This window comes from Perognathus longimembris, chromosome 1 (genome assembly GCF_023159225.1).
Source record: "Perognathus longimembris pacificus isolate PPM17 chromosome 1, ASM2315922v1, whole genome shotgun sequence".
NCBI lineage: Eukaryota > Metazoa > Chordata > Mammalia > Rodentia > Heteromyidae > Perognathus > Perognathus longimembris.
In genome coordinates this window covers 66,818,602-66,962,780 of record NC_063161.1, presented here as the reverse complement: position 1 = coordinate 66,962,780, position 144,179 = coordinate 66,818,602, and the positions used below count along the sequence as shown (strand labels likewise).

At 45.3% G+C, this 144,179-nt stretch overlaps 1 protein-coding gene across 1 annotated transcript; it reads left to right on the top strand.

Moving 5' to 3' along the window:
- Positions 1-101,268: 101,268 nt before the first annotated feature.
- On the top strand, positions 101,269-143,023 carry Amn1 (antagonist of mitotic exit network 1 homolog). Its single transcript, XM_048366974.1, has 7 exons — positions 101,269-101,443; positions 113,085-113,217; positions 114,931-115,075; positions 129,924-130,141; positions 130,664-130,720; positions 133,044-133,155; positions 142,516-143,023. The coding sequence occupies exons 1-7, from the start codon at positions 101,406-101,408 to the stop codon at positions 142,587-142,589; spliced, it is 777 nt and encodes a 258-aa protein (XP_048222931.1). The 5' UTR covers positions 101,269-101,405; the 3' UTR covers positions 142,590-143,023.
- Positions 143,024-144,179: the final 1,156 nt, after the last annotated feature.

Below are 144,179 nucleotides of genomic sequence, written 5' to 3'. Positions count from 1 at the left end.
AGACTGATAAAACCTGTTAACCTGCCCAGGGTCTCGGAAGAGTCCCCTGAGGATGACTCTTTTTCTTTTATAGATGCTGCTACTCCTTCTCCTGCTGATGCCCCCGACGATGGAAAATGCTGCGCCCTCCCGACACCAGCCCCTTAACCATACCTGGATGGTCATGACGGAAAGAGGTGAAGCGGCCTGGAGTACTTCTAAAGTCACCACCACGCCATGGTGGCCAGATCTCTATCCTGACCTCTGCAAGATGGTCCTTGGCACAACACCTTCATGGGGACTTGAAGCCTACCCCCCATCTTTAGGTGTTGCTCCAGAAAAAGACTTGCCCTCTTCCCATTTTGGGGGACAGGCAGGCGCCACCAACCTCCTAATTTCTGCTTCACGTTCCTCCACACCTGGCTGTATTAATTGTGTTAGAAGGTCCCTCCTTGCTCGACACTCCTTTTATACTTGCCCAGGTTTTCATCGCCCCCGCAAAACCACTTATAGCTGTGGTGGCCATGACAATCTCTATTGCAAGGCATGGGGATGTGAAACATCAGGCTCTGCATATTGGGAGCCCAGCTCCTCATGGGACTATATTGTTGTTAAAAGTAATTATACATATGGGGGTGATTGGCTTTCTACTACTGACAATTGCAAGGCCAGCTCCACCACAAAAGGGTGGTGCACCCCACTCAAAATTTCCTTTACTGAGGCGGGTAAAAAAAGGCCACTGGCTGGAGCGCCAGATACTCTTGGGGCCTGAGCCTGTATCAATCGGGCCATGATACCGGATTCCTTTTTTCCGTCAAATTCCAAAAGGAGCCTATTAACGCTCATGCCCCTGTGGCTGTTGGCCCCAATGTGCTTGTTCAAAAGCCCTTTCTTCCTGCCCTACCTGCCAACCCTCCCAACAATTCATCCATGACTCTTTTACCTCTACCTACGCTTCCCACTTTTCCCCCTCCACCCCTCTCCACCCGGGATACTATTACCAACCTCATTATTAAGACCCATGAGGTCCTCAACGCCACCCGATTAGATCTAGGACCCTGCTGGCTATGTTATCATTCCACCCCTCCCTTCTATGAAGGAGTGGTAGTCAATTTGCCCTACTCCCGGACCTCCAACCCTGCAGACTGCAGGTGGCAACAAGCACCTGAGTCCCGATTAACACTCTCCCAGGTTACGGGACAGGGTAGATGCCTGATCACTGCCGGAGCCAAAACCTCATCCTACCTGCAGCCTCTCTGTAACACCACTGACTTTCTCAACAGCACAGATACCTCCGGATACATCCTTCCCACCAACGACACCTGGTGGGCCTGCACCGATGGCCTGACTCCTTGCATTTCCTTAGACCTTAATGAGGCTGCTTCCCCACTGTTCTGTATTCTACTTCAGGTTATTCCTCACCTAACATATTACTCCCAGGAACAGTTTTCTGTATACTAACCCAAGAGATGTCCCTCCCTAGGCAAAAATGAGAGCCTATCTCAGCCATCACCTTAGCTGTTCTGTTAGGATTAGCAACCGCAGGGGCAGGGACAGGCATAGCGTCCATGGTTTTAACCAACAAACATTATTCTGAGCTTAGGGCCTCCATAGACGAGGATATAGAACAACTAGAGAAAGGCATTTCCGCCCTGGAAACATCTCTCACGTCCCTTTCTGAGGTTGTCCTACAAAATCGCCGAGGGTTGGACTTGCTGTTCCTCCAACAAGGAGGCCTGTGTGCGGGCCTCAAGGAAGAATATTGTTTTTATACTGATCACACCGGGGTCCCTAGAGATAGCATGGCCAAAGTAAGAGAAGGATTAGAGAAGCGTAAGCGAGAAAGAGAAAAGGAGCTTGGTTGGTTTCAAACATGGTTTTCCACCTCTCCATGGCTCACAACCTTGCTTCCCTCCCTCCTCGGACCACTGGTCGGCCTAATTATCATCTTAACCTTTGGACCATGGGCCTTCTCGCAACTAAAGCTGTTTGTTCAAACACAGCTCAGAGAAAACTTGGAGAAGCGCATTCAGGTCCATTATCACCGGCTAGACCTAGAGGACAGGGGCATCGCCCCCAGGCCCCCTGCACATTCCCCAAATCTCAGGCAGGGATGCCAATGTGCTTGGGACATGGGCTCAAGTGTTGAGGAAAAAAGAGGGCACAGCCAGGACTGTGCGAGGTAAGGACTCAGTGGAGTCCTCCAATAAGCCTAAGTACCCCGGCGGCATACTCCATTGCATGGCGGTTGCGCAGAAATATCTTTCCGCCCCCACTCAAAAACTGCGCCTTTCCAGTAAGCTCAGGGGCCACGTGGCCACACCCAAGAACGTTCGCCTAGGGCTTTAAATGTAATGTCGATATTAGACAATATGTCGACAGTAGTCTTATATGAACGTACATACATAGCTTTTGAGCTATTGTATGCCCCTGAGAGGTCAATTTTTGACCTTTATATGTTGAGTAATTGTTTGGTTTTAGTTACATACTGTTGGGTCACTGCCCCAATCCTGTGGGGAATACTATTTGACAAGCAGTTTTTGGTTACACAGACTGTCTCTCTGTCTCCCTTTGTTAACAGTCATATATCAGGGAGATCATGCCCCTTTGTTTTTGTGTTCTAGGCTTGTCTCACTCAACATTATTTGTTCAAGTTCTGACCATTTCCAAGCGAATAACAATATTTCACCATTCCTAATCGCTATGTAGTATTCCATTGTGTATAAGTACCATATATTTTGGAACCATTCGTCTGTGGAGGGGCATCTGGGTTGTTTCCATATTTTAGCTATTGTGAATTGTGCCGCGATAAACATGGAAGTACAAATGTCTTTTTGATATCTTGGGTTTTGCTGTTTATGATAGATGCCTAGGAGTGGTATGGCTGGGTCATAGGGTAGGTCTATATTGAGCTTTTTGAGAAACCTCCATACTGTTCTCCAAAGTGGTTGTACTAATTTGCACTCCCACCAACAATGGAGAAGGGTTCCTCTTTCCCCACAGCCCCTCCAGCATTTGTTGTTTCCTGAGTTCAGAGTATAGGCCATTCTAACTGGGGTGAGGTGGTATCTCAGGGTTGTTTTTATTTGCATTTCCTTTACTAGCAGGGATGTTGAGCATTTCCTCATGTGTTTCTTTGCCATTTTTATCTCTTCTCTTGTGAAGTCTCTCTTTAGCTCCTTTGCCCATTTCCTAATAGGTTTATTGGGCTTGGAGGGGCTTAGATTTTGAGTTCTCTGTAGATGACAGATATCAGGCCTTTGTCTGTTGCTGTGCTGGAAAATATCCTTTCCCATATCGTTGGCTGTCTTTCTATTTTGGTGGCTATGACCTTAGCTGTGCAGAAACTTTTTAATTTGTAGTAGTCCCATTTGTCAAGTCTTTCCCCTATTTGTTGTGCCCCTGGGACTCTATTCAGGAAGTTCCTTCCTGTGCCTATAAGTTCTAGTGTCTTTCCTACTCTGTCCTTGAATAGTTTCAAGGATTCAGGTCTGATGTTGAGGTCCTTGATCCATTTTGAGTTGATCTTGGTGCATGGTGATAGGCTTGGATCTACTTTGAGTTTTCTGCATATGGCTGCCCAGTTCTCCCAGCACCAGTAGTTGAAGAGGCTATGTTTATTCCATTGTATGTCTTTAGCTCCTTTGTCGAATATCAGTTGGCTGTAAGAGTGCGGTTTTATTTCTGGGTCTTCACTTCTAATCCATTGGTCTTCAGATCTGTTTTTATACCAATACCATGCTGTTTTTGTTATGATGGCCTTGTAGTAGAGCTTGAAGTCTGGTATTGTGATACCTCCTGCACTGCTTTTTTTGCCTAGAATTGCTTTGGCTATTCTAGGTTTTTTGCTGTTCCATATGAATTTATGGATTGGTTTCTCTATTTCAGTGAAGAATGTGGCTGGGATTTTGATAGGTATTGCATTGAATTTGTATAACAATTTGGGCAATATGGCCATTTTCACTATATTGATTCTGCCTACCCATGAACATGGGAGGTCTTTCCATCTCCTTGTGTCTTTTTTTATTTCCCTTATTAGATTTTTGTAGTTTTCATTGAATAGGTCCGTCACGTCCTTGGTTAAGTTGATCCCTAGGTACTTTATTCTTTTTTTGGCTACTGTAAATGGAATTGTTTCCATAATTTCCTTTTCTGTTTGTCTATTGCTGGTGTACAGAAAAGCTGCTGACTTTTGTGGATTGATTTTGTATCCTGCTACTTTGCAAAATTGGTTTATTAGGTGTAGGAGTTTGGGTACTGAGTTTTTTGGGTCCTTCAGATATAAGATCATGTTGTCTGCGAATAGGGATAACTTGATTTCTTCCTTGCCGATGTGGATCCCTTTGATGTCCTCCTCTTGCCTTATTGCTACGGCTAGGGATTCCAGCACTATGTTGAACAGAAGTGGGGAGAGTGGGCATCCTTGTCTTGTTCCTGAGTTTAGGGGGAATGATTTAAGTTTCTCTCCATTTAATATATTAGCAGTTGATCTGTTGTATATGGCTTTTATTGTTTTGAGGAATGTTCCATCTATTCCTGTTCTCTCCAAAGCTTTTAATAGGTATGGATGTTGTATTTTGTCAAAGGCTTTTTGGGCATTGACTGAGATAACAATGTAATTCTTAATTTTAGATCTGTTTATGTGGTGAATTATGTTGATTGATTTACGGATGTTGAACCATCCTTGTGACTGAGGGATGAAGCCTACTTGGTCATGATGTATGATTTTCTTGATCAGTTTCTGGATCCTGTTGGCTAATATTTTATTGAGGAGCTTTGCATCTGTGTTCATTAGTGATATTGGTCTGTAGTTCTCTTTTTTTGTTGGGTCTTTGCCTGGTTTGGGAATGAGTATGATATTAGCTTCGTAGAATGAGTTTGGGATTTCTCCCTCTGTTTCTATTTCACGGAAGAGTTTGAGGAGTATTTGTATTAGCTCCTCACTAAAGGTTTTGTAGAATTCGTTGGTGAATCCATCTGGACCTGGGCTTTTCTTAGTAGGGAGGTTCTTGATTACCTCCTGTATCTCACTGTAAGTTATTGGTTTATTTAGTTGATTTATTTCTTCTTGGTTCAGTTTGGGAAGTTTGTACTTCTCTAAGAATTGATCCATTTCTGTAAAATTATTGTTTTTTGCTGAGTAGAGGTTTTGGAAATAGCTCCTTATGATTGTTTGAATATCGTGTGTACTTGTTGTAATTTTTCCTGTGGAGTCCCTGATTTTACGTATATGAGTCTCTTCTCATCTTTTTTTTGTAAGTCTTGCAAGGGGTCTGTCAATTTTCTTTATTTTCTCAAAGAACAAGCTTTTAGTCTTATTTATTTGTTGAATGGTCTTTCTATTTTCAATCAGATTTATCTCTTCTTTAATCTTTTTTATCGCTCCCCTCCTAGTCGTTTTAGATTCTGTCATTTCTTGTTTCTCCAGTTGTTTTTGTTTCATCGTGAGGGTATTCACCTGCTCTGCTTCCATTCTGTTAATGTGGGTGCTGAGTGAAATGATCTTGCCCGTCAGTACTGCCATAGCTGTGTCCCATAGGTTTCTTTGTGATGTGATTTCTTTGTCATTGTGTCTTATGAATTCGTTGATTTCATCTTTAATTTGGTCTGTGGCCCAAGTGTTGGATAGCAGCGTGGGATTTAGCCTCCAAGTGTGTGAATAGCCTCTGTGGTATCCTTTGTTGTTGAGGGTTGCCTTTAATCCACTGTGATCAGATATAATACATGGAATGATGCCAATACTTTTGTATTTGCTGAGGTTCTTTGTGTGGGCTATGACGTGGTCTATTTTGGAATATGATCCATGGGCTGCTGAAAAGAAGGTGTATTGGGTCTCTGTAGGGTGAAAGGTTCTATATAGGTCTGTTAGATCCATTTGGGAAATGGTGTAATTTAGGTCCTCAGCTCCCTTATTAATCCTCTGAGTGTTGGATCTGTCTCTTGGAGAGAGAGGAGGAGTATTAAAGTCACCCACTATGATTGTGTTTGCGCCTATCTTGCTCTGTAATTCTGTGAGAATTTGCTTGACATATGTAGGGCCTCTTTTGTTCGGTGAGTATACATTTATCACCGTGATTTCTTGATTCTGGATTTTTCCATGTATTAATATGTAGTGTCCTTCTTTGTCTTTTTGAGTGGACTTTAATGAGAAGTCCAGCTTGTCTGAGATCAGAATGGCTACACCTGCCGTTTTGGTGGGTGCATTTGCTTGGTAGATCTTGCTCCATCCTTTCATTCGAAGCCTGTTTTTGTCCCTTGCTTGTAAGGTGGGTCTTTTGTAGACAGCAGATGTCAGCTTTTTGTTTGCAAATCCATTCTGCCAGTCTGCTCCTCTTTATAGGGGCGTTTCAACCATTTATATTTGAAGAGATCAAGGATAAGGGTGTTTTTTCTCCTTCCATTTTCTTGTTGGGCTGTTTTTTCCTCTTTTTTTTTTTTTCCTGTCTTTAGTGAGCTGGTGTTTCTGCTGGACTTTGGCTATTGAAGTTTCTTTCTGATTCTGTCTGTGTGTCTTTTACGATCTCTGTTGGGTGGGGTTCCCCTCTCAAAATTTGCTGTAGGGCTGGTTTTTTATTCACATACTCCTTTAGCTCCTCTTTGGTGTGGAAAGATCTGGTTTTCCCTTCGAATGTGAACTCCAATTTCGCTGGATATTTGATCCGAGGTTGTAAATTGTTATTCTGAATTACTTGGATGGTGTTCTTCCACTCACTTCAAGCTTGGTAAGTTTGTGTGGATAAGTCGGATGTTATTCAAATCCTCTTCCCATTGAAAAAAGTTTCCTTCTTCGCTTTGGCTGAATTCAGAATTTGCTCTTTAATCTTGAGGTCTGTAGTCTTGAATATTATGTGCCTTGGGGTGGCTTTCCTGGGGTCTGGCCTGCCAGGTGTCCTATAGGCTTCGGTTACCTGGATGGGGTCCCCTGTGAGATTGGGGAAGTTTTCTGCAATAACTTTATTGAGAACATGATTAAGCCCTCTGTTCTGGTATTCGGCTCCTTCTTCTATTCCAATTATGCGCAGATTATATCTCTTGTCTTTGTCCATTAGTTCCTGGATTAGTCTTCCCTGAAGCTTCACCTTTTCTTGGAGTGTGGTCATTTTCTGGTTGTTGTCAGCTGCTTCATCGTCCAGGCGAGAGATTCTGCATTCTATATGGTCCACTCTTTGTGTTATGGTTTCAATTGCGGAGTTTAAGGATGTCAGAGAGCTATTTATGGTTGTCATATCAGCTCTGATCGTGGAAATTTCTTCCTTTAAAGAGTTGTATTTTAAATCTATTTTTTCATGCATTTCAATTCTCAGGATGTGGAGATTTTCTTTAAAGGCGGCTTGCATTATATTCATTTTTGCTTCCATTTCTTTAAAGCAGGCTTGCATTGTATCCATTTTTGCTTCCATTTCTTTAAATGAGGCTTGCATTGTATCCATTTTTGCTTCCATTTCTTTCTTGGCTTCCTGGGTGTCCTTCCAGATTTCCGCTCTAAACTCCTGGAATTGTTTTCTGATTTCATTTCTGATGCTTTCGATCATTCCTGTTAACATGGCCTCATTTGCATTTTTAGTCTCCATCTCCTTTTCAGTCGTGCTGCTTTTTGAAGCTGGCAAGTTGGCTTGCCCTTTGATGAACTGAGTTATGTTTCTTTGTGATTTGTGCATCTGGAGATCTGTGTAGATCTTCCCTCCCTCCTGTGTAGGCTTGTCTACGGCAGCAGATGCTGTCGCTGTGGCCCTGCCCACCAGTGCAGGGTATGCCTACCAGAGCGGGCGCTGTCGCTGGGGGCCCCACCCTCCTGTGCGCTGTGCGTCCACTACAACAGGCACTTTAGTGGGATATGCCTCCCAGAGCGAGCCCCGGGTTGTTGGGTTGTGCTTGCGCCCTCCTGCGAGTCCGTTGGGTGGGGCAGTATGTGTGGGGTCCAGTGGGATCGACTTTCCGGGTGTGGCTTGGCACCCTCAGACCTCTCCTCCGCTGGGAGGGGGGGAAGTGATCAGGCTCAGGTGACCCTGCTGGCCTGGTATTGCCCACCAGCGCCTGTGATTTTAGTTGTAAGAGTCTGGGAGGTCCAGGCGCCTCGGGTGGGGCTTGCACTGCCCGCCCTGTTGCACTGCCCTGTTGGGAAGGGGGTGGGCCGGTTCTGCCAGTTCAGGAACCTGTGGGGCCTTGGGGCTGCTCCGCCCTTCCCCTGCTAAACTGACTTCCCAGCACCTGATGGGAGCTCCCCGCCTCATTTGGGGGTTCTTTGTTCCCTCGGGGGTGGGGAGGGGGAGGAAGGGAGATCTAGCTTCTTTGTAGGGCTTGGGTCTCTGATAGCTGATCTCCCGTTGGGTGAGGGGATAATGGGGGACTCACAGTTGCTGCTTTGTGTGTCCCGCGCAGCTGTTGGCCCTTCAGGGGTTGGCGAAGTGTCGTGGTGGCTTCCCTGGTTCCCTCTTTCTGCCGCGCTGGGTTCCCTTGTCCGAAGCCGGTGTGGACCTGAACTTCTCGTCGCTGCTGGTGTGTGTCTTGGTCCGCACCCTGCCTTGTGACCGTGGGGTATCCCGCTATATGAAATCGGCACTCCTGGCAGCCTGTCTGCTGATCGCTGGGTTCCCCTTTCCCAGCCTGGCCCTGTTTGGGCCAGGGTCGGCTGGTGGGGGGAGGGTGCCCCAGAGATTCTCCAGCTCCGTGTAGGTTTTCAGTTCTTCTCTTTTGCTCCTTTTTGTTTTCCTGAGTTTCTCCACTGCTTCTGGCTGCTGTTTTGCTGGGTTCTTGATGGGGTGTTGGGTGTTGGAGTTCCCAGCTCGCTATTCTGTTGGAGCGAGTCGGGGTGCCTCCCTATTCTGTCGGCACCATCTTTCTCTGGATGCAGCTATTGATTGCGAAGTTTTTGTTGTTGGTGTTGATTAGTTAGTTTTTTATTTTGGTGCTGGTTCTGGGGCTTGAACTCAGGGCCTGGGCACTATCCCTGTTCTTTTTGTTTTATTTTGTTTTGTCAGTCATGGATCTTGAATAACGGGCTTGAGCACTGTCCCTGAGCTCTTTTGCTCAAGGCTAGTACTCTAGCATTTTGCGCCACAACACCACTTCTGGTATTTTTGGTGGTTAATTGGAGATAAGAGTCTCACGGACTTTCCTGCCTGGACTGGTTTTGGTTTTTTGGTTTTTTGTGGGGTTTTTTTTTTTTTGCCAGTCCTGGGCCTTGGACTCAGGGCCTGAGCACCGTCCCTGGCTTCTTTTTGCTCAAGGCTAGCAATCTGCCACTTGAGTCACAGCACCACTTCTGGCCATTTTCTGTATATGTGGTACTGGGGAATCGAACCCAGGGCTTCATGTATATGAGGCAAGTGCTCTTGCCACTATGCCACATCCCTAGCCCCCTGGACTGGTTTTGAAGCACAATCCTCATATCTCAGGCTCCTGAGTAGCTAGGATTACAGGTGTGAACTACTGGGCCCTGGCTAGCATTTACAGTTTTTGAGGAAGTAAACGGTCAGTGGAAAGTCCCTGACCACAAAATAAGTAAACAATTTCAGGAAGCTGGCCACAAAATGATTTACCACAGGAGGGGAACATTTTGGTTTGACAAGTAAGACTGCTCCACGCTGCTAAGGTGCTTTCATAACACAAACTAAACTGCGTATTTGGAGTCCTCTCTCTCTGTCTCTTTGTCTGTCTCTCTCTGCTGTAGTAAGCAGCAGTAAGAGTTCCTTGGTAGTAAGCAGATGTATGTGTCTTTGGATGAAATCTGAAAGAAGTCCTATGAGGCAGAGGCTGAACAATAAAAAAAAAAAAAGAAAAGAAAAGAAAAGCATTAGAGGGCACACAAATGGCAGAAGGGCAGCTATCCTGTCAGGGTGGAACATTTTTAAATGGATGAGTTGCTTAGTTCCTGTCTCCTAAATTCCAGGTGGTCCTGGAGCTGGTGAATCATGTCCCTAGCTACTTCTAATTGATTCACATCTGGTGACTGGGTGGGGAAGAGCATTGTGGACTGGTTAAGAATAACCAGTCAGGCCGGGTACTGGTGGCTCATGCCTGTAATCCTAGTTACTCACGAGGCTGAGATATGAGGATCATGATTCAAAGCCAGCCCAGGCAGGAAAGTCCACGACACTCTTATCTCCAGTTAACCAACAGAAAACCAGAAGTAGTGCTATGGCTCAAATGGTAGCGCACTAGCCTTGAGCTGAAAAGCCCAGGGACAGTGCCCATGCCTAGAGTTCAAGCCTCAACCTCAAAAAAAAAAAATAGTGGGGCTGAGAATATGGTTTAGTGGTAGAGTGCTTGCCTCAAATACATGAAGCCCTAGGTTCAATTCCTCAGCACCACATATATTGAAAAAGCCAGAAGTGGTGCTGTAGCTGAAGAGGTAGAGTGCTAGCCTTGAGCAAAAAGGAGCCAGGGACAGTGCTCAGGCCCGGAGTCTAAGCCCTAGGACTGGAAAAAAAAAATCAGTCAGAAGTTAGAGCCAAGTGGTTAAGGTACCAGTGGGAGGCCTTGATCACTTTTTGGACTATGTATGTCTGAACTATAAAGTATGTAAGATCCAGGAAAGTGCCAAGGCAAACCGTCTTGAGACTAAGACTCACTTTAAGTCCCTGTCCATTTAGAAGAAAGATAGATAAGAACATTAGATAGGCATGCTTATTAACTATTTTCTTTTGATCTCCTTGCTCTGATTTGTTTTGAAAGGGCAAGTACAAAGTGATTCCATTGAGGATTTGACACCATCCCCTCCTATTCCTCTCCATGATCCCTTGTTGCCAGGACTAGTTTTGTCCTCAGGGGGGTTAGATGCTCCTTGATGGGATTTTTTGTCCCATTTGGCATTTTTGCTCATTGCTGGGTTGGCATGTCCTAGTTGGCATTTTTGCTAGTAGCTGGGATGGCATGTCTCAGTTGGCTGAAAGCATAGCCCACGTTGAATGGTGGGATGACAGATCAAGTGAGGGTGGTTTGTTTTTGTTTTTGTTTTTTTTGGTTTGTTTGTTTTTGCCTCAAGACCCTTTTTATTTTCAATTGAAGCAACAAGGAAATCAATAGAAATAATTTAAAGCAGGGCTTACCTGAAACTTATTAAGAATAGAAGTGAAGTTTGGCTTGCTGGAGTTATTTATCCCTCTATGGATCTGCTAAATGCTGCAGAGGATAAAATCTGTAATGATAAAACTCAATAGTAGACATGATGAGGGTTTTTTGTTGTTGTTGTTTTGTTTTGTTTTGTTTTTTTGCCAGTTCTGGGCCTTGGACTCAGGGCCTGAGCACTGTCCCTGGCTTCTTTTTGCTCAAGGCTAGCACTCTGCCACTTGAGCCACAGCGCCACTTCTGGCCGTTTTCTATATATGTGGTGCTGGGGAATCGAACCGAGGGCTTCATGTATACGAGGCAAGCACTCTTGCCACTAGGCCATATCCCCAGCCCCAATGATGATGAGGGTTTTGAAACAGCAACTGATTAACAATCTCGTTAATTTTTAATTGAATATAGCACTTTAGTATACTAATTAAGATTGAGACCATAGTCAGCTCTGTATCCAGGGTAGCTTATATCCTTGGGAAACAGACATTAGACACATTTGTTTGCACCCAAATCTGATGAGCTTCTTTGCGGGTTGAGTTTAAAACTGCCCTTTGTTTTTAACTTTGGCCTGAGGAGCCAGTTAGGTCTTAGTTACTTTAGAACTGCACACAATTTGAGTTCAAGGAGACAGGTTATACAGGGAGAGGGCAACAGGAGGATTGGCCACAGTGAATGCAGACATGACCTCAGAGCCTGGGTCCCTCTCACGGTCCAAAAGAAGAATGACCAGGGTGGATGAAGACATGACCTCAGAGGAAGAGGAAGTACCCTCAGAGCCTAGAGGACTACCACTGCCCCCAGGCACACCAGTTACCTGAGTGACAGATGCGGGGGTGGGGACTTCTAGGGAAGAGGGAAGGGGGCACTTGTGCTGGGGGAGAACAAAACCATTGCTCTGGGGCAGAACTAACATCTACCACTTGAGCCACAGCACCATGTCTGGGCCCAAATTCCAGGAAATGTGTCAATAACTCCCTTTGTAGTAACCTCCCCTAGCAACAGCTAATCAGCAGATGGCAGGAAATACCTAAAGTTCCTGATGTTCCTTCAAGTTAAAGATAACTCGCTCGACACCTTTGTGGCTTGAACCATCTGTTTTAGCCAGTCATTTTAGAAAGCACCAACCCCTTGAGTTAACCAATCACCTTCACCAGGTCTGTTCCTGCCACTGGTTACCCTAATCATTTTTTAGAATTGTTTTATGATTTTTCCCGCAGTGTGATATGATTTGCTGAGTGATGCTATGACACATAAGATGTCCCTGAAAACCCCATAAAAACCCTGTTAACTGAAGGTTCAGAGCTCTCAACCCAGACCTGCTGCATGTGTCAGTGACGGTTGTTAGCCCAGGCTCAAGCTTGCATCCGAATCCGCTCCTTGGTGGTCTTTCGGGGATCCACAGTCTGGGCACAACAAAACAACCATAGAGGGCCAAGGCTATCTCTGTGGATTCCTATGCCCTTTGTGTGTGTGTTGGCGGGGGGGGGGGGGGGGGGGGGGGGGGGGAATGTGGGTATGGGTGTGTGTGGGTGTTCTAGGGCTTGAACTCAGGTCCTGGGAGCTGGCCCAAACCTCAAGGTTGATACTCTATCATTTGAGCTACCTGTCTACTTCCTGCTTTTTGGTGGTTAAATGGAGATAAGACTCTCAGGTACTTTCCTGCCCAAGCTGACTTTTAACGAGGATCCTCAGATTCAGCTTCCTGAGTAGCTAGGATTACAAGTGTGAGCCACTTATATCTAGCTCCTCTTGCCTTTTTTCTTTTTGGTTCTGGGGCTTGAACTCAGGGCCAGGGCACTGTCCCTGAGCTTTTGTGCTTGAGGTAGTGCTCTACTACTGAGACACAACTCCACTTGCAACCTTTTTTTTTCCTTGTGGGTTAATTGGAGATAAGAATTGTCAGGGTCTCAGCCCCCAGCGCTCTCCCGACCTGCGGGAGAGGGGAAGCTCGCCCCGACCAGGGTGGGCCAAGAAAGAAGAAGGGTCGACGAACCGCCCGCACCCAGCCCCCCCCCTCACCGGAGGACAATCAGACAGAGTCCGGCAGAATGTCTGTGCACATCTCGCTTTATTGGAAGAGCTCCGTTCTTAAAATAGGTCAGAGAGCAGCAGGAAAGGGAGGGGTTATATGCACCTATCTAGGGGCGGTGAAGAGCAGCCTGAGCTGTCCATCAAGGTTAGAGGGCTGAGGGACCAATCATAAGAGGCGGCCTAATTCTATGTCACAGCCCACAGGACCGCCTCTGGGTTCATCACCAGGCGCTATCTTAGCCACACGTGGCCCTAGGGCTGGGAAAACAGACGGGGCCAACTAATTGCCTCTTAATAATGCAAGGCATCCGGGCAGGCATGCCCCACAAAGAATCACACAGACTTTCCTGCCCTGGCTGGTTTCGAACCTTATTCTCAGATCTTAGCCTGAGTAGCTAGGATTTCTGGCATACGCCACTGGTGGCAAGCTCTTCTTGCATTGTGAAGCATTTACTCCTGCTGATTATAGGGCTGGACCCTTCTGGAATGAGGATTTTATGATTTACTATTAGACAAAGTAAGGTAGGGAATTTCCCTTTTGGCCAAACAGTAAGACTGGGGAAGGTGTAACAAATATTTCTATTTGAGTAATTTTACTTTATGGCTTGCTTTGGGGAAGAAGGATCAGAAAGATGGGAAGAGGTCAGAGAAACCTTGACTCTGGATTTGTTTCTGAGTCCTTGCAACATCCTTTAGTTCAAAGCACTTTAGTTTGGAATATCATTTTCTGAGCTCCAACCATGTTCTGGTCAATGATATAAAATTTGGGCTACCTTACTTTGAGTCAGGATTGAATTCTGAGCTACATCAAAGAGATCAGAACATGCTAACAGCCCACTGATGTCACCTCCAGTCACAGTAGGCTGAGGAAGCCAGTTTTTGAACCATTATCCCTGTCATATCTGTGTGTGCATTTTGATACTGGAGCTTGAATTTAAGACTTGAATTTGTGACTTTGTTTGTCATTTTCCCTCAAGGCTGGCATTCTACCATCATACCTCCTAGTCCAGCTCTTTGCTTGCTAATTGGAAATAAAAGTCTCTGGTATTTCCCTGCTCAGGCTGGCTTCCAACCTCCATCCCCAACTCTCAAGACTCCTGAGTAGCTAGGATTTCAGGAGTGAATCACCAGCACACAGTCTCTCTGGAAACACTGGCAAGCCTTTCTTCTCTTATTGATTTATAAAAGCCTCTGGTGTGATTTGCTTTTACTGGTTAAGAGTTTTCACACATGGACTGGGAATGTGGCTTAGAGCTAGACTGCTTAGCATGCATGAAGCCCTGGGTTCGATTTCTCAGTACCACATAAACAGAAAAGGCTGGAAGTGGGGCTGTGGCTCATGTGGTAGAGTGCTAGCCTTAAACAAAAAAGAAGCTCAGGGGGTCTGAGAATGTGGCTTAGTGGTAGTGTTTGCCTTGCATAATGAAGCCCTGGGTTCAAGTTCTCAGTACCACATAAACAGAAAAGGCTGGAAGTGGCCCTGTGGCTCAAGTAGGAGAACGCTAGCCTTGAGCAAAAGGAAACCAGGGACAGTGTTCAGGCCCTGAGTCCAAGCTCCAGAACTGGCAAATATAAAATTAAAAAGAAGAAGCTCAGGAACAGCACCTAGGCCCTGAGTTCAAGCCTCTGGACCTACAACAACAAAAACACCCCCAAAGAGGCTGGGAACGAGGCTTAGCAGTAGAGTGTGTGCCTAGCATGCATGAAGCCCTAGGTTCCATTCCTCAGCACCATATAAACTGAAAAAGCCGGAAGTGGCACTGTGGCTCAAGTGGTAGAGAGCTAGTCTTGAGCAAAAGAAGCTTAGGGACAGTGTCTAGGCCCTGAGTTCAAGCCCCAGGACTGGCAAAAACAAACAAGCCAAAAAACCAACTAGAAATAGAGCTGTGACTCAAGTGGTAAAGCACTATCCTTGAGCACAAAATGTCAAGGACAGTGCCTAGATACTGAATTCAAGCCCCAAGATTGAAACAAAGAAACAAATAAATGAATACATAAAGTTTTTCCAAAGCCTCCAAATCTGTATTCTTTTTTTCTTGTGCTGGCACTGTCACTGGATGCAGGTATGAGGTTTCCCTCTAAAAGTAGGTACTCTTCACTTAGGGTCCTTGACTTTGATTGCAGAATAAGAATTTCTGGGAAGTGGAGCTGTTGCTCAAAGAGGTAGAACACTAACCTTTAGGGAAACAACAACAACAACAACAACAACAGTTCAGGGACAGTGCCCAGTCCCTGAGGTCAATCCCCAAGATGGATATAAACTACCAGTGTTATGGGCTGGGATGTAGCTCACTGGCAAAGCTTTTGTCTAGCAAGTGCAACATCCTAGGTTTGATTGCTAGTTCCAAAAAGAAAAAGAAAGAAAAGAAAAAAAATGCAGTTTGAAAAAAAGAATTTCTGAACAAATCATAATGGTAAGAAAAGTTGGCAGGGCTTGGTAGATAAACAGTGAGCAGACAAAAAGACAAACAGCAAAGAGTAAGGACATGTAATATGGAGGTCAGATCTAGCCAGCATCATCATTGGCCACATGGCAAGTTGTACAGAAAGGGAAGTCCCATCCCCAGGAAATGGGTGTTCCTGAATCCCAAGAGACAGGGGTGGGCACATGCCTAAAGGTTACTGAACCTGCAGTCAAGCGCTTGGGACTGGGAGTTTCCTGTGACCCAGCCCCCTGACCTGACCCTATTTAGGGGCAGGCCAGCTCAGGGGCCATTACACCATGCCACATGTCTCCATGTTCACGTCCTGTGTCCTGTCTCCTGGCTCGTCTCTGGTCACCATGGCTTCCCAGGTCAGCTCTCCATTGGAGCTGAATTGGTTTGTTGGTAATGTTTTTGTTCTTTCTTCCCTCTCTGGCCTGTTTCCTGATAGTGTTAAGGGTATGTGTGGGATGCAGGAGTTACTTAGAAATCTTCCAGAAGTAAGTCTCTGTCCTGTTTTGTGCTATATGTTTTTCTGAAATCTGGGATGGGTCCATCTGGAACTTCCCCCAAGAAATCCATCTTTTTACTTGAGACTGTCTCTGAGTGGTGGACTCTTGGAGGGACAGGGAATCCCCTCCCTTGAACCCCATAACAGGACACACTAATAGAGTGTGGGTGCTCTCGGGGGAAGAGAGATGCAAAGCTCTTTAGCATCAGGGGTATTTATTTTGTTGTGGTTTGTGTTAGCATTTCCCCCTCCTCAGATCCTCAGCTCCTCCTGTTAGCCCCCAGATCCATCCATACCTAAACTCCCTGACCTAGAGCTATAATGGGCCACTCCAACTCACCATTCGGACCTACCTACTTCCCCTCTAGCCCCAGAGCTATATAAGCAACCACCTGGATTAAGAAGCCAAACACCATGTTGCTCCCTCTCCTGTGGGAGATATGGCCCCACTAATAAACCTCATTATAAATCTTCTCCTGTCCGACTATGTCCGCATGGTCCCTTGGGATGGCTGGGACAGATCCTTTCAGTTTGTCCTTTGTGGAGCTTGAACTCAGGGCTTGGGCACTGTCCCTGAGCTTTTGCAATCAAGGGTAGTGTTCTACCAATTTGAGCCACAGAGCCACTTCTGGTTTTCTGTGGTTAATTCAAGATAAGAGTCTCATGGACTTTCCTGCTCAGGCTGGGTTTGAACCACAATCATCAGATCTCAGCCTCATGAGTAGCTAGGATTACAGGTGTGAGCCACAAGTGCTCTGTATTGCTCAATATGGTTCCTAGGGTTTGGCCCATTGACTATCCTCCAGTCCAGAATCTTAATGTAAATATGAAAAGCCAAGCCAAGCTGTTGGCTCAAAGTAGTGAAGAGGGGATGCAAATTTCATATTTCTAAGGCAGGATGGAGTAGCCTAGTGCCAGGCTGCTGTATGGGCCTTCAGATAACAGCCCCTCCAATTAGGGGAATAAGTTTCTGAGACATTCCATTCCCAGGCCTGCTCAATGGTAGAGGAAATGTTTTTGTGTCAGTTGGTCTCAATAAGAGTGGTGGTTGAGTTGACCTGGTGAATGTTATGCTACACCAGGCTGCGGACCCAGCAAATGTTGTGTAGTACCAGGTTGTACCTGCAACTGAAGGATAAGCCCTGTTTCATTAGTGTTATCTATACCCTACTTTGAAAATGTTATTTTTAAGTTGTGCCCACTTATCAATATCTTGCTTTGAAGATGTTATTCTTAAGTTTTTGTTATTATCCTACTCTGAAAATGTAACCCATTAACCCCATTAGCTGCCTAGATTCATCATCTTACCTTAATGGTGTTATTCTTTAACTGTCAAGATATAGATTTTTCCTATACTGTTATTGCATACCTTACTAAGCCAGCTGCAGCCACCTGTGTGTGGTTTTTGCCTATTTAAACCCCAGTTTGAGGACTGTTCAGGGTCATAGTGTCAGCTCCCGTGTCTGCACTGTGTCCCTGGCTAGTCAGCTTTATCTTTTGTGTTTGCAATAAAGCTTGAATTCTCCTGACTTTGTTCGTGTGCTGGACTTATTGTGCTCAAACCCCAATACATCTTAGGGTGGGGGCTAGTTCCCCTAAACCCTCCCCACTTCACTAGAAGAATGGAAGCCTTGAGCAAAAGAGCCCAGGGACAGCACCCAGTCCACAAATTCAAGTCCCACTACTGACAAAAAACAATGGAAGCCCATTCCCCCACTCTCTCAGGTAATAGGTGCCCAAGAGACTAGGCAGGAGACCCAAGAGCCAGACCTGCACCATAAACTCACCAAACTCTTTGAGCCTTCCACTCCCAGTCCCCATTAAGCCTCCTGTCTCATGACTCCTCTGGTTCACCATAGCGTCCACTTCAATTTTCCATTAAAGTTTATCTGGTCTGTTGAGGTTATTTTCTTTTTCTTTTTTTTTTTTTTTGGCCAGTCCTGGGCCTTGGACTCAGGGCCTGAGCACTGTCCCTGGCTTCTTCCCGCTCAAGGCTAGCACTCTACCACCTGAGCCACAGTGCCGCTTCTGGCCATTTCCCATATATGTGGTGCTGGGGAATCGAACCGAAAGCTTCATGTGTACGAGGCAAGCACTCTTGCCATTAGGCCATATTCCCAGCCCAGAGGTTATTTTCTTCTCTTTCTTTATTCTAATAACCTCATGACTCTGTTTCCTAACAGGTTTGGGGTCCAACTTCAAAATTATGCAAATATGGGTGTTTTATCTCTGCTCTAATCATTCCTAGTATCTTGGATGCTTTGGGCATGCCATAAAATAGATGCTTATTGAGGTAAGAAAGGCATCTTGTTGTCTCTTAGAAGCAAAGGTACTGCTTTGGTGTTTCTAAATACCTTGCTTCTAACTATCATGTTTCTGAGTTGCCTTCACCCGGCCTCATGTTCCCCTAAAATGATTTTGTTCTCTTAATCTTAAGTAGGTGGATGAATATCCCTGTATTTGCTTCAGCCTTAAGTTTGTGAATTTCTGACAGCTGTTTCCCATGCTTCATTTTCCCATCCTATGATTTGAATTAAGGAGGGCAGAGCTAAAATAATTATGGTATGGAGGACCTAGAGAAAATAATTTTGCCGGTATAGTAGTGACTCTCCCAAAATGGGGTTCTATGTAATATGTCCCCCACAAATGTCATAAAGAAGAAATTAATGAAAATAAATACGACAGACACTAAAATATAATACAGATACCTCTACCTGGGAAACTTCCACCAGTCATTTCACTGTAACAATCTCTTTTGGGAGCCTGAGATCTGAGGATTTTGCAGTTCAAAGCCACCCTGGGCAGGAAAGTCAATGAGATATTTGACTACAACTAAACACCAAAATGTCCAAAGAACAGGTGTTAAGGAACAGTGTTAAGAACAGTGTTAAGGAATCAGCCTTGAAAAATAAAGGTAAGGTATTGTTCCTAGGCCTCGAATTTAGACCTCAGTACTGACACAACTTGTTTGTTTTTTTTAGCTACCCAGGCAACTTTTACTAATGCAAATTCTTTCAACATAAGTGTTTAGTTGTACCAGTATTATTACTATTATTATTATTATTTGTTGTGGGACTTGTACTCAAGGCCTGGGCTCTGCCCCTGAACATTTTTGCTAAAGGCTAGCACACTACTACTTTGAGCCACAGTGCCATTTTTCTGTTAGCTAATTGGAGATAAGAATTTCATGGACTTTCCTGCCCAGGCTGGCTTCAAACCATGATCCTCATATCTCAGCCTCCTGAGTAGCTAGGATTACAGGCATGAGCCACCAACACCTGGTTTCAACACAAGATTTAAAGATTCCTTTTTTCTTTGCTCACATTTGAGTGTAGGAGTTACACATTGCTACATTGCAGCTAGCAATGGGTAAGATAACAATGTTTTCAAATGACCTTGAATAGCAAAAGTATCTTGCTACAAGAAAAAACAAAAAACAAAAACAAGCAGAAGAAAGGAAGAAAATATATTCAGAACCAAAAATCTTATGTGTTAACTCTTCAATTACAATCCAAGAATCAACCTAAAGATGCTAATATATTCACATGTATACATACACAAAATTGTGTTTCGTTAGGCAGACAAAGAATACCAACATAAGTGTGATCCAATAATAGAGCACAGTGAGCCAAATGTTTTCTGGACTTCAGGGACAGATTAACTGTTTCCCAATATTGTCTTCGTTCCTCTGGTTTGAGACTTGTCTAGGTGGCTGGGGCATGAGTCCCACCTGAGGAGTATTTGGGTCAATCTCCAATAGAACTCTGACTGCAGCCATCAGACCTACCATATTCCATCTAGTCAACCATCAGAGAAAAACCAATATACAAAGCAGTACTGTGCAGTACAGCAGTTACGCCTGTAATACTAGGTACTCATGAGGCAGGATAGACTAGGGAAAATGAGGCATGGTAACTGGCTGCCAGGAATTTTAAAAACTTAAGCATAAAGCAAATACAGGAGATATTCATTTTATTTATTTCCCTTAACACTAAGGAGCAAATTCATTATAGAGGAAAATGAGGCAGGATAAATTAGGGGAAATGAGGCCTGGTGAAGGCAACTAAGAAACAGTGTAGTCAAAGAGGCTCAAGTCTGAGGATCTCGGTTAGTGGGTCTCCATTTACAGGTTCCCACAGGCTAGCTTTCGGGGTAGAGAGTAGCAGCCTGCTCTCAGGCAGCTGGGTAGTTATATAGTATCAGGAGGCTGAAGGCAGGTGAAGCTGGGAGCACGAAATGTTTTGTAGTCACAGCTGGGCACGGGAGATATCAGACAGCTGGAGCGGGACATGCTGCAGCTGATTTGTAGCCAGGGAAAACATCCTATATCTGGCATGTAGCTGGGTCAATACCTCCTATAACTGGATACTAGAAATAGCCATAAGACCAGGATAGAGCATCCTGACTGTGCAGCAACATGTTGACGCCACTGGGGCTGGGGGTATGTGCAGTTCAGGTGGTAATGGGCAACTGTGGCCAGGCCTGGCTTGTGGGTGACCCAAGGTGAAGGCTGTCAATCTAAAATCCTACTAGTAAGTATCTGTTATATGGCAGGATGCATTGCTACCTGGAAGAAATGCCCCAAATGACCAGGAACTCAGAAAGTGTATCACTAAAAGTGATTACAGCAAAGATGTAACTCCTATCTTTGCATAACTTTCAAGTCAGAACCCTGCCGTTACCATGTAAACACCCTTGATTCTCAAGACTGTGTCTCCTCTAGAACACACACTCTCTTCAAGTGTGTCTCTGCTTTTCTGCTTTTTTTTTCTTTGCCAGTCCTGGGACTTGAACTCAGGGCGTGAGCACTGTCCCTGGGTTCTTTTTGCTCAAAGATAACACTCTACCACAGAAAGGATCTGTCCTGGCCATCCCAGGAAGCCATACAGAGATAATCACAGACAGGAGAAGGTTCATAAGGAGGTTTATTAGTGGGGCCATAGCTCCCATGGGAGAGGGAGCTACATGGCCTCTGCGCCTTATCCAGGTGACAGCGTCTCTCTGAGGGTAAAGGGGAAGTAGGTAGGTCTTAATAGTGAGTAGGAGTGGCTCATTAGGCATGGGTAGATCTGGGGGCTAATGGGAGGAGCTGAGGACCTGAGGCTGGGGAAATGCTAACAACCACTGGAGCCACTTCTGGCTTTTTCTATATATGTGGTGCTGAGGAATCAAACCCAGGGCTTCATGTATTCTACAACTAGGCCATATTCCCAACCCTTTTCTGCTTTTTGTCTGCTTACCTACTTGCTCAATAAAGCTCTACCAGGTTTTCTTACCATTATGACTTATCCAGAAATTCTTATTCTGCGATGGAAGTCAAGGACCCTAAATGAAGAGTCCCTACATTTAAAGAGAAGCTTCATGAACCTTATCTTGTTGGATGCCATTTACTACAAATATAACCACCGACTCAGATACATAGGGCAAGAAGTCTTTCTTAGTCGTGTGGCTACTTGTGGCTTTCCAGGTAGTACAGTGTAGCCCAGACTCTCAGCAGGGTTTTTAAAGGGAAAAAGACCACACACAGGTGGTGTTGGTACAAGGAAGCAGATTTACAGAAGCAGGAACTAGCGGTTAGTGACTAAGATAGCAATTACAATTCTAGTAAACAAAACAATAAGGAATAAGTCATCAAAGCAAAGTTCAGATTCCAGTAGAGTTCACATCTCAGACTCTCCCTTATCTAGTTCCCACAATGGGATTTGCTACTGTGGCCCAGACTACAACTCCCATCCTCCCTTATAGAGTCTATGTTTCACTACTGCCTGCCATAAACTGCTCTGACTCCATGATTTACTTTTGAAAGAATCTGTTCCAGCCATCCCAGGAGACCAGGAAAGGTGAGGGCTGCAGGCAGTTATGGTGACAGGAACCAGATAACTAGATGTCTTCATTCCTTCGGGAACTTAGCTTAGCAAACGCTGAATGTGGTTGGAGATTTATGATTGTTTATCTTAACTCTAAGGGGGTCATCTTCTCCGGATGGGCTGGGGCCATGTGTCATAATTCAAAATGGAGTCTGAGTCCCCAAGATGGCGCCTGTTCTGACCTACTTCAAGTGGTCTTCCTCTTTCCTTTCTTTAGCCAAGGTCAAGCAGCTCTAGATCTAGCTGTTCTGGCCTCCTGTTATTTGGCTTAGATTTGCCCTTCTCTAAGCCCACTACCTTGTCTAAGCCTGCTGTTTCTAGGGACTCAAAGAAGGGGGTTCCCCTACACCTTTCATTTGTTTTCTACAACTATACTAACTTTACACAAGTATTGCTAATATTGTTCTGTATTAATGTCATTGTTCAATGTGAAACTTTTCTGAAGCTGGCCCTTGCTGCGAAGTTATGTAGTTGCAATTGCCCACACCTGTAACCCTGCCCCCAACCCTCCAGAGAGCTATACCCTGTTTTGTCACCAGATGGACAGATGTTTTCCATTATGTGTAGTCTCACCAGCACTCAGTCAATCAGGCTAGGAGTCTTTATTTAGCTGTGTACAGCATCTGCTCTCCACTATCGGGATGGGAAAGAAAAGCAATGAGCCACTGCAGGGCTGGGTTTTTGAAGGTAGAAGCTGCATTCTACAGCAGGTGGTCATAGATGAAGGGGGTCAATGCAGGGGGTAGAGCAAGTCACAAACAAATGGGTTAAGCAAGCCGTTTACCGAAGTAGAATTTCCTGGTCAGGCTGACCTAATATCAACTTTATTTTAACAATTGTTACCATGTTTTCCTAATATCAACTAAGCAAGCATGAGTGGGCTAAAACAATCCAGTACTCAATCATAAGTGGACCAATCTGACAGTCACCATGGCATTTCTATAACTACTATGATTATTTCTATAATCTATTCCTATGATCATTTTCACAATCTGCTACTATGGTTGCTACCTAGGTACAGAGATGTACAAGGTCTACATATATTTTTAAATGTCAAACTATGAGAAACTAGTCTCACGGGTGGGAGTGCAACCCTCTAGCATGGAGCCACCAAAATGGAGTTATGAGAACTAAGAGTAAAGTCTACGACAGTGAAATTTTACAAGCCCTATTGTTTCTAGGAGCTCAGAGAGCTACACTTTCCCTTGGTTCTCACATTATGGTCAAGACACCCAGACCTGTTTGTAACCAGTGTCTGGACATTTCTTGAAAGTAATGAACTAGTTCCTGGACACATCTCAAAATTAATGACCCAATACAATTAGGCAAAAGGGAAAATTCCTGTGGTTTTTGGGTTTAAAAGCAGCCCAATAAGAAGCTCAGGGCTGGGCTGGGAATACGGCCTAGTGGCAAGAGTGCTTGCCTGGTATACATGAAGCCCTGGGTTTGATTCCTTAGCACCACGCCCAAGTGACAGAGTGCTAGCCTTCAGCAGAAAGAAGCCAGAACAGTGCTCAGGCCCTGAGTTCAAGCCCCAGGACTGGCAAAAAAAAAAAAAAAAGCTTGGGGCTGCCATCTAGATATCCCGACCTCGTGGGCAGTCAGCACATTGTTGCTCAATACCCGATTGTCATCTGAGTGGTCTCATTGATCATTGATTTCTGGACCACATAACAGTTACAAGGGCCTGCAGCCCACACATACCCTTAACACTATCAGAAAACAAGCCAGAGAGGGAAGAACAAAAACCATACCAACAAAGCAATTCAGCTCCAATGGAGAGCTGGCTTGGGATGCCATGGTGACTGGAGATGAGCCAGAAGACAGGACACAGGACATGAACATGGAGACATGTGGCTTGGCCTAATGGCGCTGGAGCTGGCCTGCCCCTAAATAGGGTCAGGTCAGGGGGCAGGGTCACAGGAAGCTCCCAGTCCCAGGCACTTGACTGCAGGTTCATTAACCTATAGGCCAAGTGCCCACTAAAAGCATATGTCCCAGCCATCCCAGGGGGCAATGCAGAGAGGAGAAGATTTATAAGGAGGTTTATAAATGGGGTCATGTCTCCCACGGAAGAGGGAGCAACAAGGCTCTGGCTCTGGTGTCTGCACCTTATCCAGGTGGTCGGTTTTATATCTCTAGGGCTAAAGGGGAAGTTGGTAAGTCTGAATGGTGAATGGGAGTGGATCTAGGGCAGGGAGTTTCAGTCAGGGTAGATCTGGGGGCTAATGGGAGATGCTGAGGACCTTAGGGAGGGATATGCTAACACTCACCCATGTCTCTTGGGATTCAGGAACACCCATCACCTGGGAGTGGGACTTCCCTTCCTCTAGGAATTCAGGCACACCCATCAAGACAAGTTGCCATATAGAACAACCTGGGCCATGTGGCCAAAGATGGCTTTGGCCAGATCTGACTTCCATACTACAGCCAAAGCTCTGAATTCAAGTCACAAGACTGGCATAAGTAAATATTAGTAAACAAACAAACAAGTAAAACATTGTTTATTTTGAGCCAAATACCAGTGACCAAAGCTCAACACAGATTCAAAAAAAAGAAATTGGTAAACCTTTCTAGGCCAAGAACAAAAGCAAATGCAATCAAAACATCCAGAAGATATATTGCTAAAGGCCCTGGGGGTTAAGATGGAACAGAGATTTTGGTGACTAGAAAGCAAATGGTATCTCCCCCAGGCCTTTATCTATTCATGGATGGTTAAGCAAGTATTCTGTTCACCCTGCAGAGTTTAGCTAAATTTTGAAGCTGTTAGGTCAGATAAGAAAGATCAGAAGTAATAGTTGGTTCTCTAAAGAATCCAAATAGCTCTGAGCAATCCACTTGCTTGGTCTCTATCTTATCTTCTTCCATCTTATCTCATTCTCTGAAAAAGTTAGCTGTCAGCTTCTGGCTTGGAGAGTATTGTTGTAATTTAGTTTCTTCCATCCTCCAGATTTCTGAATTTTCTCCCTCTGTTTATAAAACAACTTCTACTAACAATCACCTCAACTGTAGCTTCTCCCTCTTACAGAAATTTAAGACAGGATCACTCTGCTGAGATTTCTAATCTAAATAAAATCAATCTCATCCATTGGGGTGTGTGTGTGTGTGTGTGCTGGTTCTGGGGCTTGAACTCAGGGGTGTGGGTGGGGACTGTCCCTAAGCTTTTGTGCTCCCAAGTTTGTGCTGTGTCCCTGGCCAGTCAGTTCTCTTTATGCTTCCCCAATAAATCCATCTTTTTGCTTGAGACTGTCTCTGAGTGGTGGACAACCTCCAATCCTGCAGGAAGGTCTGTGCCCCTCACTGTTCCTCAATAAACAGTCCTTGCCTGTTGTGATCAAGTCTGGCCTATTCCTTTTCCATTCTCCTCCATTTTAATTAACAGTATTAATTACATACTCAAGAATCCATCCAGCAATTATGAAAATAAAGCAAAATTTCCACAATCATGAAAATAAAGCAAATCACCCCCACACACACTTTTTTTTTTTTCAGACACGGGGCTTCAACTTGCGGTAGGGCCAGAGCGCTGTCCCTGAGCTCTTTTACTCAAGGTTAGCATGTGACCACTTTGAGCCACAGTGCCACTTCTGGCTTCTGGCTGGTTAACTGGAGTCTCACAGACTTTCTTACCTCATTTGGCTTTCAACAAGGATCCTGAAATCTCAGCTTCCTTACTAACTAGTGATTGGAATCTGCCTTGCCCTCATAACCCACTTATGACCCACTGATGCCCCCCTCACCCCTCCTTCTGGGAAATCCTCACCCGCAGCCTATCTGAACGTGCACATTGCTCTGGTAGAAACTTCCCGTTGCAACTACCTGGTCCTACAAGCTAACACCACACTATTCAAGTGTACTTAAACCCAGACCCCACCTTTGTCACCCCTGCTATCTCCTACTCTGTTCCTGTTACCTGGGGCCCCTCCTCAGTGATGATTAAAGTCTAATCTGATTTATTGAATCCTCTGTCTCCTTTCTAGTCTTTCATCTTTTCCATGGTTCCTAACAACCAGGATTACAGGCATGAGCCACCAGCCTGTCCTGCCTACCCAGGAGTTCAACTGCCTGTCTGTGTCCCATCCCTAGTTGGCCGTGGAACTAACCAAATGACACACAATGCAAAAGAGAATTCAGTCATTAGCCTGACTCCATGTTCTCTCTTGCTGGCCTGCTCTTTTCTCACTTGTTCTTTTCTTCAGTTTTTCTTAAAAGCATAGGCCTGCTGGATAAACTTTCAAGCATGTCCCCCCACCCCCCCACCCCCCGTGAAGCACTCCTCTGCACACAGAGGAGACACTGTGCCACCTGGGGCAGAACTAGGACCTCACTTGGATCTGTAGCTATAAAAGTCCCTCAGCCCTGCCTTTGCTAGTCCTCCTGTATCATAACCACCAGGGAATGCCAATCCAGACAAAAAAAGGATTGACATTTGTGAAATACCTAGCTCCTCCCCCCCACCCTTAGCATTTCCCTAGCCTCAGGTCTTCAGTTCCTCCCACTAGCGCCCAGATCCACCCATACCTAATAAGCCACTCCTACTCACTACCTACCTACTTCCCCTTTACCCCCAAAGAGAGAAGCTGCCACCTGGATAAGGTGCAGATGCCATGTAGCTCCCTCTCCCATGGGAACTATGGCCCCACTAATAAACCTCCTTATGAACCTTCTTCTCCTGTCTGTGATTATCTCCGCATGGTCCTCTGGGATGGCCGGGAAATATCCTTTCACCTCCCAACCCAGTTCTACAGTAAATAAAAGAAAAAGAAAAATATACCCAGGGCCAAATTGTTAAACTGTGACGTCTTGCTTTACAACATACCTAGGTCATGAACCCCCTCACTATCACTTTTGTTTAAATTAAAGACTTATGAGGAGGCTGGGAATATGGCCTAGTGGTAAAGTGCTTATCTCACATACATGAAGCCCTGGGTTCAATTCCTCAGCACCATGTATATAGAAAAAGCCAGAAGGGGCACTGTGGCTCAAGTGGTAGGTGCTAGCCTTGAGCAAAAGGAAGCCAGGAACAGTGCTCAGGCCCTGAGTTCAAGCCCCAGGACTGGCAAATAAAAAAAGAGTTATGAGCTCATCTTCTTGTAGTCCAAGTTGTCTCCTTATCTGGTCAGTACTTAACCTCCCTGGTGCCAATTAAACTTATGTAAAGTTTGTGGCTTCAACTTTTAAACATCCCCCTCTCCCTTTAACTTCCCCTCTGGACCAAGAGATCTTTGAGGAGAGAGCCAGCTGTCAAGCACAGGCTTTAAGAAAGGACCTGCAAATATCTCCATGTGTGGCATTCCTGTTTCCACTCAAATGGGTATGTAAGCCTGATAGCCCCTTAGCTTTAGCATGCTCCCTGTAACCCCCCATCCCTGAAAGGATACATCCCAGCCATCCCAGGGGACCATGTGGAGATAGTCATTGACAGGAGAAGAAGGTTTATAAGGAGGTTTATTAGCGGGGCCATATCTCCCACAGGAGAGGGAGCAACGTGGCATCTGCACCTTATACAGGTGGCAGCTTCTCTCTGAGGCTAAGGGGGAAGTAGGTAGGTCTTAACAGTGAGTAGGAGTGGCTTATTAGGTATGGGTGGATCTGGGGGCTAATGGGAGGAGCTGAGGACCTGAGGCAGGGGAAATGCTAACAACCCCCACTTCCCAGAGACAACATTCCTGTAGTACATTCTATGACCATATAAAGGTAAGGAGATTACAAGTGACCCCCAGGGTCAAGGCAGCTCCAGGACCCTTTGGACAGCAGCCATCAATCATAGCCCAACATGGTGAAGCCCCTGGTCTGCACGTCCACACTGAAGGCCCCACCTCTAAGACATCCTAGGTTATATATGTCACCCCAGACAATAGACTGCACTTCTCACTCTTCCCCTTGCTGGCAATAAACTTTTCCTTTGTTCTTCTGTCCCTGAATGTCTGTGTGGTTTCTGGCAATGTCTAATATATTCTAAATGGGTACAACCCTGTGTCACAGCACAGCAACACTGGAATTAATGTCCAGTCCCTGTGAAATATTAATGATCACAATAATGTCTGTCAATTCGGTCTTCCTCATCACAAAAGAAGGATCCTGGGTCTAAACAACATGCCTTTTCCTTACAGCTATCCTGGCGCCTAACTGGGGGATGGGGGCTTTTCACTCTGCTCCAAAAGCTTAGAGGTGAGACTGTTATACTTGAGTTCAGGAAAGCTCTCATAGAAGACCACCAGAGACCACCAGCAATGCAAAAGCAAAGGAGTCTTTATTGTGAGCTTGAGCTTGGGTCTCCCACGTACCTGGCAACAGCAGCCGGTGACAATGAGAGGCCCTGAGCTCAGGGTTACAGCACTTTTTATACATTTCTTTGGGGGAGGCAGGGACTAAACATATATCATAATACCTTGCAACAAATCACCACACACTGCAGGAAAATCATAAGACAACTCTATAAAATAATTGGCATGCTACCAAGCAGTAAAGGGTCAGAAACAAATCATTGGTTAGGTCTGAGGGTTGATGTACTTTAAACTGGTTGGTTGACACTACTAGCGTGACTAAGGGTGACTCTGGAGAATACTTGCTAAACTTCAGGGTTTCTGGTCTAGATAATGATTACCAGACCCCAGGAGGGGCTATTCTGGCATTTTAGATAATTCAACATCTCGTGGTAAACAGGCATTACTTGTGATTCCCGGAGCAGTTTACATGAGTTTCCTGGTAGTGGGGCAGAAGTGGGTCAAAGGTCATAGCACAACATAGGGTCTTAGCAATATGGAGTTTCCTAGGTCCTTAGCAGCAAAGCGGTTTACAGAAGCAAAATTAGCAGTTAGTAACTACAAAATGGTGGTTACAATTTTTAGTTTCTCAAGACAATCCATTCTTTGAACTGCAGATGCTTAGCTGGGAGAGCTCTGCTTGGGAGAATAAGCAGGTGTCATGTGGTTTAGCCTAGTTTTTGTCTTAAAAACCTTTGGGCTGGGGGCTGGAAATGTGGCTTAATGGTAGAGTGCTTGCCTAGCATGCATGAAGACCTGGGTTCAATTCCTCAGTACCACATAAACAGAAAAAGGCAGAATTGGTGCTGTGGCCCAAGTGGTAGACTGCTACCCTTGAGCAAAAGAAGCTCAGGGATAGTGCTCAGGCCCTCAGTTCAAGCCCCAAGACTGGCAGGGGAAAAAAAGTTCAACATTTCATCCTGTCTACTTATAGAAAAACAAATGTAAAAGCTGCCAAATCCCAGGTTCCAGCTCAAACCAGCTGGAGAATTGTTTTCAATAGGTTATTTTAATCTTGTAGGAATTGCAGATTATCACCATCCCTTATCCCAATAGGTTTTCCTTAGGTGATCATAGGTAATTGCATTCACAGAGTGATTGTTTTTCTTACTTTTAATTAAATTTTTTAGTGTATATGTATGCTGGTCCTGGGACTTAACTCAGGGTTTGAGCACTGTCTCTGAGCTTTTATGCTCAAGATTAACACTTGAGTCACCACTTAAGCCACAATTACATTTCTGGCTTTTTTTTTTTTTTTTTTTTTTTTGTAGTTCATTGGAGATAAGAATTTCATGAATTTTCCTATCTGGGCTGGCTTTGAACCATGACCCTCACATCTCAGCCTCCTAAATAGTTAGGACTACAGGCATGAGCCACCAGGATCTAGTTTTTTTGTATTTTTTGTTATTATCTTCAAATAGTTGTACAAGAGAGTTTCTATTTACATGCCCATTCATATGTATAATGCATTTCTATGGATCACCTCTCCCATCATCCTCTGCAATCTCCCCTACTCCTACTTTGCTCAAGTTCCTTAGTTTTCTTTTCACTTAGGTACTCTGAGTATGATGATTGCATGTACCCATCATTTCACTTTCTGCTATTCTGCCTCCCTCCTTAGAGCCCCTATTCTCCCCTTGGTCAATGCATGGTTCATTTTCATTTTGCTAAGCTATTAGACCACTGAATCTCACTTCCACATATACTATATTTTAGTCATTTTGATCACATATGCATGCATATGACCCTATGTGTGTCTATATATTTGTTTCTGAAGAGCATAGAGAATAAAATTATGACAATTATGCCCCTAACAGCTATTTTGCTTCTGTACCTTTGCTTGCAAACCCATGGGGAAGTGGAAAAATACCAGCAGTCTTCCTATAGCTACTCTGTAAGCACACGCCCCCCACACCCTTCTGTAAACTCTGTACATACCCAAATCTGAGCAGTGGAGATAATGGCCATCTGGCCCGGGACGTGATTAATTGTCCACGCCCGGAGCCAACTCAAGGTTGGATATGACTAAGTGTCTGTTCTCAGACCCCTGCCCGGATCTGGGCACAAGAGACAAGAACCATCTGGCTCCAGGAATGTGGCTATGTGACCACTCCTGGAGGCCCACCCGGATCTGTACCCCAAGGTAAGGCCGTCTGGCACCATACGTTCGGCGGGAAAACCCAGGCCAATCCTGAGACGACCAGTAAACTAGGGCAAATGTCAACCAATCATGTACTTGTAACCAGGGGTCTTCTCCAACTTCCCTGTAATTGTCTATAAAAGCTGTGCTGGAATTGTGCTCAGGCCTCTTAGCGTCACTGGCAACAAGTGCGCGGAGGTCCAGTTTCGAACTCACAAAAAACGACCTTTGCAGTTTGGCTTTGACTCTGGACTCGGATGGTTGTCTTTGGGGGCCTTGAAATCTGGGCATTACATTTTCTATCTCAGGTCTAACATCCACCTATGACAGAAAACATATGCTTTGTCTCTCTACTATATGTTTTTTATTTCAGGACTATCCATTTCTCTGCAAATAACATGATTTCTTTCTTGCCAATGGATTAATACAATTCCATTGTGCATATATACCACATTTTCTCAATCCACTCATCCTTCGTATGGTATCTAGGCTGCTACCATATTTTGGATCTTGTGAAAGTGTGCCAATGCCTTTACTATATACTGACTTAACATTATTTTAGATAAGTGTCCAGTAGTAGTATTGCTGGATCGTAGAGTAGTTCTATTCTTAACTTTTAAAAAGGCTTTTACAAGCCAGAAGCCAGTGACTCATGCCTGTAATCCTAGCAACTGAGAAGGCTGAGATCTGAAGATCATGGTTCAAAGCCAGCCCAGGCAGGAAAATCTGTGAGACTCTTATTTCCAATTAACCACCAGAAAACTGGAAGTGGCAGTGTGTTTCAAAGTGGTAGAATGCTAGTATTGAGCAAAAAAGCCCAGGAACAGCACCAACACTATGAGTTCAAGCCCTATGACTGACAAAAAAAAAAAAGCTTCTACACAGCAAAATATGTATTTGCTACTCTGAAAAGACAGCCTACAGAACAGGAAAATATCTTTGCCAGCTATATGTTTGACAAGGAACTAACAACCACAACATACAGGGAGCTTTAAAAAAATTAATCCTCCTCAAGTATTAATAGCCCAATGAAAAAAAGTACAAATATCCAATAAATGCATGAAGAAAAATGCTCAACATCCCTGGCATAAAAGCCAAACAACATTTGAAAGGATATGTCCCAGCCATCCCAGAAGACCATGCAGAGATAATTACAGACAGGAGAAGAAGGTTCATAAGGAGGTTTATTGGTGGGGCCATAGTTCCCACGGGAGAGGGAGCTACATGGTATCTGCACCTTTTCCAGGTGGCAGCTTCTCTCTCTGGGGGTCAAGGGGAGGTAGGTAGGTAGTGAGTAGGAGTGGCTCATTAGGTGTGGGTGGATCTGGGGGCCAGTGGGAGGAGCTGAGGACCTGAGGCTAGGGAAATGCTAACATTCCCCCATTTGTTGTTTATTAATAACAGAGGAGGGGTACCAAGCCTGGAGTATGGGCAGAGGTTGTTTCTTCTGGAGCTACTTCCTGCTATAAAGGGGCAAAGTAGTCAGGGGTCCCTGATTCATCATTTGGCCTGGTACTGAAGAGCCAGACTTTGAAGTCAGGCCCACTTTACCACGCGAACCCCACTTTACCACATGAACCTGAGATAAGCAGGCCCTGTGAGCAAACCCAGGACAAGCTTATTAGGGCCCAGCCGGTGAAGAACTCTAACCGCTGGGAATGCTTAACTCTAACTGCCCCCAGAATGCCTCGAGCCCTGTACCACGAGCCCTGAGCCAATAAGATTTGTACCCATGTCCTAATCTTGCTTGCTTGAACACCTGATTGCTATAACTTTGTTTATTGTCTTGCTTGAACACTGGATGGCTGTAACTTTGTTTTTTTGTATTGCTTGAACACCTGATGGCTGTAACTTTGTTTTTTGCCTTTATAAGCCCTGTGTAATCGCAGCTCGGGGCTTCCTCCTAACCTCCACTGTGTTGGTGGGTAGAACAAGGCCCAAGTTACAGCTTGCCTGAATAAAGTCTTGCCTTGCTTTTGCATTTTGGAACGTCTGAGTCTCAGTGGCCTTCTTGGTGGTTGTTTCGTGACTTGGCATAACAGTACCATCCAAGAAGTATTTGTTTGACAGTTTGGTTGGTAAAAGTCCTCATCATTTCCATGAGAATGGTTATCAGGGCCAATGGGTGTCATGGTCTTCTCTGGCTACCTCCTGCAGCTTGGGCACATCAAGGAGTCACTGGGGCTGGGGTCTTCAAGGTCTAGGTCTGTGCTGGGCAGAGCAGTGTAGTAACATGAATGACATGGGAGAATACACCCTGGGCACAAGCCAGAAAAGTTCCATTTGGAACCCCAATTGTGGCCCATTACAAGGAAGGAGGAATAACTGGACTGGGGGCAGGAAGGAAGTGTTTAGGGATAGTGGACTGGTTGGGAGTAACCAGTCAGAGGCTAATATATACATATACATACATACATACACACACACACACACACACATATGTGTATATATATGTACAAATAGCAACTAACAAAGGCAAGAATGTAAGTTTCTGTCCAGATGGAAAATGGACAGGTATGAACATTAGGTGGGTAAACAACTATTCCTCTTGATCTCCTGGCTCTGATTAATTTTGAAAGGGCAAGTTTAATTTGACTCCATTTAAGATGAGACTTCATCTCCTCTTACTCCTCTCCATGGTTCCTTGTTGTCAGGACTGACCTCGTCCTGAAAGTCTAGGTGCTCATTGCTTGGATAGCTTGTCCCAGTTGGCAATCACGGTGTTTGAACTCAAGGCCTGAGCACTGTCCCTGAGCACTTCTGCTCGAGGCTAGTGCTCTACCACTTGAGCCACAGTGTCGCTTTCAGCATTTGGCTGGTTCTCTTGAGCCAAGCTTCCAGTCTGGCTCTTTGCTGGTTAGTTGGGAGATAGAATTTTAGAGATTTTTTTTTTCTGCCCGGGCTGGCTTCGAACTGCAATCCAAGGAGTCTTAGCCATAAAAGCGCTTTTTATTTCCAATTAAAACAGCAGGAGAACAATAGGAGTAGAGCTTACCTGTATCTTGTTGAGAATTGACCAACAAATACTTTCCAGAGTTCTGCTGTAACACTTAGAGAACAGCAGACTGAATGAGATCCATGTGCCATCAAATCAATTCATATCATTTAACCTTACCAGCAGGTGGAAGAGAACCCAAATGAATAGCAATCAAAATGGCAAAGGGTCAGGACAATGTAAAAGTCTCAGCTTCAGCAGATCCGAAATGGCTGTGTCTTCCATCAGCAGGCCTCGTTAGTCATGTGTGATGGAGGCAGGCAGGAGAGATGGGTTGGATCTGGGCAAGGCTGTAGTGGCATCTCTCAGAGTCCCCTGGATAGATTGTCATACCTCCTGCTGGGTTGCCTGCAAATTTCTACACAGACTGGTTAAAGACATTTGAAATCTCCCAGTATTCCCTGGTTGCTTACTCTGAGTACTCTGGCTTTTGTAGGTTTGTACCCTACTGGTTTAATCAGGGTGACAACTTTAAAAAGATTTTAGAAGGCTTGGGCCTTTAACCATCTTCCTAGTCACAAAATCCACACAGACCAAAGGCTAAGTCTGCTCTCTGCAGCAGCCACGACAGTTTCTGAGACATGGAGGGAGAAGACACCAATGCTACCCCAATGCAACCCTGTGGCCACTAAACACAACTCTAATGCTTTTAACCTTGGAGTAAGTCTCGGTTGCAACTCTGTCATGATAGGCCTGCTATGAGCCGAACTCTAATCTTGGGAGGTTGTGGGGGGGGGGGGGGGGCAGAGCCAGGGCAGGAGCACTCTGAGCCTGTCAAAATCTTCACAGGACTCCTAGATTTCCTGAGCAGTTTTCCATGCAAGAGAGAGAGAATAAGGAATCACTAGTAGTGAAAACAGGCAGTTTGGGAGCATACTGTGGAGGCAGCTTCCTGTAGCCATGGGCTACCACAGTCCATGCAGCTAGCACACATGTCAACCTGCATCCTATAAAGGAAAATATCAGTCCTGGGTCAGAAAAATCTAGGTTAGCAGCCACATTTGCACACTTGTTCCAAAATAACTCTGTTCCCTTGATCTTAAAGAGTTCATGAGAGCACAGGAGAGAAAAATGGAGAAGCAAAATCTTAGTCTATACCAAAGAATTGTCAGGATCAGATGTACACTTGACTTTTAGCATAGATGGACATAAAGAATAACACACTGGTTTTACATCATTGTACTTGTACCACATGCTGCATATTTGAACCTTTTGGAGTTTTTCTTAGACACATTTGCTTGCACCCAAACATGATCAGTTTGGGTTTCAAACCTGGATTTTTTTCTTTTGGCTTGGAGTCAGGTGATAAGAGTCAGTATTGCCTCCAGGCTGTTCACTGTGATTCCACCCACAGCCTGCAAAGATCAGTTTAACATGACTTAAAAGTAAGTTAAAATAATAGTCAAAAAAGCAAGTAATTTTGAAACCATGTTTTACCGACAGACAGACAGTGGTGCACAAGCTTTGGGGTGCGCTTAGAATTTTTTTTTTAGGGGCTGGGAATATGGCCTAGTGGCAAGAGTGCTTGCCTCCTACACATGAAGCTCTCGGTTCGATTCCCCAGCACCACATATATGGAAAATGGCCAGAAGGGGTGCTGTGGCTCAGATGGCAGAGTGCTAGCCTTGAGAGGGAAGAAGCCAGGGACAGTGCTCAGGCCCTGAGTCCAAGGCCCAGGACTGGCAAAAAAAAAAAAAAAAGAATTTATTTTTAATTGGCCATGTAAGTTTTCTGGAATTCCAGTGGCAAAATGATATTATTTTGCCCATGTTTTAGAACCATGTGGTCAGTTAGAAAACAAAAGCTTTTCCAGCAAACAAAATTTTTCACAGATTATCCGGCAAGGAAATGGAGAAGCCACATTTTGAGAAACCAGTTCAGCTCCAATGGGGAGCTGAAGTGGGATACTATCACCAGAGAAGGTCCAGGAGATGGGAGACAGGACACAAACAGAACACAGACATGAGCATGACGTAATGGCAGCGGAGCTGGTCAGAGCCTTAGCAGGCTCACAGCAAGACACTTTCACTTCTGAGCATTTGAATTGCAAGGTGGCAGTTACAGAGTTCAGGGTGGGGGGGCAGGGTTACCGGGAGCTTGAGTCTCCACATCCTGGCCCTGCCTTAAGGAATTCAGCATGCCCATTACCTGGGGGTGGGTGGGACTCCACCTCCAAGAGTTTTTGGAACCTTGATGGAACCAAGATGGCACTTGCTAAAACCAATTCTATTGTCCACCACATGGTTAATGCTAGAGAAAACGTAGGATTTAGCCAACAACAAGCAGAATTTAACAGAATCTCCAAGCTTAACAAACATCAATAACAAGAACAGAAAACCTTTCTTTGTGTCTTTCAAAGCAGATGTTAAACAAACTTTGGTATCTTTGGAAGCTAGTACCAGCCGATCCTATATCACAGGCAGGCAGGCAGAGTTTAGAGAGAGAGAGAGAGAGAGAGAGAGAGAGAGAGAGAGAACTCCATTTTCCCGAGCACTCATAGAAGTTATGTAAGTCCTATAAAATATTCCACATTTGTAAGATTGGGCTCAAACTCAAGCAGCTTTTAGATTGTGCTCCTCCCATGGTAAGTGATTCACAGAGCTGAGCTCGGTATTACTCTGGTCAGCTGAAATGTAGGAGACAATCAGCAATGAGGTCGTCACCCCATTTGCTGTGTCCCAGATCGAGCACGGAGTGTGGCCCTGAGGCCACCACCCTGTGGCCCTATGCTATAGTCACCTGGAAGTGGGGCTCAGAACGTGGCAGCAAGATTTTTCAGTTCTCTTTGTGTGGCTCTGAAGCCTTTCTAGTGTGGCCCTGAAGCCACGGCCCTGTGGCCCTACAGTAAATTGGAAAATCGGATCCAAGCCCCCAGTTAGATGATCACTTACCGTGGGTGTGAGGGCAAATTTGTAGATTGTCGTGGTGGATGGAAGTAGAGCACTCAGTCAGGAGAAGTTACCTCGGTGGTCCTCTGGGTAGGCTTAGGAGAGCAGAATAGGTCCTGGGAGCAGCTTGGACCCCCCAGAAATGGGGGAGCAAATGCACTGGGGAACCTATCCCAGGTTTCAGCACCAATGGAAGGATATTTCCTGGCCATCCCAGAGGACCATGCGGAGATAATCACAGATAGGAGAAGAAGGTTCATAAGGAGGTTTATTAGTGGGGCCGTAGTTCCCACGGGAGAGGGAGCTACATTGTGTCTGCACCTTATCCAGGTGGCAGCTTCTCTCTCTGTGGGTAAAGGGGAAGTAGGTAGGTAGTGAGTAGGAGTGGCTCATTAGTGATAGGTGGATCTGGGGGCTAGTGGAAGGAGCTGAGGACCCGAGGATAGGTAAATGCTAACAATATTGAAATCCATTCTCACTCTAATCAGAACGACCATCATCAAGAATATGAGTGGAGGAGAAAGATGGCGCCAACACAGTAGGGAGGCACCCCGACTCGCTCCAACTGAATAGTGAGCTGGGAACTCCAACACCCAAAACCCCATCAAGAACCCAGCAAAACCAGCAGCCAGAAGCAGTGGAGATACGCAGGAAAACACAATGGAGTAAAAAATAAGAGCCGAAAACCTACATGGAGCCGGAGAATCTCCAGGGGACCCTCCCCCCACCAGCCGACCCTGGCCCACACAGGGCCAGGCCGGGAAAGGGGAACGCGGCGATCGGCAGACAGGCTGCCGGGAGTGCAGAATTCAGACAGCGGGAGACCCCACGGTGACTAGGGAGGGTGCGGACCAGGACATATGATAACAGCGACGAGAAGTTCAGGTCCACACCAGGTTCGGACAGACGGCGGCTGGGGAACCCAGTGCGGCAGAAGGAGGGAACCGGGGACGCCACCATGACAATTCGCCACACTCTGAAGGACCAACGTCTGCGTGGGACACACACACAATCCAGGAAAAGTGAGTCCCCCATTATCCCCTCACCCAACGGGAGACCAGCTATCAGAGACCCAAGCCCTACAAAGAAGCTAGATCTCCCTCCCCCCCACCCCAAGGGAACAAAGAACCCCCAAATCAGGCGGGAAGCTCCCATCAGCCGCTGGGAAGTCAGGTTAGCAGGGGAAGGGCGGAGCAGCGCCAAGGCCACACAGGATCCAGACCTGGACAAATTGGCCCTGCCCCCTTCCCAACAGGGGCCGGGGGACGGCCGGCAATGCAAGCCCCACCCGACGCACCTGTGCCTCGCGGACTCTTACAACTAAAATCACAGGCGCTGGTGAGCAATACCAGCACAGCAGGGACACCTGGGCCTGATCACATCCCCCCCTCGCACCAGAGGCGAGGTCTGAGGGTGCTAACCCACGCCCGGACAGTCGATCCCACTGGGCCCCACACATACCGCCCCCACCAACGGACTCACGGGAGGGCACAAACACAACCCAACAACCCGGGGCTCGCTCTGGGACGCGTACCCCGCTAAAGTGGATGGGGCCACAGCGCCAGCGCCTGTGGTAGCGGGCGAATAGCGCACAGGTGGGTGGGGCTCCCAGCGACAGCACCCGCTTTGGTAGGTGTACCCCGCACAGGTGGGCGGGGCCACAGTGGCAGCACCTGCTCTGGTAGACACACCTACACAGGAGGGAGGGCAGAGCTACAAACCAAACCTGAGAAGCTATCCACAGATCTCCAGATGTGCAAATCACAAAGAAACATAACACAGTTCATCAAAGAGCAAGCCAACTCGCCAGCCACAAAAAGCAGCACGAATGAAGAGGAGATGGAGAATAAAAAAGCAAATGAGGCCATGTTAACAGGAATGATGGAAAGCGTCAGAAATGAAATCAGAAAACAATCCCAGGAGTTTAGAGCAGAAATCTTGAAGGACACCCAGGAAGCCAAAAAAGAAATGGAAGCAAAAATGGATACAAAGCAAGCCTCCATTAAAGAAAATCTTAACATCCGGAGAATTGAAATGCATGAAAAAATAGATTTAAAATACAACTCTTTAAAGGAAGAAATTTCCACGATCAGAGCTGATCTGGCAACCATAAATAGCTCTCTGACATCCTTAAACTCTGCACTTGAATCCGCAGCACAAAGAATTGACCATATTGAATCCAGAATCTCTCTCTTGGACGATGATGCAGCCGATAAGAACCAGAAAATGACCACACTCCAAGAAAAGGTGAAGCTTCAGGGAAGACTAATCCAGGAACTAATGGACAAAGACAAGAGATATAATCTGTGCATAATTGGAATAGAAGAAGGAGCCGAATGCCAGGACAAAGGGCTTAAACATGTTCTCAATAGCGTTTTGCAGAAAACTTCCCCAATCTCACAGGGGACCCTATCCAGGTAACCGAAGCCTATAGGACACCTGGCAGGCCAGACCCCAGGAAAGCCAAGCAAAGGCACATAATGTTCAAGTCTTCAGATCTCGAGATTAAAGAGCAAATTCTGAATTCAGCCAAAGCGAAGAAGGAAACTTTATTCAATGGGAAGAGGATTCGAATAACATCCGACTTATCCACACAAACTTACCAAGTTAGAAGTGAGTGGAAGAACACCATCCAAGTATTTCAGGCTAAAAATATGCCACCTCGGATCAAATATCCAGCGAAATTGGAGTTCACATTCGAAGGGAAAACCAGATCTTTCCACACCAAAGAGGAGCTAAAGGAGTATGTGAATAAAAAACCAGCCCTACAACGAATATTAAGAGGGGAGCCCCACCCAACAGAGATGGTACAAGACACACAGACAGAATAAGAAAGAAACTACAATAGCCAAAGTCCAGCAGAAAGAACAGCTCACTAAAGACAAGAAAAAAAAAAGAGGAAAAAACAGCCCAACAAGAAAATGGAAGGAGAAAAAACACTCTTATCCTTGATCCCTTTAAAGATAAATGGTTTAAACTCTCCGATAAAGAGGAGCAGACTGGCAGGATGGATCCGCAAACAAAAAGTTGACATCTGCTGCCTACAAGAGACCAACCTTACAGCAAGAGACAAAAACAGGCTTCCAATGAAAGGATGGAGCAAGATCTACCAAGCAAATGCACCTACCAAAACGGAAGGTGTAGCGATCCTGATCTCAGACAAGCTGGACTTTTCATTAAAATCAACTCAAAAAGACAAAGAAGGACACTACATATTAATACAAGGAAAAATCCAGAATCAAGACATCACAGTGATAAATGTATACTCACCGAGCAAAAGAGGCCCTACATACGTCAAGCAAATTCTCACAGAATTACAGAACAAGATAGATGCAAACACAATCATAGTGGGTGACCTTAATACCCCACTCTCTCCAAGAGACAGATCCAACACCCAGAGGATCAAAAAGGGAGATGAGGACTTAAGTAACACCATATCCCAAATGGATCTGACAGACCTATACAGAATCTTCCACCCTACAGAGACCCAATACACCTTCTTTTCAGCAGCCCATGGATCATATTCCAAAATAGACCACGTCATAGCCCACACAAAGAACCTCAGCAAATACAAAAGTATTGACGTCATCCCATGTATTATATCTGATCACAGTGGATTAAAGGTAACCCTCAACAACAAAGGATACCACAGAGCCTATACACACTCTTGGAGGCTAAACCCCACGCTGCTATCCAACACTTGGGCCACAGATCAAATTAAAGATGAAATCAACGAATTCATAAGCCACAATGACAAAGAAAACACATCACAAAGAAACCTATGGGACACAGCTAAGGCAGTACTGAGGGGCAAGATCATTGCACTCAGTACCCACATTAAAAGAATGGAAGCAGAGCAGGTGAATAACCTCACGACGAAACTAAAACAACTGGAGAAACAAGAAATGACAGAATCTAATATGACTAGGAGGGGAACGATCACAAAAATTAAAGAAGAGATAAATCTGATTGAAAATAGAAAGACCATTCAACAAATAAATAAGACTAAAAGCTGGTTCTTTGAGAAAATAAACAAAATTGACAGACCTCTCGCAAGACTTACAAAAAAAAAGAAGAGAAGAGACTCACATACGTAAAATCAAGGACTCCACCGGAAAATTACAACAAGTACACACGATATTCAAACAATCATAAGGAGCTATTTCCAAAACCTCTACTCAGCAAAAAAACAATAATTTTACAGAAATGGATCAATTCTTAGAGAAGTACAAACTGCCCAAACTGAACCAAGAAGAAATAAATCAACTAAATAAACCAATAACTTACAGTGAGATACAGGAGGTAATCAAGAACCTTCCAACAAAGAAAAGCCCAGGCCCAGATGGATTCACCAACGAATTCTACAGAACCTTTAGTGAGGAGCTAATACCAATACTCCTCAAACTCTTCTGCGAAATAGAAATAGAGGGAGAAATCCCAAACTCATTCTACGAAGCTAATATCATACTCATTCCCAAACCAGGCAAAGACCCAACAAAAAAAAGAGAACTACAGACCAATATCACTAATGAACACATACGCAAAGATCCTCAATAAAATATTAGCTAACAGGATCCAGAAACTGATCAAGAAAATCATACATCATGACCAAGTAGGCTTCATCCCTCAGTCACAAGGATGGTTCAACATCCGTAAATCAATCAACGTAATTCACCACATAAACAGATTTAAAATTAAGAATTACATTGTTATCTCAGTCGATGCCCAAAAAGCCTTTGACAAAATACAACATCCATACCTATTAAAAAGCTTTGGAGGGGTTGGGAATATGGCCTAGTGGCAAGAGTGCTTGCCTCGTATACATGATGCCCTGGGTTCGATTCCCCAGCACCACATATACAGAAAATGGCCAGAAGTGGCGCTGTGGCTCAAGTGGCAAAGTGCTAGCCTTGAGCAAGAAGAAGCCAGGGAGAGTGCTCAGGCCCTGAGTCCATGCCCCAGGACTGGCCAAAAAAAAAAAAAAAAAAAAAAAAAAAGCTTTGGAGAGAACAGGAATAGATGGAACATTCCTCAAAACAATAAAAGCCATATACAACAGACCAACTGCTAATATATTAAATGGAGAGAAACTTAAATCATTCCCCCTAAACTCAGGAACAAGACAAGGATGCCCACTCTCCCTACTTCTGTTCAACATAGTGCTGGAATCCCTTGCCATAGCAATAAGGCAAGAGGAGGACATCAGAGGGATCCACATCAGCAAGGAAGAAATCAAGTTATCCCTATTCGCAGACGGCATGATCTTATATATGAAGGACCCAAGAAACTCAGTACCCAAACTCCTACACCTAACAAACCAATTTGGCAAAGTAGCAGGATACAAAATCAATCCAGATAAGTCAGCAGCTTTTCTGTACACCAGCAATATACAAACAGAAAAGAAAATTATGGAAACAATGCCATTTACAGTAGCCAAAAAATGAATAAAGTACCTAGGGATCAACTTAACCAAAGATGTGATGGACCTATTTAATGAAAACTATAAAAAATCTAATAAGGGAAATCAAAGAAGACACAAGGAGATGGAAAGACCTCCCATGCTCATGGGTAGGCAGAATCAATATAGTGAAAATGGCCATATTGCCCAAATTGTTATACAAATCCAATGCAATACCTATCAAAATCCCAGCCACATTCTTCACTGAAATAGAGAAACAAATCCATAAATTCATATGGAACAACAAAAAACCTAGAATAGCCAAAGCAAATCTAGGCAAAAAAAAGCAGTGCAGGAGGTATCACAATACCAGACTTCAAGCTCTGCTACAAGGCCATCATAACAAAAACAGCATGGTATTGGTATAAAAACATATCTGAAGACCAATGGATTAGAATTCAAGACCCAGAAATAAAACCGCACTCTTACAGCCAACTGATATTCGACAAAGGAGCTAAAGACATACAATGGAATAAACATAGCCTCTTCAACTACTGGTGCTGGGAGAACTGGGCAGCCATATGCAGAAAACTCAAAGTAGACCCAAGCCTATCACCATGCACCAAGATCAACTCAAAACGGATCAAGGACCTCAATATCAGACCTGAATCCTTGAAACTACTGAAGGACAGAGTAGGAAAGACACTAGAACTTATAGGCACAGGAAGGAACTTCCTGAATAGAGTCCCAGGGGCACAACAAATAGGGGAAAGACTTGACAAATGGGACTACTACAAATTAAAAAAGTTTCTGCAGAGCTAAGTACATAGCCACCCAAATAGAAAGACAGCCAACCATATGGGAAAGGATATTTACCAGCATAGCAACAGACAAAGGCCTGATATCTGTCATCTACAGAGAACTCAAAAAACTAAGCCCCTCCAAGCCCAATAAACCTATTAGGAAATGGGCAAACGAGCTAAAGAGAGACTTCACAAGAGAAGAGATAAAAATGGCAAAGAAACACATGAGGAAATGCTCAACATCCCTGCTAGTAAAGGAAATGCAAATAAAAACAACCCTGAGATACCACCTCACTCCAGTTAGAATGGCCTATACTCTGAACTCAGGAAACAACAAATGCTGGAGGGGGTGGGGGGAAAGAGGAACCTTTCTCCATTGTTGGTGGGAGTGCAAATTAGTACAACCACTTTGGAGAACAGTATGGAGGTTTCTCAAAAAGCTCAATATAGACCTACCCTATGACCCAGCCATACCACTCCTAGGCATCTATCCTAAATAGCAAACCCCAAGATATCAAAAAGACATTTGTACTTCCATGTTTATCGCGGCACAATTCACAATAGCCAAAATATGGAAACAACACAGATGCCCCTCCACAGATGAATGGATCCAAAAAATGTACTTATACACAATGGAATACTACATAGCGATTAGGAATGGTGAACTATTGTTATTCGCAGGGAAATGGTCAGAACTCAAACAAATAATGTTGAGCGAGACAAGCCTAGAACACAGAAAACAAAGGGGCATGATCTTCCTGATATATGACTGTTAACAAAGGGAGATGGAGAGACAGTAGAGACCAAGTCTGTGAAACCAAAAACTGCTTGTCAAATAGTATTCCCCACAGGATTGGGGCAGCGACCCTACAGTATGGAACTAAAACCAAACAAGTACTCAACATATAAAGGTCAAAAGTTGACCTCTCAGGGGAATACAATAGCTCAAATGCTAGGTATGTACGTTCATATAAGACTACTTTCGACATATTGTCTAATATCGACATTACATTTAAAGCCCTAGGCGAACTTTCTTGGGCGTGGCCAAGTGGCTACTGTATATGTTCTTGATACATTTTATATTGTATATATGTCTACCTGACCTAGAGAAGAGATAGAAAAACAGGGTGTAAGATATCACAAGAAATGTACACACTGCCCTACTATGTAACTGTACCCTTTTTGCACAACACCTTGTCAAAAAAATTGTGTTCAATAAATAAATAAATAATATGAGCCACAACAAATGCTGGTAAGGATGTGGGAAACATGTAAACCAATGCAACCACTGTGGAATTCAGTACAGAGTTACACAGAGTGATTCCCCACACTTCTCACAACTTTCAAGTCAATCACTCCCAGTAGATTGGGCCTGGACAGGGACTAGAAGCTCCAAGCTGCTTACATTTCAATTAATACCTGTACTTGAACCAGGCACCAGTGGCTGGTGCCTGTTTAGCTACTCAAAAGGCTGAGATCTGAAGATCATGGTTTGAAGCTAGCCCAAGAGAAAAGTTTGTGAGACTGTTAAATGGATTAACCACCAAAAATCTGAAAGTGGAGGTGTGGCTCAAGTGGTGGAGTGCTAGGCTTGAGGGGGGCTGGAAACTCATGGATGGCACCCAGGCCCTGAGTTCAAGTCCCAGGACCTGAAGATCAGCTGGTCTCTTGAGAATTTTTTCCTCAAATTACTTTTCTAGAGATGAAAAAGAAAAAAAAGTTGGGGGATGGGGCTGGGAATATGGCCTAGTGTCAAGAGAGCTTGCCTCGTATACATGAAGCCCTGGGTTCAATTCCTCAGTACCACATATATAGAAAAAGCCAGAAGTGGCTAAAGTGGCAGAGTGCTAGCCTTGAGCAAAAAGATGCCAGAGACAATGCTCAGGCCCTGGGTTCAAGGCCCAGGACTGGCAAAAATAAATAAATAAATAAATAATAAAATAAAATAAATAAGTAAAGAAAAAAAGGAGCCAGAAGCTGGTGGCCCATGCCTGTAATCCTAGCTACTCAAGAGGCTGAGATCTGAGAATCAAAGTTTAAAGTCAGTACACCCAACTTGGTGGTGGGTTCAAGCCTAGCTTCACACTCTTGGAGAAGCGCGAGGGGAATGGTGCAGGCACATCCATTCTATGCCTTCCCACGGAGCCCTGCCCGGGCTGCTGTGTTTACAACATACTCCAAGTTCATCCTCTGCTCGCAGTGTGCCGCAGTGCCCTGCCTGGCACTTTGCAAAGTTCCTGGTGGGTCCTGATGGTGTACAGGTATGCCAGTGTGCCTGATGAGCGGGTGCCTGGTGTGCCCATGTACCCCTGTGCCCATGTGCCTGGTGTGTTGGTGTGCTAGTGTGCGGGTATGCCCTTGTGCCCCTATGCTCATATGCCCAGTGTGCCCAGGTGCCAGGGTACTGGTGTGTCCCCCTGCTCATGTGCCCAGTATGCCAGTGTGCCTGGTATGCAGGTGTGCCCGGTATACCCATGTGCCCAGTATGCCAGTGTGCCTGGTGTGTGGGTGTGTCTATCTGCCCAGTGTGCCCATGTACCAGTGTGCCTGTGTGCCCAGTGTGCCAATGTGACTGGGTACTGGGGTGCCTATGTGCTCATGTGCCCATTGTGCGGGTGTGCCCTTGTGCCCATGTGCCAGCTATGCCTGTGTGTCCATGTGCGGGTGTGCCCATGTGCCCAGTGTACCCATGTGTAGGTATGCCCATGTCCCTGTGCTTATGTGCCTTGTGTGCCCTTGTGTCCATGTGCTGGTGTGTGGGTGTGCCCATGTGCCCCTGTGCTCATGTGCCTGGTGTGCCCATGTGCTGATGTGCCCATTTACCCTTGTGCCAGTGTGCCCGTTTACCTGTGTGCCAGTGTGCCTGTGTTCCGGGATACCAGTGTGCCCCTGTGCCCCTGTGCTCATTTGCCTGGTGTGCCCGGTGTGCCGGTCTACCCATGTGCAGGTGCCCCAATGTGTCCACTGGTCATCATTTTCCGACCACCGACCTCAAGTGACAGGGAAGCTGGCTGGATGAGGGGCCGGGCCGGCCGAAGCACCACTGAGTCAGCGCTGGCCAGTCCAGGCTCTCGCTTTCATCCTGAAGGTGTGTCTTCCAGATTTCAGGGCAGGAAAACCTGATTTCCAGGAAAATCCCGAGATGACTGCTGGTCCTGTCCATCCCTCGGCCTCTCTGCCAACATCTGGCAGCTTTCCTTAGTAATAAAACACCCAACATCACACTCATGCACACACACACATGCACATGTGTGCACACATACACACATACAGACACACGCAGATACACACACACACACACACACACACACACACTGAGGAGTCTGTGAAACTCATCTCCACTTAACCAACACCAAGTTGAAAGTGGAACTCAACTGTGGCTTAAATAAAGTTCAGGGGGCTGGGAATATGGCCTAGTGGCAAGAGTGCTTGCCTCGAACACAAGAAGCTCTCGGTTCGATTCCCCAGCACCACATATATGGAAAACGGCCACAAGGGGCACTGTGGCTCAGGTGGCAGAGTGCTAGCCTTGAGAGGGAAGAAGCCAGGGACAGTGCTCAGGCCCTGAGTCCAAGGCCCAGGATTGGCCAAAAAAATAAAGTTCAGGGCAGCACCCAGGCTTTGAGTTCAGCCCCAAGACTGGCACAAAAAAAAAAAAAAAAAAAAAAAAGAATGATGGGAAATTCTAGTTGGCATCAACTGACACAAGTGGTGTCAGCAGATATATCTATGAAATATATGTAGCATGAAAACCTATTTCTCCACTTTGGAGGTGTTTATTTAGTGTTTGCTTTGTTTTGCCTTTTTCGACTGTGTTGGTTATAATTTATCAAAAACAATTATAAAGCTGGGCACTGGTGGCTCACTCCTGTAATCCTAGCCACCCAGCCAGGAAATTGAGATCTGAGAATCATGTTTCAAAGCCAGCCTGGACAGGAGACCCTAATCTCCAATTAACCACCAGAACAGTTGAACTGGTGCTGTGGCTCAAAGTAGTAGAGCACTAGCCTTAAGCAAAAGAAATTACAATTTATTTGGTTTGGTGTGGAGGTGGGTATACTGGTCCCAGAGGCTTGAGCTAGGCCTGGGCACTGTCCCTGAGCTTCTTTTGCTCAAGGCTAGCTAGTGCTCTACCACTTGAGCCACAGCGCCCCTTCCGGCTTTTTCTGAGTAAGTAATTGGATATAAGCATCTAACAGGCTTTCCTGCCTGGGCTGGCTTTGAACTACAATCTCAACCTCCTGTGTAGCTAGGATTTTGCCAGCACCCATCATATATTTTTTTATTGATTAATTTGTTTTCTTTTGAGACAAGGTATCACCAAAAGGCTGGCCTTGGAATTTTTTCCTGGTCCTGTAGCTTGAACCCTGGGCCTGGATGCTGTCCATGGGCTCCTTTTGCTCAAGGCTAGCACTCTACCATTTGAGCCACATTGGCATTTCCAGATTTTTCTGTGATTAATTGGAGATAAGAATCTCCTGCCCAGGCTGGCTTCTAACTGCAGTCCTCAAATCTCAGCCTCCTGAGTAGCTATGATTACAGTCGTAAGCCATCAGCACCTGGCTAAGTCTTGGATTTTTTGATACTCCAACTTCAGGCTCCTGATGCTGGGATTACAGGTGTGCACAACCATGTTCAGCTATAGAATGAGATTTTAAAATAGCATACTATAAATTCCACAGATTTTATATTGATCATACATGCAAAACTAAAAACACAGGCTTACTCAAAGACAGAGTTTTTCTGTTCTAGCTATAAATTGACCCAGTCAATAAATAGCTTTGGCGTTAAGAACCTTTGGTGTCAAATTTAAATTGTAACTGAGGAGTTTTATACACCTTAGGAAAACAAGTTATGCACGCTTACTTAGAGATGACTTGTCCATGGCCCAGGTCATTTTAGTGTTTATTTTAGTTCTAATGAATCAAGGATATTCTATAAGGGGAAGAGAGTTAGGAGAAAGGAGAAAGCAACTCTTGGGGGACCCATTTCCCTTTCCCTGCCTTTTGCCTATTCTGTCTACTAAGAATTTTCACTTCCTCATCTATATTAGGGCTCTTCTCTCAGATGTTTTCACTTCCCTTTCCTAGAAGATACAGTGTCAGTCTTCTTCCTCTTCTTCTTCTTTTTCTTCTCCTCCTCCTCCTCCCCCTCCCCCTCCCCCTCCCCCTCCCCTCCCCCTCCCCCTCCTCCTCCTCCTCCTCCTTCTTCTTCTTCTTCTTCTTGTCCAAGGGCTTGAACTCAGGGCTCTGACCTTTTTTGCTCAAGGATAATGCACAACCACTTCAGCCATAGCTCCATTTCCAGCTTTATGGTTAAGAAATAAGTATCTCATGCACTTCCTGGCTGGGCTGTCTTTGAACCATGATCCTCAGATCTCAGCCTCCTAAGTGGCTAGGATTAGAGGCATGAGTTAACACCAAGAATCTCTGCTTCCCTCTTTCTGATGTAGATTGTATACCCTATTAAGCTATCTGTCAGGTCATTCCCAGAAAAAGTCAAGCTTCCTAGCATTACATTTCTAAAAGATACAATGAGCTTGATAATTTCTCCCAATTTCACATTAACTTCTCCCAATTGTTAACACCTAAGTTCCTGCTTACCACTAAACAATTAGGTTAAAAATTGCAACATAGGGGGTAGGAATGTGGCTTAGTGGTAGAGTGCTTGCCTTGCATGCATGAAACCCTGCGTTCAATTCCTCAGCACCACATACACAGAAAAAGCCAGAAGCAGAGCTGTGGCTCAAGTTGTAAAGTGCTAGCCTTGAGCAAAAGGAAGCCAGGGACAGTGCTCCGGACCTGAGTCCAAGCCCCAGGACTGGCAAAAAAATAAAATAAAATAAATAAAAAATTAAAAAAAAATTGCCACATAACACTTTTGTGGTCTCTTTCATGATGATCACATTCAATTTCTCAAAATAATTTCTGTATTCTGAGCTTTTTTTCTACTACATTTTGTTTTGTTTTTGCCCTATAACCCCAGGAACAAGGGAGTTAAGAAGGAGAGTAGAGTGTTTGAGGTTTAGGTCAGCAGAAGGGCTACAGACAAGGTCATCTACATATTGAAGGAGGAGGCTGGTGGGAGATCTAATGAGGCTAAATCCTTTTGCAGGGCTTGGCCAAAATAATGGGGGCTATCATGAAACCTTTGGGGAAGCACGGTCCAGGTTAGCTGCTAGGCCTGGAGGGTGTCTGGGTCTTCCCAGGTAAAGGCAAAGAGGGGCCTAGAGGTGAGGTGTATGGGGATATGGGGGAATAGGGTGTAGGGATTGGACACAACAAAGCATGTTGAAACAATTGCCTGGTTGATTTTTCAGAGATCTTGAACTAAGCTTGGAGTTATTTGGCTTTTTTACTCCTATGATTAGGATGTTATGAGGAGAATGGAGTTAGGAGAGAGACTGAGAGAGGGTGGGAGAATAATAGGCTTTGGAGAATAATAGGCTTTAGCCCTGGGCAGGTAATGGTAGAAAGTGAATATTGGTTTGGGGTTACACAAATAGTGGCGTCTTTAAGAAAAATAAAGACTGGTTGGTGGTGGGAGGCATGCCAGGGGTGTGAAGTGTCCCAGATTAGGGGTTTTACTTTAGGGAGGAGGACAGGGGAAGGAAAGCAGAGGATTGGGTTTGGGGAGGGAACTCACCCAGGTCTGGTTTCATGTGGAGGAGGAAAATAGTGGTGGATTTTAGGGGAAGTATATGTACGGAGGTATATATAAGGAATATATAAGGAGGTATATATAAGAAATACATAAGGAGGAATATATTGAAGAACCTGAGCAGCCATTGCACCTCCATATTGTAACTAGGGCCTGACCGGGCCCCGAAGCTTCCTGGAATTGAAATGCCAGACTTTGAAGTCAGGCCCCACTTTACGATGCAAACCCCACTTTACCACTTGAACCTGAAACTAAGCAGGCCCTGTGAGCAAACCCAGGACAAGCTTATTAGGGCCCAGCCAGTGGAGAACTCTAATGACTGGGAATGCTTAACTCTAACCTCCCCTAGAATACCTCGAGCCCTGAGCCAATCAGATTTGTACCCGTAATCTTGCTTGCTTAAACACCTGATTGCTGTAACTTTGTCTTTTGCCTTTATAAGCTCTGTATAATCGCAGCTCAGGCTGCCTCCTAACCTCTGCTGTGTCGGTGGGTAGGACAAGGCCCGAGCCGCAGCCCTGCTTGAATTAAGTCTTGCCTTGCTATTGCGTTTCGGAATGTCTGAGTCTCTGTGGTCTTCTTGGTGGTGGTTTTGCAACTTGGCACAACAGTTGGGGGCTCGTCTAGGATGGCCCCAGAGACCCCCCGAGACCCCAGACTCCGAAGGTAAGAAAACAGAGCTGTTCATTCTGTGTGTCTGTGTCTGTGTGATTTGTAATTTTGTTTTCTGTTTTGGATGGCTGCCTGAATCTGAACCTGTAGGTAGTGAAGGACCAGCCGGAGTGGACGCGCTCATATGGGCAGTTCTAGAGGACTTGGGGGACACCTCAAGCCCTCCACAGGGGGCTCAGGCTTCCCACTACCACCCTGAACCTGAAGGACTGGACCGGGAGGCCCTTCTAATGGGTGGTTGTCCAGTCCACTCTATATTCAGGGTTGTCTGGTCTGCTCCTACACAGGAACGGGAGAGAGCCTCAAGACTGTGTGGTCTGTCCCCTCACAGGGGCAGGAGAGACACAGTGATACTGTGTGGTCTGCCCCCTCACAGGGGCAGGAGAGACACAGTGAGACTGTGTGGTCTGCCCCCTCACAGGGCAGGAGAGACACAGTCAAACCTGTAAGCCACGGCTCCCTAAGTCTGTCTGTAAGTGTTGTCTGGTCTTTATGCCTGTGATTATTTTTGTGGTTTCTTTCTTGCACTGTGCCTGACTGACAAACGGATGATGGGGAACGTTCCTTCTACTCCCCTGGATTTGACTTTAGCTCACCGGAAAGATGTACAGGTAACAGGTCACAATCAGAGTGTGAGTGTCCACAAGAAGAACTCTGGGGGACCCCCACCCAGCCTTCTTAAGCAGAAAATTATTTGGTGTGATAAAATGTTTACTAAGACTATCAAGCCCTGGAAAATTAGGCTGGAGAATGCTACAATCATTTGTTAAAGGTTTTTGTCTTAAAATGTACGGCTGATGCTTATTCTGCGCACTTTAATATCTTTTGAATATGTATGTGTGTGTGCATGTGTGAGTGTGAACATGTTCAAGACTGTTAGTATGATGTAAAATTGAGTGAGTTTAAGTTTAAATTCAAATGGTCATCAAGTTTGGGCATTACCAAATGCTTTAAAGGATTCTTGCATTGCATTAAAGAGGAACTATAGTTAAAAAAAAATCAGAGCTAAGTGTCAGAAATTTGGATTTAAAAGGATATATATATATTAAACTAATGGGGATAAAAGTAAACTCTCATTAACTCTATGTATGTAGGAAGAAATGGCAAAATGGGCCACTGTTTCTCACTAATATATTGGAAAGCTGAATGGATAAGTATTTCTAATTCTGTAATTGTAATTCTTACATTAAGAAAAAATTTAAAGGTCTTCATGCCATGCAGTAATTAGGACTGAAGAGAGAGGGGAAAAAAAAGAGGCTCTTTTGAAACAAGCAGCCTGTAGGCAAAGGGTGGCACCTGGTTTCAGAATGCCTGTTAGCTTCAGAGTTTTTCCAATGCAGATAAAAGCTAAAGTGTTGTGTTAGTGGGTTTTGTTTGTTTGTTTGTTTGTTTGTTGCCAGTCCTGGGCCTTGGACTCAGGGCCTGAGCACTGTCCCTGGCTTCTTCCGGCTCAAGGCTAGCACTCTGCCACTTGAGCCACAGCGCCACTTCCGGCCATTTTCTGTATATGTGGTGCTGGGGAATCGAACCCAGGGCCTCATGTATATGAGACAAGCACTATTGCCACTAGGCCATATGCCCAGCCCATGTGTTAGTGTTAAAAAGGCTTTGCAAATCAAGAATACATTTCTAGATAAGAAATTTGGGAGTAAAATTGTCCTAAATAATTATTTCAAAGTGAGAAAAGGAGAATTATGGCTACCAAAATGTTTAATTGCCATTCCAGCTTCTTTGTAGGTTTTTTGTAAAGTTTCCAGCAGGCCTACAGAGAAGCACAGGTAATTCCTACAAGTTTATCAAGATCTAATACTGGCCCTTAATAAGTTCCAGGTAAGAGAGTATGCTTAAAAACTACTTCTGTGTGGACCACCTTGTTGCTTTTAATTGGAGTAAAGGGCCTCTTATAAGACTCACTGATCTGAATCTGCGGTTCAAAGCCAGCTCGCGCAAAGAAAGGTCCCTGTGAGAGACTTGTCTCTAATCAGCCAGCAGAGTGCTGGGAACAGAGTTGTGTGGAGCTCAAAGTGGTAGGGTGCTAGTCTTGAGCTGGAGAACTGGGGGACAGCGCTTAGGCCCTGAGTCCAAGTCCAGTGGAAAGTCACTCCTCCTGGGACAAAAGTGATGGAGCATCCAGAGGCAGTAAGCCACTGCTTGGATGGCAGAGATGGTGTCAGATCCTAGAGTCATTCTCGTTTGGCCTTTCAAAAGTTAATCAAAGGGGCTGGGGATATAGCCTAGTGGCAAGAGTGCCTGCCTCGGATACACGAGGCCCTAGGTTCGATTCCCCAGCACCACATATACAGAAAACGGCCAGAAGCGGCGCTGTGGCTCAAGTGGCAGAGTGCTAGCCTTGAGCGGGAAGAAGCCAGGGACAGTGCTCAGGCCCTGAGTCCACGGCCCAGGATTGGCCAAAAAAAAAAAAAAGTTAATCAAAGCCGGGAAGTCCTAGAAGCATAGTTCGTAAGCATGCCTTTCTAATGCCCATGTCTGTCTACTGGGCAGGAACTTGCCAGTTATCTGTGATAGTGGGTAGTAAGGGTAAGTTTGTCAAACGAGAGGAGAGTTTAAAATCCCAACCCCCCGCATCTACTCAAAGCTCTGACTGGCAGTGAGAATTTTAAGCTGATACATCTGTTCAGGAAAGAAAGCTCGTAGACCTGAGATTGTGTCCTTATTGAGATCTGTTAAAGGCCTGCAAAGGTCATCAGATTTCAGTTCCCCAGCCAGTCAGGAAAAAGCTTTTACAAACTAGAATGTTAAAAGGCTACACTGAGGTAGCCCAAAAAGAAGTTTGTATAGTTGAAAGTTAAAATGTTGAATGTAATTTCCAGTTTGGAGTAAAGCTCCTAATGGACATCTAATCCTGCAGCCCCTTGGTAAATAGACTAAGATTATAGGTTCCTGGCTGGGTAAAGTCAACACCCCTGAGTCAGCCTGAAGAAGTTATAGAAGATGGATGATCTTCACCCATCAGCCTCCCCTTTTAGGACCAAGGGACCAGAGTTGTTTTGGGAAAGATGAGGCAGGATAAACTAGAGGCATGGAAAACAGAGGTAACAGTATACAGAGACTGCACTTGTGAGAAATGGTTACAGGCCAAGCCGCTTATGTTGGCTTTAAAGAAAAAAAAAATCCTAGCCTTATTGGAAATATCTGATTTAAACTTATTGCCCTGGCAAAATGACCCAAGGGCCATTGATTGCCTGAAGCTGTCTTGAATTTCAGTAATGTGCCAGCCTGCAAGAGCTAGTGTGCTTAAGAAGGAATCAGGAAAATACTAGGAAGTTTGACTAAAGTTAGGCTTTAGGTTAACTTAGGTTAAGCTTCTCTAACCAGTCTATGGAGAAAGTTGCAGGTAACCCAGAAGGTGTGACATTCTACTGGAACCACTGGGAGCCACTGCTGCCTCACACGATGGCCCCTGCCCATTGCATTTGAGTGAGGATAAAGGAGAGAGTCAACAGTCATCTGGAAGAATCTACATCTTCAGATGAGACTCTTATCACACGCAGCTGATTTCTGCTGGAAAGTGTTTTGGATCTGCTAAAACTTATTGTAAGAAATTTTCAAGCAGACTGGCCTGCTGCTAAATTCAAAGCATATTTGACAGGCTGGAGAGTCACTTCAAGGCAATGCCTGGGGTGGAGGTATGTCTAAGAGTATTAAAATGTGTCCAGATGGATTAGGGCGTGACCTCAGAGAAGAGAGGGAGGTAACTGCCATCAGGTGTGCCAGGTACCAAGGTAACTGGACAGAGATTTAAACTAGCTGGGGGCATCTTCATGGAGCCCTCCAGGGGGTGGATCTTGCAGATGCCATTGGCCAACCTTAGGCACTTGGAGGAACTGGAAACTGGAGAAATCTACTCTAGAATAGTTGGCTCATGATATAGAATATAAAATATAGATATAGAATATAAAATATAGATATAGAATATAAAATATAGATATAGAATATAAAATATAGATATAGAATATAAAATATAGATATAGAATAGTTGGCTTATGATAGTTGACTCTGGTCTGGCTTCTTAGGAGCAGCCTGTGCGTGGAGTCACAGTAAATTACCTTGATGTAGTTGAGATAAACCGGAAAATGTAGACAGTTTAAAACTCTAGCAGCAAAAAAGCCCCAGGAAATGTAAAGAGGAAGGTTAGTATAGAAAGCCTTGGAGAAAGGGATAGAGAAAGGGTTTCCACTGGATAAGAAAGTGATTTAAAAAGTAAATTGTCACAGAATGTTCCAGTAAGTCACTGGTGTGAGGAAGTAAAAGATGGTGTGAGTGGGGATATGTTAAATTTTATAAGACACAGATTATAAAACTATATAAGGAAAGACTTTAGAGAAAAACAAAAATGCTTCCTTTAGATTAAAAGGTTTTGGCATGCTAAAAGTGAGAAAGACAATCCCTAAAGTGAGTATGTAACAAATAGTAAAGTTGGTATGTAATCAAATTGGCTATAATATAAATAGGGTCAGAATTGGGGCTTCGGTGTAAAACTATGTTTATCTGTCGCATTTGTTACGAGTTTTTATGGTATTGCGGGCACAATACCAATCTATCCCTCCTGATTCTCAGTCAGAATCAGACTAAGCAAGGAGAACCACGATTGGTTCTCAAGTTACCTATCAGAAGGGGGGAAATGAAGTGCCAGACTTTGAAGTCAGGCCCCACTTTACCACGCGAACCCCACTTTACCATGTGAGCCTGAAAATAAGCAGGCCCTGTGAGCAAACCCAGGACAAGCTTATTAGGGCCCAGCCAGTGGAGAACTCTAATGACTGGGAATGCTTAACTCTAACCTCCCCTAGAATACCTCGAGCCCTGAGCCAATCAGATTTGTACCCGTAATCTTGCTTGCTTAAACACCTGATTGCTGTAACTTTGTCTTTTGCCTTTATAAACTCTGTATAATCGCAGCTCAGGCTGCCTCCTAACCTCTGCTGTGTCGGTGGGTAGGACAAGGCCCGGGCTGCGGCCCTGCTTGAATAAAGTCTTGCCTTGCTATTGCATTTCAGAATGTCTGAAATGTCTTCTTGGTGGTGGTCTTGCGACTTGGCACAACAGAATAACTGCAGAACATGTCAATGTGAAAATGTGGTCTAAAATAATGAAGGTAGCCAGAGAGACTTCATTTGACCAGAGGTCAGTTAAAGTTTGAATGCTTTAGCCATTGTGACACAAAGGAAATGTATTGAATTTGGCCAGTGTGTTTTGTGTTCCTGAAACATAGTTAATGTGTCCCCTCAAGCTAAGGATGATCGTGACCCAACCCAGATCATTTGTCTAAGCCAATCATTTTGAAGCCCATAAGCTAGCTAATCACCTTCACCAGGCCCGTTCCCACCATTGATTAAGCCAATCATTCTTTATGTTTGTTTGTTTGTTTTTGCCAGTCCTAGGGCTTGAACTCAGGGCCTGAGTACTTTCCCTGGCTTCTTTTGGCTCAAGGCTAGCACTCTGCCACTTGAGCCACAGCGCCCCTTCTGGCCATTTTGTATATATGTGGTGCTGGGGAATTGAACCTAGGGCTTTGTGCATACGAGGCAAGCACTCTTGACACTAGGCCATATCCCCAGCCCAAGCCAATCATTCTTAAGAATTATTTTATAACTTTCCCGTGATACAAAATGATTTGCTGCAAGTTGCTATGCTGTTTTATAATTTTTCCGCAGTGTGACATGATTTGCTGTGTGATGATGTGTTGCATGAAATGTTCCCCAAAACCCTATAAAAATCCTGTTGAATGGGAAGTCGGGCTCTTGATTCAGACAATCATGAGCCCAGGCTCCAGCTTGCAATCATGTGATTACATTGGCTTTAGGCTCCTTGGTGGTCTTTGGGGACCCAAAAATCTGGGCATAACAATATATAGTATATATAAAGAGGTATATATAAGATAGATATCTATGGTATATATAAGGAATGTAAGGAGGATAAGGTATGTATAAGAAGGTATATGAGGGAGGTATATGAGGTGCCAGACTTTGAAGTCAGGCCCCACCACATGAACCCCATTTTAGAATCGAACCCTGAGCCAATCAGATTTGTACCTGTGTTCTAATCTTGCTTGCACAGCTGATTGTTGTAACCTTGTTCTTTGCCTTTATAAGCCCTGTGTAATCACAGCTCAGGGCTTCCTCCTAACCTCCGCTGTGTCAGTGGGTAGGACGAGGCCCGAGTTGGCAGCTCGTTAAATAAAGCCTTGCCTTGCTTTTGCATTTCGAAGTGTCTGAATCTCGGTGGTCTTCTTGGGGGTGGTCTTGCGACTTGGCACAACATTTGGGGGCTCGTCCGGGATAGCCCCAGAGACCCCGAGATCCCAGACTCCGAAGGTAAGAAAACAGCGCTGTTCATTTGTCTTGTCTGTCTGTTTTGCTTTTGCTTATACTTGTAGGGCGCGAGTCAGTTTGGTTTTTGGCCGGACCTGACCAGGAGGGCCTCCTAAACGAGACTCAACCCGCCCACCTTGTACTTGGGTCTGCTCCTTCTGCTTATCTGGCAGGAGGTTGTGGGCCAACTCGGGTCCACTCCTTCTGCACCCTTGCAGGAGGTTGTGGGCCAACTCGGGTCCACTCCTTCTTGCAGGAGGTTGTGGGCCAACTCGGGTCCATTCCTTCTGCACCCTTGTAGGAGGTTGTGGGCCAGCTTGGGAGATCTCCAACTCGTAGCTTTTCTTAGGCCTGTGTGTTTTCCTCCTTTTGTATTAATTGTTTGTTTTCTGTAGCCTTTTGGACTGAACATCTGATCAGAGCTATGGATAACGTTCTATCTTGAGGACCTCCATCTAGCCCCCTAGACTTGATCCAAGCTCACTGGAGGGAGGTTAAGAAGGTAGCTCATTTTTGTGTGTTTCTTTCTTGCACTGTGCCTGACAAACGGATGATGGGGAACGTTCCTTCCCACTCCCCTGGACTTGACTTTAGCTCATTGCAAAGATGTACAGGCGATGGTTCACAGAGTGTGAGTGTCCACAAAAAGAACTCTGGGGGGACCCCCACCCAGCCTTCTTAAGCAGAAAATTGTTTGGTGCGCTAAAATATTTTACTAAGACTAAAAATGTTTTACTAAAACTATCAAGCCCTGGAAAATGAGGCTGGAGAATGCTAAAATCATTTGTTAAAGGTTTTTGTCTTAAAATGTACGGCCGATGCTTATTCAGCGCACTTTAAGATCTTTTGAAAATGTATGTGTGTGTGCATGTGTGAGTGTGAACATGTTCAAGACTGCAGTATGGTGCAAAACTAAGTTTAAATTCAAATGTCTTCATGCCATGCAGTAACTGGGACTGAAGAAAAAAAAAAAAGAGGCCAGCCCGGGCAAAGAAAGGTCCCTGTGAGAGGCTTGTCTCTAATCAGCCAGCAGAGTGCTGGGAATGGAGTAGTGTGGAGCTCAAAAGTGGTAGGGTGCTAGTCTTGAGCTGGAGAGCTGAGGGACAGCACTCAGGCCCTGAGTCCAAGTCGAAAGTCACTCCTCCTGGGACAAAAGTGATGGAGCATCCAGAGGCAGTAAGCCACTGCTTGGATGGCAGAGATGGTGTCAGATCCTAGAGTCACTACTGTTGGCCTTTCAAAAGTTAAAGCCGGGAAGTCCTAGAAGAATAGTTCATAAGCATGCCTTTCCAATGCCCATGTCTGTCTACTGGGCAGGAATTTGCCAGTCATCTGTGATAGTGGTTAGTAAGGGTAAGTTTGTCAAATGAGAGGATAGATTAAAATCTAACCCCCCGCATTTACTCAAAGCCCTGACTGGCAGTGAGAATTTTAAGCTCATACATCTGTTTAGTAAAGAAAGCTTGTAGACCTGAGATTATGTGTCCTTATTGAGATCTGTTAAAGGCCTGTCAGCTTGCCAATGCCCCCAATCAACAGATTACTAAAGGAGCTCGCCTCTGTGGGAATAGGCCAGGTGTGTATTGGGAAGTAGATTTCACAGAAATTACAAATACTTGCTAGTTTTTGTAGACACCTTTTCAGGATGGGTTGAAGTCTATCCAACAAAGCATGAGACTGCGAATGTAGTGGCTAAGAAGATCCTGAAAGAAATCCAGGAGACTGAACTCCTTAGAACCACGGTGGAAGGGACCCTGGACGGCATCGCCACTTGGGTTCATTGCTTCTATGCCAGGCCAGCTGACCCCTTTGCCCTGGATGACAACTACCGTGATGGAACATGGGAGGTCTCCAAGCACCCAACTCAGCCGCTTTGCCTTCACCTCAAGAAAAGAAAGTTAGACTGAGACTAAGGTTATAGGTTCCTGGCTAGGTAAGGTCTAGGCCCCTGAGTCAGCCTGAAGAAGTTACAGAAGATGGATGATCTTCACCCATCAGCCCCCCTTTAAAATCAAGGGACCAGAGTTGTTTTTGGGAAGATGAGGCAGGATAAACTAGAGACATGCAAAACAGAGGTACAGAGACTATTCTTGTAAGAAATGGTGACAGGCCCTTTGATTACTACATTGGGCCCTATTGGCCCATGCCTTACCTCTATATCATCCCCTAGACATGCAAGCCATTGAAATGGACAGAATGGAGCCATGATTAGCTCCCAAGGTACCAAAAAGAAAAAGGAGGAAATGAGGTGCCAGACTTTGAAGTCAGGCTCCACCACGTGAACCCCATTTTAGAATCGAACCCTGAGCCAATCAGATTTGTACCTGTGTTCTAATCTTGCTTGCACAGCTGATTGTTGTAACCTTGTTCTTTGCCTTTATAAGCCCTGTGTAATCACAGCTCGGGGCTTCCTCCTAACCTCCGCTGTGTCAGTGGGTAGGACGAGGCCCGAGTTGGCAGCTCGTTAAATAAAGCCTTGCCTTGCTTTTGCATTTCGAAGTGTCTGAATCTCGGTGGTCTTCTTGGGGGTGGTCTTGCGACTTGGCACAACAGTATATATAGGTCTAGAAAGCAAGTCTCTAAAGTCCCTAAAGGTAGGGGAAATTGAGGCATAATTAGAAAGGAATGGCTGGGAGTTTTTTGGTAATTTCAGTGACAAAATTATTATTTTGCCCAATATAATAGAACTACGTGGTCAGTTTTAGATAAACTGGCAATACTAAATGAAATACAAGACAAAATTAAGATTTAGCAAACAACAAACAGAATTTAACAAAATCTCCATTCTTTTTTTTTTTTTTTTTTTTTTTTGGCCAGTCCTGGGCCTTGGACTCAGGGCCTGAGCACTGTCCCTGGCTTCCTTTTGCTCAAGGCTAGCACTCTGCCACTTGAGCCACAGCGCCACTCCTGGCCGTTTTCTGTATATGTGGTGCTGGGGAATCAAACCCAGGGCCTCATGTATACAAGGCAAGCTCTCTTGCCACTAGGCCATATCCCCAGCCCACAAAATCTCCATTCTTAAACAAACACTGATAACAAGAACAAGGAAAACCTTTAAAACAACTTTGATACTGAGGTATGATAGCATATGAATTGGATATTTAAACACCTAGAGCAGAGAAGAGTAGGCTTGGTGGAAGAGTGGAGGATTGCAGAAAATCCCCATGTGGCCTTTGTCTCTCTCCCTATGTATCTATCAGTCTCCAAGGCCTGCAAAGAGAATTGAGGGAGGGAATGGCTGTACAGGTTTTTAAGGAGCGGAGTCAATTGAATAGAGCTGTGGGATAGTTGAAAAGTGAGAGGGAGAGATTTTACTCTGTAGCTTTCTAGGAGTTTGCTTTGAGGAAGAAATTAAGAATCCAGGTTTTCAAGTGAGTAGGCTCAGGAAAGAGAAAAAGAATGGTTTAGTGTCTGAGTTCCAAAGGCAAAAAGGATAATTTGTTTTGGGTATGCTATGGGATTTTTGAGGTGAAGGAAAAAGGAGAGAAGTAAGAGAGGGCAAAGGTCAACAGAAGAAGTTTGCTTGGAGCAGTTTTTATTGAGAGAATCCAGACCAGCTACAGAGAAGAAGAAGAATGTAGTTACAGGAGCCAGGAAGAAGACTTGGGCTATGGAACTGCTGATCCAGGATGGCTAGCCTTTAAGAGGGAACCTAGAAGGGGTCCCTGGGACCCTGCCTGCATCTCACTCTCAAGGGCACAAGGACTGTCAGTGGGAATGGAGGTGATGCAATGGTTAATGATCTCGGGTCTGGAGGTCATCAGAGAGAGACAGACAGAGTTGAGAAAGGAGGGAGCAGATGGAGATTGCTGCAAAGGCAAGGAAAGTTCCCTTTCTAGAGGAGAGAGCTGGAAGGCTTACAGTGGAGAAAGACTTGGTGAGCCAGGCAGGAGAGCAGAGGGGGATCTCTGGAGTGGAGGCAGAGGAGAGCTTGGGTTGAGTGGACCTCGGACCCCTCGCCGTTTCATTGGAGAAGTGTTTAAATCGCTAAGAGTAAAATCGAGGGTTTGGAATTTAGGCCAACGGTGGCCATGGTTTACTGAGGCCAGATTGTGGTAGGCAAACAGGTCAGTTTTCTTTGACTGTAAATCAGTCAGTGGAGAGTCTTAAGGTTAGACCTCAGGCATGACAATGGGGTGTCTCTGGGAGACAATTTGAAAACTTTGGTAGGACTATGGAGCCTGTCCTGCTGCTTCAGATATCCCCAAAGCTTTGAGAAGGCAAATGGAAGGATCCCAATAATTAGGAGAGGGCTTCCCCAAAGGTCCTAATTAAAGGGTGTCAGAGGGTCAGGAACGGATGAGACTCCTGGAGTCTCTGGGGACCTTACAGACAGGAAGGTGGGGGACTCCTGGGTTCCCAGGTCCGTGTTGAGGCGGAGATGATGTCCTGAAGGCTTTTAGGTGGTGGTGGGCAGAGATGGTCAAATGGCGAAGAGCCTCCTACCTGGGGATCAGAGTCCAGGGACAGGTGAAGGAGAGAAAGCAGGGGAGATGAGGCCTTTTCTGGGTTTACACCGGGGACCAATAATACCTCAAGCCCCGTGGGGTGGCGTCCAGGAGGCATGCACCGCTTATGGAGGCAAAGGCCACAGGTCAGTTCAGGTGGCTGAACATTAAGCTCAGCGGGCTCTGTGCTCCCAATGGAGAAAGGCCTCGGAAAGAGAAGGAAAAAGGTCCATGAGAGGCGGCCAGGAGGCAGGTCGAGGGATCCAATCACTCCTGGAGCTTTTTCTTCTCCCGGGTTTCGGCACCATATGTTGGGAAAATGGAGGAGAACAGAAAAGGAATCGGCCGGTCTCCATCATCAACAGTAAAGGACTGTTTATTGAGGGACAGCGAGGGGCACAGACCTTCCCACGGGATTGGAGGTTGTGTGAGGGGGTGAATTTGGGACCAGGCTTAGGGGTCTGAAGTAAAGTGGGGGTTCACTACAATGAAACGGGGTCCACCCCAAGGGAGGGGATTCCTGATTCCCCCAAGAGTCCACCACACAGTCTCCAGCTGCAAGATGACAAAAAGATGGATTTATTGGGGAAGTAAAGAGTGAACAAAAAGTGAACCAACTGGCCTTGGTCGCAGCCCAGACTTGGGAGCCGAAACTGCTGACCACGTGTGCAGGGTCACGGCCCAGACACGGGAGCCAGAACCGCCCACACATTGTGTGTGGCTCAGACTCGGGAGCTGGAACTGCATGCACTTGTGGCCTTCCAGCCTGGTTATAAGGCAAACATCACAGTCAAACTTGCCACACACAGGTGACCAATGCGGATACAGCACTTACAGAGCATGCTAGGCCGCATGCAGGTGGCCAATAGAGTTACAATCTGTCTCATAGTATCAGTTTGGACCAACCTATCATTCTAGTTAGAACTGGCACAGAGATTTGACATCAGGTGGATACACCCACTCTGGAGGGTACGCCTACCCATGGGATGGCACAGGTTCCCTTAGAAGCTCCCAGGCCCCAGGTGGTCAATTTACATAACTTATCATAATAAAGGGGAGCTTCCCTGGATAGGGTGGGGGAGAGCTTAGTGAAGATGGGGTTGGCTTCTGCTCTAATCTGAGCTGGAGTCAACCTGAAGTCCCTCCACAGTTAATGATGGCATTGGCCAGATCTGACCTCCCTATTACAGGGTCTGAGCAAGGAGGCAGGTTATTGAAAGAGCTCCTAAGTCTAGGAAGTTGGGGCCCACAAAGGGTGCTGGGCCTAGGTGAGATGTCCTGCCTGCATATCAAAGCAGGTTCCCATATTGAGGTTTTGCCTGGTGCCTGCATATCAAAGCAGGTTCCCTCATTGAGGTTCCTGCCTGCTGTCTGTATGGGCCTGAGGCAATAGGGTGGGGTCAATCCTTCAAGTACCACAACCTGAGAGGAATTGGAAGTCTTTATCACAAAGCTGGCTGCTGGGAGCAGAGTAGCAGCTCCACATACAGTTAGTGCAAAGCTTACAAAGGCAAAACCCACATGAGTGTTTTGAGAAGCTAACCCCAGCAAAAGTGCCTCTGCAAAGCAAAGCAAGCTAGTTAAATATTATGTGGGGGGAGTGATAGAGGGAGTCAAGGGCAAGACTTTCCTGGAGCTTAAAAACCCTTGAATGAGGGCTGGGGATATGGCCTAGTGGCAAGAGTGCCTGCCTCGGATACACGAGGCACTAGGTTCGATTCCCCAGCACCACATATACAGAAAACGGCCAGAAGCAGTGCTGTGGCTCAAGCGGCAGAGTGCTAGCCTTGAGTGGGAAGAAGCCAGGGACAGTGCTCAGGCCCTGAGTCCAAGGCCCAGGACTGGCAAAAAAAAAACAACAACAAAAAAAACCCTTGAATGACCTGCAGTTCTCAGGACTGAGTGAAAAGTCCCCACTGTCTGTTAAAACAGCAAGATAGAGGTGCGGACAAGATGCACTATTTAGACCAAGTATCATATTTAACAGGTGGCTCGTGCCTATAACCTGTCCACTCTTGTTGTACAGGAACTCAAGAAAACAGAGAAACCACATCATGAGAGGCTGAATTGGGAGAGCCCGTGGCTGTAGGTGGACTCATCTCAAAGACCAGCAGCCCAAGAAGCCAAGCTTTTCAAGACAAAAACCACGTTTGGGTGGTGCACCCAAGCCCAACAAAAGCAAACCATATAGGGAAGTAGTCAGGTACCAGCAGAACTTTCCATAGTGGGGGGTGGGGGTGGGGAGGCGGGAGACACACCTCCAAGCTCTAAGCCAAACAGCATGGCATCTGCATATTTGCTGAAGCAAAACTCTACTAGCTCTCTGGAGCTAAGCATCTGCAATTCAAGGAATGGCTTGTCTCACCTTTAGGCCTTTGAAGCTGAGTGAAAAGCCCCCATCACCCAGCTCTGGGATGGGTTAGGAGAACAAGGCAATGCTACTTAGACCCCATCTGCAGTATAGCAGCCGAATCCCCCCCTACCCCCAGGTGACCCCATAAAGGCTTTGTAATCCTGCTGCAGGGAGTTCAGATTCTGATGGGATTTCCTCTTGGCCCCCTGGCAAAATAAGCCCAAGCGACTCCCACTTCTCTCAGTGTCTCTCTTGGCTTCTCCACGATCTGTTCTTTTTTTTTTTTTTCCAGAAAAATACAAAATGGGGGCTGGGAATGTAGCCTAGTGGTAGAGTGCTTGCCTAACATGCATGAAGCCCTGGGTTCCATTCCTCCATACCACATACACAGAAAAGCCAGAAGTGGCACTGTGGCTCAAGTGGTAGAGTGCTAGCCTTGAGCAAAAGAAGCTCAGGGCCGGTGTCCAGTCCCTGGGTGCTACTACTGGCTCACCTCTGTAATCCTAGTAATTCAGGAAACACAGAAGTAGAGTTGTGGCTCTGATGGTAGAGCCTGTGAGAAAAGCACCTGTTCTATCAGACTGTGAACCTAAGTTCAGCCAGTGGAAACAGAGGGGCAGGGCCTGCTGGGTTAGGAATAAAAGGGGGCAGCCTGCCTGCTGAGTGCTTGCTTGCCAGATTGCTGGCAGGTGGTATGCCCTTCTGCAAAAGTAAACTTTGCCTTGCTGAGTTCCTTTTTAGTTGGTGTCCTTATTCCTATGTGATACCCCATCATCCTGAGCTATTTCTAACATGCCATAGCCTTGAGCACAGAAAAAAATAAAGCTCAGGGACAAGGCTTATGCCCTGAGTTCAAGACCCAGAACACACACACACACACACACACACACACACACACACACACACACACCACAGGAATTCAGCTGCTTAAGGGTCAAAGGAAAAAGGGGATGGGGTGAGACAGTGTCATTTCAAACAACTCCAAGCAGGTTTTGTGACTAATTGGGAACTTGCAAAAAAGGTTAAACAAATCACCTTGGTCAGTTTTATTCTGTTCTAAGTGTAATTTGAATCACTTTCATGAGCCTATTAGCAAATTTATAGACAGGCTAGACTAGGACTGTCAAAAGACAGACATTGTGAGTCACAAGAGAGGTTCCATATGGAAGTTTTAAATTTTTCTAACAACTTCAGTAAATAAATTAAAAACAGTCAAGCTGAATTCAGTATTTTATTTAACAAATATTTTATATATACCATTGAAATATGTTTCAATGAAAAGTTACTGATGTGATATTCTATAGATAGTTGATTCTATATTCTTATTTTGGGATTACATTTCCATATTCCATTTGGTGCATGCTTTCAATTGCAATTCATCTCAATTGTATCCTCAATTATAACACATCTACCAACACATTTTTCTTTTTCCCAAACATTCAGTACTAATGATGTTTTCTTGTTTTTCTAAGCTTTTGTTATTATCTCATTATTCTCCTTGTGGCATTTTCACATACAAACAAGAAAATTCCCTCTTACCAGTCCAGAATTCAATACAAATTTAAGATATATGACTGTACCAATATAAAACATAACATGAAGCATAGAGCATACAATATAGTAATATAAAAGTATTGTATAAAAATCAGGATAGTGTTATGAAATTACAGTATTGCTAAACCATACCATGAAATTAAGATAATACAGTATTGTTAAACTATGCCATGAAATATTGACTATAAAATAATATTATTAAATGATGGCATTGCTATGCACCTATTTTTGCTCAGACCTACAGTTACCCCTTTTCCCACCACCCCATTATAATTACATTCTCATGCCCCAAAGTATCTTTTGGAAGCTAGTAGTCTTTAGATAGCGATGATCTCAAATGCATCCTTTGCCTCAGTCTTGTAGAAGAAAGGGAGGCAGGGCTCCTGGCCCGAGCCTGCGGGCTCTTGGTGGGGTTGCATGGCAGGCAGCAGTCACACAGAAGGCTCTGCAGTGGGGTTCTCCAGGGGCCCAGGCATCTCAGCCTCTGCAGGGACAGGCCCCACGTTTTCTTTAAGATGCACGTCTTCGAACTGTTGCTGCTCCTGCACAACTTCCATCTTCAGGGGGCCCAAGAGGTGTGAGGGGACCTCAGCAGCAGGGGCCTGGGTGCTGCCAGCACCGCGTCCTGGCACTCCGTGCCCTACCCTGCAAGGTGCAGCAGCAGCTCCTTCAGCTCCTTCATCTTCCTCCTCTTCTCCTCCGACAGCTGGCTGACGCACTCGTCTTTCTCCTGACACAGCTTCTCCAGGACGTCCATCTGTTCTTTGTAGAACACAATGGTCTCGAGGAGAAAGATGGCGCCGAAAGAATAGGGAGGCATCCCAACTCGCACCAACTGAATAGCGAGCTGGGAACTCCAACACCCAACACTCCACCAAGATCCCAGCAAAACCAGCATCCAGAAGCAGTGGAGAAACGCAGGAAAACAAAAAGGAGCAAAAAAGAAGAACCGAAAACCTACACGGAGCCGGAGATTCATCGGGGCGCCCTCCCCCCACCAGCCGACCCTGGCCCAAACAGGGTCAGGCTGGGAAAGGGGAACCCGGCAATCGGCAGACAGGTTGCCAAGAGCGCAGAATCCATATAGCGGGAGACCCCACAGACACAAGGCAGGGTGCGGAGCAAGACACACACCGGCAGCGACGAGAAGTTCGGGTCCACACCGGATTCGGACAAGGGAACCCAGCGCGGCAGAAAGAGGGAACGGGGGAAGCCACCACAACACTTCGCCAACCCCTGAAGGGCCAACGGCTGCGCGGGACACACACACAAAGCAGCAAAAGTGAGTCCCCCATAATCCCTTCCCCCAACGGGAGACCCAAGCCCGACAAAGAAGCTAGATCTCCTTCCCTCCCCCTCCCCACTCCCGTGGGAACAAAGAACCCCTAAATCAGGCGGGAAGCTCCCATCAGGCGCTGGGAAGACAGTCTAGCAGGGGAAGGGCGGAACAGTCCCAAGCCCCCAAAGGTTCCTGAACTGGCAGAACCGGCCCCGTCCCCTTCCCAACAGGGGCCGGGAACGGCCGGCAGGGCAAGCCCCACCCGAGGCGCCTGGACCTCCCAGACTCTTACAACTAAAATCACAGGCGCTGGTGGGCAATACCAGCCCAGCAGGGTCACCTGAGCCTGATCTCGTTCCCCCTCCTCGCAGCGGAGGCGAGGTCTGAGGGTGCCAAGCCACACCCGGACAGTCGATCACACCGGGCCCCACACATACTGCCTCCCCCCCCAACGGACTCGCGGGAGGGCGCAAGCACAACCCAACAACCCAGGGCTCGCTCTGGGAGGCAGACCCCGCTAAAGTGCCTGTTGTAGGGGACTCACAGTGCGCAGGAGGGCGGGGCCCCAGCGAAAGCGCCTGCTCTGGTAGGCGTGCCCTGCACTGGTGGGCGGGGCCACAGCGACAGCACCTGCTGCCGTAGACACGCCTACACAGAAGGGAGGGAAGACCTACACAGAGCTCCAGATGCGCAAATCACAAATGAACATAACTCAGTTCATCAAAGGACAAGCCAACTCGCCAGCTCCAAAAAGCAGCACGACTGAAGAGGAGATGGAGAATAAAAAAGCAAATGAGGCCATGTTAACAGGAATGATCGAAAGCGTCAGAAATGAAATCAGAAAACAATTCCAGGAGTTTAGAGCGGAAATCTGGAAGGACACCCAGGAAGCCAAGAAAGAAATGGAAGCAAAACTGGATACAATGCAAGCCTGCTTTAAAGAAATGGAAGCAAAAATGGATACAATGCAAGCCGCCTTTAAAGAAAATCTCCACACCCTGAGAATTGAAATGCATGAAAAAATAGATTTAAAATACAACGCTTTAAAGGAAGAAATTTCCATGATCAGAGCTGATATGACAACCATGAATAGCTCTCTGACATCCATAAACTCCGCAATTGAAACCATAACACAAAGAGTTGACCATATGGAATCCAGAATCTCTCGCCTGGACGATGAAGCAGCTGACAACAACCAGAAAATGACCACACTCCAAGAAAAGGTGAAGCTTCAGGGAAGATTAATCCAGGAACTAATGGACAAAGACAAGAGATATAATCTGCGCATGATTGGAATAGAAGAAGGAGCCGAATATCAGAGCAGAGGGCTTAATCATGTTCTCAATAAAGTTATTGCAGAAAACTTCCCCAATCTCACAGGGGACCCCATCCAGGTAACCGAAGCCTATAGGACACCTGGCAGGCCAGACCCCAGGAAAACCACCCCAAGGCACATAATATTCAAGACTACAGACCTCAAGATTAAAGAGCAAATTCTGAATTCAGCCAAAGCGAAGAAGGAAACTTTTTTCAATGGGAAGAGGATTCGAATAACATCCGACTTATCCACACAAACTTACCAAGCTCGAAGTGGGTGGAAGAACACCATCCAAGTACTTCAGAATAACAATTTACAACCTCGGATCAAATATCCAGCGAAACTGGAGTTCACATTCGAAGGGAGAACCAGATCTTTCCACACCAAAGAGGAGCTAAAGGAGTATGTGAATAAAAAACCAGCCCTACAGCGAATATTAAGAGGGGAAGCCCACCCAACAGAGATCGTAAAAGACACACAGACAGAATCAGAAAGAAACTTCAACAGCCAAAGTCCAGCAGAAAGACCAGCTCACTAAAGACAAGAAGAAAAAAAAAAAAAAAAAAAAAAACAGGAAAAAACAGCCCAACAAGAAAATGGAAGGAGAAAAAACACCCTTATCCTTGATCTCTTTAAATATAAATGGCTTAAACTCCCCGATCAAGAGGAGCAGACTGGCAGAATGGATCCGCAAACAAAAAGTTGACATCTGCTGTCTACAAGAGACCCACCTTACAGCAAGGGACAAAAACAGGCTTCGAATGAAAGGATGGAGCAAGATCTACCAAGCAAATGCACCCACAAAAACGGCAGGTGTAGCCATTCTGATCTCAGACAAGCTGGACTTCTCTTAAAAGTCCACTCAAAAAGACAAAGAAGGACACTACATATTAATACAAGGAAAAATCCAGAACCAAGACATCACGGTGATAAATGTATACTCACCGAACAAAAGAGGCCCGACATATGTCAAGCAAATTCTCACAGAATTACAGAGCAAGATAGATGCAAACACAATCATAGTGGGTGACTTTAATACTCCTCTCTCTCCAAGAGACAGATCCAACACCCAGAGGATTAGTAAGGGAGCTGAGGACCTAAATAACACCATTTCCCAAATGGATCTAACAGACCTATATAGAACCTTCCACCCTACAGAGACCCAATACACCTTCTTTTCAGCAGCCCATGGATCATATTCCAAAATAGACCACGTCATAGCCCACACAAAGAACCTCAGCAAATACAAAAGTATTGACATCATCCCATGCATTATATCTGATCACAGTGGATTAAAGGTAACCCTCAACAACAAAGTATACCACAGAGCCTATACACACTCTTGGAGGCTAAACCCCACGCTGCTATCCAACACTTGGGCCACAGATCAAATTAAAGATGAAATCAACGAATTCATAAGCCACAATGACAAAGAAAACACATCACAAAGAAACCTATGGGACACAGCTAAGGCAGTACTGAGGGGCAAGATCATTGCACTCAGTACCCACATTAAAAGAATGGAAGCAGAGCAGGTAAATACCCTCACGATGAAACTAAAACAACTGGAGAAACAAGAAATGACAGAATCTAAAACGACTAGGAGGGGAGAGATTACAAAGATTAAAGAAGAGATAAATCTGATTGAAAATAGAAAGACCATTCAACAAATAAATAAGACTAAAAGCTGGTTCTTTGAGAAAATAAACAAAATTGACAGACCCCTTGCAAGACTCACAAAAAAAAGAAGAGAAGAGACTCATATTCGTAAAATCAGGGACTCCACAGGAAAAATTACAACAAGTACACACTATATTCAAACAATCATAAGGAGCTATTTCCAAAACCTCTACTCAGCAAAAAACAATAATTTTACAGAAATGGATCAATTCTTAGAGAAGTACAAACTGCCCAAACTGAACCAAGAAGAAATAAATCAACTAAATAAACCAATAACTTACGGTGAGATACAAGAGGTAATCAAGAACCTCCCTACTAAGAAAAGCCCAGGCCCAGATGGATTCACAAACGAATTCTACAAAACCTTTAGTGAGGAGCTAATTCCAATACTCCTCAAACTCTTCCGCGAAATAGAAACGGAGGGAGAAATCCCAAACTCATTCTACGAAGCTAATATCATACCCATCCCCAAACCAGGCAAAGATACAACAAAAAAAGAGAACTACAGACCAATATCACTAATGAACACAGATGCAAAGCTCCTCAATAAAATATTAGCTAACAGGATCCAGAAAGTGATCAAGAATATCATACATCATGACCAAGTAGGCTTCATCCCTCAGTCACAAGGATGGTTCAACATCCGTAAATCAATCAATGTACTTCACCACATAAACAGAACTAAAATCAAGAATAACATTGTTATCTCAGTCGATGCCCAAAAAGCCTTTGACAAAATACAACATCCATACCTATTAAAAGCTTTGGAGAGAACAGGAATAGATGGAACATTCCTCAAAACAATAAAAGCCATATACAACAGACCAACTGCTAATATCATATTAAATGGAGAGAAACTTAAATCATTCCCCCTAAACACAGGAACAAGACAAGGATGCCCACTCTCCCCACTTCTGTTCAACATAGTGCTGGAATCCCTAGCCATAGCAATAAGGCAAGAGGAGGACATCAAAGGGATCCACATCGGCAAGGAAGAAATCAAGTTATCCCTATTCACAGACGACATGATCTTATATCTCAAGGACCCAAAAAACTCAGTACCCAAACTCCTACATCTAATAAACCAATTTGGCAAAGTAGCAGGATACAAAATCAATCCACAAAAGTCAGCAGCTTTTCTGTACACCAGCAATAGACAAACAGAAAAGGAAATTATGGAAACAATTCCATTTACAGTAGCCAAAAAAAGAATAAAGTACCTAGGGATCAACTTAACCAAGGATGTGATGGACCTATTCAATGAAAACTACAAAAATCTAATAAGGGAAATCAAAGAAGACACAAGGAGATGGAAAGACCTCCCATGCTCATGGGTAGGCAGAATCAATATAGTGAAAATGCCCAATTTGTTATACAAATTGTTATACAATTGTTATACAAATTCAATGTAATACCTATCAAAATCCCAGCCACATTCTTCACTGAAATAGAGAAACCAATCCATAAATTCATATGGAACAGCAAAAAACGTAGAATAGCCAAAGCAATTCTAGGCAAAAAACATAGTGCAGGAGGTATCACCATACCAGACTTCAAGCTCTACTACAAGGCCATCATAACAAAAACAGCATGGTATTGGTATAAAAACAGATCGGAAGACCAGTGGATTAGAATTGAAGACCCAGAAATAAAACCGCACTCTTACAGCCAACTGATATTCGACAAAGGAGCTAAAGACATACAATGGAATAAACATAGCCTCTTCAACTACTGGTGCTGGGAGAACTGGGCAGCCATATGCAGAAAACTCAAAGTAGACCCAAGCCTATCACCATGCACCAAGATCAACTCAAAATGGATCAAGGACCTCAACATCAGACCTGAATCCTTGAAACTACTGAAGGACAGAGTAGGAAAGACACTAGAACTTATAGGCACAGGAAGGAACTTCCTGAATAGAGTCCCAGGGGCACAACAAATAGGGGAAAGACTCAACAAATGGGACTACTACAAATTAAAAAGTTTCTGCACAGCTAAGGTCATAGCCACCAAAATAGAAAGACAGCCAACGATATGGGAAAGGATATTTACCAGCACAGCAACAGAAAAAGGCCTGATATCTGTCATCTACAGAGAACTCAAAAAACTAAGCCCCTCCAAGCCCAATAAACCTATTAGGAAATGGGCAAAAGAGCTAAAGAGAGACTTCACAAGAGAAGAGATAAAAATGGCAAAGAAACACATGAGGAAATGCTCAACATCCCTGCTAGTAAAGGAAATGCAAATAAAAACAACCCTGAGATACCACCTCACCCCAGTTAGAATGGCCTATACTCTGAACTCAGGAAACAACAAATGCTGGAGGGGCTGTGGGGAAAGAGGAACCCTTCTCCATTGTTGGTGGGAGTGCAAATTAGTACAACCACTTTGGAGAACAGTATGGAGGTTTCTCAAAAAGCTCAATATAGACCTACCCTATGACCCAGCCATACCACTCCTAGGCATCTATCCTAAACAGCAAAACCCAAGATATCAAAAGGACATTTGTACTTCCATGTTTATCGCGGCACAATTCACAATAGCCAAAATTTGGAAACAACCCAGATGCCCCTCCACAGATGAATGGATCCAAAAAATATGGTACTTATACACAATGGAATACTACATAGCGATTAGGAATGGTGAAATATTGTTATTCGCAGGGAAATGGTCAGAACTCGAACAAATAATGTTGAGTGAGACAAGCCTAGAACACAGAAAACAAAGGGGCATGATCTCCCTGATATATGACTGTTAACAAAAGGAGATGGAGAGACAGTAGAGACCAAGTCTGTGAACACTGTATATGTGCTTGATACATTGTATATTGCATATGGGTCTACCTGACCTAGACAAGGGATGGAAAAACAGGTTGTAAGATATCACAAGAAATGTACACAATGCCCTACTATGTAACTGCACCCTCTTTGCACAGCACCTTGTAAAAAAAAAAATTTATGTTCAATTGATAATAAAAAAAAATAAATAAAATAAAATAAAATTAAAAAAAAAAAAAAAAAAAGATATCACAAGAAATGTACACACTGCCCTACTATGTAACTGCACCCTCTTTGCACAACACCTTGTAAAAAAAACTTTATGTTCAATTAATAATAAAAAAAATTTAAAAAAAAATAATAAAAATAAAAAAAAAAGAACACAATGGTCTCTTCGATTGCAGCCATGTGTTGGGACAGCTGGCTGCAGCGATGTTGCAGGTCATCCACTGGACTCTGGGCATCCACTTTGTCGGCCAGGTCTTCGGGGAAGCAGATGTGCAGGTTCTTCTTAGTCGCCTGTGTCTCCTGCTTCCTCCTGCCCAACAGGCCATGAAGCCAGCGCTTGGGGAAGGAGGTCTGGTGCTCCAGCTTTCTCTGGCACTGGGCTGCCAGCTGGCTCAGGCACCCACAGCGTGCCTGCTGCTCCTGCAGCTGCCAGCTGAGCCTCGCCTTCTTGCACTCTGCAATGGACAGTGCTTCTACGTAAAAGTCCCACATGCTTTGCGGGTTGTCCATGTCCTCTGGGACAGTCCCAGCAGGGGGAGTCGCCTCCTCACCCTTGTCTCCTTCTTGGCTTAGGCCTTCACCCTCCCTTGGGAAAGCCATGGCGCTCAGCTGGGCCCGCAGCTGAGCATTCTCACATCTTGTGGCTTCCAGACACTTCAGAGTGTTCTGGAACTTCACTCTTTCCATCTGGGCCAGCAACTCGTGCTGCACCTGCTCCTGCTTCAGCTACTCCAGCAGATTGCTCTGTCTCAGCAGATGCTGCTTCAGGGCCTCCTTCTCAGAGGTCAGCTGCTGGCAGGAGGCCCTGGGCTGTTCACAGGTGGCTATGACCTCCTGCACCTGGGCCAGGTACTTGTCACACAGATCCTGCAGGTCCTGAGCCACTTGGCTCTCCAGCTCAGCCATCTCTTTGCCTTCTGCCACCTCCTTCTCCTCCAGCTTCTCCTGCATGCTTGTCTTCTCTTGCTGCTCTGAGAGCAGGAGGCTGGCCAGCTCCTCCTTCTCAGCGCTCAGCCTCTGCACGGCATCCTGCAGCTGGGCCAGCTTGTCTTTCAGCTGTTGGTTGCACACCAGCGTGCGCCTCTTGGTCTCCTGTTCCTTCTCCAACATCTCGAGGATCTTCAGCCGAGCCTCTGCATGCTGGTCCCATTCCTTGGCCTTCTTCTCCATGATCCACAGCTGCTGCCGCTGCTCCAGGTTCTGGAGGCAGAGGCTCTGGTTCTCCTTCATCTGCATGTGCAGTTGCTCCTCCAGGCTCTTGAGCTCCTTCTGCAACTGCAGGGCCTGGGCCTGCAGCTGCTGCTCAGCCTCAGATGGCCCTGTGGGGGGCTGCGGGGGCTGCAACTCTGCCAGCTGCGCTCTCAGCTCCACCAGCTTGCTCTCTAGCTCCCACACCTTCCTCACCCCCTGCTCTTTCTCTTCTCTCAGCTGGATCACCTGCTCTGAGAGCTGCTGCACCTTCTCCTTCCCTGCAGAGCTCTCCACCCTCAGCTCCTCCGCAAAGGTATCTCTCTCTCTACCTTTAATGCTGTCACCAACTCTTTCATGTGGTTTAGTTGTCTTTCCAACTCCTCTTGCTCCCCTAGTGCCTCTTGGCACTCGTGGATTTGGATCTTCAGGTCAGCTTTCTGTGTCAGGAGCACTTCCAGCCTCTCTTGCAGCTTGGTGTTCTCATCCTCCAGGTCTTCATAGCTTCTGGACTTTTCCTGGAGCTGCAGCTGCACGTGGTTCAGGACTTTCATGAGCTCTATGTTGTTGTTCTTGGTCTCCTTCTGCCTGATGGACACCGCAGACAACTGGAGCTCGAGCTCTGTCAGTGGCTGCTGTGCGGCCTGCAGGCGGCTGGTGAGAGCCTCCTGCTCCAGGGCGCTTTCATTGGCCACCTGATGCCAGCGCAGACTGTAAATCTGATTTTTCTGATGCCAACATCTGTATTGAAAGCCTGTGCTGCTCCAGCTCTGCTTTCAGTGCTTCATGCAGGCAGGCAATCTTCTCATTCTCTTTCCCCTGTTGATCTTGCAGGTCTTTCCTTTCCTGCTTCAGTTTTTGGATCTCACTGCAAAGCTGCTGGCTTTGTGTTCTGCTGGAGTCCAGGGCGAGCCACCAGGTCTTGGTAGCGCCTTTCCATGTCCTCGGTGTTATTGGGACCTGTGACACTCTGTACCCTGGCAGCTCTGACATTGCCCATGGGAGAGGGAGGCTCAGGGTCTGCGTGGTTCTTGGTTGCACCCTTGAGTAAAGTACAGTACCCAGCGGTGTTTGTCTTGGGGTTACCTCCCTCTTTAATTTTTTTCTTGTTCTTGGATTCTGCAGGTCCACTACCACAATTCCTCTGCTGGTATTCTTGAAGTAGTTTCCTTCCTACAGCTAGTTTTCTTCGTCTTGTTTGTTCAGATATCCCAGCACTGAGACGGCGAAGGTGTGGGGGGGGGCCACATTCCCAGGCTCTCTATAATCAACTCTGTTCTCACAATCACTAATAACTCAGTTTACCTCCAAGTATATTTCCAAAATCACCTCAATTTGCTCACTCACCACTCACCACCTCTATCTCCCTCAACTGCTGTAGTGGTGTGAGCCCACAGAGGGGATTCTAGGGTTACTAGGCAGCATGGAATGTGGATGTGGCCTTAATGCTGATATCCCATTGGTCAGAGAAACATGGAATAAAAGGGGGTGTGGCCAGATCCTTCAGATTCAGGCAGAATGAGCAGAGCCATGAGACCTACTCCTACCATCCCTGCCCCATCCACTCGTCTCAGACCCCAGAATTCAGATGATCAGTGAGTGACTGCCAGCAGGGACAGTGCATCATTTCACAGCCCATTTCCTCATTTCACAATGTGCCTCCGGATTTCCATGTGTCAGAATTTGCTTCCAATGTATTCACCATCTAGTCCTGTGATCTGCCCTAGTTTTGCAACTCCCCCACTCCTTAGTGGAAAGTTTCTAATCCTGGCAGTGTATCTGTCCTCTACTCATCCAGACCCAGGACTGGATCCACTTCCTAGCCTCTGTGCCTCTCTCACCTCTAGTGTGCTCTGTTCCCACAGGGAAGGCACAGGATCCAATCTGACTGCGTTGGGATTCCACTCCAGAACCAAAGCAGAACTGAAAACTAACCAGGGGCCTTGTAGCGCCCAGTTAGGATGTGTGTGCTCCTCTCTCCCATCCTATCCCAACTGCACCCCACCCTCTCAGCTCTCTTCAAGGACTTCCCAGCACACTTGTGTACTAAGTACTCTACTCCCATAAACAGGGCAAAGAGTCTTTATTAAGCTGCAGTGTCTGCACTCTATTCACATAGGAGAGGGCAGCCTGGAGCCTTTGTTCAGCAGGATTTTTAAAGGAACAGCCATATTCAGAGCAGATGGGGATATCCTTAGTTAGTGATTACAAATAGCAGTCCTCAAGGCTACAAAATAATGATGTCAAAACTAATTACTATAAGGCAATAAACAATAAGTCCTCAAGGTTACATCTAAAGCTACATCAAGACTAATGGCTACAAAGTAACATTCCAGCAAGTTTACCTTTTGGGCTCTCCCATACCTTATCAGGCTTTTGTATTCCAGATTTATGCCTGTTGACCAAATGGGATTTACTGCTGTTGACTAAACCACATCTCAGATCCTCTCCCATCAGTGCCTGCCATAAATCTGCTTGTTTTGAGGACTTACTTCTAAAGGCCTATCTATGTTCAAAATTTTCTTGTAATGGCTGGTCTGGAGTTTTTCTTACTTGAGGGGTTCTGCCTTTGATATTTTGCTCTATTTTTTATATTAAATACTTTTGTCCTACCTCTGATTTTACACTGACCACACAATAAGTGGTAAATAAATGCATATTAAACAGGCCCAGACATTTCATTCATTTTCCTAATGATGATTAAACACAAGTAGCTGACACAGAAGTATATGTTTTCAGTGCAGCTTGATCCAAACTAGAAAATATAATAAACAATCTGCAAGTACTTTGCATACAATAATATCTCATTTAATCATAATCTTTCTGTATTTATGAGCATTTGGCTGACAGGAATAGAAGTTTTGTCAAATGAGTTTGCAAATAGGAGAACATTTGTAATCTGCTTTTACCTCTTGTAGTCTTTTTGGTCAACCAAAGTATGTCCACCTTGTAACCAATCACAATTTTGTGCTGATATTTCCTAGGATTATTTCCTTTTGGCTTCAAACTATGGCTGTTAGTGGTGTGTCAAGGATATGAGTCTTAATCTATTGCTTCAAAGAACAACCCTCCTGAATGGGAGATGTTTCACTGACACCAGTTTTTTGGTGGTGGTGGTCAGTAGTAGTGGGGCTTGAACTCTGGGCATGGGCGCTGTCCCTGAGCTCTTCAGCTCAAGGCTAGTGCTCTACCACTTGAGCCACTTTCGGTTTGTTCTGGTGGTTAATTGGAGATAAGAGTCTCATAGACTTTCCTGCCCAGTCTGACTTTGAACTGCGATGCTCAGATCTCAGCCTCCTGAGTAGCATTACTCAGTAGGATTACTGTAATAGGGAGGCCAGATCTGCCCAGTGCCCTCATTAACTGTGGAGGGACTTCAGGTTGACTCCAGCTCAGATAAGAGCAGAAGCCAACTCCATCTCCACTAAGCCCTCCCCCACCCTATTCAGGGAAGCTCCCCTTTACTATGTTAAATTATGTAGATTGACCACGGGAGCTTCAAGGGAACCAGCTATGAGTAGGCTTATCCGCCTGCATCATGTGAACCCCGCCAAATCCATGTGTCAATTCTGTTTGTTTTGTTTTGTTTTGTTTTTTTGGCCAGTCCTGGGTTTGGACTCCGGGCCTGAGCACTGTCCCTGGCTTCTTTTTGCTCAAGGCTAGCACTCTGCCACTTGAGCCACAGCGCCACTTCTGGCCATTTTCTGTATATGTGGTGCTGGAATTGAACCTAGGACCTCCTGTATACGAGGCGAGCACTCTTGCCACTAGGCCATATCCCCAGCCCCATGCATCAATTCTAACTAGAATGATAGGTTAGTTCAAATAAATATTATGAGACAGACTGTAACTCTATTGGCCACCTGCGTGCGACCTAGCATGCTCTGTAAGTGTTGTATCTTCATTGGTCACCTGCGTGTGACAAGTTTGTCTGTGATGTTTGCCTTATAACCAGGCTGGAAGGCCACACGGACGCGCAGTCCCAGCTCCCGAGTCTGGGCTGCACTGGTACACGCCGCCCCAGCTCCCGAGTCTGGGCTGCACTGGTACACGCCGCCCCAGCTCCCGAGTCTGGGCTGCACAGGTGTGCGCAGTCCCAGCTCCAGAGTCTGGGCTGCACATGTGCGGGCGGTTCCCAGCTCCAGAGTCTGGGCCCAGATCCTGCACTCGTGGTCGGCAGTTTCGGCTCCTGAGTCTGGGCTGCGACCAAGGCCGGTCGATTCACTTTTTGTTCACTTTTTACTTCCCCAATAAAACTGTCTTTTTGTCACCTTGTAGCTGGAGACTGTGTGGTGGACTCTTGGGGGAACCAGGAATCCCCTCCCTTGGGGGGCACTCCGTTTCATTGTAGCGAACCCCCACTCTACTTCATTACAGGAGTGAGCCACCAGCACCCATACTGACAACACTTTCTAGCTTCCTAAAAATCACCCTCCTGATAGCCAATCACAGCATGATTGGAGATTTTGTCAGCATTGGTGAAAAAACTCAGTCAGGCACTGATGACTTACACCTGTAATACTAGCTACTAAGGAGACTGATATCTGAGGATCCAGATTGGAAGTTAGCCCAGGCAGGAAAGTCCTTGTGACTCTTATCTCCAAATAATCACCAAAAAAGCTGGAAGTGGAGCCATGGCCCCAGTGGTAGAGCACTAGCCTTGAGCACAAAAGCACAGAGATAGCACCTAGGACTGGAGTTCAAGCCCAGGACTAGCATGCATGTGCCCACGTGCACACACAAATAGAAACAAGAAATGGTTACGTAGAGGGATCCCTCACCTATGGAGGGAGTTAAATTCCAGAAACTCTTGAGACAGGTGAAAATGCATGAAGTAGCAGAGTGTTATATGTTTTTAATTTTTATTTATTTTTTTGCCAGTCCTGGGCCTTGGACTCAGGGCCTGAGCACTGTCCCTGGCTTCTTTTTGCTCAAAGCCAGTACTGTAAGCACTTGAGACAGCGCCACTTCTGGCTCTTTTCTATGTGGTACTGGGGAATCAAACCCAGGGCTTCATGTATATCAGGCAAGCACTCTTGCCACTAGGCCATATTCCTAGCCCTAATTAATTAATTTTTTTTTGCCAGCCCTAGGGCTTAAACTCAGAGCCTGGTCATTGTCCTTGAGCTCCATTTTGTTCAGGGCTAGCATTATACTACTTGAGCCACAGTGCCACTTCTGGCTTTTTATATTTATTTGGTACTCTACCACTAAGCCATATTCCCAGCCCATAATATATATGCTTTATAAACCTTTCCCACTCTCTTATTAACCTTTCCCACATGCTACAGTTGCTGCAGTTGCTGCTGACCAGCAGCTTGGGGGGCAAGTGGAAACAGAGTCACAGAAGACAAGGGGGCCCAGGGAGACAGACTCCGGAGACCAGACTAGAGGTACAGATCTAGTTTATTGCAGTTTCAAAGCCTATATAGGCGAATCACCCAGTATATGATGTAATCAACAGCCAATAGATAACAAACACCTGTACTTAGGGATTCTTTTGAATAGGGACTTTCCAGAAGGTGCAGGCTTGGGGCAGAGCCAACTCATGCCTTAATACCCATTGGGTTTGACCAAGAGCATGTAGTGACTCTGCTGTTTGCAGCAGAGTTCCGGGTATATGTGGCTCTACACCAATAGCCGCTAGCTCCCCTGGAGCATTCCCCACACCCACACTCTTATAAACACATCATATGCTCTTAAACACTTTCTATACTCTTAAACCTAAGTAATTTTAACAACATATAAAATTGAATATGGGTACTCACTAGTGAAGTATACTGTGGCTTCCTATCCCAGCTTAGGGGGCTGATGAAAAAAAGTACTAACTTCTGTAGAAAACTCCAAGACCTGAGAATCAGGCAGGGGTTGGAGATGTAAGGTGAAAATTCTGTGAAAAACCAGACAATATTACCCTTGTGGTTTTCCCCCTAAATATTTCCCCTGTGGTTTTTTGTTTGTTTGTTTGTTTTTGAGATTTTTTGCAGACCTAGCTTATTAAAACTAGAACCAACATCCTGAAAGGCTAACTGCAAATATTCAGCCTCTGTAATGACTTGCTCGCTTAAGGCTAAAGCTATGATATGAAAAGCACCTGCATGTGGTTTTTGCCTTTAAATACCCAGCCTCCCCTGAGCTCGGGACTGCACTCTGCTTCCTGAATAGTGGAATGTAGTCACTGCAGTGGTTAATAAAATGTTCCTATCCCAATTAACTGAGTGTCTTGAAGTCTCAATTGGATTCGGGATAAGACAATACTACAGCTTGAATGAAGACAGTCATGAGTTATGTGGCTGTATAATGCTGATGGTGATGAAGATGGTGACAACAATGATGAATGTACTGCACAGCCAAGCAGAGCATTACAGTGCGTCTGAAGGCACCGCTTCAGCAGGGGCTGCAGTATCCTCACCCTGGACTGTAACTTCTTTCTCCACTGACTGCATAGGCATAACTGATCTCTTTCTCCTAGTGATGGAGAGTTGCTGATGCTGCTTTTTCTTCTGAGTGAGAAGGTTTTTATAAACTACTCCTGCATCTGCGGGGGAGAGGGGTCCCATTCTTCAGCCATTTGCTGAAGTTCTTTGGCCATTCTGACCATAGTTACAGGTTGTTGAGGAGTTCAGCCAACCTCCTCCTCTTCTCCAGCCCATACTTTGTCTTACTCTTCATCCTCTTCTTCACTTGCTGACTTGTCTCATCCATGTTAAAAAGCAATGATGGATTTTAACATGTCTTCCACAGACTCCTCAGCTCCAGCTTTATCTACAGAGGCGGCTTCTCTATGCAGAGAAGTGTCTTTGAAATGTGTCAAGCCAGCCCTTGCTGGCACTGAATGGGGTTGGTCAGGTGGGAGAAGCACTTGATGGTCCTGCTTCTGTGCCCTCGTCCTCTTCATCTTCGTCACCTTCATGAACGTCCCATGCTTTCCACAGAACTATCCTAAGTTTCTTGGCCTTCATCCAGATGGTATTGGTATCCAGAGAGATAATCTTCTCCCCACAGTCATTTATCCACAGGGCCAGGGCAGACTCCATTCTCACAATGGCCTCATTGTGGGAGGTGACCACCCTCTTTGCAGTCTTGTTAAAAGTCATTGTTGCTATATACCTAATATTCTTCTCATCTTTCTTTATGTAGCAAACAGTAGATTCGTTGATCCTGTAATGGTAGCCTACATGTAGCCACTTAGCTTTTGCCTTCCTTTAACATGTGGAGAAGTTCTGCCTTTTCATTGATGGTAAGCACTTCCTCTGGCATGTGGGTCACTGCTAGAAACCTTAAAATGTACAAAACATTTGGGTGGCACAACATGGCTTGAAGTAAATTCAAACTTTTATGAAAATTACACAAAAGCAGAACACTACAGAGCAACGCTAAGTGCAGCACTCAGACATCAATGTGACATGGACAAGGAGGGATAGTGAACATACGGGCACAGTGTGAGAGAACAAACAGGCCAATCCTACTACTGTCACTCAGCCAGTCTATTATGGGGTCCGAGAATCAGCGGACAATGAGACCACTCAAAACATGATCAGGTATGTACAAGACTTTATTGAGTGAGAAAGTACTGATGCTCCAGGACTGCACCTAAGGTCGGGATCTCAGCTACAGCCCTGAGCTGCTTTAGCAGCCTGCTTTTAAACCCTAAAACCACAAGAATTCTCCCTTCTGCCTAATTATAGTGATTCATTAATTTTTTGGGAATGGTACAATTTCTGAGAAAGATGCAAAAAACAGGTCAAGACATTTTGGTCATAACAGAAACTGAAACCATTTGGTGACAAAAACAGGTTGTGGCTGGGGGGTAAGGGGGATGGCTACAGGTGTGGGCAGTGCTAGGCAAACAAGTCCGGTGAGTACAGCTCAGGCCATGTTATACCAAACAATACCAATCATAGTTGTTGAGAGCTAGTTTCAATAGAAGATTAATTATTTACATTATTGTATTCTTCCACCATTTCAAATTGGTGCCCAGGATACAGAACACAGTGCTGTGGTTGGTTGCCTTCCATTCCACCAGCCAATAGTGTGCTGTGTACAATTTCACATTGCATAAGTCGTAGTAGCATACGGCATTTCCATTGTGTACAGTATGGTATTCATCCACTGATGAAACACACACTGTATTTTATTTTGATTTAATATTCCTTTACTACATTTGAATTAACATTTTTATATTCTTATATTGTTTTAAAATTTTAGGCAAAACAATTAAAATTATAAACATTATATAAATACCTATATACTGCAAAATCCCAAGATGCAGCAAAAACTCCATGATACGGAATACGATATTTTTTGTAACCACCTCCCCTCCCCCCCAGTCCTGGGGATTGAACTGAGCATTGTCCCTGGCTTCTTTTTGCTCAAGGCTAGCACTCTACCACTTGAGCCACAGTGCCACTTGCGGCTTTTTCTATATATGTGGTGCTGAGGAATCGAACCCAGGGCTTCATGTATACAAGGCAAGCACTTTATCATTAGGCCATATTCCCAGCCCCCTACCACAATAAGAGAACCACCATACAGTGAGGGACAACTGTACTACTGTTTCATCTGGATTTGAGGGCCAATCTTAAAAGCAACTGTCTTGGCCTGGAATGTAGCATAGGGGTAGACTGCTTGCCTAGCATGCATGAAGCCCTGCGTTTGATTCCTCAGCACCACATAAACAGAAAAAGCCAGACGTGGTACTGTGGCTCAAGTGAGAGAGTACTAACCTTGAGCAAAAGAAGCTCAGGGACAGTGCTCAGGCCTTGAGTTCAAGCCCTAGGACTGGCACGTGCATGCATATACACGTGCATGCATGTGCACGCAGCACGCGTACACACACACACACACACACACAGTTGTCTTTTGGAGAAAATTTGGACTGGAATTGCCAATTATTAACCAAGAGTGTAAATGATAAAAGGCCGGTCCATCCAGAGAAAATAAGCTATATTCTCTGTAGGATTCCTGCCTTCCTGTCCCTCCTACATGCCCACACTGGTGCTGATGACCCAGACTTCAGTCTGCCACTCTCTTAGGTTCTATCCTCTGGAGGGTTCCCCTCCACTGACTTCTGCACTTATCTCTGGTTAGAACTGGCAGGGTGCCTTGGAAAGGGTGGGGCCTGCCTGCCCAGCTGCTCAGACACCAGACATTCCAGGGCTGGGGGTGAGCTCCCGACCCCAGGAGTCCCAAGCAGCATTCTATACCCTCCCCTGAGATGTGAATAGGAGCCTCTGCTGTCATGGAGGGACTGATGTAATGGGCTGGCTGCACCTCTCTTTCTAAAAAGAGAGGCTCCTGCACCCCCACCCCAAGGGCATCAAAGGGGCATCAATCTGGGGGTGAAGACAGCTGGTATCTAGGGTGATACGCTGGTCCCCAGGGCACTGATTTTTAGGGCCAAGCTTTGTGAGAGCCCCCAAAAGCCAAGCTGCGAGACCCGAAAGGACTGGGAAGATGGTAGCCTTCTTCCAGAACTCACAGAATGCTGAGAGTTTCCACAAAGGGCCAATCAGTCCTAGCTTGAAGAGGATTCAGATTTCTATCCTGGGTCTAGGCTGATTCCACACCAAACTTTTTGAGAACTTGGGGATAGACTAAAATCTATGCGAACCAAACGTCATTTACTGTTTATACCTTCTTCTGCTGCTGCTGCTTCTTCTTCTTTTCCTCCTCCTCCTCCTCCTCCTCCTCCTCCTCCTCCTCCTCCTCCTCCTCCTCCTCCTCCTCCTCCTCCTCCTCCTCCTCCTCCTCCTCCTCCTCCAACTCCTCCTTCCTCTTCTTCGCCAGTGCTGGGGATTGGACTCAGGGCCTGAGTACTGTCCCTGGCTTCTTTTTGCTCAAGGCTAGCACTCTACCCCTTGAGACACAGCGCCACTTCTGGGTTTTTCTGTTTATGTGGTGTTGAGGAGTCAAACCCAGGGCTCCACGCATGCTAGGCAAGCACTCTACCACTAAGCCACATTCCCAGCCCCTTATACCTGCTTCTTAAGATAAAGAAGTTATTTATCACGAGTAAGATTATACCACATGACTAGTGTTTGTGACTTCAAGGAAATTATGACTTAACTTTCTGCATGTACACCCCTGTACCCTATTCAATAAATACCTTGTAAAGTGGACTCCTGAAGCTGGTGGGAAGCATCAGGCCCCTAGTGCCTCAAACCTCAATTACACTGTGTGGTACCCATTACTGTCTTGTCCCCAGTCACTGTGGGTTCTGACAAACATAGAAAACAGGAAAACAAAGTGTTCTTACCTGCAGGTACAGCCTGCTCCTGGCTGGCTTGCCTGCCTTCTTTCTTTCTTTCTTTCCTTCCTTCCTTCCTTCCACCATTCCTGGGGCTTGAACCCAGGCCTAAAACTATCCTTTAGCTTTTTTGCTCAAGGTTAGTGTTCAACCACTGGAGACAATGCTCCACTTCTAGTTTTTTGTTGGTTAGTTGGAGATAAAGTGTCTCATAGACTTTCCTGCCTGGACTGGCTGGTCAAGCTGAAATCCTCAGTTGTTTTTTGTTTGTTTGTTTTGCCAATCCTGGGGCTTTAACTCAGGGCCCAGGCGCTGTCCCTGTGCTTCTTTTGCTCAAAGTTAGTGCTTTTAACACTTGAGCCACATCTCTACTTCTAGCTTATTTGATGTTTAATTGGAAATAACAGTCTCATAGACTATTGACTTTTCTGTAGGAACTCTGGAGCCAAGCTGTGAGAACCTGGAAAGGGTTAATAGCACTCAGAAGGCTGAGAGTTGTGCCCTTGAAAGATCAAACAGTCTAGGCAAGACAGAGGTAAAAGTTACAGGCCTAAGTGTGTTGAAGTTAGAGTTGTTTGGACACTAAACGCTTAAGACCTTGGAGTTAAGATGATACCTATGTTAAGGTTTGAATGTTTCTTGCTCGTCTCTGCTTCCTAATGATTAAGGAGTTAATCATCACTATGTATACAAACTATACCTCATGTTAATGGTTGAAACTATAAGATAGATTGACACCCTAGTTTGTGCACATACCTGTAGCCAGCCCCCACCCCCACCCCCACCCCTTATTAAACTGAATAAAAAGCTCGTTAGGCAGGATCTGGGGACTCAGAAACCAGTGACAAGCTTTTGAGTCCCCACTTTACTATCTCTCTCTCTCTCTCTCTCTCTCTCTCTCTCTCTCTCTCTCTCTCTCTCTCTCTCTCTCTCTTTCTCTCTCTCTCTCTCTCTCTCTCTCTCTCTCTCTCTCTCTCTCTCTCTCTCTCTCTCTCTCTCTCTCAGTTCTCAGTTCTTCCACCCAGTATACTGTTGTGCTGTTCCACGGTCCAGTTAGCAACACTTTCCTGTTAGGCAGTCTTCAGATCTCAGCCTCCTGAGTAACTCAGAGTACAGGCGTGTGCCACCAACTCTGGGCGCAAGGGTATATCTTAAAGATGCCTATCCTGCAAAAACAAACACTTGGCAAAATGACTCCTTTTGTCAAAAGGGTATTTAGAAGTTTTACTTGTCTCAAGGATTGATATCTGTGCTAAAGGGAGCATATGACAAAATCTGTAATGCCCAGATTTCAAGGCCCCCAAAGACAACCATCAGAGTCCAGAGTCAAAGCCAAGCCACAAGGCTCCTTTATTACCGAACCCGGACCCCCCCCCCACCCCCCAGCACTCGTTGCCAGTGACGCTGAGAGGCCTCGAGCACAATTCCAGCACAGCTTTTATAGACAAGTACAGGGAAGTTGGGGAAGACCCCTGGTTACAAGTACATGATTGGTTGACATTTGCCCTAGTTTACTGGTCGCCTCAGGACTGGCCTGGGTTTTCCCGCCGAATGTATGGCGCCAGACGGCCTTAACCTTGGGGTACAGATTCAGGTGGGCCTCCAGGAGTGGTCACGTAGCCACATTCGTGGAGCCAGATGGTTCTTGTCTCTTGTGCCCAGATCCGAGCCGGGGTCTGAGACCGGGCACTTAGTCATGTCCAACCTTGAGTGGGCCAGATGGCCGTTATCTCCAGTGCTCAGATTAGGGTATGTACAGAGTTCACAGAGGGGTGGGGGGTGGGTGGCATGTGGTTACAGAGTAGCTATAGGAAGACTGCTGGTATTTTTCCACTTCCCCATGGGTTAGCAAGAAAAGGTACAGAAGCAAAATAGCTGTTAGGGCATAATGTTCATAATTTTATTCTCTATGCTCTTCAAATCCGTCCTGTTTTTGAAGAGATACCCAGACATTAATGACCAAAGTTTTTTCTGTTGTGTTTTGTTTTCTTTTTTGTACCATACCTTGGGTTTGAACTCAGGGCCGGGGCACCATCCCTGAGCTTTATCTGCTCAAGGCTGCTCTACCACTTAAGCCACAGTTCCAGTTCTGGCTTTTTGCTGATTAATTGGAGATAAGAATCTCACCAAAAAAAAAAAAAAAAAAGAATCTCACAGACTTTCCTGCCTGAACTGCTTTGAACTGCAATCTTCAGATCTCAGCCTTCTAAGTAGCTATGATTAATGTCGTGAGCCACTGGTATCTAGTTTATTTTCCTGGCTTTAATAATCTGTTAGAATATATTAGGCATTGCCAGAAACCACACAGACATCCAGGTACAGAAGAACAAAGGAAAAGTTTATTGCCAGCAAAGGGGACTGGAAAGACCCCTTCTTACCAGGAGAAATGAGAAAAGGTGCAGTCTATTGTCTGGGATAACATTTATAACCTAGGAGGCCTTAGAGGCGGGGACCTCGGTGTGGACTGCAGACCAGGGGCTTCACCATGTCAGGCTATGATTGATGGCTGCTGTCAAATGGTAGATAAGGGCTGGAGGGAGGGGGGTCCTGCAACTGCCCAGGCCTAGAGGTCATTCTAAAGGGATCTTGTTACCTTATACAGTCATAATTGGCCTAAAGGAATGCCATCTCAAGGAAGAGGGGGTAGAGGCTAGTTATTTACTGCCCTTACTAGATGGGCCTAGTGTTGCCTAGGAAGGGAGCATGCTAAGCTATGGGAGAGGGGGCTATTAGGCTTACATAATCTTTAGGTTTTCTTGTCACCCCCTGGGTCAATTTCTCCCATCTTCACCCTGAGTCTTTCTCTTAAAAGAGGTTCCCCTTTGGGAAGGCAGAATTTCATTTAATGCCCCTCTTACTGAAGCTGAGATCAGAAACCTAAAAAACAAAGTACAACCTTTGTTGGAAGACCCCTTTGAAGTCTCTGCACAAGTCAATCAGTTTCTTGGGTTGTCTTTTTCTTTGCTCTCTCTCTTAGGAAAAGGGGTCTATTGGTATAAGCCCTCCACTTGACTTTCTTGTTTACCCTCATCAACCTGGTAATTATGTGATTATCAAAACCTGGAAAATGCCAGACATGCTAGTGGCTTACATCTGTAATTCTAGCTCCTCAGGAGGCTGAGATTTGAGGATCACTGTTCAAGGCCAGCCCAGGCAGGAAAGTCCATGAGACTCCAATTAACCACCAGAAAACTAAAGTGGTAGAGTGCTAGCTTTGAAAAAGAACTCAGGGTCAGTGTCCAGGCCCCAAGTTCAAGCCCCATGATTCATTCTCTCTCTCTCTCTCTCCTCTCTCTCTCTCTCTCTCTCTCTCTCTCTCTCTCTCTCTCTCTCTCTCTCTCTGTCTCTCTCTCTCTCTCTCTCTCTCTCACACACACACACACACACACACACACACACACACACACACACACCTGGAAAAAACCTAAGCTCAAGCCAGCCTGAGAGGGAACTTTCCTGGTCCTCTTCACCATAAAAATTGCTGTTCAGACTGCTAAGGAGGGTTGGGCCTAGCACACTTGAGTAAAAGAAACTCCAAAGCTGGACACTGGTGGCTCAGGCCTATAATCCCAGCTACTCAGGAGACTAAGTTCTGAGGATCGTAGTTTGAAGCCAGCGCAGGTGGGAAAGCCCTTGTGGACACTTTTCTCTCCAATTAACCACTCAAAACAAAACAAAACAGAAATGGAGTTGTGGCTCAAAGTCATAGAGCAGGAGCCTTAAGCAGGAGGAACAATGGGCTGTCATCTCACACCCAAGATGCATAAGATTAACTATAAAGAACTGTTATTGGGGCTGGGCACCAGTGGCTCACAACTGTAATCCTAGCTACTCAGGAAGCTGAGTTTTAGGATCATGTTTCAAAGTCAACCTGGGCAGGAAAGTCCATGAGACACATTTCCAATAAGCTACTCAAAAAGCTGGAACTTGATGCTCAAATGCCCAAATGAGAAGAAAACACACACACACACACAGAAAATAATAAGGTTATTATTTCTTTAGTACCAAAACAAGCCAGGAACATTCAGCCCCAGGACAATGCTGCTCCTGAAGCATACGAGCACCATAGTAAGGAGATAAGCTTCATGGTGTGAACTGGAAGGCCGACCTCGTCAAACTACAAGGAATTTCAGGAGCAAAGCAGATTACAGTGCTTTCTATTCACTGTTATGCCATGTGTGGGAGTTGGCTAGGAGGCCTCTCACCAATGCCATCCTATACTCTATTAAAGTTAATTCTTAGAAGCTTGTTGGGAGCCAAAGGAGCAGCTAATCTCATTCTGACCTTTGGCTGTGTTGTTATCACTAGGATATGCTAAGTGCAAGGACATTTGTTTACTAGCATCTCAGGCACTACCCAGAATTGCTTTGCTATGTCCACTTTGCTATGTCCGCTGGAGTACATTCCTATGTTAATCAACCTCATCCTGTCTTTACTGCCATCAAATGTTGCCAACTTCAAAGCCTCTTTGTGTTCTTGAATTTTAGCAACCCTATGCTATTCCCTAGTTCCTAAACTGCATATAAACTGGAAGTTAAGAATAAACATGGCTGCAGTCTTGAGTTACAATCTTAAGCTGCAGACCTCCCGAACCCCATCTTTTGTCTCTTGTCTTCTTTTTTCTCTTGTTTATCTTTCTTTTTCTTTAATCCTCGACCCCTCAATCAGGATTCCCTCTTTGCTGCCGGCTGGCTCTGGCAGAAGCTGAGTCTGAGATGCCAGAAGTTTGGTGTGCAAGGTCAATAAAGCCTGTCTTCAAAGGCGCATGGTCTCCATGATATGTGGTTGTTGGAGGGAGTGGTGGGGAGAACAGTAGAGATCATGTCTGTAAAATAACAAGCTTCTTTTCAAATGGTATTTCCACATGTCTTGTTCAGCAACTTTAAAGTATGTCTCTAGAGCCAAACAATTACTCAATAATCATAAAAAATCTGGGGTAGACTTATCAGAGGATCACAATAGCTCAACAGTTAGGGACATATGATTATATAAGATGAGGCTAAGCAAAATGAACTCCAAGAGATGGAAACAGGAGGATTTTATTGTTGTCATTATGTTTAATGTACTAGGTGAATTTCCTTTGGTGTACCACCTGTGGTTACTGTATATGATTTTGGTACACTGGATATTGTATACACGCTTACCTGAACTAGAGAAGGGAAAGAAAAATGAGGGAGGGTGTAACAGATAAGACAAGAAATGTACTCACTACCTTATTATGTAACTGTACCCCCTCTGTACATCACCTTGTCAATAAAATTTAATTAAAAAAAAAAAAAACACCTACTGAGGGGCTGGGAATGTGGCCTAGCAGTAGAGTGCTTGCCTCAAATACATGAAGTGTTGGCTTAGATTCCTTAGCATCAAATACACAGAAAAAGCCAGAAGTGGTGCTGTGGCTCAAGTGGCAGAGTGCTAGCCTTTAGCAAAAAGAAGCCAGGGACAGTGCTCAGGCCCTGAGTTCAAGCCCCAAGACTAGCAAAAACAAAACAAAACAAAACCCAAAAAACAAAACAAAACACCTACTGAATACCAGACTGTTGCTTGGTATAATAGGGCACATCTCATAGGTTTTCTAGTATGTTAGTTTGACAAGAAGAAGGGAAAAGGAAAAACCAAGACTAAGAAAGTTAGCACCAATTTACTCCCCCTACCATAAAAAAATAAATAAATCTCTGTCTCTGTTTCCTGAAGGTTCTGAGACCATTCAGGCTGTTTGAGAGCCTAGGAACAATTTAATTGATGCCAGGCACCTAGCTACTCGGGAGACTGAGATCAGAGGATCTCTGCTGGAAGCCAACCTGGGTAGGAAAATTGGTAAGACTCTTTTCTCCGCCGGGGGCTGGAGATATGGCCAAGTGGCAACAGTGCTTGCCTCATATACATGAAGCCCTGGGTTAGATTCCTCAGCACCACATATATAGAAAAGACCAGAAGTGGTGTTGTGGCCCAAGTGGCAGAGTGCTAGCCTTGAGCAAAATGAAGCCAGGAACAGCTCAGACCCTGAGTTCAAGCCCCAGAACTGGCAACAACAAAAAACATAAAACAAAAAACAACTAAAGGACAGCAGGCTGAGTTCAAGCCCTTGGATAGGCACAAAAAAATGATGTTCATGTCATGCTTTTTCTTCGTTTTCTTGAGCTTTTTCCTCAAAACTAGTACTCTACCATTTGAGCACTGGGCTGGAATTAACATTCTTAAATATTCCTTACAAAGGACTGGCTCCTCTTCCTCTGTCTCATATCTATTTCAAGACTAAAATAATTTAAGCCAGTGACAAAATTGGCCAATTTAGAACTTCACCTTAGTCTTCTCTAACAAGGCTCTGAACCTTATTTGAACCTTTGTTGTAGGTAAAACCAAACCTTGAGTATGACCATCTAAAGTCCAGAAAGCATACACTATCTGGAGTGTCTTGTTATTTGTTACCAGCCTGGCTCTTCCTGAGTTTGGACAGAGTTTGCAAAAACCGAGTTTTTGAAAACCAAGATTCTCCTGGTGGTTTTAGTCCCTCCCTTCCTCTTTCCGTAGACACCTACTTCCTGTGTCAGGTGTATATAAAAGATAGGCTTCCCCCTTCTTCCCTGAGACTTTTCCTGCCTACGTTCTGCATATCCCACTATTGAAATAACTTCCCTTCAAAAAAAAAACTTACAGTGTGCTAAGGTCTAAGCTTATGCTTTTGCTTTAACACTAGAAAAGTATAAAGGATGCTTTGATTCTCATGAGCTTATTTATTCATTTGCTGGTCTAGGACTTGAACTCAGGGCCTAAGTGCTGCCCCTGAACTTCCTTTTTTCTTTCAAGTCTAGCATTCCACCACCTGAGCCAAAGCCCCACTTTGGGCTTTTGTTGTTCTTGTTGTTAATTGGAGAAAAGAGTCTCATGGACTGTCTTGCTTGGGCTGGCTTCAAACTACCATCCTCAGATCTTAGCCTCCTGAGTAGTTAAAATTACATGTATGAGCCACTGGCACTTGGCCCAAATACTGAATTATAATGTTAAGGCTTGGAACTTTCACTGATTACTCAATACACACATATATGTATATATATGGAAGGGGTTAAGAGATTGGAATGCTGGTACTCAGAAGGCTGAGATGGACCTGGGAAAGGTCAAACAGACAAGGCAAGAGAAATGTTTAAATTACAATTAATTAATTAAGCTGGGCGCCGGTGCTACTCAGGAAGCTGAAATCTGACAATCACGGTTCAAAGTCAGCCTGCGCAGGAAAGTCTGTGAGACGCTTATCTACAATTAACCACCAGAAACTCAGAAGTGGCACTGTGACTCAAGTGGTAGAGTGCTAGCCTTGAGCTGAAGAGCTCAGGGACACTGCCCAGGCCCAGAGTTGAAACCCCAGGACTGACCAAAAAACAAAAAACAAAAAAAAACCCAATTAACTAGACCCTAAGACATTTAAGTTAGAGCTGTTTGGACTCTATAAAGCTTGAGACCTTGGGAAAAGGATGGATGTTTGTGTTACAATTAAATGTTTACCATTCCCCTCTGCTTCCTAACTGTTGCAGACCTTAAGGTGCCAAGAGCTGGCTAGGTGTGAGCAAAGGTTCCACCTTGATTCCAACCTTCATGGCTGCAAATACTTGCCCTTTTGTTTTGGGGAAGTGCTTCTTTCAGCTTCTGGGCCTGGGGGCTTATCTGGGAAAGCATGGTAGACAAGGATTGATTGAAATAGAATGAGGAAGGATGCCTGATGTCTGCATTCTGCCCCCCCCCCCCAAAAAAAAAACATTTTGCAAACTTGTGACAAATATAGAAGGTATATACAGCTAAGGCTTTTGCTGAAGTAAACCAAGTTGTGCCATCAGCCTTCTCCCTGGCTCCTTCATTATCAATCCCCTTGCCCCACGGAATCCTTGTTTGTGCTGTGGCTGGCCAGCGGCACCTAACAATTAGGGAGTCAGTTATCACTATGTATTCAAACTATACCTCATGTTAATGGTTGTAACCACAAGGTAGGTTGATACTCATTTCCTGCACATATCTGTAGTTACCTCCCCTACTGAACTAAATAAGCTTTTTAAAGGGAGCTTTGGGTTCAGAAGCTGGTAAGCACTGAACCTCCTAGTACCCTATTTTTCTATCCTCTGTATTTCTCTTTCTTCGGCTCTGGTTTCCTGTTGTGCTGTCCCTGGTTGTGGGTAGCAACATATACATACATACATCACACACACACACACACACACACACACACACACGTTCTAAATATAGGGTAGTGTAATGACCTGTGAATGAGAAAATCCATGGAGGCATGCTTAAAGGTGACAAATGAGTTTTAATAGTGCGTCTGCAACTGCCTTGTCCCAGGCTACCCCAGAACTAGGAGCAGCTGCAGCCTCCAAGGGAGTGAGGTTTTTCCTTTCTTCCTCTCCACAGGCTTCTCCTCTCCACAGGCCTCTTCTTTCCACAGGCCTCTTGTCTCTCTGCAGGCCGCTCAGCTCTGCTCTTAGAGTTCCCTCTCCACAGGCCTTGCAGCGCTGCACAGGCCTCTGTTCTCTGCAGGCCTCAGACTTAGGACTCTCTGATCTGCAGGCCCGGACTTGGGCCTCTATGCTCCAATACGACCAGGTTCGGGCCTCTCCAGTCCACAGGCCCAGGGCTCAGGCCTCTCCAGTCCTCAAGCCTGAGAGAGCCCAGGCACTGCCATGCTCGAGGAGGTGCCTCTTGCTGCCTTCCTTTCCATGTCTCCCTCCCTTCCAAACCTCCACCCTCTTATACGCTGTCACCTGACCCCCCCAGCAGGAGGCCATGGTGGTGACCTCAGCAGCCCTGACACCCTTTGATGCCTGCTCCCCTAGTGGGGAGCACGGCAGTGATGCCAGCGTGGGGTGGGACTCCCTGCATGGGACTTCTTGCCCCTCAGGTTCTCAAAGTAGGATGTGTAAAATCAGGTAAAGTCAGAGACAGGAAAAATTATTATTGGAAATAGGGCCAAATATTACCGGCAGATCACCTCTGTGAAGAAAATTTTAGTTGAAGGGCAGTCATTAGAAAGGGAATTCCAGGCTGGGAATGTGGCTTCATGGTAGAGTGTATAAAATCAGAGAAAAGACAGAAGTCTTAGATATTAAGAATAGGGCCAGGGCTGGGAATAATACGGCCTACTGGCAAGAGTGCTTGCCTCATATACATGAAGCCCTGGGTTCAATTCCCCAGCACCACATATATATATATATATATATATATATATATATATATATATATATATATATATGTGTGTGTGTGTGGAAAACAGCCAGAAGTGGCACTGTGGCTCAAGTGACAGAGTGTTAGCCTTGATCAAAAAGAAGCCAGGGACAGTGCTCAGGCCCTGAGTCCAAGCCCCAGGACTGGCAAAAAAAAAAGAGAAAAAAAGAATAGGGCCAAGTATTGAAGCAGAACTTCCTTGCAGGGAGAAATTGCAGGCCAAATATTAAAGGAAATTTCTGAGGAAGAGTCCAATTAGGGGCTAAACACCAGGTTATTGGAATTTGGTAAATAGCAGCGAAACTCGGAAAAGCTGGGAACCCAGAATAGGGACCAGTAAGCCCCGTAGGCCCAGAAACCTGGGATGTGGGGAAAAGGCTTGGAATGTGCTCTGGTCAGTGAAATATGGATACTGGATCTAAGTAATGCCATCTTGGCATCTTGACATAGATTAGTAGTTGGAGACTTTCTGGGAGCTCTAGAGGTTACAGAGGTCACTCTTTGGGTTGAAGGGCTCCAGGAAGCTCGTACTTCCCAGAGATCATTGGGATCCTGATCTTCCCTTATTGTTCGTCTAGATAGTCCACTTTGCTTATGTATAACTGTAGAGCCAGAATGACTCCATTTTGAGGCAGCCCCCATTTTTGCTGTTTGTTCAAACTATGAGTAACCCAGAGCCACCCCAATTCCAAGAACTCCTGACTTGTTTGTGCTGAAACTGCTAAACCATAAATCACTGGGACACAACAAAGCCATTTTGAAGTCAGGCCCCCACTTTGTACTATAGCTGACTTCAGACTCACATAAATTCCAGGAAATTACTATGCTACCTGAGATAAGCAGGCTCTGTGAGCAAACCCAGGCCACCAATTAGCCCGGCTAGCAGAACAAGCTTATTAGGGCCCAGCAGGTCAGGAAACTCCCTGCTCAACTCTAACTGCCTGGGAATGCTTAACTCTAACCGCCCCGGGAATGTCTCTAGCCATGAGCCAATCAGATTTGTACCTGTATCCTAATCTTGCTTGAACACCTGGTTGCTGTAACTTTGTGGTTTTTTTGCCTTTATAAGCCCTGTAAAATTTCAGCTTGGGGCCTTCCTCCTAACCTCCACTGCATCTGTGTGTAGGACGAAGCCCAAGCTGCAGCCCGCCTGAATAAAGCCTTGCTTTTGCATTTTAGAATGTCTGGCTCTCGGTGGTCTTCTCGTGACTTGGGCATAACATAACCACTTTTGATAGGAATAAGTATGTTCACTTTGTTTATTCATAACCACTTTTGTTAGGAATAAGTAGTTCACTTTGCATTTCTATAGCCATTTCATTAGGGTTAAGGATAACTATTCTCATTTAGCTTGTTTTATGTATGACACTTTTTTTTTTTTTTGGCCAGTCCTGGGACTTGGACTCAGGGCCTGAGCACTGTCCCTGGCTTCTTTTTGCTCAAGGCTAGCACTCTGCCACTTGAGCCACAGCGCCACTTCTGGCCATTTTCTATATATGTGGTGCTGGGGAATTGAACCCAGGGCCTCATGTATACAGGGCAAGCACTCTTGCCACTAGGCCATATCCCCAGCCCTGTATGACACTTTTGTTAAGACTGTTGAGGCTTAGAATGTGCCCTGATCAGTTTTAGAAATCAAACAAAGAGAAAATTTGGAATGTGAACTTTGCCTCAATGATTTATTGCTTTGTTTTCTGGAATCATAATTGCTTCCTGTTATTAGCTGCTAGCCCTGCTTCTATAAATCCGCTTGCTTCCATGTACACCACCTGTGAGTATTTTTTTCCATGTATAAAGTCTGCTGGAAGAAGGCTCGCCACTGTACTCTGCTACCCGACTAGTGGAGGGTGGTCCAGCGCAGTAATAAAAATTCCTTGCCTGGTTTATCTGAGTCGATGGTCATATTTACAGGAATTGGGGATACATCAGAGTGCTTGCCTAGCATTAATGAAGCCCCAGGTTCGATTCCTCAGTACCATATAAAATAGAAAAAGCTGGAACTGGAGCTGTGGCTCAAGTCCTAGCCTTGAGCACAAAGAAGCTCAGGGACAGAACCCAAGCCCTGAGTTCAAGCCCCAGGACTGGCAAAAAAAAAAAAAAAAAAAAAAAGGTGGGGGGGGGGAGGGAATCCCAAGAAGTAAAATGTAACTTCATTAAAAAAAAAAAAAAAAAAAGAAACTACACCCCCCCCCAACCATGGGAATGAGTCTCTAATGTTTTAGGATTTGAACATACTACCCTCCCCTACTCACAGCCTCTGCTCAAGGCTATATTTTGCTTTTAGGCTATGTTTCGGCTTTTATAAAGTAACTAGCAGTCATGCTGACCTGGACCAAAGCTATGTTTTACATCTGTAACTCAAGGCTAAGTTCTGCTTCTATAAATCTGCTTGCTTGCACAAACACCATCTGCATGTGGTTTATCTCTTTATAAACCCTGCTTAAAAAACAAAGCCAGCACTGCACTCTACTCACCGGGGAGTGGGGTGTAGTCATCTTGGCTAATAAAGACTCTTTGCCCAGTTTATGAATAGGTGGTCCTACTTATGGCTATCAGGATAGTTCAGGCAGGGTTGGAGATGGCTTAGTTGGTAGAGTGCCAGCCAATGAGCAAAGCATCGGGTACTGAGTTTAAGTCCTGGTCTTGCAACAACAACAACAAAAGTCAAGGAAGAGCAGGATGCCCTAAGTTCTAGCCCCAGGAGCAGCACACACAAAACAATCTTGTCTGAAAAATTGCATTTCACTTTTTTTTTTTGGGGGGGGGGGGGTCTGCCAGTACTTGAGCTGTCTCTAAGCTTTCTTGTTCAAGTCTAGTGTTCTATCACTTGTGTCATAGCTTCACTTTTTTTTTGGGGGGGGGGGCCTGTTGTGAAGTTTGAACTCAGGGCCTGGGCATCTGGGCACTGTCCAGAGCCTCTTTGTACTCTAATAGTCCTTTAATTTTTTTAATTCTTTTTTTTTTTTTTTTTTTGGCCAGTCCTGGGCCTTGGACTCAGGGCCTGAGCACTGTCCCTGGCTTCTTCCCGCTCAAGGCTAGCACTCTGCCACCTGAGCCACAGTGCCACTTCTGGCCGTTTTCTGTATATGTGGTGCTGGAGAATCAAACCTAGGGCCTCGTGTATCCGAGGCAGGCACGCTTGCCACTAGGCTATATTCCCAGCCCCTAATTGTCCTTTAATTTGTAACTGCAAGTATATGCTATGCTATTGAATTTAGCACTCAGCACAGTCTTGGCTCTCATTTGGTGTTTAATAAATGCAGATTGAGCTGGGATGCTTGCTGGTGGTTTATGCTTGTAAACCTAGCTACTCAGGAGTCTGAGATTGGAGGATCAGTTCCAAGCCAGCCTGGGCAGTCTGTGAGATTCTTTTTTTTTTTTTTTTTTTGCCAGTCCTGGGGCTTGGACTCAGGGCCTGAGCACTGTCCCTGGCTTCTTTTTGCTCAAGGCTAGCACTCTGCCACTTGAGTCACAGCGCCACTTCTGGCCGTTTTCTGTATATGTGGTGCTGGGGAATTGAACCCAGGGCCTCATGTATACGAGGCAAGCACTCTTGCCACTAGGCCATATCCCCAGCCCTGTGAGATTCTTATCTCCAATTAACCTCTAAAAAGTTGGAAGTAGAGCTGTGGCTCAAGTGGTGGTGCACTAGCCTTGAGCAAAAGACTCAGAGATAGGGCCTGGGCCCTGAGTTCAAGCCCCAGGACTGGCATAATAAACAAGCAAACAAAATGCAGATTGGCTCAGATTGTAGGTAAATGGCAAAGCAATTGCCTGTTAAGTGTAAAGCCTGTGTAAAGCCTTGGATTTGATCTTTAGTGTGTTTGCAGAATGCCCCCAGCTCAGACATAAGCTCCGCCCTTGACAATGTGAGTCTGCACAACCCCCCAGTCCAAACCTTAACTCTGCCCTTGAGGATGGTACTTGATGGGCAGGTGGGGTACCTCCCACACCCAGCCCCATGAGGGTGTAAGGGTCCCTCTGGGAGACAGACCAGGGCCATTTTTCTTACTCCTTTGTGGGAACTTGGCCTTGTGGGCTCCGCTTACAATAAACCTCCTTTGCTCTATGTGATTTTGTCCAAATGGTCTCCTGGGATAATTTTCTTTTCACTTAGCCTGCAATCAATCAGTCAAACGTATTTTGGCTGAGTAGACTCTTGATGAGATGAATTTGACTGGGTCCTAAGAATTGTCGGGAGCCAACAGCGAAATTCACCCTGACTTCTGGCTTACTCTCAAGGGCGTGCAAGGTCATGGCTTAGGGAGCCAACAACAAAGTTCATCCTAACCTCTAGCTATGTTGTTATCTCAAGGACATGCAAGGACATGGTTTACTTGAAGGACTGTACTAATCCCGAGATGTTTTATTATGTCAACAAGAATCTGTTATGTAAACCATTCAACCATATCTTGTTTTACTGTCTGTTGTTATTTACCAATTTCAGGGCCTTCCTGTTTTCTTAAACCTTAGTTAATCCTATGCTATTTCCCGGTTGTCAAACTGTATATAAGCTGGAATTTAAGAATAAACATGGCTGCAGTCTTGAGTTTCAATCTCGAGATGCAGACCTCCCGTACCCCATCTTTGCCTCTTGTCTTTTTTCTCTTGTCTTGTATTTTTCCTTTTCTTAAATCCTTGCCCTCCTCATTCAGGATTCCCTTTTCACTGCTGGCTGGCTCGGCAGGAAGAATTATAAGGGAAGCTTTGACATAGAATTTAAAAAGTTACTCTCCAAAGGTGGATGAAAATGTAGAACCAGAGGAAGAGAGAGAACCACAGAGACAGAGATAAGAACAAATTCTGCCTGAAAGCTGTCCCTTCTTTCTGGCTTGAAGTCTCACTTGCCCTCAAAGCAATTCTGAGCTATGGAATGTCCTCTTTGTTAGGTTTTTAAAGTAGGTAGCCGGTAAAGGAGAATGCCACGTGGTATTCAGGCAGGAGAGAAAGTTTATTACCAAACTGCTGGCATGTGGCCAAGATGATCCAGGGCCAGAGAGAAGGGAGAGAGAGACCTCCACCCAGCCCTGCCTTATATCTAGGGCAGGGGCAAGGGGTGTGGCCAGGTGGATTAGGATGTGACCTCAGGGAAAGGGGAGTAACTGCCTCCAGGTCTGCAGGTTACCCAGGTAACTGGGTGGAGACTTAATGAGGTGGGGGCATCTACATGGAGCCCTCAAGGAGAGGACCTTACACTCTTCACTAAAATAAGGCTGTCAGCCCATCTTTGCATATCTTCATATTATTGAATTATAGAATGAAATACAGATACTGGATCTAAATAACACCATCTTGATGGGGAATTTTCATCCAGTTCTTTGAACTATGGAGGACTTCCTTTGAACTACAGCTGTGCTATGAGTTGTTAAGCACTACAGAAGTGCTACTCTTTGAATTGCAGATATGTCATAGATTATTTACCTTCAGAAAAGTTTTGCTCCAGAGAATAACTTGCCCTTGGTTATCCTTCCTCTATGCGCCCCCCCCCCCCCGCCCCAACCTGGGGCTTGGACTCTGGGCCAGAGCTCTGTCCCTGAGCCTCTTTGTGCTCAAGTCTAGCTCTCTACCACTTGAGCCACAGCACCACTTCCAGCTTTTTCTGCATAGTTTATTGGAGTTAAGAGTCTCATCTTTTCTTCCCCGTGCTGGCTTTGAACCTCAACTCTCAGATCTCAGCCTCCTGAGTAGCTAGGATTACACAGGCATGAGCCACCGGTGCCAGGCCTTGGTTATCCTTTTTTTTTTTTTTTTTTTTAGGTGAACCTCTTAATTTATTGCTTCAGTTGGTTTGTTGGGGATTTTTGCATCAATATTCACAAGGAAGCCAAATTCGCGGTACCCATCTATAGTTAGAGCAGAAGGACAAATGAGCCTAACCTGGGCCACAAAGCAAGAACCCATCTAAAAAGCAGTGCCTAGGTAATGTTCCTAGGGTGGCTTGGGCTTTGTTTTTCCCTCAAGGTTAGCACTCTAGCCCTTGAGCCACAGCTCCACTTCTGGCTTTAGAGTAGTTGATTAGAGATTAAGAGTCTCATGGAGTTTCCCAGCCCCGACTGCCTTTGAACTTCTATCTCTAGATCTCAGCCTCCTGAGTAGCTAGGATTATAAGCATGAGCTTTGGGTGCCTGGCTTGTCTGTAGTTTTTTTGTAATATTTCTGACTTTGGCATTAATGTTATCCTCATAGAGTTAGGATATATTCCTCCTTTAGTTTTTTGGAAGAGCTTGAGGAATGTAACTAGTTATTTAAATTTTTGGTAGAATTCACTACCTGGCTCAAAGCTTTCTCTGAAGGTCTTTATTGATTAGCTCTCCTAGCTAGTTGTAAATCTATTCGCATTTTCCTGTTCTTCATGACTCAGTCGTGGTAGGTTTTGTTTCTACAGCTTTGTCCATTTCATCCAGAGTAGCCAAGTTCTTGGCATACATTGTCCATACAATTCTCTTGAAATTCTTTTTATTTCTGTAAAATTGAAGTAGAGTGGGGGTTCGCTACAATGAAACGGGGTCCCCCCAAGGGAGGGGATTCCTGGTTCCCCCAAGAGTCCACCACACAGTCTCCAGCTACAAGGTGACAAAAAGACAGTTTTATTGGGGAAGTAAGAAGTGAATGAAAAGTAAACCGACCAGCCTTGGTCACAGCCCGGACTCGGGAGCCGAAACTGCCGACCACGAGTGCAGGAACAGGACCCAGACTGGGGAGCTGGGAACCGCCCGTACGTGTGCAGCCCAGACTCGGGAGCTGGAACCACGCACACCTGTGCAGCCCAGACTCAACCGCGTGTGGCCTTCCAGCCTGGTTATAAGGCAAACATCACAGACAAACTTGTCACACGCAGGTGACCAATGAAGATACAACACTTACAGAGCATGCTAGGCTGCACACAGGTGGCCAATAGAGTTACAGTCTGTCTCATAATATCTATTTGAACTAACCTATCATTCTATGCCTACTCATAGCAGGTTCCCTTGAAGCTCCCAGGCCTCAGGTAGTCAATCTACATAACTTATCATAATAAAGAGGAGGACACAGGTTCTCTTGAAGCTCCCAGGCCTCAGGTAGAAAATCTACATAACTTAACATAGTAAAGGGGAGCTTCCCTGGATAGGGTGGGGGAGGGCTTAGTGGAGATGGAGTTGGCTTCTGCTCTTATCTGAGCTGGAGTCAACCTGAAGTCCCTCCACAGTTAATGAGGGCACTGGGCAGATCTGCCCTCCCTATTACAAAAATCACTAGCAATGCTCCTATTTTCACCACTAAATTTAGTGACTAGGTTTTTTTTTTTCTTAATAAAGGCTATCATTTTCTTTTTAAGACAAGGTGCAGCCCAGGCTGGCCTTGAACTTATGATCAATCCCCCTACCTTCACCTCCTAAGTACTGGGGTTACAGGTGTGTATATACCACCCAGCTTTGTCTTTGAAAAATAAACATTTGGTTTCACTGACTGCCTTCGTCATTTTCCTCTTCTCTATTTTTTCCCTCTTCTCTAATCCTTCATCCAATGCAGGATTTCATTTGCTCTTTTAAAAAAATCTATTAACATGTGAATAATGCATGTTTGGTTGTTAGCTTGGGTTTTGTTGTCTGGCTGTAGCAGGACTTGAATTCAGGGCCTTGTGTTGCAAGGCAGGTGATCTGACCCTTCAGCCATGCTTCCCTTTTTGCTTTATCAAATGGGGTCTCACCTTCATGCCTTTGAGTCTACACTGTGATCCTTTTCCTGCTTCCTGTGTACTGAGATGACAGGAGCACACTACTATGCATGCCTAGCTTTGAAATGGAGTCTCACAAATTTTGTCTGGGATGGTTCTAGAACTGCCAACCCTTCCTATCTCTTCCCCCCACATAATGGGGTTAACAGCCATGACAGGTCTGTACCTCTGCTGCACAGCCATACCAGCTTTTTATTGATGGGTTGAGATGGGGGGGGGGCTCCTGGACTTTTGCCTAGACTGGCTCCAAGCTACAATCCTCCCAATTTCAGCCTCCAAAATAGCTACAATAATCTATTTTCCAATGTAAGCATTTATACTATATTCCTTCTTGGCATGGCTTTTTGCTACATTTTCTAAGTTCTGGTATGGTGGGTCCCCCCCCCCCCCATTGGTAGTACTAGGTAGGGTTTGAACTTGGAGCCTTGTACTTGCTAGCCAGATACTCTACCACTTGAGCCATACATCCAGCTCTTCTTGCCTTCCTGATTCTTTTAAATGGGCTCTTAGTGCCCAGACTGATCCTTGGTTATCCTTGATTGTTCCACCTACTTAACTAATTGGCCTTCCATTACTCCTAATTGTTCCCCCTAGCTTGCTTTGCATCAGTAGAACACTTTGCTAGTCCCCATACCATGTGACATCTGCCTTGATGTGGTGTTTGCTTTTATAATAACTTTGTACTAACTTCATTCTGGGCTACAGAATTCTTTGGGACATAAGTCCACTTGCAGATACCGGCTTTCTAATAAAGACTCCAGATTCGATCTCTTCAAGTGTGGCTTATGTGTTTCCTTGGTTGAGTTCCCATATACCATGATACTAGTGAACTAAACCAATAAAGGGTAGTCACTCTGGGAGTCCTAAAATCAAAGGAATCCGTATTCCACGGGAGCCAGCATGTGCACTGCCAGGAGTGGGGACCAGCCACCAGCGCATGGTTGTAGTAAGAGGATGGCCATTCATGATCTGTGGTAAGACCTTGACCTGTCGGCGGCCCCTTGTCGTTCGACCTTGTCCTCTCTCGGTGGTCCCTGGACGCCACAGAGCTCTAAGAATCTGCAGCTCGACTGGAACGCTGGATAAACTTCCCTGGGCCCATCAGGGAATGGCCCCAGGTGCTAGAAGAACTACAACTCCCATGGTGCTTCGCGAGTACTTAAGGCTCATCGATCTTTTCTCACACTCAACTCCTTCCGCGCAGCCCTCCATAGGTCTGCCTGAGATGTTGCATGCTCTTACACTAGGCACGCCCCAGTCACCAGACTGCTTGACGTCACCAGGACCTACGCCTCGCGCCGGAGACGGCAGTTGGCTGACAGTCCCTGGCCAGGGTGGTGGCGGCTCTGCGATTGAGGCAGGCTTTCCAGAAGGGCAGGCCGCGATGCCTTCTCAGCGGCGGGTCAGTCAGCTCCTGGAACTGTGAGTGCACCCATCCCGCCTCCCCTCCCGGCGGCCAGGTTCTGCGGGCTCTCCTTCCCCCACCGAGGCGGGGTCTGCGGGGCGGGCCTCTCCTCGACGAGCATCCCCGCCCCACCCCCACCCCTCGGTCAGTCTCAGGTTCTAGATGCCTCTCCAAAACCTCCGGTAAAACCGCACCCCGTCGCCGCAAGCGGGGGTGACGGGGAACCCGGGATCCTGGGGAGTCGAGGCTTGTCCTCGGCGGTTCTGGCAGGCACCGTTGGCGCATGCGCACTGCTGCGCCGGCCTGTGTCTGGGGTCCCGGCCCCCGGCGCGCCGTCGGCGCCCCACGACACCCGCGCCCCGCGGGCCTTCGCAGTGCCCACCTCGGGGAGCCAGGGAGGGGTGGACCGGACTCCTGCAAATGGAAACACTGCGGATTTTCACACCAGACATGCCAGTTGCCATGGCAACCGCATCCGGGAGCCTCCAATCCGTTTGCCCAGCCATGTGAAAACAGACACGGTTGAAGGGGAAGGAGAGCTATCTATTCGAGCTTCACTATGCCCTCTAAAACAATGAGATCTGACATCTTACATCCCCGGAGCAGTCACTGTCCATAAAAGAAAAACCCTCGGGCTCTCCCTTGGAATTGGGAGACCTGAGGGAAGTAACACACTCGTTCTTAGGTTTTTTTTCTTTTTTCTTCTCTCCCTCCCTCCCTCCTTCCATCCTCCCTCTCCCTTCCTCCCTCCTTCCATCCTTCCTCTCCCTCCCTCCCTCCCTTCCTTCATCCCTCCCTCCCCCCTCCCTCTCTCCCTCCCCTGTGTCAGTCCTGGGGCTTAAACTCAAGGCCTAGGTGCTGTTTCTGAGCTGTTTTGCCAAGGCTAGCGCTTGAGTCTCTCTGAACTTTCCTGCCCTGGCTGCCTTCGAACTCTGATCCTCAGATCTCAGCCTCCTGAGTAGCCAGGATTACAGGTGTGAGCCACCTGCACACAGCTTCTTTCTCTTCTTTTTTGCCGGACCCGGGGCTTGAACTCTGTCTGGGACACATTCCTGAGCCTCTTTGTGCTCAAGTCTAGCTCTTGACCACTCGAACCACAGCACCACTTCTGGCTTTTTCTTAATAGTTTATTGGAGTTAGTCTCAGGTACTTTTCTGTCAGAGCTGGCTTTGAACTGTGGTTCTCAGATATGAGCCACTGGCTCTGGACCTTCCTTCCTTCTTTCCTTCCTTCCTCTCATTCTTTCTTTTCATGTTTGTGCACATGTGCCAGTGTGCTATTATGCCAGTAATGGGGCTTGAACTCAGGGCCTTATGCTCTGGTTTGGCTTTTTGCTGAAGACTGGTGCTCTATCACTTAAGTCTTAGCTCTATTTCCAGCATTTCTTTTTCAAATTTTTATTATCAAACTGATGTACAGAGAGGTTACAGTTTCATATGTTAGGCATTGGATACATTTCTTGTACTGTTTGTTTACTTCCAGCATTTTTGTGGTTCACTACAGATGAGTCTCAGACTTTCTTGCCTGGGCCTCAGTTTTCAGCTTCCTAAGTAGCTAGGATTACAAGGCATGAAGCACCAATACCTAGTTTCATTACTTTTTTTTCCCTCAAGACTAATGCTTTACCTCTTGAGCCACAGCATCACTTCTGGCTTTTTCTGTGTATGTGGTACTGAGGAATTGAACCCAGGGCTTCATGCATGCTAGGCAGGCACTCAACCACTAAGCCACATTCCCAGCCCTATTGGTGAGTTTTACACCTGATCCAAATGGGATTTTATTCCCATCTATAATGATTAAGAGTGGAAGGTATGGGGCTGGGAATATGGCCTAGAGGCAAGAGTGCTTGCCTCCTACACATGAAGCTCTAGGTTCGATTCCCCAGCACCACATATATGGAAAACGGCCAGAAGGGGCGCTGTGGCTCAGGTGGCAGAGTGCTAGCCTTGAGCGGGAAGAAGCCAGGGATGGTGCTCAGGCCCTGAGTCCAAGGCCCAGGACTGGCCAAAAAAAAAAAGTGGAAGGTATGAAGACAGACTGCCATGGAGCTATTCATACATTTAAAATACACAAATTCTACAATCATGAGCAAATCATATGACCTGTCTGGGTGTCAGTGATAGACTCAGTAAATGGAAGACATCATCAACATCATCAAGCTGTCCTGAAGATCAGAAGCCAGTACAAGTAAATTCCATAGAACATTTATGTTCATTATTAATATTTTCTTCTTTCTGTGACAAGGGGTATGTTATCTAAATTTTAGCTTTTCTTTTAAGGCTCAGCTTAATTCTCCCCTGAATTCTTTATTCCATTTTTGTATGTGAATGTCAGTAATGGAGCTTGAACTCAGGACTTTCTGTTCTCACTTGGCTTACTCACTCAAAGCTAGTGCTCTACTACTTGAGCCACACCTCTACTTCTGGCTTTCACTGATTAATTGGAGTTGAGTTTCATGGACTTTACTACCTGGGCTAGCTTTGAACCTCAGTCCCCAGATCTCAGCCTCATGAATAATGAGGATTACAGGTATAAGCTACTGGTGTTCAGCTGTTATTTTATTATTATTATTATTATTATTATTATTATTATTATTATTTGCTAGTCCTTGGGCTTGGACTCAGGGCCTGAGCACTGTACCCTGGCATCTTTTTTGCTCAAGGCTAGCACTCTACCACTTGAGCCATAGTGCCCCCTTCTGGCCTTTTCTGTGTATTTGGTGCTGAGGAATCGAACCCAGGGCTTCATGCATGCTTGGCGAGCACTGTACCAGTAAGCCACATTCCCAGTCCCTTATTATTGTTATTGAGACAAGGTTTTCCTCTATCTAGGCTGGCCTCAAACCTATGATCCTCCAGCCTTAATCTCCCAAGTGCTTGGATTACGTGTGTACACCATCACACCTGACATGTGAGCATATATTTAAAGAGTACACATGGTTTATGTAGTAGCACTATGCCACAGATTATGTGAAATACCAAGTGTTAAGAAAGGCCAAGTGGATGAAAGGAGAGAAAGACAGCAGAGACCTCAACACATCATTACTGCAAAGGCACTCCAAGTAACAGGGAGCAGGGTGGGAGAAACAAGGAGTGGAGAACCTGGGGGTAGAACAGGCTACAAGTATAGCTGGGCAATGAGTGTTTCTTGGAATGCAGTTAGGGCCCACTGTCTTGTTTGGTGTATAGGGTATGGGGATGGAATTAGCTGATAAGATTCCAGAGAGGAGCATTCTGGGAACGGGCAGAGGGAGGTAGGGAAAGTCAGTGGGCCATGCATGGGGAGCAACAAAGCAGATTTCTGTCACCAAGCATAGTGGAGGTGCAATCTGATGAGACTAGTACAAGTTTGTAAGTCACTATAGTGATTTGGGCTAGGTGGCTCAAACCTGTAATCCTAGTTACTCAGGAGGCTGAGAACTGAGGTATCCAGTTTGAAAGCCCAGACACTAAAGGTTGTGAGACTTTTATCTCCAGTTAACTAGCCAAAAGCCAAAAGTGAACATGGAGCTTAAATAGTGAAAAGGCCAAGTTGTGTGAAAAAGCTAAGTTGGAGTGAGAGGCCCCAAGTTCAAACCCTGGCACTGGCACAAAATAAATAATTAACTAAAAACAAAATAAAGAAATAATGGTAGTGATAGCCCCTCTGTACACCTTAAGAATAACAATAAAATTATTTTTAAAAAGAAAAGAATAGGGCTGGGAATATGGCCTAGTGGTAAAGTGGTCGCCTCATGTACATGAAGTCCTAAGCTCGATTCCTCAGCACCACATATATAGAAAAAGCCAGAAGTGGCGCTGTGGCTCAAGTGGTAGAGTACTAGCCTTGAGAAAAAAAAAAAAAAGAAGCCAAGGACAGTGCTCAGGCCCTGAGTTCAAACCCCAGGACTGGCAAACAAAACAAAACAAAAGATACAGGTGGTTCACCAGATTTAATAAGAAAAGAATAAAGGTAATGAAGTCAGAACAGTACCAGGAAATAGGGATAAGCAGTGGTTTTGACATTTCTGATGAGGAAAAGTATATTTGCAACCAGATGACAGTGCTATAAAGGAAATAGTATTTGAAAGTTGATAGCTAGTCCCAGGCAGGAGGGTCGGGCTGAACCTAACTGCCAACCACAGGGAACACAAGAGCTGTCTGAGCCCTGTCTGCTGCCCTTGGCCCATATCCGCATTACAATGCCCTTGTTCACATTCTGTGCTTCTGCTTATTCGTGAACTCCTAGCAGCCTGGCTCTTGCCTTAATGCTGCAGAAATTGTGAGCCAGGTAACCAGAGGACTTTATTCACATAGAATTAAGGTGTCAGTATTTTTTGTTTTTGTTTTTTTGTGCTGGCCCTGGGACTTGAACTTAGGGCCTACACACCATCCCTGAGCTTTATTTGCTCAAGGCTAGCTCACTGCCACTTGAACCACAGCTCCAGGTCCAGCCTTTTTGGTGATTAATTGGAGATAAGAGTCTCACAGACTTTCCAGCCTGGGGTGCTTTGAACTGCCATTCTCAGATCTCAGCCTCTGGAGTAGCTAGGATTACAGACACAAGCCCCCAGCCTCCAATTAAGGTGGTAGTTTTTGCCTTACAGGATCACCGTCTTAAAAAAATTATACCTAAGTATTTGTTTGTTTTGTTTTGTTTTTTTGGCCAGTCCTAGGCCGTGAACTCAGGGCCTGAGCACTGTCCCTGGCTTCTTTTTTGCTCAAGGCTAGCACTCTGCCACTTGAGCCACAGCACCACTTCTGGCCATTTTCTGTATATGTGGTGCTGAGGAATCGAACCCAGGGCCTCATGTATACGAGGCAAGCACTCTTGCCACTAGGCCATATCCCCAGCCCATACCTAAGTATTTGTACAAATGGATTTTTGTTCAACAGGTCAGTTTATGAATGCAATGCATCAGGATCAAGTGACTTTACATGGAAATCTCCCTAGGCAGACCTGAAAAGGCCATCACCTGTTCCTAGAGGGGGCCGTAATTACAAACATCTCTTTAGCTTTGCCATTGGTCCTCAACATAAGCATGAGCACTTAATCACTCCTTTGGGCTGCCTGCTCTGTCTTCTTCAGAGTATACTTTTGCACTTTACCTTAATAAACCTTGCTTTGTGGACCTCCTCTGTGTCTGCCCCTGGATTCTTTCTTCAGCAAGATGGACAACCCATTGGATCCTGCCTGTCCAACCTTTCCAGGTGACAACAGCATTGGGCATTTGCACATCCAAAGAAATGCATTCAAGAGAGAATGCAATAAGAAGAGTAGGAATGAGAGGCAAAGTAGGCAGGCTGCTATGGCTCCCAACTGTAATCCTAGCAATTCTGAAGGCTGAAATCTGAGGATTAAGGTTCAAACACGCACAAAAGTGTTAATGGTAAGACCTGAAATTACTACAGGAAACCACAGAGACAACACCACAAAATATAGACATAGACCACATTCTGAATAGGACTCTTAAATGTTCAGTAAATGGGGCTGGGAATGTGGCCTAGTAGCAAGAGTGCTTGCCTTATACACATGAAGCCCTGGGTTCGATTCCTTAGCACCACATATATAGAAAAGGCCAGGAGAGGCACTGTGGCTCAGGTGGTTGAGTGCTAGCCTTGAGCAAAAAGGAGCTAGGGACAGTGTTCACCCCTGTGTTCAAGTGCTAGGACTGGCAAAAAAAAAAGAAAAAGAAATGTTCAGGAAATATGAGCAACAAGATATGTGGTCTATTCAAATTAGAATCTATATATCAAAGAATGAAATTATGTCAGAATTAAGAGACAACCTACCAAATGGGAGGAAATCTGTGCAAGCTATTCTTGGAATGAATAATATCCAGAATAGAGTTCAAATGTTAAAGACTTCAAGGGCAAATAATTCAACTAATATATGGACAGATGAATTGAGCAGTTCTCAAAAGAAGAAGCATACGTGGCAAATAGAAATATGAGAAATATTCAACATCCTTAGTTATAAAGGAAATACTAGACAAATATTAAGATTCCATCTTAACCCTGGTCAAAATGGCAATCATCAAAAAATAAAACAACAACAACAAAAAACCCCAAAAACAATAGTTGGGTGCTGGTGGCTCTCACCTGTAATCCTACCTATTCATTGGATTGTAGGATCAGGGTTCAATATCATCCTGGGCAGGCAAATCTGAGAGATTCTTATTTTCAATTAACCAGCAAAAAAAAAAAGCTAGAATGGAATGTGTGGATGTATGAGCAGAATAGCGAAGCCAGAGCATGAGGCTCTGATTCAAGTCCTGATATTGTCACATATACCAAAGAGAGAGAGAGAGAGAGAGAGAGAGAGAGAATGAGAAATAATTGCTGGCAAGAACAAAAGAGGAGGAAAAGGAACCCCGTAAACTTTTGGTGGAAATGTAACAGTGCACCATTATGGAAATCAATATGGAGGTCACTCAGAAAAACAAAGTATGATCCTGCTACAGCATTCTTGGGCATATATCTAAATCAGTGTGCATTAACATGAGTAGAGATGCCAGCACATCCATGTTTATTGAAGCACTATTCACAACAGCTAAGCAATGGAATCAGCCTAAGTGTCCAACAATTGAAGGGGACAGTGTGTGGACACATGAAACACTTTTCAGCCATAGGAATAATGAAGTTATGTCACTTGCAGGAAAAAGAGTGGAACTGGAGATAATGAGGTTGAGATAGATAAGCTCAAGAAAGACAAGTATTGCTGGCTGGTGGCTCATGTCTATAAGCCTAGATACTCAGGAGGTTGAGGTCTGAAGACCATGGTTTGAAAGCTGGCCTAGGTAGGAAAGTTCATGAGACTCTAATCTCCAGTTAAACACCAAAAAACCAGAAGTGGAGTTGTGGCCCTTGAGCAAGCTTAGTGTCCAGGCCAAGTTCAAACCCCAGGACCAGCACATATACACAAATACAAAAGACAAGTATCACATATTCTCTCATGTGAAATCTAGACCTAAAATAACAGTAATAGGGGCTGAGAATGTGGCTCAAGTGGTAGAGTGCTTGCCTAGCATGCATGAAGCGTAGGGTTTGATTCCTCAGTATCACATAAACAGAAAATGCCAGAAGTGGTGCTGTGGCTCAAGTGGTAGAGTGCTAGCCTTGAGCACAGAGAGAGGCTCAGGGACAGTGCCCAGGCCCTGAGTTCGTGCTCCAGGACTGACACCAAGAAAAAAAAAACAGGCTAGGAATATGGCCTAGTGGCAAGAGTGCTTGCCTCATATACATGAAGCCCTAGGTTCGATTCCTCAGCACCACATATATAGAAAATGCTAGAAGTGGCGCTGTGGCTCAAGTGGCAGAGTGTTAGCCTTGAACAAAAGAAGCCAGAGACAGTGCTCAGCCCCTAAGTCTAAGCCCCAGGACTAGCAAAAAAAAAAAAGAGAGAGAGAGAGAGAAAACAGTAATGGTAGGAGTAATGATATAACATGCTAATAAATATGAGTGGTTTAGCTAGGCACCTGTGGCTTATAACTATAATCCTAGCTACTAAGGAGGCTGAGATCTGAATATCCCAATTTGAAGCCGGCCCAGAGAGGACAAGTCCATTAGACACTTGTCTTCAGTAAAAGCCAGAAGTGGCACTGTGAGTCAAGTGGTAGAATACTAGTCTTGAGCAAAAGGAGCTCAGAGAGAGTGCCCAGACCCAGAGTTCAAGCCCCAGGACTGGCAAAAAAAAAAAAACACAAAATGTCAGTGTTTTGTTGGTGAACCAATGAAAGGGGGAAGGAAGAAAGGGTGCTGAGAGGTAAATACAATCAAATTATATTATACATATTTATGAAAAGACTAAGGACTCTGGGCACCTCTAGCATACACCTTGCTACTTAAGAGGCTGAGATCTGAAGATTGTGGCTCAAAGCTAACCCAGGCAGAAAGGTCCATGAGGCTCATCTGCAATTAACCACCAGAAAGCTGGAAGTGGAGCTGTGAGTCAAGTGGTAGAGCACTACCCTTGAGCATAAAACCTCAGGGATAGGGTCCAGGCCCTGAGTTCAAGCACTAGAGCAGTAGAAAAAAACAAGATTATAAGGAAAACCCACTGAATACTTTTTAAAAAGCAGGGGAAGAGGCAAGGAGATGCCTATAATCCTAGCTACTCCGGAGGTTGAGATCTGAGGATCATGGTTTGTAGCCAGACAGGGCAGAAAAATCTGTGAGACTCTTATTTCCAGTTAACCAGAAAACCAGAAGTGGGCTGTGGCTCAAAATAGTAGAGCACTAGCCTTGAGCAAAAAAGCTCAGGAACAGTGCCTTGGTCCTGAGATCAAGTTCCATGACAGAATCAGAAAGAAAAAAAAAAAAAAAAGTATAGTAGAAGTATTGTTTTGTTGGTGGTGGTCATGGGGCTTGAACTCTGGGCCTGGGCATTCACTGTCCCTAAACTCGTCAAGCTCAAGGCTAGTGCTCTACCACTTGAACCACATTGCCACTTCTAGCTTTCTATTAGTTAATTGGAGATAAGAGTCTCATGGACTTTCCTGCCTGGGCTGGCTTTGAACTGGGATCCTCAGATCTCAGCCTCCTGAGTAGCTAGGATGACAGGCATGAGCCACTAGTACCCAGCAAAACAAGTAAATTTGATAGAGTATATTATATGTATATATGAAATGTCACAATGAAATCTCTTTGTACAATTAACTTATGCAAATAAAGATTGTAAGCATATGATCACATTAATTTGTAAATATAAACTTATGTAAATGGTTGGCTATTTTTAGACAAAAATAAAATTTGTACTTATTTTTTAGCATATGAGCTCAGATGGTTGGAATTTTTTTTTTTTTTTTTTTTGGCCAGTCCTGGGCCTTGGACTCAGGGCCTGAGCACTGTCCCTGGCTTCCTTTTTGCTCAAGGCTAGCACTCTGCCACTTGAGCCACAGCGCCACTTCTGGCCGTTTTCTGTATATGTGGTGCTGGGGAATCGACCCAGGGCCTCATGTATTCGAGGGGCAAGCTCTCTCGCCACTAGGCCATATCCCCAGCCCCAGATGGTTGGAATTTGAAGCCACTGTTGAAATTAGTTCATCATATGAACAAATAGGGCAAATGAAGGAGAGAAAAGCATACAAGTTTTATTTATTTATTTATTTTTATGCATACACACAGACCCATGGGAGAGTGAGTCACTCAGAGAAAGGGCCAAAGGATAAAGCTTTTACAGTGCCTACAAAGGAGAAATGGATCCAGGCTGGGGATATGTTGAGGAGTGGCTGGGCAGTCTTGGGAAAGGGTAAAGCTAATAGGGACTGCTGCTTCACTAAGCATGTTTGTGCAAGCCATCCAGGCAACAGTGAGCAGACTGAATTCCAGCCTTCCTGGCATTGGTGCAAGGGAGACACTCTCCCCAAAGGAATTTTATGGCTTGCTTATGTGTAGGAAAGGATTGAGAAAGTAGGAGGCTGGTGACTCACTCCTGTAAGCCCACCAACTTCGAAGGCTGAGATCTGAGTTGATGGTTTGAAGCTAGACTGGGCAGGAAAGCCAGAACTGGAGCTGTGGCTCAAGTGGTAGAGTGCTAGCCTTGAGGGGGGTGGGGCGGGAGGCTCAGGACAGCGCCCAGACCCTGAGTTCAAACCCTAGGACTAGCATACACACACACACACACACAAAAAAAAAAAAAAAAAAAGGAAGGAAAGGTCAAAAGATCCAGAACCCTTTCTGCTATTACAGTCTCAAGTGCTTTCAACTTCAGCTGAAAGAGGATGTTGCTCAAGTAGTGGAGCACCTGCCTGGCAAGTGCAAGGCCCTGAGTTCAAATCCTAATACCACCAAAAAATTATGTAGCAGGGGGCTTTCAGCTTGAAATAGTTAAGTATGCCAAATTGGAATATCTTAGAGTCAATTATTTATCCTCAATTCCTTCAGGATCTTGATTGTTGTGTGCTCTGATAACTCCATGCAAGAACAAGTGAGTCTAGCCAGGTGCAGGAAGTGCATGCTTATAATCCTAGCTACTCAAGAGGCTGAGATCTAAGGACTGTGATTTGAAGCCAGCCCAGGCAGGAAAGTCAGTGAGACTCTATTTCCAGTTAACCAGCAAAAGCCCCCAAGTGAATGTATAACTCAAGTGCTAGTATGCCAGCCTTGAGTGAAAAAGCCAAGGGAGAATACAAGGCACTGAGTTCTGTCCCAATACTAGCAAGCACACACAAGAAAGAACAAGTGCATGACTTGAATTCTTTGTCAATCTCTGTGACAGTTCCCTCTAATAATTTCAAACTTTTTTTTTTTTTTTGGTCAGTCACAGAGCTTGAACTCAGGGCCTGGGTGCTGTCTTTAAGCTTTTTCACTCAAGGCTAGTACTCTGCTACTTTGAGCCACAGCACCATTTCTGGTTTCCTGGTAGTGAACTGGAGATAACAGTCTCACAGACTTTTCTACCCATGCTGGCTTCGAACCGCGATCCTCAGATTTTATCCTCCTGAGTAGCTAGGATTACAGGTGTGAGAGCCACCAACTTCTAGCTTCACATGATTTTCTTTCTTTTTTTTTTTTTTTTTTTTGCTAGTCCTGGGGTTTGAACTAAGGGCCTGGGCACTGTCCCTGAGCTGCTTTTGCTCAAGGCTAGCAGTCTACCACTTGAGCCACATCACCACTTTTGGCTTTTTCTTTTTATATTACCACATAACAAATTGAACCCACAGCTTCATGCATGCTAGGCAAGCACTCTACCATTAAGCCACATTCCCAGCCCTTCACATGATTTTTTTACCCCACATAAATTTCTAACAAAATAGAGAAACAGGGCTGGGGATATGGCCTAGTGGCAAGAGTGCTTGCCTCGTATACATGAGGCCCTGGGTTCAATTCCCCAGCACCACATATACAGAAAACGGCCAGAAGTGGTGCTGTGGCTCAAGTGGCAGAGTGCTAGCCTTGAGCAAAAAGAAGCCAGGGACAGTGCTCAGGCCCTGAGTCCAAGCCCCAGGACTGGCCAAAAAAAAATTTTTTTAAAAAAATAGAGAAACAGTGCAGGCTTAACCAATAAATACTTGAAGTGAGTGGGTTCCAATTTAAGGTTGATTTAGGAAGGTATCATTGAAATCTGGGGGTTGGAGGTGTGGCTCAGTTGGTAGAACATTATCCAATGAGCAAAAAGTGTCAGTACTGAGTTTTAAGTTCTGGTCTTAGATCTAAAAAAAATGTGGTTGCTAATCATATCTTAGAATTTAAAAGACTGACTTAGGAAAAGGTCAGCAACAAAATGAATCACACTCTTTTATTCATTTTTAATGTATTTTGACTTTATATACACTTAGATTTTGAATCCTGTGAATTGAGATTTTTAAACATTAATAAAAAGGTAAATCCTGTATTACGAAAGAGCTAAATGCTAATACAACACACCATTGGAAAGGAGCACCAGCCCAGTGCTAGTGGCTCACACTTGTAATCTCAGCTTCTCAAGAACCTGAGATTCTGAAGACCATGGTTTAAAGCCACCACAGGCAGGAAAGTATGAGACACGTATCTCCAAATAGCCAGCAAAATTCTGGAAGTGAAAGCATGGCTCAAGTGGTAGAGCACCAGCCTTAAGTGGGGAGGGAGTAAACATAAGCAAAAGTGTAAGGCTCTGAGTTCAAGCCCCAGTACCAGCACAGCAATGAAATGAGCAACTAGTAGGGACACAGTGTAACTGATAATTGTATTTGTGTTTCAGCTGCCTTTGGTGCTTCATGGAGAACATTTCCAGATACATCACAGACATTAAGCCTTTGCCTCCTAACATAAAGGATAGGCTGATTAAGATAATGAGCACACAAGGTCGAATAACAGATTCCAATATCAGTGAGGTAAGAGTGTACACATCGGGTAAAGCAGGTTATAATTTATAGTTAAGATACAGTTTCAGATTGTTTTGATGCAAAGGAATTGCAGTAAGATTAGTAATCATCTAAAAATATCCTATGTCATATAGCAGCCAGTCCCAGTGGCTCACGACTGTAATCCCAGCTACTCAGGAGGCTAAGATCTGAGGATCACAGTTAACAGCCAGCCCAGGCAGGAAAGTCTGTGAGGCTCTTATCTCCATTTAAAAGCTGGAAGTGAAGCTGGGTGCTGGTGGCTCACGCCTGTAATCCTAGCTACTCAGGAAGCTGAATCATGGCATCATGGGCTTGAACTCAGAGCCTGTCCCTGAGCTTTGTTTTTTGGGGTTTTTTTGTTTTGTTTTGTGTTTTGGGTTTTTTTTTTTTTTTTTTTTTTGCCAATCCTGGAGCTTGGACTCGGGGCCTGAGCACTGTCCCTGGCTTCTTTTTGCTCAAGGCTAGCACTCTACTTCTTGAGCCACAGCACCTCTTCCGGCCTTTTCTGTTTTTATGTGGTATTGAGGAGTCGAACCCAGGGCTTCTTCATTCATGCTAGGCAAGCATTCGACTACTAAACCACACTCCCAGCCCTGAGCTTTGTTTTTGCCCAAGGTTAGTGCTCTACCACTTGAACCACAGCTCCTCTTCCAGCTCTTGGTGGTTAATTGAAGATAAGAGCCTCCTGGACTTTCCTGCCTGGGATGGCTTTGAATCACAATCCTCAGATCTCAGCCTCCTGAGTAGTTAGGATTACAGACAGGAGCCACCAGTACCCAGCAAGCTTGTTATTTTTGAGATGGGGTCTCACTTCCTTCCTGAGCATGCGCTTGGACTGGGGAATGCTCCTCTTAACTTGCAGTCATTGCTGAGACGACAGACATGAAGTCCTCCCTCTTCCCCACACTCAGCTTCTTCCATTGACCTGGAGTCTTCTGGACTTTTCTATGGGGGCTAGCCTGGAACAGAGACCCTTCCAGTCTCTGCCTTCTGTGTAGCTAAAATTACAGGTGTGAGCCTGAAGGACTGTCGGGAGCTGTCTGGGAGGACCCTCACTCACTGCCGGTGATCACACTTCTTAAGTCCAACAAGCCTACCACCTCCAGCAGTGGCACTTCCAGCCATGGCCTTGGTGCACTGTGCTGGGGAATGCTGTGTCTCCAGCTGCAGGCAGAGTGGAATTGTTCCTTGTTTCCTAGGTCTATCTCCACAGCGTTATTTTTCCACATTCTTTGCTGCATTTTCTCCCAACAGCACATCTGTCATGGAATTAGTCCATATTTATATTAAATATGTATAAATATCTTTACAAATATAAGTATTTAAATAAATAATATATAATCATGGTAAATATAGAATATGTAATTGTATAATTATATAAATGAATATTTAAAGATATATATGTATGTTTATATTTTTTAATTAATTAATTAATTTATCTGCCAGTCCTGGGGCTTGGACTCAGGGCCTGAGCACTGTCCCTGGCTTCTTTTTGCTGAAGGCTAGCACTCTACCACTTGAGCCACAGCACCACTTCCGGTTTTTTCTGTTTATGTGGTACTGAGAAATCAAACCAGGTCTTCATGCATACTAGGAAAGCACTCTACCACTAGGTCCCAGCCCCTATTCAAATATATTTATACAAATATGTGTCTATATTTATAGAAAAAATAATTTCTCAAAGTCCTCTATTTGCTGCAGATTTTACATCCTGAAGTGCAAATCCTAGATCTCCGGAGCTGTGATATCTCAGATGTTGCTCTCCAACACGTGTGTACCTGCAAAAAACTGAAAGCATTAAATTTAAATTCCTCACAGGAAAGCAGAGTTTCCATAACTTCCAAAGGTATGTGAGTTTTGTTTTTGTTTTTGTTTTTTGCCAGTAGTTCTGAGGCTTGAACTTAGGGCCTGGGCTCTGTCCCCAAGTCTCTCTATGCTCAAGGCTAGCACTCTACCACTTGAGTCACAGCACCACTTCTAGCTTTTTCTGTTCATGTGGTACTGACGAATCGAACCTAGGGCTTCATGCATGCTAGGCAAGTGGTCTACCTCAAACCCATGTTCCCAGTCCCCCAAAGGTATGTTTATAAATACTAAATAAGCACATGCTGCTACCTAGTATCTTATATAATTTTTTGTATTTTACAAAAAGATTTCAATTCAATGTGTCAATTTAAAAATACAGAACATCTTATTATTTGTTTCTTTGTGCCATTACTAGGGCTTGAACTTGGAGACTGGGTGTTGTCCCTTAGCTGTTTTGCCCAAGGCTGGTGCTCTACCACTTGAGCCACAGCTCAATTTTTAGCTTTTGAGTGGTTAATCGGAGACAACAGTATCTCAGATTTTCCTGCCTGGGCTGGTTTCAAACCTAGGATTAGAGGTATGAGCCATCTGTACTCAACAGCACAATACATCTTAATTTAATATGACCCCTTCCATCATGCTACCCTGAGTTTCCCATCCCCATCCATCCATGGCATAATTTTAGAGCAAAGAAAGGGAAAGTATAATCAAAAGAGAATCTGAAGATATCTAAGAAATTGGATTACTTTGTGTGTGTGTTTGTGTGTGTGCCTATCCTGGGGCTTGAATTTAGGGCCTAGGCACTGGCCCTGAGTTTTGTTTTGCTCAGGGATAGCGCTCTAATACTTGAACCACATCTTTACTTCCAGCATTTTGCTGGTTAATTGGAGATGAGTCTCAGGGATTTTCCTGCCTAGGCTGGCTTTGAACCATGTTCCTCAGATCTCAGCCTCCTGAGTAGCTAGGATTACAGGCAGGAGCCACTGGCAACCAGTGGTGAAGGCTCTTTTGATACTGTATTATAACAGTATTAGTCATCAGTCTGAATGGAAGGAAAGGACAGGGAAGGGAAATGAGGGGAGAGAAGAGAGGGGAAGGAAAAATGACAGAACTTGGTTGGAAAAGTAGGCTTCTGGAAATTTTTGTGGACTATTTGGCTTATTTCCCAATCATGTTATGCAAATGAACGTAAGTATTTTATATGTTTACACTTTTTTAAAAGACACTAAAAACAATTCTAGGGGGAAGAAACTTCATCCCTTCTGACAGTGAGTCCATATTTTCCATATCAAGCAATTTTCCAACAGTCTATAGACCAGCTAGGGGTCTAAAATTCAATTCTGATATTATCTATCTGGATTAAGTAGCAGACCCACAAATTAATGAAACCCTAATGCTAGGGTAAAAAGCCGAACTCTGGGAATCCAAACAGGACTAGACCACCCAGACCTAATTAAAGACCCAAGTAAGGTGCCATGCCTATAATACTTGCTACTTGGGATACTGGGATCTCAGGATCATAGTTCCAAGCTACCCTGGGCAGAAAAATCTGTGTGACTGTTATGTACCATTAGCCAGCAAAAAGCCAGAAGTGTACATGTTGCTTATGTGGTGAAGTTCTAATCCTTGAGTAAAAAAATCTAAATGAGAGTGGTATTTTCTGAGTTCAAACCTCAAGACATGTTAAATAAATAAGAAAAGGAAAAAGAAAGCCAGGCACTGATGGTTCATGCCTATAATCCTAGCTGAGATCTGAGGATTGTGTGGATTGTGAGGATTCTGAAGATTGTGGTTTTAAGGCATTTCAGCCAGTAAAGTCCATGAGACTCTTCATTTTCAATTAACCACCAAAAAGCTGAAAATGGAGCTATGGCTCAGCTGTTAGAGCACTCTCCTTGACAAAAAAAGCTCAGGGACAGTGTCCAGGCTCTGAGTTCAAGCCCTAGGCCCAACACATAAAGTGGAAGGAAGAAAGGGAAGGAGGGAGGAAGGGAGGAAAAGAGTGTTAAAGGAGAAGTTCAAAGCCTACAGAACTGACAGAGAGCAGTTGATCTTGGTGGGGCCTGTGGGGCAAGGGAGGGGGGGGGGGACTATAAGCTTATAGAATGTCCCCTGGCTCATACATAAGGTATGCCCTTGGCAATGCGACTCCGCCCTTGGCTAATGATACCTGAGGGGCAGGCGGAGCACCTTCCACCTTAGTTGCATGAGGGTATCAAGACCCCCTGAGAGGGGCTGGGGATATGGCCTAGTGGCAAGAGTGCTCGCCTCGTATACAGGAGGTCCTAGGTTCAATTCCCCAGCACCACGTATACAGAAAATGGCCAGAAGTGGCGCTGTGGCTCAATTGGCAGAGTGCTAGCCTTGAGCAAAAAACAAGCCAGGGACAGTGCTCAGGCCCTGAGTCCAAAGCCCAGGACTGGCCAAAAAAAAAAAAAAAAAAGGACCCCCTGAGAGAGAGTTCAGGTGCCATTTTCCTTTTCTCTGTGGGAACTTGGCCTTGCCAGCCCTGCTGGCCATAAACTCTTTTGCTCTATGTGACTTTGCCTATGGTCTGTGGTTCTTCTGGGATAATTTTCCTTTCAGGGACTATATGGTCCAGTTCTGGTTCTGAATGGGGGAAAATTTATCTTTTTGAGGGGACCAGACTGGCTCCCCTGCTCCAGGGCAAGCATTGTTATTACAGATCATTGCCCTCATTTGGGTGTGGTGTGCTCTAACTGCCATTCCTTTGGGGGCAGACTCAGTCCCTGGTCAGGGAGATGCTGTGGATAAGGCCTGGCCTTCCCTTAAGCTCAGGTGACAGCAGGAGAAAATGGGACTCTTGAGACTGGGGAGGGGGAGAATGTTTAAATCCACAGAGAGACAAATGGAGTTAATTAAACCAGTGACCAATGGCCTCTTTGATTAAGGATTCAGGCCCCACAGACTGCCCTGGTATCTCTGACTGCCCAGGGATCACCACTGGCCAGGGATGAAGCAGCCGTAAACAGTGACCTCCTCCTCAGGGTTCACTAATTTGGCAACATGGCTCACAGAATTCAGGGAATTGTTTTTTTCCTTCTGTTTACTGTTTATCACAAACAGTACCAGTGAAATGGAGCCACCCCAGAAACAGAGCCAGACCAAGCTTTGTCTCAGATCAAGGTTCGTTTAAGCAAAAATGACCATCAGGGGCCAACTTAGCTTAGGAGTGAGTAGCCCTGAGTCTCAGTTGTAGGGGGTTTATAAAGGCAAAAATCACAAACAGATGCAAGCAAGCTAATTTACAGACGCAGAACTTAGCAGCTATTTTTCAAGCAAGCAAGTGTACAGAAGCCAACGGTTGTGATTAACTTTATCTCGACATAGGACAGGTATAGTCATAACCCGTTTTTCTCCTTTTGTTGTGCAGCTGAAATCTATCAACCATTTTGGGGACAGATTCCAGGAAGGCCATTTGGTGATAGATCAGGAGGTCATAATGAGGTGCTGCCTGGAACCTGCAGGAACTGCAAAATTTCGCGAAACCGAGATGTGGGTAGGGTAGGTACCGGACATTCTGAGAACTGTGCAAGTTTTCAGGCAACTGTGACCTAAACACCAGGAAACTCCAGGCATCCTTGTCCTAAAGCAAGTTAGGGTGCCATGCTTATACTTCACCTCACCATAAATGATACAGATTAACGGCCAATGGAGAGTGCCTTGGGTAAGATCTAAAAGCAGCTCTAGTACAGGGCTCTGCTCCCACACGTGTTGGGGGTATCTGCCATCACATGTCCTTGTTCCATAGTTCTTGAGGTAATCAGGCACTGGGAGCTCATGCCTGTAGTCTTTGCTACTCAAGAGAGTGCAACCAAAGGTCATGGTTCAAAGCCACCCCAGGCAGCAAAGTCCACGGGAGTCTTATTGTCACTGGATGAATGTGGGGTTTAGTGAAGCTTCCCTTTAAATATAGGGACTCTTTACTTAGGGTCCTTGACTTCCATCGCAGATAAGAATTTCTGGACGTCACAATGGTAAGAAAACTTGGCAGAGGGGCTGGGGATATGGCCTAGTGGCAAGAGTACTTGCCTTGTATACATGAGGCCCTGGGTTCAATTTCCCAGCACCACGTATACAGAAAACAGCCAGAAGTGGCGCTGTGGCTCAAGTGGCAGAGTGCTAGCCTTGAGCAAAAAGAAGCCAGGGACAGTGCTCAGGCCCTGAGTCCAAGCCCCAGGACTAGCCAAAAAAAAAGAAAAAGAAAACAAAACTTGGCAGAGCTTTATTGAGTAAACAAGCAGACAAACACACACAAAAGGACAGGGGCATAACAGAGTATGGGTGCTCTTATAGGGAGAGACAGAAAGACAAACATGCAGAGAGATATAGACCCAGAGAGACACCCAGAGAAACACACAGCCCCTTGTGCTGCTGGGGCATTTATAGGGTAAAGGCAGGAGGTCTGGCTTGTTCTAACCACACCTGGTGTTATTCTCTGAGTTTCCAGGAAAGAATGCATCCTGCCATACAATTGCTAATCCCTGGGTGAGAAATGCATCCTTCAGGAAGGCATGCATCCTATTGTCTGTCTTTGAAGGGAAGATGGCACTTCTGCTTTTCTAAATACCATATTTCTGAGTTACCTTCACCATGCTTCCGTTTCCTTAGGTTATCCTACCTCATTATCTCCAATGAACCAGTAAAAAACCAAAAGTATGTAGTATCCTGGCCACCCTGTTGGGACTCAAATCCACAATCTGGTATATTAAAGTCACCAGCACTAAGTCAATCAGGCTAGGAGTCTTTATTTAGCTATGCACAGCATCTGCTCGCCACCATGGGGATGGTGAAGAACAGCAAGGAGCCACCTCAGGGCTGGATTTTTAAAGGTAGAAACCATGCATTCCACAGCATGCATTGTGGCACCGTCAGGGGGTCAAAACCAGTCCAAAACAGGTTAAGCAAGCCATTCACAGAAGCAGAATTTCATGGTCAGGCTGACCTGGTATCAACTAAGCAAGCATGAGTAGGCTAAAACAATCTAGTAAGCAATCATAAGTGGAGCAACCTGACAGTTACCATGGCATTTCTATAACTACTTCTATGATTATTTCTTTAGTTTAATACGGTGTCATAATCCGTTACTATGGTTGCTACCTAGATACAGAGAGGAACAAAGGCTACCAATATCTTTAAATGTCAAATTAAGAGGAGCTAGTCTCACTGGTGGGGGTGCAGCTGTTATGCCCAAGTTGCAAAGTGACCATGAAGAAGACCACCGAGAGCTAGACGTTCTGAAATGCAAAAGCAAGGCTTTATTCAGGAGGGCTGCAGCTCGGGCCTCGTCCTACACACCAGCAGAGGTTAGGAGGAAGGCCCCGAGCTGAAATTTTACAGGGATTATAAAGGCAAAAACCACAAAATTATAGCAACCAGGTGTTTACGCAAGATTGGGTACGGGTACAAATCTGATTGGCTAGGGGCTAGGGACATTCCAGGGCCGTTAGAGTTAGCAGGGAGTCTCCAAACCGGTTGGGTCCTGATAGGCTTTTCTGCTAGGTGTGGTAATTGGTGGTCTGGGTGTGCTCACAGGACCCACTTATCTTAGGCTAGCATAGTCATTTCCTGGAATTTATGTGGGCCTAAAGTCAGCTATAGTACAAGATGGAGCCTGACTTTAAAATGGCTTCAGTCTGGCTCTTCACAGCCCTCTAACATGGAGTCACAAAAACAAAATGGAGTTATAGAAGCTAAGAGTAAGCTCTAAGACAGTGAGATTTTTTACAAGCCCTATTGTTTCTAGGAGCTCAGGGGAAGGGCTATACTTTTTCTTGGTTCTCACACCTGAGCCCAGGTGATAAAAGTGCAACACCAAGAGTGACTAAAAATATCAGGTATAAAAACAAAGAAAAACATCTATCCTAGAATAACTTTTAAGTCACACTGGGCCTGATGCACTCAAGGTTTGTTAAGATTTCCTCTAAAAGTAGGGACGCTTCACTTAGGATCCTTGACTTTGATCGCAGAATAAGAATTTCTGAACAAGTCATAATGGTAAGAAAACTTGACAGAGGTTTATTAAGTAGGCAAACAGGCCAAGCAGACAGGCAGAAAGGCAGGGACATACTAACAGAATGTGGGTGCTCTAAAGGGAAAGCTCTTTGGCATCAAGGGTGTTTATATGATATATAGGTGTCTATCTCTTCTCTCTATCACTCTTGGTGTTGTTACACTTTCTAAGTTCCAGACTCTTGTTTACCATTCTGGTTGTTTATGTTTTGTTTGTGGTGGCATTTCTCTCAGGAAGATATGCATCCTGACACCAAACAGATGCTAAATGTTGAGGTAAGAAGTGTCCTGTTGTCTCTCTTAGAAGCACAGATAGCATGCCTATGTTTCTAAATACCTTGTTTCTGATTTTCCTTCACCAGGCCTCATTTTCCCCTAAAATGACTTTAGTCCCTTTATCTTAAAGGAAGTAGATAGGTAAATATTTCCTGTATTTGCTTTAAGGGTTTTTGTGTTTTTTTAAATTCCTGGCAGGTATTTACTATGCCTCATTTTCCCCAATCTACCCTGCCTCACCTTTGTGTGTATCTGTATCCTTGATGTCAAAGAGCTCCGTGTGTCTCCTTTTGAACACCCACACTGTTAGAGCCTACCTCTGTCTTTCTGCTTGCCTGCTTGTTGACTTACTCGATAAAGCTCTGCCACTTCTTTGTTTTGTTTTTACCATTGTGACTTGTCCAGAAATTCTTATTCTGTGACCTAAGTGAAGGATTTGGGACCAAAACCCTAAGTGGATGGGCCCTACTTCTAGGGGGAAACATCACAAACTCTCACCTGGAGCCAGTAACAAAGCAAGAAGCATGGGGCCCTGAGTTCCAGTTTTGTGCCCCAGCACACACAGATACAACACACACACACACACACACACACACACACACGCGCGCGCGCATGCGCGCGCGCAGAGCAGGATGCCAGTGGCTGATCCTGAAGTGCCCAGAATTCGAGACCCCCGTGTCGACCCTCAGAGTAACGAGACCCGATGCACAGGCTAAGGCACTTTAAGTTGAAAGCAAGCTCGAGTTTGGGCCGTCAGCCAGCACTCAGGCACCACAGCGGACCAGCGGCCCCTAGCTCTCAGAGCGGGGGATTTTTAAAGGCAAAAAATCATAGGCAGGGGTCGTATGAGTTCATATGCATTTGGCGTTACAGGATTGGTTACTGGAGAATGCTCTCTTACATGATTGGTTAGGAAGTCTACGGGATCTCTTGGTTCCGTATCTTGACTCACATCTATGTTTGCTGGCATCTGGTTTTTCCTAACTACCGGTTACTTTAGGATTAAGGCGACCTGACAAGGTGGGGTAGTTCTCGAAACTCCTATGGTCTTTGTCACCCAGCTGTCTGAACCATATTGTTAACTTCTAGGGAAAAGGGGAAGGGGGGTCGAGGGGACAGCAAGCAGCAAGCAGGTTTACAGAAGCAGAATATACGGTTAATATCAGTTAATAAATTTTTCACTCCTTCAATCCCTGTAATCCTAGCTACTCAGGAGGCTGAGATCTGAGGATTGTGGGTCAAAGCCAATCTGGGCAGACAGGTATGAGACGCTTATTTCCGATTAGCAAGCAAGAAAATTGGAAGCAGAGCTGTGGCTCTGCTAGCCTTGAGCAACACCCCTCCCCCCCCCCCCACAAACCCCCCCCCCAAAAAAAACTCAGGGACTAAGTGCTCAGGCCCTGAATTCAAGCCCCAGGACAGGCAACAAAACAAAACCCAACACTGCTACCAGTCAGGAAATTATAAAGTTTTAGGTCTATGCAGGAACTAGAGATAAGTAACATAGGTATTTCTACAACTTCCATGTTGAACACTAAAGAATGAACAGTCATTCGTGGTTGGTTATTGTAAGGTCCACACACACACACAAAGGAGGGCTCTATGCAGATGTCCCCCCCACCGGGATTCCGATGTAACTTCAGAGAAAGGGGAGATAACTGCCTCCAGGTGTGCTACTTATCTAGGTAACTAGGTAACCCAGGTACTGGGCGGAGACAAACAGGCTGGGAGTGGGGGTGGGGATCTGTAAGGAGCCCTCCAGTGGGTGGACCTTACATTTATAGAAGAAAATTTTAAATTACCTAATGATGAATTTACCATCACCCTTTCCGGTATTTTTCCCATAGAGATCCCTTGTTACAGTGTTACAATGTTTGTCCCTGACCACAGAGCCAGGATCTCTCTAAAGTGCTTTTATGTGTGTCCATACCCTCTGTGGTCTGTGCCCTTAGGTTCGCTCCAGAAAAGATTTCGAGTGAAACTGTTTATTAAGAACAGAAAGATTCATATTTGTAGAAGAAAGTGGCTGTCTCAAGAGAAGTTAAACAGTGCACTGTGTGTGTGTGTTGGTACTAAAACAGGAAAACTTAAGGAAACTGAGGCCTGGTGAAGGCAACTCAGAAATATGGCATTTAGAAACAGAAGTGCCATATTTGCTTCAGAGACAATAGGATGCTTGCCTTCCTGAGGGATGCATTCCTTACCCCATGAATTAACACTTGTCTGACAGGATGTATACCTTCCTGAGAGAAATGCTTTCCCAAACTTAAGCCACCTCCTGCCCAAAATGCAAATAGCAGGGTGCCTCATTGTCTCAAGGATAAGATCTGTTTTTATGACAGGATGTGTTTTTACCTGGAAACTCAGAAAGTAACAGCAGGTATGAGTAGAGCAAAGACAAAGCACCTATCTTTACATAACTCTGAAGCCAGATCTGCTGCCTTTACCCTATAAATACCCCTAATAGCCAAGGAGCTTTGTGTGTCTATCTCCCTGTGAGAGCACCCACACTTCTAGAATGTGCCCCTGCTCTTCTAGTTGTCTGTCTGTCTGCTTTTTGTCTGTCTGCTTGCCTGCGTGCATACTACTCAGTAAAGTTCTGCTAAGTTTTCTTACCATGGTGACTTGTCCAGAAAGTCTTATTCTGTGTTTGAAGCCAAGGAGCCCAAGTAAAGAGTTCCTACATTTAAAGGGACCTGCATCAGATTGACAGTACTAAGGCTTGAGTCAGTGTTGTATACCAGACACCCAGGTGGGCCTCACCTCAAACCTATGACAATAGTAACCAGCACTCAGTCAGTTGGGCTAGGAGTCTTATTTAGCTGTGCACAGTGTCTGATTGCCACCACCAGGACAAACAATCCTGAGCCTCAGTAGGGCTGGGCTTTTAAAGGCAAGAATCACTTGGACCACAGGCTGGTGGCAGTGCATATGATAGCAAGCAGACTAGAAGCAGAATTGGCAGTTAGTGATTACAAATAGTGATTGCGATTTGGGTAAAACTCTGGTAAATAAAGCAATGAACCATTTAAGCAAGCAAAATACTCTTTCTTTGTTTAATTCTTGGTTCTAGGTGTATAACTGTTATTTAAGAATACCTATTTAACTTCTTTATTTACCTTAAATCTCTGGAATTGCCCCTAAATTTAAAACATGCAAATGAAGTAACAATTATGCTTGATCTCTCTCCTTCCTTTGTTTTGCAACGGTTAAGCGGCTCTAGGTCAAGTTGCTTTTCACTTACTTGGGATGGCTCAGCCTCTTTAGCTAGGACTAAACGTCAATTTCTTGGTCTGGGTGTCTTATCTGGACCTTGTATTCTTGCTTGACTTTTTCCCTTAAGGCTCTACCACTTGAGCCATATGTCCACTCCTGGCTTATTGCTGGTTCCTTGGAGATAAGATTGTCTTCGATTTTCATGCCAATGCTGACTCTGAACTATTTAGGATCCTCAGAGCCCAGCCTCTTGAGTAGCTAGGATTACAAATCTGAGTCACCAGCACCTATTATAGTCCAACTTTCCATTGATGTTTAACGACTTGGAGCCCCTAATTTGCTTTAGGACAAGGATGCCTGGAGATTCCTGGTGTTTAGGTCACAGTTGCCTGAAAACTTGCACAGTTCTCAGAATGTCCGGTACCTACCCTACCCACATCTCGGTTTCGCGAAATTTTGCAGTTCCTGCAGGTTCCAGGCAGCACCTCATTATGACCTCCTGATCTATCACCAAATGGCCTTCCTGGAATCTGTCCCCAAAATGGTTGATAGATTTCAGCTGCACAACAAAAGGAGAAAAACGGGTTATGACTATACCTGTCCTATGTCGAGATAAAGTTAATCACAACCGTTGGCTTCTGTACACTTGCTTGCATGAAAAATAACTGCTAAGTTCTGCTTCTGTAAATTAGCTTGCTTGCATCTGTTTGTGATTTTTGCCTTTATAAACCCCCTACAACTGAGGCTCGGGGCTACTCACTCCTAAGCTGAGTTGGCCCCTGCTGGTCATTTTCGCTTAAACGAACCTTGATCTGAGACAAAGCTTGGTCTGGCTCTGTTTCTGGGGTAGCTCCATTTCACTAAGACCTTTTCCAAGATCAGCTCACAAGGCTAGTCATGGTTAAATAACAAACTTTTCTTGCTTACAGGGTCTCTGACACTAGGTTTTAGGGTCTGGGTCTCTTGTTTTGTTAAACATCTATTGTTGCTCAATGCTAGTGGCTCAGGCTGTGACCTTAGGTACTCTGGAGGCTGAGATCTGAGGATCTCAGTTAGAAGCCAGCCTAAACAGGAAAGTCTATGAAGCTCTTATCTCCAGCTAACCACCTAAATGCCAAAAGTAGAGGCCCAAGTGGTAGAGTGCCAGCCTTGAGTAAAAAAACAAGCAAGAGTATGATCTCCTGAGTTCAAGCCCCAGTTGGGGCACATTTTAAAAAAAAAAAGGAAATCGAGGCTGGAAATATGCCCTACTGGTAAAGTGCTTGCCTCGCATACATGAAGCCCTGGGTTCGATTCCTCAGCACCACATATATAGAAAAAGCCAGAAGTGGTGCTGTGGCTCAAGTGGTAGAGTACTAGCCTTGAATAAAAAGGAACCAGGAACAGTGCTCAGGCCCTGAGTTCAAGCCCCAAGACTGGCAAAAGAAAAAAAAGTGTGGGCTGGGAGTATGGCCTAGTGGCAAGAGTGCTTGCCTCATATACATGAGGCCCTGGGTTCGATTCCTCAGCACCACATATACAGAAAATGGCCAGAGGTGGCACAGTGGCTCAAGTGGCAGAGTGCTAGCCTTGAGCAAAAAAGAAGCCAGGGACAGTGCTCAGGCCCTGAGTTCATGGCCTAGGACTGGCCAGAAAAAAAAAAAAAGTAAATCAACAAAACTCTAGTGTCATGTTTTATAGGATAAGTTAGCCTGATTGTATTTGTATTTCTTCATAGGAAGTGAAAGGTTCTAGGAGAGGAGAGAGCACACAGATTTCCTTTAGATTAGAAAGGATTTGGCATGTTAAGAGGGAGGAAGACAATCTCCAGAGAGTTTGAGTACGTAGCAAATGGTATGAGTATGCCTTAAAATTAGAGTTCATGAGTAAAGTTGGCATGTAATCAAGTTGACTATAATATAAATAAGGTCAGAATTAGTGCTTTGATGTGGAACTATCTTTATCTGTATCTGAATCTGTGGGGTTAAGGGACTTGTGTGAAGTCATCTAAATGTAAACAATAGGGCTGACACAGTGACACACCAACTCACTCATCCCTGGCCCCTGCCCCAATTTTAACTAGAGCATTTGATAGATCAGTTGACCTTTTGAATGCCCTCAGTTGGAAGAAAGTGGTTACTTGAAGCTGATCTCTCTACTGCTTGGTCCTCTGGATCCCGGGGGACCTGGGGAGGCTGTTTGGAACTTGATACTTCTCCCTTCTGCTTAGTTGATTTAGCCACAGCTATAATGGGAAGTTTTTCCTTTCCTTTGGACTTTCCTTTTGTCAGGAGGAGTTTTCTCTTTTCTAGTTATACAGGTCAGAAGTGGGGGCTGGGGATATGGCCTAGTGGCAAGAGTGCCTGCCTCGTATACATGAGGCCCTGGGTTCGATTCCCCAGCACCACATATACAGAAAACGGCCAGAAGTGGCGCTGTGGCTCAAGTGGCAGAGTGCTAGCCTTGAGCAAAAAGGAAGCCAGGGACAGTGCTCAGGCCCTGAGTCCAAGGCCCAGGACTGGCCAAAAAAAAAAAAAAAAAACAAACACAGGTCAGAAGTGGAAAAGGGCACATAAATCATAAAGGAAGCTGCAGAGGCCAAATTAGGAGGCCCCCAAGTTAAGGTGGCATGCAATTTAACAAATAGGTCTCACCCCATAAGGGGTGTTGGACTGGAAGGCATGACTTAAGGGGCCTGAAAAGGAAGGGAGGAGCAAATAGGTAGTCCTCATATAGACCAAAAAGGAAATAGCCTTACCCGCTACCTGGATCGTTACCCTAGGCCCGACAAGGGTGATCGGGGTTGGCAAGGCAGGGTATCTTCAGTCTTCAGTGGCCAGGTCCAGTACCGAGGCTGGTAGACCAAGGGAGGGAAGGACTGTACCTCCATGGCTAGGCGCAAAGGGGCTGTCAGTCTTCCAGTGCCCCTTCTGGTTGCACAGTGGACATGGCGCCTGTGATGGTCTAGGTTTAGGGCATTGCCTTGCCCAGTGTCCTTCTTGGCCACACTTGAAGCAGGGTCCAGGTGGCAGACATGCTCCTCTGGAGCCATGGGTTGTTGGGGGCTGTAGAGCAGCCACCGGGGCATGGGCTTGGTAGACCACCTTTTGGCGAGAGCAGGCTTCCCTATCAGCCTTTTCCTGTTCCTCACAGGCATGGAAAACTTTAAAGGCCATGTTCACCAGATCTCAGACAGGGGTTTGATGGCGGTCTTCAACCTTTTTAAGCTTATTCTTTATATCTGGGGCTGGCTGAGAGATAAAATGAAAGGCCACCGGGGATGTGGGGTCTAAGCGAGTGTGCCAGGTAAGGTCATAGGCCTGCGTCAAATAGCGAAACTCCTGAAGGTGGATGGGTCGTTGGAAAATGATCCAAGGCTAGTCTCGATCTGGGACAAGTCTCCTAATGAGAAAATCTCCTAATGAGAAAGGATCATGAACCCGCGCCAGCCCCTCCAGCCCTGCCGCCTCACGCAGGGGAAGCAGGTGATCTGGTGGCTCACTCTGTGCTCAGGAGTGTGGCCCGCCATGGGTGAGGAGAGGTCAGAGGCAGGGCTCCCGGACAGGTTGCTGGTCGGGAACGGATTCTAAGGAGGAGTCAGGGGAGACCCTGAACCTTGGGGAGTCAGGGTTTGGCAGCACATAAGGCAGGGTGGCGCCACCCACAGAGAGGAAAGTTGAGAGAGTCAGAAGCAGAGGCAGGAAAGCAGAAGAAACAGAGAGATGGAAGCATACAAAAAGCAGCCTTGGACTTTCAGAATTTTAGCCCACCTGCCCGTTTGCTCACAGAATTGTGAAGATCAGCTAAAAAGTCCCATTTGGTTTCCCATGGTGTTCCCGCAGCCCCGGGCAAAACTGAGGCTTAAGAAATCCCTGGCGAAAGTGTTAGAATATATTAGACATTGCCAGAAACCACGCAGACATCCAGGTACAGAAGAACAAAGGAAAAGTTTATTGCCAGCAAAGGGGGCAGGCAAGACCCCTTCTCACCAGGGAGAAGTGAGAAGTGCGGTCTATTGTCTGGGGTAACCTACATAACCTAGGGTTTTTTGGGGGGCGGTGACCTCGCGGTGTGTGGACGTGCAGACCAGGGGCTTCATCATGTCAGGCTATGATTGATGGCTGCTGTCAAGGGGGTCCTGCAGCTGCCTTGACCCTGGAGGTCACTTGTAAGGGGATTTTATTGCCTTACATGATTACAAAATGTACTAAAGGAATGCCATCTCAAGGAAGAGGGGGTGAAGGCTAGGTATTTACTGTCCTTACTATAAGGAGCTAAGCTAAGGATGCTAAGCTGTGGGAGAGGGGCTCTCAGGCTTACACAAAGGACTAAGGATAAGGCTTCCCCCATAGTTCCCAATCACAAAGATCAAAGGCCTCAGGGAGACTCTACAAGAGCTTGAACTTCTGACTTTAACAGAAAAAGGAAGGAGTAGCACAGAGGCCAGCTGAGGTACTGGTCCAACGTGGCCAAGAGGGAGGGAGGGAGAGAGAGACCTCAGCTATCATGGATAACCAATAATATCCCAAGTCACCAGGTGGCCATCCATGGGACATGCACCACTTACATGGACAAAAGCTGGGAGGTCAGCTCTGGCGGCCGTTTAGTCCTGGTAGTAAGCTTGGCGGGCTCTGTGCTCCCGATGGAGAATGCCTCAGGAGATGGGGAGAGGAGAGGAGGTCGAGAAGGGGCAGTGCTGGTTGGTCACCCTACAGCGAAGCGAAGCACTACTGCTTTCCCAGATTCAGCACCAGATGTAAGGTTCTAGGCGGGGAGAGAGCACGCGGAGAGAAGTAGAGGTGATTGAAAGAGAGTTTATTGGGGTACACTCCCAGGCGGCCCCTGTGGTCGGGATCAGAGAGGTTGTGCCTGGGCCTGACTCAGGCAGGGTTTATATGGGGGGGGAGGTGGTTCGGTCAGGTATGGTAGTTAGCACATAGCTTGTTCTGCAAGTCTGGGTGGTTCCAGTTAGTCTCAGGCTCATGCTTCTAGGAACAGCTGATGCAGATGGTGTTTCCCCAATAGGAAGGTGGTTTATTCCTGGCACCTGTGAGCCCTCCAGTGGCCTGACAAGAAGTTGTCTTGTCTAGTGTTTTCAGTTTTTGGTTTTGTGCAGGTTCTAGGGCTTTCATTCAAGATCTGGGCACTCTTGCGGGGGGGGGGGGGGGGGGTGTTTTTGCTCAAAGCTAGCACCCTTCCATTTGAACCACAGCTCCACTTCTGGCTTTTTGGTAATTTATTGGTGATGAGAGTCTCACAGACTTTCCTGTGGTGTTCACTTGAAGCAATAATTCTACCCTCCTCGTTTCTTTGTAAATGCTTCATTTTACAACTCATAAACTCACACCTGCGGCTCATGGGTATGTCATTATGCTTTGCTCCAGGAATAAAAGCTGTGGCTGCATCTTGCTCTTACCTGCATGAGATTTCTCTGAAAAGATGCTGTGGCCTCACCGATGAGGGCGTCCTTGCACTTGCGCTCAATTGCCGGCTGCTGAAGATCATCGACTTGGGCGGATGCCTGAGTATTACTGACATGGCCTTACACGCACTAGGACAAAACTGCCCCTTTTTGCAGTGTGTTGACTTTTCTGCCAGCCAGGTAAATGAATCGCCTCCATCTTGTATTCACACAGTTATCTCCAGAATATCATTCTATCACTGTTAAAATTACTAGCTCTTGCCTGTAATCCTAGCTACTCAGGAGGCTGAGATCTAAGGATCACTATTTGAAGCCTGCCTAGGCAGGAATGTGAATAGGATTGTTATCTCCAATTAACCAGCAAAAAGCCAGAAGTGGAAGTATGGCTCAAATGATGGAGCCACCTGCCTTGAGTGAAAAAGCTCAGAGACAGCACCCAGACCCTAACTTATTCAAACCCCAGGACTAGTCATAAAAGGCAAAAAAGGAAGGAAAGGAAAGAAGGAAAGAAGTTGTTGAGTATTCCATGTTTTGTCTGGTTAAATAATTACAGTAGAATTTGGCATAGTGCCCTTCATTGTTCTAAGTGAGAAAGGTGGAAAGCTGATTGGGAGATAATTACAGCTAAGTGATTAATCCATTCTAGAAAGTTCTGTTTTTATCTTCTCCATTTTACAGGCTGTTTCTTTTTCCTTTGCTTAGGTCTCTGACAGTGGTGTGCTTGCATTGGTTAGTGGACCATGTGCTAAGAAGTTAGAGGTAATTTCAAAGTATCTATAAAGATGATGATAACTCACTTTTGTGTGTATATGCCAGTACTGGGGCTTGAACTCAGGGTCTCATGATTTCCCTTAGCTTTTTCCACTGCTGCTCTGACACTTGAGCCATACCTCCACTTTTGGCTTTTTGCTGGTTAATTGAGTTAAAACTGGCAGGAAAGTCCTAGCAAACTAGCTCTCAGCCTCCTGAGCAGCTAGAATTACAGGCATCACCATCACAGCCCTGGGGCCAAGGATAAACCAATCTCTCGGTGGCCACCCCCTATGGCTAGAGAGTCTCCCCTTGCCTTGGGTTCCCAGGGCCAAGCCTGAGGCAGGTGCCTCCAAGAAATGTTGTATACTGGATACCCAGGTGGGCCTCGAGCCCACGACAATAGTCACCAGCACTCAGTCACTTGGGCTAGAGTCTTTATTTAGCTGTGCACAGTGTCTGCTCGCCACCACCGGGATGGTGACAAACAATGCCAAGGCCAATTAGGGCTGGGCTTTTAAAGGCAAATATCACATTTACCACTTGCAGGTGGTCATGGGGTAAGAATCACAGGTACTACATGCAGGTGGTCTGGCAAGTTAGGCAAAGCAAGCAGGCAGACACATACAGAAGCAGAATTGTTAGTGATCACAATTCCAGTAAACTCTACTAAACAAAGCAGTCAAAGCAATACAATTAGTGATTTTGGGTGTGACCGGTCTTAATTAACCTTAAATCTTTCTCTTCCTGGAACTTCTTCTAAACTGAGTGGTCATCCTCATTCCTTTCTTTTGCCAAGGTCAAGCAGCTCTAGGTCCAGCTGCTTTTGGCTCCTGTTATTAGGCTTAGGTTTGCCCTTCCCCAAACCTATTGCCTTGTCAAAGCCTGCTGTTTCTAGGGACTCAAAAAGGAGGTTCCCTACACCTTTCACTTGGTTTCCACACCTAGAAGCCTCTTATTTTTATTACTAGACACTTTCTACAACCATTCTGAAAGAGGTTTAAGGGCTGGGAATGTGGCCTAGTGGTAAAGTGCTCGTCTCGTATACATGAAGACCTGGGTTCGATTCCTCAGCACCACTTATATAGAAAAAAGCCGCAAGTGGCACTGTGGCTCAAGAGGTAGAGTGCTAGCCTTGAGCAAAAAGAAGCCAGGGACAGTGCTCAGGCCCTGAGTCCATGCCCCAGGACTGGCAACAAAAACAAAACAAATAAATCATGAAAGAGGTTTAAGTTAGAGGCAGTCATCAACATGCATACCTGTAATCCCAGCTCCTCAGGAGATACAGAGGCAGGAGGAGTTTGAGGACAGGCAGGACAAAGTTAGCCAGACCATTTCTCAAACACAAAATGAAAACATGTGGCTTCAGCAGTAGAGCCACCAGCCTAGCACACTCCAAGTCTTGGGTTCCATCCCAGAACATTAAAAGGTCTTACATTAGTATTCAGCCTTTGAACAAGCATTGATACAGAGTCAGCTCTTAAAAAGATTTGAGAATAACGTCTGGTTTTTATATTTATTTGGACTTGAACTCTGGGCCTGGGTGATGGGAGCTCTTCAGCTCAAGGGTAGCTCTCTACCACTTGAGCCACAGCACCACCTCCAGTTTTCTGGTGGTTAATTGGTGATCTTGTGGGCTTTTCTGCCTGGGCTGGCTTTGAACCACAAACCTCATATCTCAGCCTCCTGAGTAGCTAGGATTACAGGTCTGAGCCACCAGCACCTGGATCAGTCTGTTGTTTTTTTATTAGTACTTTCTTTTTCTTTTGTTTTTGTGTGGGACTTGAACTTAGAGTCTGGATGCTGTTCCTGAGCTTTTGTGCTCTAGTCTAGTGCTCTACCACTTGAGCCACATCTCCACTTCTGGCTTTTTTTCGTGATTATTTGGAAATAAGAGTCTCCAGTTAATCAGCCCTGCCCAGGCTGGCTTTGAACCATGATCCTCAGATCTCAGCCTTCTGAGTAGCTAGGATTACAGGCACAAGTCACCAATACCTGGCTCATTCATTAATTTCAAAATTAATCAGACATACTCTTTGCCTACATATTCATCCCTTCCTTCCTTCCTTCCTTCCTTCCTTCCTTCCTTCCTTCCTTCCTTCCTTCCTTCCTTCCTTCTTTCTGCCAGTCCTGGGGCTTGAACTCAGGGCCTGGGCACTGTCCCTGGCTTCTTTTTGCTCAAGGCTAGCACTCTACCACTTGAGCCATAGTGCCACTTCTAAGCCTTTTTCGTGTATGTGGTGTTGAGGAATCGAACCAGGGCTTCATGCATGCTAGGCAAGCAGTCTACCACTAAGCCACATTCTCAGCCCTTTTTTCTTCTTTTAAACAGGAGATTCACATGGGGCACTGTGTCAATCTGACAGATGATGCTGTGGAGGCTGTTCTTACCTACTGTCCCCAGATATGCATATTGTGCTTCCATGGATGCCCCCTGATAACAGGTCAGTCCCAGAGACTTGGGGGTTCTCCACTTTTAGCTTCATGAATATAAGCTGAGAGACCTTGAGGAAATAGCTTCAATTATTCCATTTCCTTCTCTGTACTTATGATGATGGCCACACAACTCTATATGGCACCTGGAACCTAGCTCAGTAAATGTCAAGGATGATGATGATAATGGTGCTGGCAATGGTGGTGGTAAGTGTTTAACATATGTCAGCTGTTTGAGACTGATGGCAGCAGCCCTGGTCATGGCCTGGTTATCAAACATGATGCATAAGCCAGGCACTGGTGGCTCATGTCTATGATCCTAGCTACTCAGGAGGATGAGATCTGATTATCTCAGTTTGCAGCCAGTCCCAGCAAGAAAGTCCATGAGACTCTTATCTCCAATTAAGCACCCAAAAAAGCTAGAAGTAGAGCTGTGGTTCAAGAGGTAAAGGTGCCAGTGGCTCATGGCTATAATCCTATCTACTCAGGAAGCTGAGATCTGAGGATTACAGTTCAAAGTCAGCCTGGACAGGAAAGTCTGTGAGACTCATTTCCCAAGTATATCACAGAAAAAGCCAGAAGTGGCACTGTGGCTCAAATGGTAGAGTGCTACCCTTGAGCAAGAAGAAACTCAGGGACAGCAACCAGGCCTAGAGTTCAAGCCTTAGGACTGGAATAAATAAATAAACAAATAACATGCTGCTTTATGTAGACAATAATTTTCAATGTTATAATATATCTATTATAAAATTACATCAGCAGCTTACTACAATTACTACAGCAAGCTGTAGACGTCGAGATTCAGAAGAATAACTCTTAACTCAGGCTAATGAGACTCTTCACCAAAGGAGCACAAAAGAGCCATAGCCTTGAGGCACTGATGGCTCACACTGTAATCCTAGCTACTCAGGAAGTTGAGATCTAAAGATCCAGGTTCTAATCTAGCCTGGGCATGGAAGTAGGAGAGACTCAATCTCCAGTTAAACAGCAAAAAGCTGGACACTCAAGTATGGCTCAGGTGGTATAGTGTCAACCTTGAGCAGAAAAGCTAATAAGCAAGGCTATACGACCCAACTGAGGGCCAGTGGCTCATGTCTATAGTCCTAACTACTTAGAAGGCCTGAGCTTTGAAGCCAACACTGGTAGGAAAGTCAGTTAATTTTTTTGTCAGTCATGGGACTTGAACTCAGGACTGGGGTGCTACCCCTGAGCTCTTCACTTAAGGCTAGTGCTCTACCACTTAAGCAACAGCACCACTTCCAGTTTTCTTGTGGTTAATTGGAGATAAGAGTCTCACAGACTTCCCTGCCCTGGCTAGCTGTGAACTATGGATCCTCAAATCTCAGCCTCCTGAGTAGCTAGGATTACAAGCCTGGGCCACCAGCACCCAGCCCTTTCATTCTTAAGTCAATTAATGAGCAAAAACCCAGATGTGGCTCAAGTGGTTGAGTGCCAAACTGGAGCAAAAAAAGCTAAGTGATAGTGTGAGGCCCTAAATTCAAGCTCCAGTCCTCCCCCCCCCCCCCATACACACATACAATAGATCTTTCCAGAAAACCAATTAGAAGTCTATACATCTACCTCTGAGTATGTGTATGGACTTCACCTATACACTGGCAACCTATCAGTTGACTATTAGCTTCATTGTCCCTACTTTTAAATTTTTATTTTTTTTTCAAATTTTTATTAACAAACTGATGTACAGAGAGGTTACAGTTTCATATGTTAGGCATTGGATACATTTCTTGTACTGTTTGTTTTAAATTTATTACTGTTACTATAAATGTGATGTGCACAGGGGTTGCAATTACATAAATCAGGTAAAGGTACATTTCTTTTTGGACAATGTCACTCCTTTCCTTGCTCTCTCTCAGTTTTTCCCTCCCATCCCCATCCATAAGTTGTATAGTTCATTTTCAATACAGTGTCTAGTGAGTGTGGCTCAAGTGGTAGAGTGTCTGCCTTGAGCACAAAGAAGCCCAGGGACACTGCCCAGGACCCCTGAGTTCAAGCCCCAGGACTAGAAAAAAAAAGAAAAGAAAGGAAAGAAAAGAGAAGAGAAGAAAAATAGCAGTGAAACCAGGTGCTGGTGGCTCACACCTGCAATCCTAGCTTCTTAGGAGGCTGAGATCTGAGGATCATGGTTCAAAGCCAGCCCAGGCAGAAAAGTCCCTGAGATACTCTTATCTCCAATAAACTATCAAAAACCAGGAGTGGAATTGTGGCGCAAAGTGGTGGAGTGCTAGCCTTGAACATAAATTGCTCAAGGACAATACCCAGACCCTGAGTTCAAGCCCAGCTCTACTTCTGGTTTTCTGGTAGTTAATTGGAGATAAGAGTCTCAAAAAGAAGCCAGGGACAGTGCTCAGGGTCTGAGTTCAAGGCCCAGGACTGGCAAAAAAAAAAAACCCACAAAACCAAACAATCTCACAGACTTTCCTGCCTGGGATGGCTTTGACCTGTGATCCTTAGATGATCTATCTCACTGTCCTGAGTGAGCTAGGATGACAGGCGTGAGCCACCAGCACCCAGCTTTTATACATACATATATGTACATATACATACATATATACATATATATATATATTTACTGGGACTTATACTCTTTTTTTTTTTTTTTTTTTTTTTTTTTTTGCCAGTCCTGGGCCTTGGACTCAGGGCCTGAGCACTGTCCCTGGCTTCTTTTTGCTCAAGGCTAGCACTCTGCCACTTGAGTCACAGCGCCACTTCTGGCCATTTTCTGTCTATGTGGTGCTGGGGAATCGAACCCAGGGCTTCAAGTATACAAGGCAAGCGTTCTTGCCACTAGGCCATATCCCCAGCCCTGGGACTTATACTCTTGAAGTTAGGATCTGGTGTTCTCTCTTATCTTTTTGCTTCATGGTTGGTGCCCTCCCCCTTGAGCTGCACCTCTAGTTCCAACTTTTTTTTTTTTTTTTTTTGCCAATCCTGGGGCTTGAACTCAGGGCCTGAGCACTGTCCCTGGCTTTTTTTTGCTTAAGACTAGTACTATACCACTTAAGCCACAGTGCCACTTTGGGCTTTTTCTGTATATGTGGTGCTAAGGAATCGAACCCAGGGTTTCATGAATATGAGGTAAGTACTCTACCACTAGGCCATATTCCCAGCCCCCAACTATTTTTTTAAATATTCTAATAGTTCATGAGCTATCATCACTACAACTCTCTCATGTCTGTCCTTAAACTGTTTTAGATTTTTATACCAATCTAATAACTCCAAGCAAGGTTAAATGAATGTTCTTTGCCCTGGTTCGGTTCCAAAAGGTGCAGAGATTAGACAAGAAAAGAAAAGGCTCAACACCAGCATAGGTTTATTGGGGGAAAAGACCTTTGGAAGGGAAGTCCCTCCCCCAGCTCAAGCCCCCTTGCTTACACATTGGTGTATTTGCAGTGGGGTAGCTAGCATTGTCTGGCGGGGGTTGGTGTGAAGATAACTACTGATAGGACAAAATGTTATGGGGTTCGAGGGAGGGGTTTCCCCACCCCTCCAAGAGTCCACCACACAGAGACAGTCTCAAGCAAAAAGATGGATTTATTGGGGAAGTAAAAAGTGAACTGACCAGTCAGGGCCGCAGCACAGACTCGGGAGCTGTAACTATGACACCCACCAGTCCTCAAACTGGGCTTTATATAGGTATAAACTGTGTATTGTACAGCAGGTGGTCATGTATCACTGATGCTGGGGGTAGAGCCAGTCACAAATGGGTTAAGCAAGCCGTTTACAGAAGCAGAATTTTGCGGTCAGGCTGACCTAGTACCAACTTTATTTTAACAATTGTTACCATGTTTCCCTATTGCCACTAAGCAAGCATGAGCAGGCCAGAACAATCCAGTACTCAGTCATAAGTAAACCAACCTGACAGTTACCATGACATTCCTATAACTACTATTATGATTATTCATATAGTCTATGACTATGATCATTTTTTACTGTCCATTACCATGGTTGCTACCTAGGCACAGAGAGGAACAAGGGCTCCCTATATTTATGTTACACTACAAGGAACTAGCCTCACAGGTGGGGGTACAGCCCTCTAGCATAGAGTCATTACCAGGGTTTAGAAACCGTTATAATTTTAACACTAAAACTTACTATATTTCCAACTCTGAAACTCCAGGCACCTAGTTCTAAGAAAACGTAGGGATCCAGGCTCACTTTATTCACACATTGTTTCATTTCTGTGAGCAAGGGGGGGGGGGGGAACTTAGCACATTCAAGATGGAGTTAGCTCTGCTCCCCCCTACAATATCACATAAATCATGTGGAAAAGGGGTCACAGCTGAGGGCAGGGAAGGAGCTAGGCTGGATTTTGTGCTCAAGGCCTAATTGACAGTAAATTTTTGGTCGGGCACCAGCCACAGGAGTTCAGCCAGTCAAAGAGAGAGGATAAGGAGGGTGTGTTAGTAAATCATGGCACTGGTCTGGGGCCTCAAGATAAGGCCAAATGGATCTTCGAACCTAACAACAGTCAGCTCAAGTTGGAAATGTTGCAGTAGGGAAGACAATGTCTGCTAGGTTCAAAAAAAGGAGAAAGGCTAGAAAAAAATAACAGCACAGGTTGATTAGAAAACAAAAAACAAGGGCTGGGAATATGGCCTAGTGGCAAGAGTGCTTGCCTTGTATACATAAAGCCCTGGGTTCAATTCCCCAGCACCACATATATAGAAAACAGCCAGAAGTGGCACTGTGGCTCAAGTGGCAGAGTGCTAGCCTTGAGCAAAAAAAAGCCACGGACGGTGCTCAGGCCCTGAGTCCAAGCCCAGGACTGGCAAAAACAAACAAACAAACAAAAAACCAGGAACTGGTGGCTCACACCTGTAATCCTAACTACACAAGAGGCTGAGATCTGAGGATCCTAGTTCAAAACCAGCCTAGCCAGGAAAGTCCATGAGCTTCTTATCTCCAATTAACCACCAAAAAAAACTACAAATAGAGCTATGGCTCAGGTGGTAGAGTGCTATCCTTGAGCAAAAAAAACATAGGGACAATACCCAAGCCCCCAGTTCAAGTCCTAGGACTAGTGCACGCGCACACACACACACACACACACACACACACCTGCCTGCAAGGGGGAGCTTCCAGCCAAAGCTAGAGACTCAGTCCTTGCTCACAATCTGACAAATTCACAGTGGATCTGAAAGAATACTAGCATTGTCAACTAGGAGTGGCTTGGGAAGAACTAGAATGAGAGAACTGGTGGTAAACAAGGGCACATCTTGGGCTGGGGAGGAAGCCAGGGCCACCTATAAGCTCAAGGTCCACCCTGGAAGCACATTTTGGTCTGCTGCATGAGTTTATCTGGTCTGGGAAAGAGGTGGGAGTGTTCATGAATCAATCGAGACACTGTTCCGGGGCTTCAAGATAAGGCCATTTGGAACTAAGGATGTCATTAATTTGTTGGACAAAAAAGAACAGAGAAGCTTGTTCTCTGTCTTCTAGCTTGCCAGCTATGGATCTGACCCATTACTGCAAGCGTGGGGTGGGGGCGGGGGGAGGTGAAAGGAACCTCCAGCCACATCTCAGCCTCCTGATGAGTTAGGATTATAGATGGGAGCCACCATACCTAGCCAATAAATAAATAGGAAAGGAAAAGGAGGAAGAGAGGAAAAAAAGGGAAGAAAGAAAGGTGACAGAAAGAGATTGAGAAAGAAACTATCGACATTAATTATTGACTACCTTAACCCCACAGTCCTAACGGCTCTAAATTATCATGGGATGGAGCTGCCTAAGCACATTGATGCTGTGCCATCACATCTTGTGGCAATATGCTGTCACCTAGCGTCAGAATATTTAAATTGCATAAAACTAGGTGACGTGCTTACTGCTGGACTTCTTATCCAGGAGTGACTCGTGTGACATGTGTTGTCAGAGGACTGATGTTGTAGTGGTCACAACTGGAGAAAATGACAAAACAATCTGAGAAACCACCACCAGATAAAATGAAACTCAGTGGGCTGGGAAGGTGGCTTAGCAGTAGAGTGCTTGCCTAGCATGCATGAAGCCCTGGGTTCAATTCCTCAGTACTACCTAAACAGAAAAGGTCGGAAGTGGCACTGTGGCTCAAGTGGTAGAGTGCTAGCCTTGAGAAAAAGAAGCTCTGAGACAGCGCTCAGGTCCTGGGTTCAGGACTCAGCACTGGTAAAAAAAAAAAAAAAAGCATTGGCTGTTAGCAGTGGAAGGCAGGCAGGCAGTCAGGCTGGAGAACTGGATTGTGTATGCAGTGAATTTTTAGCTACCTTGGGGGGATAATGACATTATTGCAATAACTTTGGGTCCTAGGTGCTGTCCTGAGCTTTTTGCTCTAGACTAGCAATATACCACTGAGCCACAGTGCCAATTCTAGCTTTTTCTGCATGATTTATTGGAGATCAGAATCTCTCAGACTTCCCTGCCTGGGCTGGGTGTAGGCCACCAGTGCTCAGAATGGCTGTCCTTTTTGTGTATAATTTTTTTTTGCCAGTCCTGGCGCTTGAACTCAGGGCCTGAGGTGTCCCTGGCTTCTTTTTGTTCAAGGCTAGTACTCTGCCACTTGAGCCACAGCACCACTTCTGGCCTTTTCTATATATGTGGTGCTGAGGAATCTAACCCAGGGCTTCATGTATATGAGGCAAGCACTCTTGCCACTAGGTCATATTCCCTGAGCCACAGCGCCCCTTCTGGCCATTTTCTGTATATGTGGTACTGGGGAATTTAACCCAGGGCCTCACATATAGGAGGCAAGCGCTCTTGCCACTAGGCCATATCCCCAGCCCTATTGCTTTTCTTTTTAAAATTTATACACAGGGCTGGGGATATAGCCTAGTGGCAAGAGCGCTTGCCTCCTATACATGAAGCCCTGGGTTCGATTCCCCAGCACCACATATACAGAAAATGGCCAGAAGTGGCGCTGTGACTCAAGTGGCAGAGTGTTAGCCTTGAGCAAAAGAAGCCAGGAACAGTGCTCAGGCCCTGAGCCCAGTTCCTAGACTGGCCAAAAAAAAAAAAAGGAATAACCAACTCTTGGGTGGGAGGTGTGGCCTCAGCTAGTAGACTGCCAGCAAAAGTGTCCCATATTGAGTTCAAGTCCTGCTCTCTGAATAATCAAGAGAATGGCTATGATTCTGTTTGCCTAGATCTTCTTTAATTTCTTTCAACAATGTTTGTAGTTTGTAAAGCATACTTGTGTATGTATGTACCTATGTGCCAGCCCTGGGGCTTGAACTCAGAGCCTAGATTCTGAGCTTGAGTTTTTTTGCTCAAAGTTCATGCGCTACCACTTTAGCAACAGTTCTACTTTCTGCTTTTTGCTGGTTAATTGAAGGTAAGAGTGTCACAAACTTTCTTGTCTGGGCTGACTTTGAACTGAAATCCTCAGATCTCAGCCTCCTGAGTAGCTAGGATAATAGGTGTGAGTCACAGGTGCCCAGTTTGTAGAGGCGTTAAAATTTGTTAAACTCGGGGCTGGGAGTATGGCCTAGTGGCAAGAGTGCTTGCCTCCTACACATGAAGCTCTCGGTTCAATTCCCCAGCACCACATATTTGGAAAACGGCCAGAGTGGACGCTGTGGCTCAAGTGGCAGAGTGCTAGCCTTGAGCAAGAAGAGGCCAGAGACAGTGCTCGGGCCCTGAGTCCAAGGCCCACGACTGGCCAAAAAAAAACAACAAACAAAAAAATTTGTTAAACTCATTCTTCAGTATTTCCTTTTCTTTTTTTGGCTAGTCCTGGGGCTTGGACTGAGGGCCTGAGCACTGTCCCTGGCTTATTTTTGCTCAAGGCTAGCACTCTGCCACTTGAGCCACAGCGCCACTTCTGGCCATTTTCTGTATATGTGGTGCTGGGGAATTGAACCCAGGGTCTCATGTATATGAGGCAAGCACTCTTGCCACTAGGCCATATCCCCAGCCCCAGTATTTCCTTTTCTTTGAGATAGTCTCACTATGTTGCCCAGACCTACCTTAAACTTGTGATTTCTCAAGACCACCCTTGGTTTGATGCTGGGGAGTAGCACCCTTTAAAAAAAATTAAAATAGGGGCTGGGGATATGGCCTAGTGGCAAGAGCGCTTGCCTCGCATACATGAGGCCCTCGGTTCGATTCCCCAGCACCACATATACAGAAAAATGGCCAGAAGTGGCGCTGCGGCTCAAGTGGCAGAGTGCTAGCCTTGAGCAAAAAGAAGCCAGGGACAGTGCTCAGGCCCTGAGTCCAAGCACCAGGACTGGCCAAAAAAAAAAAAAAAAAAAAAAAAAATTTAAAATTAAAATAAAAAGGCTGATTTAAGCCAGGTGCTGATGGCTCATGCCTGTAATCCTAACTAGCCAGGAGGTTGATATCTAGGTATCATAGTTCAAAGCCAGCCCAGGCAGGAAAGTACTTCCCCCCCCCAACCCCCCTTCCCTGGTTGTAGGGCTTGAACTCAGGGCCTGGGTTGGGTGCTGTCCTTGAGCTTTTATGCTCAAAGCTAGTGCCCTACCACTTTGAGCCTCAGAGCCACTTCCAGTTTTCTGGTGGCTAATTGGAGATCTGAGTCTCTAGTGGGGGCTGGGAATGTGGCTTAGTGGTAGAGTGCTTGCCTAGCATACAATGAAGCCCTGGGTTCAATTCCTCAGTACCACATAACCAGAAAAAGCCAGAAGCGGCACTGTGGCCCAAGTGGTAGAGCACTAGCCTTGAGCACAAAAAGCTCAGGGACAGTGCCCAGGCCTGAGTTCAACCCCAGGACTGGCAAAAAGAAACACAAAAAGGAAAGAGAGAGGTGGGGGGAGGAGAGAGAGCACCTCTAGGGGACTTTTCTGCCTGGATTGGCTTCAAACTGGAATCCTCAAATCGTAGCTTCCTGAGTAGCTAGGAATACAGGCATGAGCCACCAGCACCCCACAAGGCAGGAAAAGTTGTGAGATTCTTACGTCCAGTTAACCACCATTTTTAAAAAAGGCAGAAGGTTCTTTATTCAAATGGTAGAGCAAAAAGTTTAGGGACAAGCTGGATGCTGATGGCTCCCACCTGTAATCCTAGCTACTTGAGAGGCTGAAATCTGAGGATAGCAGTTCAAAGACAGCCTGGGCAGGAAAATCCTTAAGACTCTTATCTCCAATTAACCACCAGAAAATGGAAAGTAGAGCTGTGGCTCAAAGTTGTAGAGCACTAACCTTGAGTGAAGAGCTCAGCGACAGTGCCCAGGCCCTGAGTTCAAGCCCCATGACTGACAAAAAAGGGGGATACCATTAATTTATGAGTTATTCAGTGGTGTACTATGCTTTATGTGGTGATATTCAGTACTTTAAATAACCCTGAGTTAAAATTATTATATCTGATTATTGTTTTCCTTTGGTAATTGTGAATTAATATGCTGTCATTATTTTCTTTTATAGATCATTCACGAGAAGTCTTGGACCAGTTAGTAGGCCCAAACAAACTAAAGCAAGTATCGTGGACTGTGTACTGAGGCTATGGAAACTTGTCTAACCAGGAAAGCTGGGCTCAGCTTCTTTCCTCAGATAGGGTGAATAGATAACTGCTACCCACTTAATTTAACACTACTTTATGACTATTGTCTTATTTAAGCTGTAACTCTTAAAGAGTAGACTAAATCCCGTGTATATAGTTTGTGCTTTGAAGCTAGCCAGATTCCTAAACATGTTACTATGACTGTGAGTCTGTATTTGTTTGATATGTTTTTATTTATGGGCTAATCCTAATATAAACTCAGGCAAAGGAAGAAACTGTTTTGTTTCTTAAGTAAAAAAAGTTTCAAATGATCTGTTTTCCCTTGAACTCTCCTCCTCTGTAGGTATTTGAGGTATATGTGAGTTTTGAGATATTTACTGGTACAAATAAATCTTAGAACTCTTTTAAGTAAAGGTCTTTCTAAAACCTTAATTATTCTGCCATAATTATTTCTGGTTTTTACTTTTACGAAGTGTTGAAATGCTAATTTGTGCCAGTGGCTGGTGGCTGATGCCTATAATCCTAGCTACTCAGGAAGCTGAGATTTGAGGATTTAAGCTAGTCTCAAAGCTAGCCGGGGAAAGAAAGTCAATGAGACTCTTAGCCCCAACTAACTACCAGAAAACCAGAAGTAGAGCTGTGGCTCAAAGTGGTAGAGTACTAGCCTTAAGTAAAAAAGCTCAGGTACCAAGTTCAAGCCCCACAAGTGAGAGAAATAAGGAAAGAAAAACTAACCTAGAACCTTGTAGCCAATGAAATTATCTTTCACACTTTCTTACACAAAGAAAAATTGATTAAAAAAAAAGTCTTTTTGAAAAGTGGTTATATAGGCCAGAAACATAGCTATGTAAAGGAAGGGTGCACGGGCTGGGGATATGGCCTAGTGGCAAGAGTGCCTGCCTCATATACATGAGGCCCTGGGTTCGATTCCCCAGCACCACATATACAGAAAATGGCCAGAAGTGGCACTGTGGCTCAAGTGGCAGAGTGCTAGCCTTGAGCAAAAAGAAGCCAGGGACAGTGCTCAGGCCCTGAGTCCAAGCCCCAGGACTGGCAAAAAAAAAGAAAAAGAAAAGAAAAAAGAAAAAAGAAAAAGGAAGGGTGCAGTGGTAATACCTACAGCCCCAGCACTTGGGAGGCTAAGGCAGGATTACAGTTCAAGGTCAGCTGGGGTTATAGGGAATTTAAACTTAGCCTAGACTGCATAATGAGAACCTGTCTCAAGAACAGAAGGGAAGGAAGTTGTCAGAAGCTGAAGTTAAAATCTTTATTATTGGACTGGAAATGTGGCTTAGTGGCAGAGTGCTTGCCTAGCATGCATGAAGCCCTGGGTTCAATTCCTCAGTATCACATACACAGAAAAGGCCGGAAGTGGTGCTGTGGCTCAAGTGGTAGAGTGCCTTGAACAAAAGAGCCTCAGGGACAGTGCCCAGGCCCTGAGTTCATGCTCCAGGACTGGCAAAAAATTTTAAAAATCTCTATTATTCTTATTCTTAGCTGATCTAACAGACAATAGATTGTTCAAAATAATAATAATAGCAGTGATGTATTTAGTGATATATTTAGCTTCTGGTTAAGCTATATAAAG

What these genes read in the sequence shown, in the direction of transcription:
- Amn1 (XM_048366974.1), top strand. Translation starts at nt 101,406, where the DNA reads ATGCCTTCTCAGCGGCGGGTCAGTCAGCTCCTGGAACT. An exon ending in GTCAGTCAGCTCCTGGAACT is followed by an intron (nt 101,444 to 113,084) that starts GTGAGTGCACCC and finishes TTTGTGTTTCAG; the next exon opens with CTGCCTTTGGTGCTTCATGG. An exon ending in CAGATTCCAATATCAGTGAG is followed by an intron (nt 113,218 to 114,930) that starts GTAAGAGTGTAC and finishes TATTTGCTGCAG; the next exon opens with ATTTTACATCCTGAAGTGCA.